The sequence below is a fragment of the Ahaetulla prasina genome, chromosome 11 (assembly GCF_028640845.1).
Source record: "Ahaetulla prasina isolate Xishuangbanna chromosome 11, ASM2864084v1, whole genome shotgun sequence".
NCBI lineage: Eukaryota > Metazoa > Chordata > Lepidosauria > Squamata > Colubridae > Ahaetulla > Ahaetulla prasina.
The window spans coordinates 16,586,489-16,730,667 of NC_080549.1; the positions used below are offsets into that span (position 1 = coordinate 16,586,489).

The window sequence follows — 144,179 nt, forward strand, 5'->3', positions numbered from 1 at the left end:
ATCACCAAAGAGTAAAGCTGAGGCAGCTAAGAAATGTAGCCCAAATAAAGAATTGATGAATCCGATTGGGCCTCTTGGGGAGCTGAGCAGAACATTGGAAAGTGGCCTTCATGATTAAAAAGAAATGTGACGGCAGTAAATTATGCATATGAATGAAAGCTGTGAAATCATGTTAGCTGGAGAAATCTCTCTGGTTTCTCAGCTCCGGCAGCCCCTGTTTTTGCTCGTGCAATAAAAAAAAAATTTCTTTTTTATATTTTGAAAACTAATGTCCTCCTGCAGTCCTGGGTCAAAAAGGCATCAGTCAAGGCTGTGAGGTTCAACTGCTTGATTTTTTTTTTTTTTTGCTGGCTGTTAGAAGAGTTGCCTCCAATCCTGATGTGGATGTAGGAGATGACTTAGCTGAGCCCGAAGGAGAGGTCAAACGCATCATAAGTCTTGAGTCTCTGTGAGCCCACTTTGAATTCCTGTGACTTGCTATCTACTGCCAATCTGCTTGGACCTGTTAGTAGCTCAGATTCTTGTGGAGAGTTCAAGCTTGCAATAAATCTTTATATCCATTTGAACTGTCTGGATTTCCCGATTTCCCTGGTACTTAACAGTGAGTAGCGACATAGAAACGTAGAAAACTGATGGTTAAAAAAAAATCCAGTGGTTCATCAAGTCTCTTTTGAGTTTGTTTGCTTGCATGTTTTCTTTCTTATATTTTATTTTATTTTATTCTATTTTATTTTATATTTTATATTTTATATTATTATTTTATTATTTCATTTTATTTTATTTCATTTTTATTTCTTCCTCCTCCTCCTCCTCCTCCTCCTCCTCCTCCTCCTCCTCCTCCTCCTCCTCCTCCTCCTCCTCCTCCTCCTCCTCCTCCTCCTCTTCTTCTTCTTCTTCTTCTTCTTCTTCTTCTTCTTCTTCTTCTTCTTCTTCTTCTTCTTCTTCTTCTTCTTCTCTCTTGTCTATTCATTGCAGGATGAATAGTTTACACAGATCACCTTCAGGAAGTAAGGGGAGCCGAATGTCAACTCACAAAGCACCCCTGGCCTGTTCTTGAGTTGCCATAGGCAAGGGGGATAGGAAAACGGTGAAGCTGGATGGCAGCCGAAAACAAAAGCACATTCCAGACATATCTCTCTCAAGGCTGTCTCTCAGGGTTACCCACAGCAGCCGGAGGGGAGTGACCTCGACAACCCACGAAATTGCTCCGTTGGCAAATGTGACTGATGACACACCCTGGGGGACGGGAGGAAACAGAGTCAAGGTTGGGTCATAAATTACGTGGATTCAGAATTGGCTTCACTTGGAACATGCTGACATGCAGCTCCTAATAAACGACTGGAGTTCTTTTGAAGCTTGGCTCAAGGCTCATGATTTAATTAGGGCATCCGTCTTCCTTCTGTTTCCAACCAATAAGGTCCTGAACTTTCTTTTGCCAATTGGGCCTGCAATATTTACTGATGTCGTTGACCCATCTTGTTTTAGGTATCTTTCGTGGGTTATTTATTATTTTTAATTATTAGTTTTCTTTCATTATTTGTTTTCTTTATTTTTCTTTATTTTTTTTCCTTTGGTTGAGGCAATTTTCTATTTCTTTTCCTTTCTCTATCTCCCCTTTCTGATCATCTTGTCCTTGGTCCCTAATTAGTCCTATAGTGAAACATTCATTGGCTGAGCATATTCAACATTTTTAGATTGCCTTCAATCTGCCTTGTCATCCAAGTCTGCCCCATAAGAACATTATCCCAGAAAGTCTATTTTGATATGGAGTTTCCCCTCTTCCCCATAGCATACGGCTAGGTCCAGTGGTGGGATCCTGCTGGTTTAACAACCGGTTCGACGATCGCATGCTTTGCGCACACACACAGTTTTACAAAAACTTACCTTCCGCGTTACTGTTGGGGAGTAACACAGCTGAGGTGTAGCAATCCGCTGTGCCATGTGAATTAGCTGAGAAGATATAGGTCAGTAAAGCACAGGGGTGGGTGGGCAGGCCCACCTAATCGTCGGAGCAAACTGGTTCTACCAGTTCGCTACCAGTTACCAGTTCGCTACCAGTTCGCCCAAACCGATCTGAACTGGTAGAATCCCACCCCTGGCTGGATCCCACTGTCAAAGTCATTTACAAACTGACCATTCCGAAACAGTCACGCTGCAGAGAGACAATCTGCTACCCTGTTATTAACTATGATTACTTTCGAGAGGAACCCCTTATATATCTCAAAAGACCTATAAGCAAAAAAGAAAAAAGATCACCAGCTATTTGAAGAACAACAAGTACCAACTGACTGATCATCATGTGAATGCCAATGATTTAAAAGTGCTCCCCCCAAAAAAATTAACATAAAATTGATCATTGAGTTGATATTATAACTGGCCACAAAAATTAGCATTACCTTTTTGAAGAAAGACAATAATAAATGCCCCCCACCCCCAAAGGGCATTTATCCTGGGGGGGGAAAGGATAAGGATGAGTTGCTGAAGCCTTAGAACTTAGAAGAGTTTTTGATAACTTTTTTTTATAGCAGAAATCTTGGGTGTACAAGTGATGTCTATAAATATCTAGTGACAGGAAAGGATCATTGTTAAAATATTGATGCTTGGAGTTGAATGCAAGGTGGTTAATGAATGCATTGGGGGAAAAAGAGCACAGAAAATTGAAGAGCCTCAAGTCAGAAATAAAGATGGATGGATGGATGGAAGGAGGGAGGGAGGGAGGGAGGGAGGGAGGGATGGACGGACAGACACATGATAGATCATGATAGATACCATAGATAAATTAGATAGATAGATAGATAGATAGATAGATATAGATAGATAGATAGATAGATAGATAATAGATAAGATGATAGACAGACAGACAGACAATGATAGATAACGATAGATACCGTAGATACATAGATAGATAGATAAATTAGATAGATAATGATGATGATAGATAGATAGATAGATAGATAATAGATAAGATGATAGACAGACAGACAGATAGACAATGATAGATAACGATAGATACCGTAGATACATAGATAGATAAATTAGATTGATGATAATGATGATGATAGATAGATAGATAGATAGATAGATAGATAGATAGATAGATAGATAGATAGATAGATAGATAATAGATAGATAATAGACAGAAAGATAAATGGATAGATTTTTTTTATTTTTTTATTTTTATTTTTATTTATTTACATTTATATCCTGCCCTTCTCTGAAGACTCAGGGCGGCTTACACTATGTTAGCAATAGTCTTCATTCTATTTGTATATTTATATACAAAGTCAACTTATTGCCCCCAACAATCTGGGTCCTCATTTTACCTACCTTATAAAGGATGGAAGGCTGAGTCAACCTTGGGCCTGGTGGGACTAGAACCTGCAGTAATTGCAGGCAGCTGCTGTTAATAACAGACTGCATTAGCAGCCTGAGCCACAGAGGCCCAATTATCATAGATAATGATAATCATAGATAGATAGATGATTGATAGATAGATAGATAGATATGATAGATAAATAATAGATAGATGATAGACAGACAGACAGACAGACAGATGGATAGATAACCATAGATAGACAGACAGACAGACATAGAGACATAGATATAGATGATATAGACATATATAGACCTAGACATAGATAAGTCTTAGATGCTGGTGTCAAAAGCAAATGCCAATCAGACAATACATACAGTCCTCAACCAAATGAACTGTTGTAACTTGGGAACTACCTGTGTGCGATCAATAAAATTAAGAACGTGCCAGGTGATAAAATGGATAGCTACTGACATGTTTCTTTCCGTAGAGCACTTGATCATGCATGTTCATAAAAGTAAGAGAAAGGAGAAAGATGCCATAAATTTGAATCCAAAGTGAAATGTAGTCGACAGAGACAGGCAGAAATTTGAAAACGTGGTTGAAGGAGCTTGTTCGGGTTTTTGCTAAGAGGATGACTTGGTGATGGTATGACTGGATGAGCTTTTTGTATAAATGCTATTGTTCCAAAAGAGTAAATTTTCAGGCTTCTGTGTTGTGTCCTGTCTGCTCTCACCGCAGCCGGGATCTGCTTATCTGCTCCCGAACACGGAGGAATGTATGCCTCCCGGTCCCAGCCCTGGCTCCATGCCCAAGCAGGCTGCAGAGGAGGGAGCATCCCCCGGCCCCAGCCCTGGCTCCATGCCCAGGCAAACGGAGCAGCTAGACCCCTCCCCCTCCTCCACAGCATGTGAGCCTGAGGAAAGTTTACTTCCAACAACAGCTGATTGGAGTGACCCTCGCATCAGAAGATTGGATAGGCGGAGGCAACAGAAGGAAGGGAGGGGCAGGCCTTAATGAGTGCTGAGTCATGGAGCCACACCCCATGGCCTATATAAAGGATCTGCTTTCTGGCAGTCTCTGAGTCAGGCAAAGTCGAACTTATCTTGCTGAAGTCACTTACTGGTCTCCTGCCTGCTCTGAGGACTTTGCTAGGACTTTGGGCAGAGCTGCAGAGGCAAGCCTGATTCGGATTTCCCTGACCCGGCCGTCAGCGGAGGAGTGGGACACGACATCCTGTTACAATCACTATGCGTTCTCTTAGGGGAAAAAAATAAATAAATCTAGCCATTCACAATATGGCTGTGTATGTGCAATTCTTAACACCCACCATTTGGAACCGTATAGCAGTGTTACGATGTATTAACGTTAGTTGAATAAAACATGTAGTTCTTCCCAATATATTCGGATCAACAACACTACAACAGCCTGTAGTTTGTACCCAGATTTACAAATACGAGCACAGAGTTTGAACAAAGAGAGGGAATGAATCTTCTCCCGAGCCATGTGGTGGACCAGATTGTTCCTTCCTTCTTGCCAACCTTACACAAAGAAAGGGGGGAAGAGGGATAATTGATAATTAACAGTCCCAGCAGCTTCATTTCTTATCATCCTCCATGAGCATCTGAAGGTACTAACACACGTTCAGGTTTATTAGGAGAAAAACTCATCCGAAGGGACAATTTCTCCACAGAAGAAAGAGCTCTGCTACTCTATAACATAGCAGAAATCATGTATAAGCTTGTTTCTATGCGCTAGGACTCGGTGTCGTGTAGTAACTGGGAGACCATGAGTTCTACATTACTCCCTGCTTGCGCAGAAAGCCAACTGGGTGATCTTGGGCCCATCCTTCTCTTTCAGCCCTAGGAAGAAATAGGCCACTTCCAAAACCTCTCATTAAGAAAGTGGCAGGGACTAAACCAGGCAATCACCAGAGAGAAAAAGAGAGAGAAAAGAGGGAGAGACAGAAAGAAAGAGAAAAGGAGAGAGAGGGAAAGAGAGAGAGAGAGAAACAAAGAAAGAGAAAGGGAGAGAACAGAGTGAAACAGAGAGAAAGAGAAAGATAAAAAGAGAAACAGAAACAGAGAGGAAGAGAAAAGAAAAAAGAGAGAAATAGAAAAAAGAGAAAGAACACAGACATAAACAGAAAGGGAGAGAGGGAGAGAAAGAAAGAGACACAGAGTGGAATAGAGAAATAGAAATACAAAAAGGAAGAGAGAAAAAGAGAGAAAGAGGAAAGGAAAGAGAAAGAGAAAAACAAACAAAGAAAAGGGGAGAGAGAGAGAGAAAGGAAGAAAAAGAAAGAGAAAGAAACAGGAAGAAAAAAGAAAAAAGAGAGAAATAGAAAAAGAGAAAAAGAGAAAAAGAGAAAGAACACAGACAGAAACAGAAAGGGAGAGAGGGAGAGAAAGAGAGAGAGACACAGAGTGGAACAGAGAAATAGAAATATAAAAAGGAAGAGAGAAAAAAAGAGAAAGGAAAGGAAAAAGAAAAAGAGAGAGACAGAGAGAGAGAGAAAAAAGAGAGAGCAAGAAAGGGAGAAAAAAGAGAAATAGAAAGGGAGGGCAAGAAGAGAGAGAGAGAAACAGTGAAACAGAAAAAGAGAAATAGAAATGGAGAGCAAGAAAAGAAAGAGTGAAACAAAGAAAGAGAAAAGAGAGAAAAGAAAGAGAGAAAAGAGAGAAATAGAAAAAGAGAAAAGAAAAGAGAAAAGAAAGAGGGAGAGAGAGAAAGAGAAAGAGAGAGAGAGAGAGAGAGAGACTTTTGATAAAAACACTGCCCCTGTTTCTTCCAGGAAGTTTTGTAAGTCATTTAATCAAACGTACAGCCCACATGCACCAGATGAACAATTTTCTGTTCTCCATACTCCAGCCACCTGTTCAAGTAATAAATAATGCTGGGTGTCTTTGACAGACAGACATTCTATAATCTGTACCACCAGATCCAGTGAAGAATTAAGCGTGCTGTTAAACCTTTGGGTTGTTTTTTTTTTTAAATGTAAAGCCTTTTAAAATGGGGATTGTTATTCTGAGTTGCCAAATATTAGTCCTTCAGCGTTAAGATAACACAGACTTAAAGATTTCGTTTGAGTATCAATACCAACGGTTCATAGCAGCCAGGAAAGTACACAACTTCTTTTTTTCTTCGTTTTTTCCCCCTTTTTTAAGCAAGGAGTGGTATTAACAACTTCAACCCCAGGAATTTCAAGAGTTTTGTGTACTTCTGTATTGAGTGACACTCTTTGTCATTTAAACATTTACAAAAAAACAAAAAAAAACTTAAGTTTGGGTACACAGAAACATAAAAACAAACACCGAAAACTTTATCAAGAAAAATAAACAAAGGAAACAAAGGAAAGGCAAACGGGAAATAATCCTTCATGTTAAGATAACGGCATGTCTACACACACACAACCTAAGAACACATATATGATCTTAAACAGAAATACAAACACTTTATATAACCATTTTCAGTATTTTTATTCCGAATGACTTACACAAAGATCATTAAAGGTAAAGGTAAAGGTTCCCCTTGCACATACGTGCTAGTTGTTCCCGACTCTAGGGGGCGGTGCTCATCTCTGTTTCAAAGCCGAAGATCCAGCGCTGTCCGAAGACGTCTCCGTGGTCATGTGGCCGACATGACTCAATGCCAAAGGCGCACGGAACGCTGTTCCCTTCCCACCAAAGGTGGTCCCTATTTTTTCTACTTGCATTTTTTACGTGCTTTCGAACTGCTAGGTTGGCAGAAGCTGGGCGAGTAACGGGAGCTCGCCCTGTTACGCGGCACTAGGGATTCGAACCGCTGAACTGCTGACCTTTCAATTGACAAAAGATCATTAGAAAAGCATAATTAATTCAGCTAATGAATGAAATCCAGATCTCCAAGTAACACCTTTCTTGGTGTTTATTGATTTGATTTGTAGCCTACAATCCCTCTTCCTTTCCAAACCACCACACCCACACACAAACACACAACGGTCTCTGGTAAATTGGACAAGGAGACCCAAAGTCATCCAGAATGCTTCAATAACAGGTAGTCCTTGACTTACAACACAGTTCATTTAGTGACTGTTCGAAGCTACAACGGCACCGTTTTTCACATTTATGACCGTTGCAGCATTCTTCAAGGTTACGTGATCAAAATTCGGGCACTTAGCAGCTGACTCATATTTATGAAGGTCACAGGATCCGCTTCTGTGACCTTCTGACAAGCAAAGTCAATTGTTGTGGTCCGTCAGCAGCCTACAGAACTGGCAACGTAGTCGGACAGTGATGAGGCTGAGGTGGGGCCAGGGCCATCGGGAAGTGAGGTGCAGCCTCCAGAGACTGATAGTAGTGAGGCAGAGGAACAGGAGGAGCCTGTTGCTAATGCACGCATGAGAAGAGCTGCCAGAAGGCAAGAGCAGGTGAAGCAAAGAGGACAACTCGGAAGTAGAGCCAAGAGATGATTGGCCCCTCCCATAAGGCTTAAAACAGACCGGTAATGGCGTTTGAGCTTTGCCGGAAAACAATATTGGAGCTGCATCTTCTGCTTCATCTTCTGCTTCGTCTATGTCTTCTGCTTTGTCTATGTCTTTGTTTTTGTAGCTTCTGGACGTTTGCCAGGAAGGGCCTTTGGCAGGTTGCCTAATTGGACCAAGGTTTGTGAGATAACTGAGGAATTTGTGTTGGGAGGCGTTTTACTTTGAGTTGTATGACGCTGGGAATGAAGTAATTCCCAGCCGTTCGAATAAAGTTTGTTTGTTCTTCCACAGACTAAGTTTATTACTACCTACTTGGGCCTGGGTCACAACATCAATGGGGAAACCAGATTCCCTTAACAACCGTGTTACTAATTTAACAACCGCAGTGACTCACTTAACAACTGTGTCAAGAAAAGTTGTTAAATGGGACAAAGCTCACTTAACAGCTGCCTCACTTTGCAACAGAAATGTGTTGCTCAGTTGTGGTTATAGTTTGAGAGCTACCAGTATTGGAGAGCTAATTTGAATGAAGTACTCTGTTCTCGGAGTACCTTAAATACTACAGCCTACTCATTCTCATTTTTAAATGATCTAGGTTGTTTTTAGGCAGAGCAATTTTCTACACTTTAAATGCCACTAACTGGTGGAAGATACATTTAAATTTCCCCGTGCTTTACGATGATAACTCTAGCAACAAGCAACAGGAATTGACTCAGTTCCCCCTAGGTGGCGAAAACTGAGTTGCCTCAATTGGTTAAAATTTGTATAAAAGTCTAAGTTATATTTCTGGGAGCCAGAAGGCACACATGGATACACAATCTGTATTCTGGCCAACCGATGTAATTGATAGTTTATTAAAGATATTGTGACAAATGAATTTTATTTAAGAATTGGAATTTTCATAATAATTATTGTGCAGAGGGGACGTGAAAAGGCAATGAGTGAAAAAAATAAATTGCTACCAACCTGCCTTCCATTGAGGACCTGTATACTGCACGAATCAAGAAGAGGGCCGTGAAAATATTTACAGACCCCTCGCATCCTGGACATAAACTGTTTCAACTCCTACCCTCAAAACGATGCTATAGAGCACTGCACACCAGAACAACTAGACACAAGAACAGTTTTTTCCCGAAGGCCATCACTCTGCTAAACAAATAATTCCATCAACACTGTCAGACTATTTACTGAATCTGCACTACTATTAATCGTTTCATAGTTCCCATCACCAATCTCTTTCCACTTATGACTGTATGACTATAACTTTGTTGCTGGTAATCCTTGATTTATATTGATATATTGACCATCAATTGTGTTGTAAATGTTGTACCTTGATGAACGTATCTTTTCTTTTATGTACACTGAGAGCATATGCACCAAGACAAATTCCTTGTGTGTCCAATCACACTTGGCCAATAAAATTCTATTCTATTCTATTCTAAAGAACTCTTCCTGTTGAGATTGCATTTGCCAGCAGAGATTTGCCCTGTGGGAAGGAGAGGATTTGGAATAGAACATAGAACCATAGGGCTGGAAGGGACCTCAGAGGTCTTCTAGTCCAACCCCCTGCTCAAGGCAGGAGACCTTAGTACATTCCAGGTCCGATGGTTGTCCAAGTCTATTTTTGAAGCCCTAGAGCGATAGAGCATCCATGACTCCAAGCTATTCCATTGCTCTCAGAAAAGTTCTCCTTACTTCTAGATTGGTTCTGTCTTTAACAAGCTTCCACCCATTCCTTCTTCTCCTGTCCTATTTTGCTTTGGAGCAGGGGTCTCCAACTTTAAGCCTGGCGGACTTCAACTCCCAGAATTCTCCAGCTGGCGAATTCTAAAGGTAAATGTTCCCCTCGCACATACGTGCTAGTCGTTCCCGACTCTAGGGGGTGGTGCTCATCTCCGTTTCAAAGCCGAAGAGCCAGCGCTGTCCGAAGACGTCTCCATGGTCATGTGGCTGGCGTGACTCAACACCAAAGGTGCATGGAATGCTGTTACCTTCCCACCAAAGGTGGTTCCTATTTTTCTACTTGCAATTTTTATGTGCTTTCGAACTGCTAGGTTGGCAGAAGCTGGACAAACAGGAGCTCACCCCGCAGCACTAGGGATTCGAACCGCTGAACTGCCGACCTTTCGATTGACAAGTTCAGCGTCTTAGCCACTGAGCCACTGCGTCCTTGCTTTTCTAAAATAATTCTAGATAGTGGAATACATTGGCAGTTACTTTTTGCTAGAGAAGAGCTGAATTTGTACATGCCAATGAGCCAGAATGTGGATTTTTTTTTTGGTCATTTTAACATGGGATGTGACCTTGGCTTGGATGGTTTATAAACCAGAGGTTATGAGTTTGTCTGTCATGAGAACACACATGTGTAAAATGTTCTGAGCTATTGGAAATACTACAGAACAGATCTACCAGGTTTCAAAAACAAGTAACCACCTACATTGAAGTATTCATTTCTTTTCCACATTTCCTAACATTTTTTTTAATTTGCATTTATATCCCGCCCTCCTCCGAAGACTCAGGGCGGCTTACAGTATGTCAAGCAATAGTCTTCATCCATTTGTATATTATATACAAAGTCAACTTATTGCCCCTAACAATCTGGGTCCTCATTTTACCTCCCTTATAAAGGATGGAAGGCTGAGTCAACCTTGGGCCTGGTGGGACTTGAACCTGCAGTAATTGCAAGCAGCTGCTGTTAATAACAGACTATCTTACCAGTCTGAGCCACAGAGTTGCTTCCTCTATCATATCAACCAGCATGTGATAAGAATTAAGGCAGTCCATCCCATTCAAATACTGCTGGTAGCAAAAACTTCAAATTTGTATCACAAGTTCATTCTGATGCTAGATTGCCCTAAAAATGAAGAGCTGAACAAAAAGGAAGTGCGTGTACAGTTTTGATCCATGTCATTGTTGTTTTCCCTGGGGAAAAAAATAATATTATTATTTTGATGGTATAACCAGGTCTTGGATTTGGTTTTAAGGTGTGTGTGTGTGTGGGGGGGGGGAAGCAGCAGGATGGCCCAGGGACAAGGAGAGTCCAGTTGCATCAGGACATCCACTGCCCTTCGCAGAGGCTTTAAGGGTCAAGAGAGGTCAACTGGTTTGAAGGTTTTCACTGTTTTTATTGTTTTATTATAATTATTTTTTTAAAAAGTTTTTGATTGTAACGTCTTTCTGAATTGTAAGCTTCCCAAAAGTCATGGAGTGAGAGGAGCAGCCATAGAAATGGAACAAAGAAATGGAAAGGAAAGAAGGGAAGAATAGAGAAAGGAAGAGAAGGATAGGGAAGGGCAGGGCAGGGAAAGGAAGGACAGGACAGGGCAGGGAAGGATAGGGAAAGAATGGGAAGGACAGGACAGGGAAGGGAAGGGCAGGGAAAGGAAGGACAGGACAGGATAGGGCAGGGAAAGGAAGGGAAGGATAGGGAAGGGAAGGGCAGGGAAAGGAAGGACAGGACAGGGAAGGGCAGGGAAAGGAAGGGAAGGATAGGGAAGGGAAGGGCAGGGAAAGGAAGGACAGGACAGGACAGGGAAGGGCAGGGAAAGGAAGGGAAGGACAGGGGAAGGAAGGGAAGGGGAAGGAAGGGAGGGAGGGAGGGAGGGCAGATCTGGAGGAGGAGGAGGAGGAAGAGGGGGGGGCAGTTTCCGAGCCTGCTATCATCTGCCCGATCTGACCTCTGCAGCTCTTGTTCATCCCGTCCGGGCAATTATTGCCCCGCAGTCCAAGGCTGCGGGGATCAAAGGGAGGCGTGTCCGACCTGCCCGGGCGGGGGGGGGGGTGGGCCCCTCTTCTCCTCTGGCTCCAAGGGCCCCGGCCGGCCGGCTGGTTGGCTGGCTGGCTTCGGCTGCTTTCGCAACTCCTTGGCAAGCACCTCTGTGCCCTGCCTGGCTCTCCCTCCCTCCCTCCCTCCCTCCGCTGGCGCCTTTCGCTACCTGGGCTCCATCCTCCCCTTTGCCCGTCGCGGGCTTTCCTCCCTCCTCCCCTCCACGCCCCCACCCGCCACCCCGCCCGCCCTCCCTCCTTTGTTCGGGGCTGCGCTCACGTCATCGCCACCGACGTCACCCCCCCTCTCCGGTGTCCACGCAACCGCTGACGTCACGCCTCCCCGAGGGTGGGGGGAGAGTGTGTCTGTATCTGTGTGTGTGTGTGTGTGTGTGGTGGGTCCTCCCCCGGCTTTAACCCTTTCTTCCCCGCCGGGCACAGAGAGAGCGAGCGAGCGAGGATTCTCCTCCGGCCGCTGACGTCACGGGCCCCCCCTCCCCCCCTCCAGGCGCCGCCCCGCCCGCCCGTCCACTCCCCCCCCCCCAGTACAGTTTCCCACCACCCCCGAGGCCGGCGCCGCGCAGAGCCGCCCCCGCTCGCCGGGTCGCCGCCGCGACAGCAGCAGCAGCAGCGGCGGCAGCGCAGCCCCCCCGCCTCCCGAGCGAGCGAGCGAGCCAGCCGGCCGGTTGACCAGCCAAGCCCGGCCATGCGCTTCACCGGAGCTGGTCCGGGGGCTGCTTAAGCCAAGCCGGTTCGACCTCTTGGGCTCCGCCGCGCCGTCCGTTCCGTCCCCTCCGCCCGGGGAGGGTCGAGCATGAGCGTCCGCCCCGGCTCGGAGGAGGCAGCCGGGCACAAGGCAGGGCCCCCGCCGGCCCCGAGTGGCAGGAGCGCGCCGGCGGAGGCGGCGCCATGGTGCCCTTTGCGCCGCCCGAGGGCGCGGAGGAGCCGCCGCCTGAGCCCTTCTGCCCTCCTCCGCCTCCGCCGCCGCCGCCGCCTCCGCCGCCTCCCCCGCCGCCGCCGCCGCCGACCGCCTCCATCCCCGAGATCGCCGCCGCCGCCGCCGGAGGAGGAGGAGGAGGAGGAGGCAGCATCGGCGGCAGCAGCAGCAGCAGCAGTCCGGGCGGCGAGGTGAGCGGCCCGGGAGGAGAAGTTTGGGGGGGTGGGGTGGAGGGATGGGGGTGGGGGTGGGAGAGGTCGCCGGGCTTGGGGGGGGGACGGGGGGGGGAGGGTCCTAGCCTGGCTCTCCTCCTCCGCCCCCTCGGGGTGCTGGGCTGGGGGCGCTCCCTTTCCCAGCCGCCTCCCCCCCGTCTTCTTCTTCTTCTTCTTTGGGTTTTGTGTTGTTGTTTTTTTTTACGGGAGGAGAAGGGGTCGCTATCCATTCATCAAATCACACACCCCCCGCCGAACTTTTGCTGACTTATTCCCGGAACCTCCCCAAAATAATTAATGAATTAATTATTAAAGAATTGCCATCCCGGACCTTCTTTAATTAATTAATTAATCACTTAAGGAAGGTCCGCGATGGCAATTCTTTCCCCTGGACTCTTTCTGAGCGCCCGCATCCTCCGCCAGGGATCCTAGGGTGCTCCGATGCCCAGCCTTCTTCTTCTTCTCCTTCTCCTTCTCTTTCTCCTTCCCCTTGCCCTTCCCCTTCTTCCTCTTCTTCTTCTTTTTCTTGTCCTCCTCCTCCTTTCTTCTTCTTCTTCTTCTTTTTCTTCTCCTCCTCCTCCTCCTCCTCCTCCTCCTCCTCCCCCTCCCTGTCTATATGAATTGTCTCCAATGCTACTCTGGTTTCCTTCTGGGGGATCTGGAGCCCCATAATCCCCACCCTACGCTACTCCCCAGCCAGGCCCTCCGAATTCTGGATACCCTCCTTTCATGTCCTCCTGGGTTTATTTAGCCCAGTCATTCTCTTCGAGTTGGAAAAGGTGCAGGATCTCAATGCCTCTAATCCCCAGCCAGGTTTTGCTCTCACCTTCTGATGGGTTTTAATTTCCGTCTGGATGTGAATTCAAGGCAGGGGCGCCAGCTTGAGGAAAGGAACCTGCCCTAATAAACATCCTCCCCCTCTTAAAATCTATGAGAACTGAACTTTAATTTTGTTTTCTGTTATATAAAAACTTCTTTCTAACAGCATTGGCCAATATAATCAATTTTTTTAAAAAAAAAATTCCTCTTGTCCACCTTCTCTTTCCTTCCTCATTTTTGCCTTTTGGTCCTCTACTACTTGGGTCTTCCAAGAACTTCTGTTTTCTTTTTTTTCTTTTTTTTTTGTCCCCTGTCACTTCCCTTCATTTTTTTATTAGATCAAGGGAGATTCCCTCCTCGGCCACTTTCAGATGTCCCAGAATTCCCCAACCAGCGTGGTTGAAGTCCACAGGTCTGGCTAGGGTGGCTCATTGGCTAAGAGACTGAGCTTGTCGCTCAGAAAGGTCGGCGGTTCGCATTCCTAGTATAGGTCTCCTGCATGAGCAGTGGGGTTGGACTAAATGATCTCCAAGGTCCCGTCCAACTCTGCTACTCTTATATCCATAGATATATATAAGGTCTTATATATAAGGTCTTAATGTTGCCAAGATTGGACATCCCCGGTTTAGATTCTTTCTGCTCTAGCTACCTTTGCTTGTCCTTTCCCTATCTTGACAGGTCATACCTCCCAAATAAACCTCGTTTTGAACTGTTCTCAGATGCTTCCGGTTCACATTTTTTATAGCAGTGTTCCAATATTTGAGGGGCTGCCGCAGAGAGGAGGGTGGGTGGGTTGTCAACGTATTTTCCAAAGCACTAGAAGGCTAGACTAGGAATAATGAATGGAAACTGGATCAAGGTGAGATTCAACCTAGAAAGGAGAAACTTCCTAACAGTGAGAACAACGAACCAGTGGAACAGCTTGCCACCAGAAGTTGTGGGTGCTTCCTCACTGGAAGCTTTCAAGAAGAGACTAGACAGCCACTTGTCAAAAATGGGATAGGGTCTCCTGCTTGAGTAGGGGGTTGGACTAGAAGACCTTGATGGTTCCTTCCAACTCTGCTGTTCTGTTCTATTCTATTCTATTCTATTCTATTCTATTCTATTCTATTCTATTCTATTCTATTCTATTCTATTCTATTCTATTCAGTTTCTCCTGGAATTCTCCTTACTCTTAGATGAGGAGATGGTGCCAGGCATGAAGGATTTATAAATCTTTTTTTTAACCCAGTTCCCCTTTTCAGAACTAAATGTAAAAACGGCTCTTCAGTTCTGTGGATGCCTTCCACTTTTTTGAGTTGCGGAATATCTTGTACCTGTCAAGAACCTAAAATCCAGGATGCTCATATCTGCATTCTCCGCCTGCAGTACAGGTAGTCCTTGTCTTACAACCATTTGTTTAGTGACCATTCAAAGTTACAATGGCACTTTCACATTTTTTCACATTTACGACAGTTACTAGCATCACGGTCACGTGAACAAAATTTAGATGCTTGGCAACTGGCATGCATTGATGACAGTTGCATGTCCCGAGGTCATGTGATTGCCATTTGTGACTTTCCCAGCTGGCTGCCGACAAGCAAAGTCAATGGAGGGAAGCCCGATTTGCTTAACAATTGTGGCAATTCACTTAACCACGGTGACAAAAAGGTGATAAAATGGGGTGGAACTTGCTTAACAACAGTCTTAATTAGCAATGGAAATCTGGGCATCAATTGTGGTCCAAAGTCGAGGACTACCTGCAGAGCTTATGATAGCCAGAACTGTAACAAAACTAGATTCTTTGTGACTGCTGCTATTACTTTTATTTTATTTTTTTGTAATGTGGGGTTTTTTTTTAGTGCTGTTCTTTAGTATTCAGTCTACTTCAAAAATTTGGGGAAGGGGTGAGAGAGGGAAAAAAGAAAGAGGTCTATACTTTAGGGCATTAATATATGTTTATCCCTATCTGTACTTAGGAACAGTGGTGGGATTCAAGTAATTTGACAACCGGTTCTCTGCCCTAATAATTTCTTCCAACAACCAGTTTGCCAAACTACTCAGAAGATTAACAACCGGTTCTCCCGAAGTGGTGCGAACTGGCTGAATCCCACCACTGCTTAGGAATTATTAATTTTCATCGCTACTTGTATGCTAACAAACAGCTTTGTATTCCAAAATTATTTCTGAAATATTTTAAAATGCATTGACCTCCGTACCCTGAATGCTACAAAGATTCTGAATTATTTCCTTTCTTATTTGTTGACACCTTTGAAAAATTCTTTTGCCATGAAACTGTCTTTCTTTGTCCTTGAAATGTGCCCTTTAAATAGTTCAAAACACTTCCAAAATGTCATCCATGTTTCATTCATCAGCCCTGCAGGGTAATCTTAATATTTCATTTAAAAAATAGGAAGTAATCTGGATGTTGTCCCTTGCCTCTTATAAGAGAAAACAGAGTGTCCTATAAATGCTAGAATTAAAGTGGTGATTAATGTGCTTTTTTTTTTTTTTGCTGATTTGCCATTGCAAACCTTCAAAAGGCCATATTTTAATTATGTCCATATTTTCCTTTCCCCCCCATGGAACCTAAAATAGTGTTTATGATCCTGCAGGTGTGCGGTGATCTTATCCTGGTGATTTAGTTTCAGGAACTCTGCCCCATCGTTTATCCTTTATCTATTTCAAATCCTGAAGTTTGCTCCAAACATTTAAACCAGATAAGAATCTCTGCTCGGGATTATACCATGCATTACATCATTGTTTGCTGAATAAACTGCACTAAAGCAAGAGTGGACGTATTGCAATGAGCCCCAAACTATGGTTTCTTAACAGTTGCAAGGCTAGGTTGGCAGAACAAAGTCAGTTAGATAAACCAGATGTTGCAATCCGGAAGTCTGGCAGCTCTGTTTCCTTGAACTGAACGGTTTTTTTGTCTTGCCATCCTGTGTCTTTACAGGTCTATAATTTATCTCCAGTAGGGTTCATTCGTCCTTAGAGGATGTAAGAACTGATGTGGTTACTGTTTCTAGCTAAGGAGAACTTAGGCAACCTCAGGCCCTCTCAAGGGTTTGTTTAATCATGAAAAACAACCTGGTTGGATTCCCACAAGACGTTCCAGGGGTGAATCTTGTTTGCAAGCAAGCATGCAGAGGTTCTGCATTCACAGGCATGTCGGATTGGCAGTTTCGTTTAACTTTGGCAACGGCTTTTGATCTGGATGGTTTTTGTTCTCTTTGGGGTGGGTTAATTATAGCAGTCTCGGTCCCAGACACTACCAGAGGTTTCATTAAACAAACATACTGGGTGCATCCATTGCTGGCTGAATAGGGAGGGATTTATTTTTAAAGTTAGTCAGCAGTTTCATTATAAAAATAAGCCGTGAGCTCAGCAATAATTTCTTTAATTATTGGTCAGTTTTCTTGGCATCGGGCTATTTCTACCATGGCCGTTGCTGGAATTGCTGTGTCTAATCGAGTGAGTTGGGAAAAATTTACAATCGGCTCTCTAGACTGGTGTGTGAAATACCGAAATATTTGTGTGGTGGAAATGTGAAGGGAGGCAGATTTTTTTTATTATACCGCTACTCCTTTTTTTCCTAGACTTGGAAGACTAGAGTCAGAAGTGAACTATTACGTTCCTGCCACTTTGCATGATACGTTCATGAAAGATCTTATCCAAATACTGTTCTGAAAACTGGTTAGACTTGCCTGTGATTGCACTTCAAGGTTGTTGTTTTTTAAGTACTAGTTTTGAAAGGTTTCTCCGAGAGGAAGTTTTACAAATTAGCAAGTGCAGCTTTGTGTGGCAGAGATGTGAAGGAGTGAATACCTTTAATATTTGGCTAGATATTGCACTGTAGCGTCAGGCTACGATGTTTCCTTGGAAGTAAGTCTTATTCCGTTCCTTGATGCTTAACTAGAAATGTAAGATTTTATAAGGAAGGAGTCGCTGCGATCGAAACAACTTTTGTGCAGGATTGTAGCCTTCGCATTTTATTCGCTCTCGGTTTGTGTGTCCACAGAGTGCCATTCCTGAGGGCTGCAATTACCATGCTGTTCTCTATTATAGCTGTATGTACTTTGTAATATTTCTACGACTGAATGCTTAAACAGGGCCTGTTTTGCCTCCATAATTTTGGCAAACGCTCTAGTGAAGTTTTCATTATTTGGGTATCCATGCTGAAGATTAGTGCTTTTTATTTGAAATTGTTAAATTTAATTCCCAGCAGGGTCGGCAATACAGTACTTGCTTAACATTTATTCTCCAGGGTGATGAAAACATATGGTTAGGATATTGTTTAGAAATTGTATGTTTGCTTATCCTCATGCGTACGGGACAGTTTTCATTGTAAACGCGATCTTTATTTCTTTACAATGAATTTTTATTAAGTTTCCTTATAAGTTAAAAACATAGCAGAAACCAGAGTTAGAGAAATGAAACAAAATGAAAGAGGAAAGTGCTGAGAGGGTGAATATATGTGTGTGTGTGTGTGTGTATGTATATATGTGTATATATGTATGTATGTATGTAGATCTTTTCCCGTGAGAGTATCTTGGCGAGGTTTCGACGAGGTCTCACTCGTCATCTTCAGGCTGATGCTTACAGCTTCGTTATTGTGCGAGCAAAGTGTGGTCGGAACTGCCGTCTCTCTATAAATACTGGGGTGTGTGTGTGTGTGGAGTGTTGGCTTTGTTCCTGTAAGCAGGTTGGTTGGCTGTGTGGTTGCATCTTGATTGGTAGGTGGAGTGGGTGTTTGCAGATTAGTTTCGTAGCATCCTGTGTGGGTGTGGTCCTAGTTGTGTGCCCATTAGTCTTCTGTGTTGTAACGACCTGGGTAATGTGCTGTATGGAAATGTCTTGAGTTCTGGGAATGTGACCTCCTGTAGTGGTAATGGGCTGTGTGGAAATATGTATATATATATGTATGTATGTGTATATATGTATATATATGCACAGTTCTTAAGGCTTTTTTTTTACGAACACTTGGTTCAGGGGGAACCCTACCACCTCCGCAGGGATTAAGAGAAGAACTGACAGAGCTCCAAATCAGAAGGAATGGGGAAAGTTGCAGGTAGTCCCTGACTTACAACAGTTCATTTAGTGACCCTTCTCATTGACAACATCGCTGAAAAAAAAAGTGACTTATAACCATTTTTCACACTTTATGGCATCCCCATGGGTTCACGTGATCAAAATTCAAGTCAGTTGCTGACTGACTCACATTTATGACGATTGCAATGTCCCGGGCTCATGACATCATGAGCCTTTTGTGATTTTTCTGACAATCAGTAAATTAGATTCGCTTAACAACGGTGCGACCAACTTAAACAACGGCAATGATTCGCTTAACAACCCTGCCAAGGAAGGTCGTAAAATGGGTCACAAAGCTCACTGAACAAATGTCTCGCTTAGCAAGATAAACTTTGGGCCCAGTTGTGGTTTTAAGTCGAGGACTACCTGTGCTAAAGTGGCAGTCTTCTACCTGTCTTTTTTTTCCTGCTTTGTAACCCTGAGAGGTTATAGTTCAGAGAGACAACATGAATTCCTCACCCACCCTATACAGGGCCTCTCCTGTCAGTGTTTCCTACCCCTTATTCTGACTTCAGTTTCCTGCCTGCTCATGCATTGGCTAATCAAAAGATACTAACTGCTTACTGGAGAGAGAAACTCTTACTGTTCGTTCATTTGATCCCGAAGTCAAACGTGCTTGACTGCAGAGCAGGAATTTCTAGCCTTTACATTAAGTGATCGATGTTTGAACCAAGGTCTGGGGTTGATGCTTTGTAGTTTAGCCTGAAACGGAAACAACTATAAAACAACAACAACAACCAAAACTTTGCTGGCTTATATAATAACACTGTGAAATGGGCACCGTCCACTTGTTTTCTGCAGTTATTCCGAGGCCCTTATACTACTAGTAGTATCTTTGATGCATAACGGCGGGTCCAGAAATTATTTCTCTGGAAATAATCTGGAAGTATGAACTAATATATTATTATTTATATTGTATTATATAAATAATATATATTATTTTGACGCTGTATAAAAGGTAAAGGTAAAGGTAATAATAATAACAACAACAACAACAACAACAATAATAATAGTAATAATAATAAATTAAATTATTATTATTATTATTATTAAAGGTAAAGGTTCCCCTCGCACATACGTGCTAGTTGTTCCCGACTCTAGGGGGCAGTGCTCATCTCTGTTTCAAAGCCGAAGAGCCAGCGCTGTCCGAAGACGTCTCCGTGGTCATGTGGCCGGCATGACTCAACGCCAAACGTGCACAGAACACTGTTACCTTCCCAGCAAAGGTGGTCCCTATTTTTCTCCTTGCCTTTTTTACCTGCTTTCGAACTGCTAGGTTGGCAGAAGCTGGGACAAGTAACGGGAGCTCACCCCATTATATGGCAGCACTAGGGATTCGAACCGCTGAACTGCTGACCTTTCGATCGACAAGCTCAGCATCCTAGCCCCTGAGCCACTGCGCCCCCCTTCTTTTTCACACTGTATATTATATTATTATTCATGTCGTCTCGTATGAACTGCACCAGTAGAGGCTAAACCAATTTCGTGGTATACATGATGTACAATGACAATAAAGGCTTTGATTTTTGACTTGAATGTCTTTTAAATGTAGAACTGCTAATATAAGCCACCTGTGTCTTTTGTTCTTGGTTTGCAAGCTTCTGGGTTTCTACGTGACAACTTTTAGCTACTTGTCATATTAGTGCAGGTAGTTCTCGACTTATAGCTGTTCATTTACTGGCCGTTTGAAGTTACGACGACACTGAAAAAAGTGAGTTGTGACCATTTTTCACACTTACAACCGTTTTTCACACTTATGACCATTGCCGCATCCCCATGGTCACATGATCAACATTCAGACACTTGGCAAATGACTCATATTTATGACGGTTGCAGTGTCCCGGGGTCACTTGATCCCCTTTCATGACCTTCCGACAAGCCACGTCAATGGGGGAAGCCGAATTCATTTAACAGCCTCGTTACTAACTTAACAACTGCAGTGATTCACTTAACGACTGGCAAGAAAGGTCGTAAAACGGGGCAAAACCCACTCAACTGTCTTAGTTAACAACAGAAATTTTGGACTCCGTTATGGTCATGAGGCAAGGACTACCTGCATTTAGGCAAATTGTGTGTGCACACAAGAAACCTCTTCACCACTCAGTTCATGAGAAAATCAGATGCCAAAATAATATAACTGCCTAAAACGAAATTATTCAGCCTTATCAAAAGGGATGTTTGTTTAGGATGATGCTATTTGATTTGGAGAAAGCAAATATCGTCACGAATCTGAATTGAACTTTCAATAGCTTGTCAATGCTTCTTTTGTGCATGTGCTCATTGCAGACTTGGTAGGAGAAGAAAGCATCTTTAGATGATCAACTTGGTACCCCGATTTATTTTAGGATTGAAATCAATACTTGGTATAGATATTTTTTTTTTTTGCGAAGCCTCGTTTCTAGATTGGTAGGCCACTGGATGTGAGGATATAGTTTTAGGGAATATTCTCATCTTTGAAAGTGAATAGGAATTCAAACTTCCTGAAATCGTAGCTGATACTAAACGTAGATCCACAAGGAATAGCACTTACAAGTTTGGCGAGGTTTGCTGATATGATGGCTGGCTTGTTGGCTGTTACAGATGGAGATTAATTAAAATATAATTCCTCATATAATTTATAGTTAAATGGTGATCAGGTGAGGTGATGGCCATCAGTTTGAATAGTTTTAAAAAGAGCTGTATTCATGGGGAATTATATTACGAATAGCTTCTAATCATCTCTCCTTTCCTTTTTTTTCCTTCTTCATCTGGTCATCCTGAGAATTTCTAGATTTGATCACTGAATCACAGGCAGCAGACTTTGGAGATCAGCTCTCTTCCCCCTCCCCCCGCCAAGCTTTATTTAATTTCAGAAAAATGTGAAAGGCAAAAAAGCAAAGCAAAAAGAATTAGAAAGAAAGAGGGAAGGATGGAGAAAAAGAAAAATTGGGAGAGTGCAAACAAAAAAGAGAAAAAGCTGTAGAAAAAAAGTAACTTCCAACTTTCTTCTATGTAGGTTAAAAACCCTAAAAAGATGGTCTTTGAACTAGAAGAAACCATAACAAACAGTATCCACGAATGGCATCCAAATAGACAAAAATATAGCCATTGCATGCCAAAATAACAAGACACAAAGACAGTTTTCCCCCCATGCCATCGCTCTGCTAAACACATATTTCCCAAAGCCCTTATGTCTAACGACATCTAACCATGTAGAATAGAATAGAATAGAATGAATAGAATAGAATAGAATAGAATAGAATAGAATAGAATAGAATTTTTATTGTGTATTGTGTATGATTGGACACACAAGGAATTTGTCTTGGTGTATATGCTCTCAGTGTACATAAAAGAAAAGAAAAGATACCTTCATCAAGGTACAACATTTACAACACAAATGATGGTCATAGGGTACAATTTAACACAATGATACAACATTTAATGAGAACACTTTTTGCAGTTCTAATTATCCTCTGAAGTCTGTGTCTTTCTTGTTGGGTTTCAGTAGTAGGGCTGTATTACTATTATCCTTCTCACCTTATTAACCACCCCTATTGATATCTTATGACTATCACTTTGTTGGTTGTATCTTATGGTTTATGATGGTATCGTATGTTTTATGATTTATCACTATGTTGCTTGTATGTATAGTGAGGGCTTATGCACCAGAGACAAATTCCTTGTGTGTCCAATCACACTTGGCCAATAAAGAATATTCTATTCTATATTCTCTTCGAAAAGATGGACGAAGTCTTATCTTTAATCAGAGCAGCCAATTCCTCCATCGCTACCAACTCTGCTGACTTCTTTCATTGTGATGACATGCGAGCTCTTCCATCTCTGAGCATAAGAGAAAAGTCTTGCTGCTGTTGTCATGTAAGAACACAAAGTTCCCTGTTTTTGTTCTTAATCTGTTTGTCCATCAAACCTAAAAGAAAAGCCTCTGGTTTCAGTTGTAAGTTCAGTTGAAGAAGATCAGCTCTTGAGGTTCAGTGGTGAAGAACTCCTGTGTCTTCCTTTTCTTTGGAGCTTCGGGGCTGCCCCATTTAGTGCCTGGGAAAACGGGAGGGGGCAATTACAAGGAGTTGGTGGAGAGATCTAGCCATAACAACATTCTTTTCTCTGGGCGTCAAGGACGTTTCAGCCTGCATTTGGATGGGAGTGACTGGGGATTGTCTCCAGTTGGGATGAGGTGTTGATTGGACCATGTGAGGAACTCGTGGGTGCAGGAGATGGATCTTTGACTTTCTTTTGGGTGGGCAAAACCCGGAACTCTCAGATTCGGGTTTTCCCAGATGTGCCAATATGACATCTCTAATAAAATGGAACTTTGAGGAATTGCTAGCCTTGGAGTCTTCTATCGTTGGGGCAATTTATTGCCGCATCAATTCTATTGTTGACTTGCATTTATGCTTGCGAACTCCTGAAGGCATCTGAGCAGCCATCGTGTGACCCAGAATGAAGAATTGAGTTGGGGTAGTGGCTGTAAGCACATTGTTCAGATATATGCCTCATAGACTATGCAGAGCCATATCTGTGGGCACGCGAGCATTGCCCTAGCTCAGCTCCAGTGTGCATGCGCGTGCCGGCCAGCTGATTTTTGGGCCTTCCAGGCCCACTGGAAGTTGGGAAATGGGCTGTTTCCGGCCTCCAGAGGGCCTCTGGGGGGGTGGGGAAGGCCGTTTTCGCCCTCCCCAGGCTCCTAGAAAGCCTCTGGAGCTTTGGGAGAGCGAAAAATGGAATTTCCGGGCCCACCGTGCTATCGTGTGCCAAAAGTGGTGGAAGCGTGGGGTGGTCTCATGCGCAGGTGCAGGGGGGGGCATTGAATTATGGGTGTGGGCACACGTGCACATGACACCCCCCCCCCCGCTCTCCCCCTGCTTTTGGCACACAACGGCAAAAATTTTAGTCATCACTGTTGTTGGGTATAATAACAGATTCTTGAATGCCTGCTAGAGTTTCTGTCTTTATATCAAAGAGAATCAAGATTGGGTTATATTGAGTTTCTTTCTCACCTCTCTTCATTGCCAGGCCTAAGTTGATGTTTACATAGCAATTTGTGCATTTTTTCCTTCCATCTCGTCTCCATATTCTCCTACCCCAACATATATAAATGAAATGCTTTAAGTCCTAAGTTTTTCTTGTCTGGAAGGGAACAAGATCTGATGATTGCCGTCTTTGCAGTAAGCTGAGATAGAAAACTATGAGTTGAAGGCAGCTTCGGATCCTTACTTCTTGATACGTGTTTTCTCAGAACTGATAAATAAGTGAAGAATTGCAAGGTACGCGTATCTTTGAGCAGCACTACAAAAGCAGGAAAGTGATTATGTTTGGAATCAAAAGGAAGTATAGAATGGATCTTTATTTGGTAAGAAGGGTGATCATCGGGCAGTCTCCTGATGGTTCAAGTAGTAGTTCAAAATACAGTACTTGCTATTAATAATATTCTATAATTCACATAATAATCTATATGTATAAAATTGAAAACTACTCATGCCGTAATCACGAAATCTCCAGAACCATAAAGCCTACAAACTTGAAATTTGGCATGTATGTTCCCCATCATCATCATCATCATCATCATCATCATCATCAACATCATATTTTAATTTGTATACCGCCCTTCTCCCGAAGGACTCAGGGTGGTTTACAGCCACAATAAAATACAAAAAACAACACATACAATGCTAAAAACAAACATTAAAAAACTTATTCAATTGGCCCCATTTAAAATACAATACCAGTAAAATTAATAAAAATTTAAACCCATAAAAATCAATTAAATTTTTTTAAAATTCAAGCCAGTCCAGCAAGACGAAATAAATAAGTTTTAAGTTCACGGCGAAAGGTCCGAAGGTCTGGTAGTTGTCGAAGTCCAGGGGGAAGTTCGTTCCACAGGGTAGGAGCCACCACAGAGAAGGCCCTTCCCCTGGGGGGCCGCCAGTCGACATTGCTTGGCTGACTGCACCCTAAGGAGTCCCTCTCTGTGAGAACGCACTGGTCGCTGGGAGATAGAAGATGGCAGTAGACGGTCCCATAAATATCCCGGTCCTAAGCCATGGAGCGCTTTGAAGGTGGTCACCAATACCTTGAAGCGCACCCGGAAGACAACAGGCAGCCAGTGCAGTCTGCGCAGGATGGGTGTTACATGGGAGCTCCGAGCTGCTCCCTCAATCACCCGCGCAGCTGCATTCTGGACTAACTGGAGTCTCCGGGTGCTCTTCAAGGGGAGCCCCATGTAGAGAGCATTGCAGTAGTCCAAGCGAGAGGTAACAAGAGCATGAGTGACCGTGCATAGGGCATCCCGGTCCAGGAAGGCCCTATGGCTTCTAGGTGCTCGCTAAGAAAGGATTTTTCGAAATGACTATTATTAGAGCATTAGTATTTCATATATACAGTATTATATTCACACGCTCTGGTGCTAGGGAGCTAGACATTCTATTCCCCCTCCCCACCTGAAAAGAACTCTGTTCCAACTGCCAGTTGCCTTATATTAACACGGTCTGATGCTACCCCTTCGCTAAACCGGGTGTGGGCATGGCCACGCGTGACTTAGCCGGCCTCTGGGCTGGGACATTCGACTCCCACCTCCCCCTCTGTTCCAAGTACCAGTTGCCTTATATTAATTAACACGCTCTGATGCTATGGAGTTATACATTCTACATTAAGTTTCAGGCTTTAAGTGTCAAGTTATCAAGCCTGAGCACATAATTTCGTAGCGAAGCACCGGGGTCCAGCTAGTATTCTATAATTCACATAACCATTAAAGTTGCTCAGTGTTCAAATGGCCTTATAAATAGAGTAAGAATTAAAAAGTAACTTTCTCACACTTTTCCCCCACCCACCCCCCATGTATAGAATCTTCTGGCCATCTGGGCTAGTGTTTCTCAACCTTAGCATCTTCCATTTTCCGTACTAGTTGGTGAATTCTGGGAATTGAAGTCTACACATCTTAAGGTTGCCAAAGTTGAAAAACACAGGCGAAACCATATTCTTACCATATGTGCCCAGACAAATGACTTATCTCCAAGCCTATGTTAATCCTTCTGAATACTGCAGATATAAAGGCAGCTGTATTATTTATTATTCCTTACAAACATAAATACAGTTTCTTGTACTCTAGAAATGGCTGATTCCCAAATAAGTGAATGTCTCATTCAGGCTCATTCATCCAGTTGCAGGGGGGAAAAAATTAATAAATTTGGCAGTTTATTAAGATGTTCTTCAGAATTAATGTATACTTTTAACCTATCATTAAATCTAGTGTTGTAGGAATGAATGTTAAAGCAAACGTTTTGCTTTTAAAAGAAACAATGAAACATTGATGCCATGGATGTTTACAGTTGTCCATACCAAATGAAGTTTGAAAGTATTTGGCTGGAGATAATTTTTTTTTTACATTTTATATAATTTCTGGGTGTCTGAAAAGCAGATGTTTGCATCTGTACATAAATTTAGAGTGATGGTATTATAGAGGAATATGTTCTTAATTAATGTTGCAAAACTCTTTTTTTTTTTTCCATGTTACTGTTGGTCTGGTCTCTCGTTCGTTTTATGCTGACAAGAATTTAGCTCCAGTTTGTTTCATCTTGCTGCAATTGTGTTTTTGGAACTGTTTGATAATGTCACAGTTAATAACCGGGGATGATTTGTCATGGCAGGAAAAGAATTCCTTGTTCTACTAGAATGGTTCATTTAAAAAAACACACAAAAACAATCCTGCAACATAAGAATTTGGTTATAAAATTGCTACTGTTTGCAAGGCAGAGTTGAGTTGGAGCAGGAGAAAGGGATTTACTTTCGGTGAACGTTAATTTGCCGTACTAGAGGGAGGAGGCTTTTTGGATCCACGACTTTATTCCAGAACCAGAATTTCATTTGTTCTTTCATAATTGAACAGTGTTCAGAAATCAGGGTTTTGCTGAAAAGAACAATCACATGAGGGACTTTGTTTACAAGCACTGTTTAAAGAAAAATAACAACAACCTCATTTTTAAAAAACAACAACACCGAAAGCACTGTTGACTCAACCAATGTTATGTACTTTACTATTTTATTTTAGAGATTTACAAGACTGCCCAACTCTACAATGACTCTAGATCAGGGGTGTCAAACTCCAGGCCGGCGGGCTGGATCCGGCCTGCAGGGGGCTTAGATCTGGCCCGTGAGGCCACCCTGGAAACAGTGAAGGACTGGGTTCCAAGTAACACACCCAATGAAAGAAGATTCCGCGGCTTGAAGTTCCTCAAAGTTCCATTTTATTAGAGATGTCATATTGGCACATCTGGGAAAACCCAAATCTGAAAGCTCCCGGGTTTCCCCCACCCAAAGGAAAGTTCAAGTCCCTGTCCAGCACCCACATGTCCATCACATGGTCCAATCAATTCATTGTCCCAACTAGACATGTCTCCCAGTTCCAGCCGTCCAGGTGCAGGACAAGACATCCTTGACTCTCTGAGAAAGGAATGTTATTATGACTACATATCACCGTGGCTCCATACAATCCCCCCTCCCAGTTCCCCACAGTAGTAAATGTGGCAGGCCTGAAGATCCAATGAAAAATATGGCTTCCAGGCCTGACACCCGCGGTGCCTCTGCCAGCGAAAATGGAGCTCGGGTGGGCCGCTCCGTTTTCTCTGGCAGAGCACTCGGGCTGCCACAGGCGCCCCGACACAAGTGACGTTGAGCTGGCCATGCCCACCTGACCCACCCGAGGACAAACACAATCCTGATGCAGCCCTCAATTAAATCGAGTTGGACACTCCTGCTCTAGATGGTGTACTGTGAAAACAAACATACCACACAGCTAAATGCTCAGGAAAGAGAAGCAATGATTAAAGACAAATCAAATATACAGGACCCATCACCCACTCTCACCTGAGGCTTTAAGAAAGGGCCAATTTTTTCCCCAAGCTCTTTTGAACGTAGCCAGGGTGGAGGCCAAACCTGTCTCAGGAGGTTAGGCTGATCTATGTTGATCTTAACAAAAATTTGATCAACTGATATCTTAGGAGGGTTATTCTGGTGTCCCACAGATGATACACTAGGTCTGTCTAGTGATATTGCTTAATGGATGGGATCTTAATGGATGGGATTACCAACACTATACAGAACAGGTAGGAGCCACAGAACGCAGAAAGTCTTTTAGATAATCGGACTCTGTGCCAAGAAGGACTTTATAACCAGCATCTTAACTGAGCCTAGAAGCCAAACAAAAGCCAGAGCATTTCAAAGAGCGAAGATGTTGTGTGGGCTTGATGAGACATGTCTATGGAGCTTCACGATCCCATGGTTGTCCCAAAGGTGCTTTGTCAAAAGGCAACTGGACTTTCTTTATTTTTGCTTCAAGACGTTCCGCTTCTCATCCAAGAATCTCCTTTAGATCTCTTCACGTTCTCTTCATCCAAGAAGCTTCTTCAGTTCTCTTCATGTTCTCTTCATCCAAGAAGCTTCTTCAGTTCTCTTCACGTTCTCTTCATCCAAGAATCTCCTTCAGATCTCTTCACGTTCTCTTCATCCAAGAAGCTTCTTCAGTTCTCTTCACGTTCTCTTCATCCAAGAATCTCCTTCAGATCTCTTCACGTTCTCTTCATCCAAGAAGCTTCTTCAGTTCTCTTCACGTTCTCTTCATCCAAGAATCTCCTTCAGATCTCTTCATGTTCTCTTCATCCAAGAAGCTTCTTCAGTTCTCTTCACGTTCTCTTCATCCAAGAAGCTTCTTCAGTTCTCTTCATGAACTGAAATTTTTTTTGGATGAGAAGCGAAATGTCTTCAAGGAAGAAGCACCTTTGGGGCTTGATGAAATACACCAGGGGAGTCAAACTCAAGCCCAGGGCCCAAATCCGTCCCACCGGGTGCTTAGATCTGGCCCATGGAACCGCCCTGGAAACAGCAAAGGCCCGGCCTGCAGTGCCTCTCCAGCGAAAAAGGACCTCGGGAGGGCTGCGTGCGGCCCTCCCAAGCTCCATTTTCACTGGCAGAGGGCTGCAGGAGGCTGTTGTGGCTGAAAACAGACAACGGGAACCTGTTTTCACTGGCAGAGCGGTCGGGCCACCTCAGGTGCCCCCGACACGAGTGATGTCGGGCTGGCCATGCCCATCCTGGCCCCACAAGGTCAAACACAACCCTGATGTGACCCTCCATGAAATCGAGTTTGACACCCCTAAGGTACACCCATAATTGCCCAAGTTGCTGGATTCTGGATTGCATTCTAGAGGTTCCGAGTGTTTTCAAAGATAGCTTCATGTAGCTCATTACTTTGTTAGTTGCACTTCTCTCTAAGCAGGGGTCCCCAAACTTGGCAACTTTAAGACTTGTGGACTTCAACTCCCAGAATTCTCCAACCAGCCATGCTGGCTGGGGAATTCTGGGAGTTGAAGTCCACAAGTCTTAAAGTCACCAAATTTGGGGACCCCTGCTCTAAAGGTTTCTGAACGTACAGAGGTTCTATCAATATTCATTCAATTCAAGGCCCCGATCATTAAAAGAACCTGGTCCATATGGCACACCATACCTAAAAAGTAGCTGAATATCAAATTAGAGGCTGGAAGAGAAGCGGAAAATCTTGGGTGCTGTCCTTTGGAATACCGAAGATGAGTAACGCTTGTGTAGAATGCATGAAACGTTCCTCTCATCCATTGGCCCCATTCTCTTTGGCAAGTCCACGTCATCCTTGCCTTTTCAGTTACCCCCATCTAGGCTGGGGATACATGTGCTTACCACATTTGGATCTTGGCCGCTATTTCAGCAGATGTACAGAGCAATGCGTCATGGAAGGGTTGTGGTGAAGGGAGCAAAATTCTCACTTAGTAGATTTTGTGCAATGCTTCACATACAACGCTACACTGTGCCTATTTGTTTCTGATCAGAATTCAGGTGCTGGTTTCTTAGTGGGTTGAGAGAAGAATATTTTACATATTCCTTTGTTGCACACCTGCTCATCCTTTAGGATCTGCTCCAGAGATCCTTTTTGTCTAAGAAACACAACAACCTACATTTCCTAAAAAAGATAATGGTGACCTCTTCTTCGTTAAAACATTTCAAGAGAGCCACAAAATCTTTGGTTGGGTTTGAGTTTTTTTTGTTTTCTCTCTTGTGCCCTTCCTTTTGCACTTTGCAACATCTGAAAAGCTTGCAAACTGCCCTTTTGTCTTGCTGAGTGTCAGAAAATGGAGTTAGAATAATTTCACAACCAAATAAAATTGAAGTGACAAAAGAGCCAGATGGACTCCGAGAAACTAAAATAACATTAAGGTCTAACATTTTGGGGAGAGAAAGCAGCAAACATCCAGAATGTCTTTGGTTTCTGATGCCACCATCTCTACACCATCTACCAGAGGGTTATTTAAAGCTTATCAAATCATCTGCCAATGACTTCCACCCACTGGTACCCAAATGAATGTACCTAAAACTACCGATGGTTTATTTTAGCTTTGCATCTCTTATTAGTAAGGGTGAGCATCACAGGCAAAAAAAGTACCAAAGAGTTCAAACAACCACTACCCAGAACAGAACAGAATAACAGTGTTGGAAGGGACCTTGGAGGTCTTCTAATCCAACCCCCTGCTTAGGCAGGAAACCCTACACCACTTCAGACAAATGGTTATCCAACATCTTCTTAAAAACTTCCAGTGTTGGAGCATTCACAACTTCTGCAGGCAAGTTGTTCCACTGATTAATTGTTCTCACTATCAGGAAATTTCTCCTTAGTTCTAGGTTGCTTCTCTCCTTGATTAGTTTCCACCCATTGCTTCTTGTCCTGCCCTCAGGTGCTTTGGAGAATAGCTTGACTCCCTCTTCTTTGTGGCAGCCCCTGAGATAATGGAACACTACCATCAGGTCACCCGTCGTCCCCCTTTTCATTAAACTGGAAGATTGTGAGTTCTCCTCCTCCTCCTCCTCCTCCTCCTCCTCCTCCTCCTCCTCCTCCACTTCTTAGTTGCAAAGTCATGTCCAACCCATTGCGACCCCATGGACAATGTTCCTCCAGGCTTTCCTGTCCTCTACCATCCTCTGGAGTCCATTTAAGCTCATGCCTACTGCTTCAGTGACTCCATCCAGCCACTTCATCCAGTCACTGTCGTCCCTTCTTCTTTTGCCATCAATCATTCTCAGCATTAGGCTGTTCTCCAGTGAGTCCTTCCTTCTCATTAGGTGGCCAAAATATTTCAGTTTCATCTTCAGGATCTGGCCTTCTAAAGAGCAGTCAGGGTTGATCTCCTCTAGGACTGACCAGTTGGATCGTCTTGCAGTCCAAGGGACTCGCAGGAGTCTTTTCCAGCACCCGAGTTCAAAGGCCTCGATTCTTTGGCGCTCAGCCTTTCTTCTGGTCCAACTTTCACAACCATACATTGCAACTGGGAAAACCATAGTCAAGGCTATGTGAGTTCTATGTGAGTTCTAATCCTGATTTAACCATGAAAGTTGTCTTTGATGACTCCTGAATCATCAGCTGACAGTGAGTTCTAGTCCTGCTTTAGCAATGAAAGCCAGCTGGGTGATTTTGGGTCAGTCACCAGGTGACAGTGAGTTCTAATCCCATTTTAGCCACAACAGCCAGTTGGGTCAGTCTATCTCACTCTCTCAGCCCAATTCCCCTTGCAGAATTGTCATTATGGAGACAAGAGAAGTAAGAATGTATGTGGGATATATTCTCTGCCTTGAGTTATTTTTAAAAAAAATAAAAGCAGGACATGTTCAGTTTTATTTTGTGGACAACGTTAAGAAGTTTGTGGTAGATAGTTGATGACTCCTGTTGCTTTAATAATCCAGAAAGATATTTCTTAGCATGTGGCAATGGGTGTGTGCAGATATGCGCACATGTTATAGGATGGGAGGGTAGATGAACGTGAGTTGTTGCTGAATTATATGATAATTCGTCTCTTAAAATGAATAATTACCTCGCGTTCTTTATCGGGTTTTTCTAGTTTTTAATGAACATAGTCAACATGTTAGGACGAGAATGTATCATCGTTTCTAAAGTGCAACTCTGAACAAATTTAGCAACTTCGTAGTAAGGGAAAAAAGACCGAAAAAGATTATTTAACTTGTGTGACTTTTCATAAAATGAGGCCAATTATTTAAAATTAGGTTGAGAAGGAAATCTCATGAGCCATCTGTCTGAATTGTAGCATCTGAGGTAGTTGACTTTTTAAAAAGAATTTAGTAGAAATCTCATCTAATTAGCCACCATACACTTTGACCCACTAGATTAATTTGGCATTTCCACTTTTACTTCCTCCTCCTGGATCAAAACTATAACTGTGAGAGGGACCTTGGAGACTTAGTGGATGATCACTTGAATAGGAGCCAGCAGTGTGCAGCCGCCACCAAAACTAACCACCAACGCTAATACAATCCTGGGTTGTATAAACAGAGGCACAGAATCAAGATCATGTGAAGTATTAGTACCGCTTTATAAAACCCTAGCAAGACCATACCGGGAATACTGCAACCAATTTTGGTCACCATACTACAAAAAAGACGTTGAGACATTGGAAAAAGTTCATAGAAGAGCAATTAAGATGATCAAAGGCCTGGAGACTAACCCATATGAAGAACGGCTGCAGGATTTGGGCTAGTCTAAAGAAAAGAAGAATTAGGGGTGACATGATAGCAGTATTCCATTACTTGAGGGGCTGCCACAAAGAAGAGAGGGTGTGTGTCAAATTATTCTTCAAAGCATCAGAAGGCAGGACAAGAAACAATGGTTGGAAACTAATCAAAGAGAGAAGCAAGGAGAAACTTCCTAACAGTGAGGACAATTAACCAGTGGAACAGCTTGCCTCCAGAAATTGTGGGTGCTCCATCGCTGGAGGTTTTTAAGAAGACACTAGACAGTTGCTTGTCTGAAATGGTATAGGTTCTGCTTGAGCAGGGGGCTGGATTAGAAGACCTCTAAGGTCCCTTCCAGCTCCTTCATTCATCCTTTTTAAAAAAAAGTTTTTATTGATTTTTTAATTACCCCCCCTACACACATACATGGTGTATGACCAGAGTATTGGCCATATCATATCTTATACAATTCAGTATATTCAAATATATTTTACTTAGTTACAATTTTTGCCAGAGTATTCTTTTTTCATATCTTTTATTCATATCCTAATATTTCCTTACTCATTTCACTAAGTCACATCTTCTTTCATCCTCAAGTTCTAATTTCTCCATTTTTATTAGTATTCATTCATTCATTCTTTTTTTTAACTGTTTCAATTTTTATCCTAATATATTCAAATATATTTGGAGTTGCCTTTCTTCCATTTCATCTTTTCCTTTTCAGAGCAATCCTTTCTTCTCCTTCTCATTCCTCTTCCTACTTTCTTCTATCCTCTCCTACTCCTTCTCTACTTCCCCTTCCTTTCTCCCCCTCCTTCCTACTTCCTCCCTATCTAACCTTCTCTCCTACTCTTATTTCCCCTATCTTTCCTCCTCTCCTCTCCTCTTCCCTTTCTTCTTTTTCTCTCCCTCCTTCTCCCTTTCCATCTCTCTCCTTCTTCTTATCTTTCTCCATTGCTGTATTTATTTTCATTTCAATATTTCTGGTGTCCAGGCAACCCCGATTTTCTCATTTATTGAGTATATTTCTCAAACCTCCCCCCATATATTTTAGTTATTAACATTGTGTTCATCTTATTACATTTGTATCTTACAATCAATTAATACAACCTTCCACCTCTTGTTTTCTTAGAGTTTTTGTTCACAATTCAATAATTATTATTCTCTTCCAATAGTGTACATCATTTACTAACATTTCAATTTTATTTCCTTTTACATCTTAGTTTCAATCATTTTCACTTATAAACCATACTACCTTTCACATTTCATCTGCTGGACTATTTATTATTATTTTTAAAACAATGTACTTCTTCTTTTTTACCTTCTTTTCAATTTTATATCTTAACTTCAATTAATTTTTCCATTCTTTTATATATTTAAAATTTATTTCCTTACCATCAACTATAATTCTCTCTCATTCCATGCATTCTCAGACACAATAAGAAAAAAAAACATATATCCCATTATATCTTCCACATTTCATTTATTTCTCCATTTTACATTAAACAATGTATTCCTTCTTTTTTTACTCCCTTCATTCACTTCATTTCAACCTTTTTTACTATCCTTTTACAATAATCTATATATTTCTTCTAATTTCCATCATTCCTTAAAATTTCTAACACTATTTTAATTTCTTTTCTACTATTCATTTTTCTCCTCTTTTTAACCATTTTCTTTCAGTCTCTCCAAAATCCCATCTCTTAATATCTATCTCCCTTTTCCCCATTCTTTTATCTTCTTCTTTCTCTTTCTTGTATCTTCTTTTCCACCTCTTTTATCTAGCTTTTACTCTTTTAATTTCCCCCCTCAATTTTTATCCATTTCCTCCTCTTCTCTTTGTTCTGTCACTGCTAATCCCAGTGTAATCATCTATTTTTTTCACTCTTTTAATTTTCCCCTCAATCTTTTCTTCTTTTTTCCCTTCCTTTTTTAAAGTAGCCTTCCCCCTCTCCATTTCTATTCTTTCACTATCAATCCCAATATGATCATCTGTATTTTTATCCTCACTCATTTCTTTTTCAGTATTATATTTTTGTTCCTCTTGTTTCCTCATAATTTCCTCATAATTTCTTTTTTTATTTTTAAACCACAGCTCTGCTTGTTTATTTCCCTTAAAGGATTCTCGCACCATTTGAAGCATCTCCCATAGTTCCTCATATTCATCCTCCCAATTCTCCATATTTTCAATATAAGGAGAAAGGCTTTTTAAATTTAGTTACTTTAACTTTTTTTTTTGGTTTACATTTATACCCCGCCCTTCTCCGAAGACTCAGGGCGGCTTACAATGTATAAGGCAATAGTCTCATTCTATTTGTATATTTTTTTACAAAGTCAACTTATTGCCCACAACAATCTGGGTCCTCATTTTACCTACCTTATAAAGGATGGAAGGCTGAGTCAACCTTGGGCCGGGCTCGAACCTGCAGTAATTGCAGGCTTTGTGTTCTAATAACAGGCTTCTCTTTTGCCTGAGCTATCCCGGCCCCTACTTATGTAGAGTCCAAATTCAAGTACAAAATATTGTCTCTCCCCCCACCTTTTTTTTTTCTATTTCCAAATGCAAGCCAGTTCAGATTTTTTTTTCTAGGTCGTCCTAGTTCTAATCTTGATCTTTCCAGTCTATGGCACAGCTGTTTAAACAAGTATTCCTTCGGTGTTTCTCTTTCTCTTGGTAGCCTAAACAATGCAATGTTATTTTTTCCCCTCTCCAGTGATGTTTCTCTCCAATCCACAGCTCCCAGCAACAAAATATAACTCATTAATCCACAAAAACAATTCCTTCCTCTATTAAATCCTTTTGTTAGCAAAAGATGCTTTCTCTCAGTTTTCTTCTCCTTTTAATATTTATACTTTCTTCCAAAACCAATTTTAAATCCAGATAGAACATTATTTCTTTCAGGGCTTTTGTCTTATAGACCCTCTTTGCTGTTTGTTTCTTCTCACTTTAAGTTTCCGTGTGCTAATTAGTCGCTACCATCAAGCCGGAAAGTCTCTTGAGTTTTAAAAGTTTTTTTTTTTCTTCTTACCTGCGAGTTAGCCAATCGCTCGCCCGGTAACAATACTCTGTCCTGATCTCCACTCCTGCTCAATCTTCTTGTGTGGCCATCCCAACTTTGGCAGCTCTTAACGGCTGCCTTTTCTTGTCATTGGGTCGAAGGCTGGGTACCGGTGCTGCAGGGAATTCGCAACTTCCCTGTTCGCGCCGGCCAGAGCCTTCTTTCTTCGCTGTCCCTTCATTCATTCTAAACATTTTCTTTGAGTACTCAAATACAATCCAATGGATGGTTTTATTTTGAAAACCAGAATATTGTCTAACAATCATTTCAAACCGCTCAGCAAACCTCTTTACTGTATTTTCTGAAAAAGCATAAAATCTAATGAGTGTTGATATAAATAAAAACACATTTTTTTCTTTCTTCAATGTAGAACTTTTAGATTATCAAGAAACACTATCAAAGTTTTCTGGTTATTCTCATCTTAGAACAGAAGTTTGAAAAGCGAGGGTTATGCACTCCTGTTCGTTTATAAATATCTGAGGACGTTAAGCATAAATATTCCTTGTGTATTTTGAAAGCATGTACTGTTTATGTTAGCGCATCTGCTTTCTGGCCTATTATTATATTCTGTTGCTATGATCTTATGGATTTTAGCTAGTGGACAGTAGAGCATGTTCCATTGAAAAAGGCAGTTGCTTTTAATGTTACTTCCTGAAAAAAGACCAAGAGTGTCAAACTCAAGGCCTGTGGGCTGGATCCGTCCCCTGGAGTACTTAGATCTGGCCCACAGGCCTTGAATTTGACACCCTGGTATATCTTATCAAGCCCCAAAGGTTCTTTTTCCTTGAAGACATTTTGCTTCTCATCCAAGAATTTGTTTTCAGTTCTTGGATGAAGAGAATGTGATGAGATCTGAAGAAGATTCTTGTATGAGAAGCGAAACATCTTGAAGCAAAAACGAAGTCCAGTTGCCTTTTGACAAAGCACCTTTGGGACAACCATGAGACCTGGAACTCCAAGAATCTCCATTGACATATGTCATCAAGCCCACACAACATCTTCGCTCTATGAGATGCTCTGGCTTTTGATTGGCTTCCAGGCTCAGTCAAGATGCTGGTTATAAAGTCCTTCTTGGCCCAGAGTCCAATTATCTAAAAGACCTTCTGCATTCTGCGGCTCCTACCTGTTCTGTATAGTGTTGATAGTCCCATCCATTAAGGTCCCATCCATTAAGCAATATATACTAGACAGACCTACTGTATCACCTGTGGAACACCAGAATATCCCTCCTGAGCTCCCGTTTTCACTGGCAGAGGGCTGCAGGAGGCTGTCATGGCCGAAAATGGAGCCTCGATGAGTGACAACTAACTAACTGGCCAAGCCCCCTGGCCACTGCCTCTCCGGCCCCCTGAGGTCAAACACAACCCTGAGGCGGCCCTCAGTGAAATCATGTTTGACACCCCTGCTGTAGACTGAAAGGAAGCTGCTATTAGCAATGATTTTTTCACCCTCAAAATATCACACTGGGGAAAGATTGTCAGAACTCTTTCCATTTCGCTGTCCGTTGTGCTTCTCCCAATTTTTTGTATTTGGTGAGTAAATGTGAGATAGCAGTAAAATCTTCATCTCATTACAAAAGTTGATGGAGTTAGAAGAGATGGCCACACTGACCGCTTTGATCAAAGCAAAAAAAAGCAAAAAAATTTTTTAAAAAATCCAAGTATTTTTGTTTCTCCTTGGAAACCACTTCTGGACTTCATGCTTGTGGTGGAAAAAATGTGAAACTTTGAGTTTTACTGATTACCGTATATACTCGAGTATAAGCCGAGTTTTTCAGCATGTTTTTTGTGCTGAAAAACGTCCCTCGCTTATACTCGGTATACTTATCTCAGTTTTTTTCTTTTTTTCACATTATACGGGATGGTGCAAACTTGGCGGGCTTTTGCATTAGCGCGGGGAAGCCCTGCCGGTGCAGTGAGAGGGCGGGGCGGGGGAGCCGCCAGCCTTCTCGGCTGAGGGAGGCTTTCCCTGACCGGTAGCTGCCTCATTTCCCTCCCTCGGCTTATACTCGAGTCCCCAGTTTACCCCAGTTTTTTGGGGTAAAATTGGGGACCTCGGCTTATACTCGGATCGGCTTATATTCGAGTATATACGGTAGATAGATTTGTTGTTATAGAAATGGCTAGTTAAAACTATTACTTAAAACTAGGAAGTTGAGGTTTGATGTTACTGTTTTATTCTACTGTATCAAAGAAAGTCAGAAGTCCACTCCTTTTTTTCTTTCTTTTTCCCTTCTTTTCTACACTTCTCTCAACCCCTTTCCTCCCCTACTTTTCTTGCTATTTATTTTTGTATTTTATATTATAAACTAATAAAACTGAGAAATTGTAAAATCTTCATCTTGCTAAGATAATCGGGTAGATAAAGTCCATCCCTGCTTGATAAAATTGTAGTGGGGAGAGAGTGATGTCACAAAATACTCATTTCTCTAACAAGAAAAACACATTAAAAAAAAAAGGCCAAAGTTAAAACCAAACTAAAATACGGCTAGGGTAGATTCTTGACCAGTTCTTCACCTAGTGGCACGAGAGACAGGTAATCTTTCACTTACAATTGTAATTGAGCCTGAAATTGTGGTTATAAGTAATGGTGTGCGTTAAGTGGGCCAACCCGTGACCTTGACTGATTTTACAACTTTGTTTGCAGTGGTCATTACACAAATGTGGTGATTGTTAAGCAAACATGACAGTCATTAAAGAAGTCCATTTTTTTCAGTGGTTTTTTTTTTTTTTTTGCCAGAAATGGAAGCAAATAGCAAAACAAAAACCATTAAAAATTGAAGTCACATGACTGCAGGATGCTACAAACAGCCATAAATGTGTGCAATCACATGTCTGCGCGGTGCGTGTGTGGTTGTCAGAACTTCAAAAGAGGTCATAAGTAGCTCTGAGGGAAGTCCGTTGTAACTTTGCATGGTTACTAAGCATGGGCTACCATTAATAGCGCTCACACTTATATACCACTTCATAATGCTTTACAGTCCTCTCTAAGGGGTTTATCAAGTCAGCATATTGCCCCCCAACAATCTGGGTCCTCATTTTACTTACCTCTGAAGGATGGAAGACTGAGTCAACCTTGAGCCAGTGAAGATCGAACTGCTGGCAGTGGGCAGAATTAGCCCACAATACTGCAATCTAACCACTGGCAAGGAAGGGGAGGGAGGGAGGGAGGGGGGAAGTAAGGAAGGAAGGAAAGGAAGGAAGGAAGGAAGGAAGGAAGGAAGGAAGGAAAGTAGATATAGCACTTACACTTATATACCACTTCATAGTGCTTTACAGTCCTCTCTAAGGGGTTTACCGAGTCACCATATTGCCCTCCAACAATCTGGATCCTCCTTTTACCGACCTCGGAAGGATGAAAAGCTGAGCCAATTTTGAGCCAGTCAAGATTGAACTCCTGACAGTCGGGAGAATTAGCCTGCAATGCTGCATTCTAACCACTCTGCCATCACGGCTCTTCTCCCTCTTGTACCACACCTGTAACAACTTTTGGATACTCTTATTTTGGATTAGCTAAGGTTTGTCCCTAAAGCAAGCTCCCATTTTGGGTGTTGTGCGAGAGATTTCTCCATTTCTTTTTGATGACGCTATGAACGAAAAAAGAAACGTGATTACTAATGCCTCTGAACTCACGATGGCTTTTTTATTTTGCAGCTGAATGGCATCAAAATGGTGGATGAACCTATGGAGGAAGGAGAACCATATTCCTGTAATGTAAGTACAGTTGGGATAGTCCTCATGATAGGAATTGAAATAATTTTATATTATCTGGGGGACCTCTTGGGTGTAGTCATCAAGGCATTAGATTAAAAACCAGGAGGCTGAATTCTAATCTTCTGGCTGACTTTGGGCCAGTCATGTTTCTTCGGCTCTAGGAAAGAAACAATGGTAAAAAAAACTTGTAGAAAAAACTTGCCAAGAAAACTGCAGGGATTGTTCAGGCAGTCTATACGAATTAGACAAGATTGAATGCAAGAAAACAAAATTATACGGTACCGGTGTAAAGACAAAACAAAATTTTCCTTGATGTTTCATCAGGGAAAATGATTTTTTTGGCCCACGCTGATGGAAAGTTCATACAAAATTATTTGGTTTGCCTAGCTGTGCTTTTAAAATAATTACATATTTTCAAGATGCAAGTCTGCATATATATATATTTTTAAATCTAATTCTGTAAGAATTGCATCCGGAGCTCATGCTTGTTTGAAGCAGTAAAAAGGTGGTAGCTAACAGAATTTAGTCTGAACATGCAACTGAACATGCAACTGAACATACTCTGCCAAGATGGCGACCAGCAAGGATGCCCCGGAGGAATGCTCTCTGTAAAAGAACTCTTTAGAGTTCTCTAGGAGAGCAATCCTCGAGGCTTTCTGTGAATATTTCTTATTTTTTATTTTTTTTTCACTACTACCTGGGGCCAACAGATCTGCGAAGTCCCGTGGAGCTGCTGGGGCCAACGGAGCTCCCACGCTGCCTGGGGCGGCTGCCCCATCCATCGCCATCGCTGCAGACCGCCACTACCACGGCTGCCCCATCCATCGCTTGCTGATCGCTTGCCGATATTGAAACATCCGCAAGCCGCTTGCTGATCGCTTGCCCATCCATCGCTTACTGATCGCTTGCCGATATTGAAACATCCGCAAGCCACTGAAAGCTGCCACCGCTGACCGCGGAAGTTTCAAGCTGCCTGAAGCCGCCGCTGCTAAACTTGGGCGCCTGAAGCCGCTAAACTAGAGCGCCTGAAGCCGCCACCACCGCTACACTTAAACTCCTTTCAAGCGCCTGAAGCCACCACCGCTGATCGATTTCAAGCGCCTGAAGCCACCACCACCAAACTCAAGCTGCAACCGCTAAAATTAAACACCTGAAGCCGCGCCTGAAGCCGTTGCCGCCGAACCCAAGCGCCTGAAGCCGCCGCAGCTGATCTCAAGCGCCTAAAGCCACCACCGTACCGCCTACGTTCTCCACCACTACCCTGAATTTTTGAATTTCCTGCCAAGGAGATTGCCAGGCCCCGAGACTGCCGCTGCCGCTTGTGCCGCCGGAGCCGCCGCCAGCCCCAAGGCTGCCGCTTGTGCCGCTTGAGCCGCCGCTTCCATCTTGAGACTGCCGCTGCCGTGAGTCGCACCGCTTCCATCGCCGCCCTCCATCATCGCCCTCCCACACCGCTTCTAATTTTAAATTCCCCATCAAGGAGAAATAAGCCCAGCAGCATTTGCATCATCTCTAAACAACCAGGATTTAAAAGGATTAAAAACCACCTATCCCCCAATCGGCAGGACTGCTGCAGGACCACTGGTGAGTTCCTAGGAGACTTCAGTCTCCCGGCCTCTATTGACTTTTTGAATCTCCCGCCATTACGGCCACCTTTAAAGAAGCTTCTTCAACCACCTAATCTCACCATTTTAAATTTCCCGCCAAATCTCACTGTTACCATAGTGACTCCCCATTACCATAGCAACTGCCAAATTGATTACCATTTAAAGTTAAAGAGAGAGATATAAAATTGTGCTGAAAACGCCTCCTTATACTATATATACTCTTATACCTCAGTTTTTTTCTTTTTCACATTATACGGATGGTGCAAACTTGGCGGGCTTTTGCATTAGCTGGGAAGCCCTGCCGGTGCAGTGAGAGGGCGGGGCGGGGGAGCCGCCAGCCTTCTCGGCTGAGGGAGGGAGGCTTTCCCTGACCGGTAGCTGCCTCATTTCCCTCCCTCGGCTTATACTCGAGTCCCCAGTTTACCCCAGTTTTTTGGGGTAAAATTGGGGACCTCGGCTTATACTCGGATCGGCTTATATTCGAGTATATACGGTAGATAGATTTGTTGTTATAGAAATGGCTAGTTAAAACTATTACTTAAAACTAGGAAGTTGAGGTTTGATGTTACTGTTTTTTATTTATTTATTTATTTTGTCACAACATCATACAAAAAGATTATATAGTATATACACATATAAACATATATAGGAAGAAGAAAAGAAAAACAATAGGACAGGAACGGTAGGCACGTTTGTGCGCTTATGCACGCCCCTTATGGTCCTCTTAGGAATGGGGTGAGGTCAATAGTAGAAAGTTTTTGGTTAAAGCTGTTAGGATTATGGGAAGAGACCACAGAGTCAGGTAAAGTATTCCAAGCACTGATGATTCTGTTGCAGAAGTCGTATTTTCTGCAATCTAGATTAAAGCGGTTTACATTAAGTTTAAATCTATTGGTTGCCCTTGTATTATTGCAATTAAAGCTGAAGTAGTCTTTGACAGGAAGGACATTACAATAGATGATTCTGTGAGTTAAACTTAGGTCTTGTCGGCGACGGAGTTCCAAGTTTTCTAAGCCTAGGATTTCAAGTCTGGTGGGATAAGGTATTTTGTTGTTTTCAGAGGAATGGAGAACTCTTCTTGTAAAATATTTCTGGACACGCTCAATTGTATTGATGTCAGAGATGTGGTGAGGGTTCCAAACAGGTGAGCTGTATTCTAGAATTGGTCTAGCAAATGTTTTATATGCTCTGGTTAGTAGTGTGGTGTTTTTGGAAAAGAAGCTGCAAAATTAGGTTTACAACTCTTAGAGCTTTTTTGCTATGTAGTTGCAGTGGGCTTTGGCACTTAGATCATTTGACATGAAAACTCCAAGGTCTTTAACGGGATGGGGTCGTCTGTAAGGTAATGTCCATCTAGTATGTACTTAGTTTTAGAGTTCTTTTTCCTATATGTAAGACTGAGCATTTGCTGGTTGAAATTTGAGCTGCCAATTTTAGACCAAGCGTTAGATGGTCAAGGTCGTTTTGAATGATAGAAGTGTTGTCTGTGGTGTTAAATAGTTTGACATCGTCAGCAAAGAGAACACAATTACTTGAGATATGGTCACAAAGATCATTAATGTATAGAATAAAGAGTGTTGGTCCAAGGACGCTGCCTTGAGGAACGCCACTCTTGACAGGAACAGGATTTGATAAAGCATTGCCAATTTTGACCACTTGTTGTCTGTTAGACAGAAAAGCAGATATCCATTTGTGGAGGGGTCCTGAGATGCCATAGGATGTTAGTTTAAGGAGAAGTTTATCGTGTACTACTGAGTCAAAAGCTTTGCAGAAGTCTATGTAGATTGCATCTATTGATTTGCCTTGATCTAGATTTGAAGTCCATATGTTTTTGCAGTGGAGAAGTTGTAAGTTACATGATAACTTTTTCCTGAAACCAAATTGTTTGTTGGAGAGTAGGTTGTTAGTTTCTAAGTGTGAGGTAATGGATTGATTGATGATAGATTCCATGACTTTGCAGGTGACGCAAAAGGGAGATCGGTCTGTAGTTTCACTAAGCTGGGGTCTCCTTTTGAAGATGGGGATGACTGTGGCTAGTGACCAAAGTTTGGGAAGAGAACTGGTAGTGAAAGCTTTATCAAAGATAATACTTAGGGGTTCAGCTATATTAATGGAAAGTTTTTTTAAGAAATATGCACATAGACCATCAGGTCCAATAGAAAGCGATGGTTTTAAGTTGTGAAGAGCTTTACCAACGTTGTCTTCTGTGAAATCTATATGAGTTAAATCATCATAGTCATTGCTGGTTCGTTTGTGGAATGTTGGATATGTGTTATCGGAGTTAACAAAAACTGAGCCAAAGAAAATGTTGAAGAGGTTTGCTTTGACTGTTTCGTCATTGCATTCTTTGTTGTTAGAATCTTTTAGTGGTGGGATGGATCTTGAATCTTTAAGTTTACTGTTGACAAAATTATAAAAGGCACGATTGGAATTTGTGCGTAAAGGTTTTCTTCTTGCTTGGTGTGGTAATTTGTGCATTCAGTTTTAATTTGGTTGCATATGTTTCTGTAACGGTTTCTGAAGTTTGTAACATAGCCTTTTTGTTTCTTTTCCAGAGGATTTTTTTTGATTGAAGCTTTTTTATTGATATGGGTAGTTTGTTTTTCTTGGACATGGTAGTCATTCGTGGTACATATAATTTAATGACTCTATTGATTTCAAGTAGGAAGATTCTATAGAGGTCATCAGCGGTTATGCAGGTTGCAAACAGATTTTGCCAGTTCAGAAGTGAAAGATCGTTGTTTATAAGGTCGTAATTGGCTTTCTTGAAGTTGTAGTTGCGAGTTCTGGTGTTATGACGAATTAAGTATGGACGATATTGAGACAAAATCAATCATGCAGTGGTCACTGTTTGAAAAAGTTTCTCTAGTTTGTATACCGAATATTGAGTTTGGATTGTTGCAGAAGATGAGGTCAAGGCAGTTGTTGAGTCTTGTATTGTTAGTTACAAGTTGTTCAAGACCTAGGTTTGTAACAGCGTTGTATAGTGTAGTATGGATTGGGTCAGTTGAACATTCATTGGTTGTCCAGTTAATGAGAGGTAGATTTAAGTCACCAAGGAAGATAAGAGGGTATGGGCAAGAGGTAGTCCATGTTAGCATTGAGGTTAGCATATTTGCGTGGGTAATGTCATAGTCGGGGCTCTGTAGCATAGTAAGAATCAAGAGTAGTGTCAAGGGATAGGATACTATGGTTTCAGGAAGAGAGAGTTTATGTGCTACTTGGATATTTTTAGATTCAGTGTCTTTTGTAAAGATAGCCACTCCACCACCTCTTCGGTTTTCCCGATCTGATCGATAGACTTGATATTCTTTGTTTGAGATAATGGAGTCAGGAAGGGATGAATTCAGCCATGTTTCAAAACAAAATGATATCAAATGTGCCACTGTTTAATAAGAGGATAAATTCAGGTAATTTGTTGACTATGCTTCTTGCATTTATCAATTTGCATTTGAGATCTGATATGATTGGTGTTGAAGAGGTAAGGCGTGCATACCTAGTTTTGGGTGTTAGTAGGTTGGGGTTGTGGACAATAGATGGTTGTATAGATGGTTGGATGGCTGTTTGGATGGCTGTTTGGATGGCTGGTTGGATGGCTGTTTGGATGGCTGGTTGGATGGCTGTTTGGATGGCTGCTTGGATGGCTGCTTGGATGGCTGTTTGGATGGCTGGTTGGATGGCTGGTTGGATGGCTGGTTGGATGGCTGTTTGGATGGCTGTTTGGATGGCTGTTTGGATGGCTGTTTGGATGGCTGGTTGGATGGCTGTTTGGATGGCTGTTTGGATGGCTGGTTGATTGTTATGGGTGATGGGGTTTGAGGTGATTTTTGATTGCAGGTTTTATTTTTATGCAATCAGCATGGTAGTCGATGTATAGGTTGGATTCACCATTGTCTTGTCTTCTTTTAAGTTCTGTGCGAAGTTCACGAGAGCGTATCCTTTGTAGAAAGGATAGGTCAGGACGTGATCTAAGTTTACTGTAGGTAGGGTTGGATTTAGCAATTGAGTTTATAGTCTTTATGAATTTGCGTTTGCTGTCCTCATTAGTGCATATAACTCTACAAAATCTTGGTGCTGTTGTCCCATCGCTGTTTTTATATTCTGGTCCATCTCTGGAGACAGCAATTATTTCATTTGGGGAGATGGTTGATGAATTATAATTTCCAATGATGTTGTGAATCTTATTGATATCTACAGTTTTATTCTACTGTATCAAAGAAAGTCAGAAGTCCACTCCTTTTTTTCTTTCTTTTTCCCTTCTTTTCTACACTTCTCTCATCCCCTTTCCTCCCCTACTTTTCTTGCTATTTATTTTTGTATTTTATATTATAAACTAATAAACTAATAAAACTGATTATTATATTATAAACTAATAAACTAATAAACTAATAAAACTGAGAAATTGTAAAATCTTCATCTTGCTAAGATAATCGGGCAGATAAAGTCCATCCCTGCTTGATAAAATTGTAGTGGGGAGAGAGTGATGTCACAAAATACTCATTTCTCTAACAAGAAAAACACATTAAAAAAAAAAAGGCCAAAGTTAAAACCAAACTAAAATACGGCTAGGGTAGATTCTTGACCAGTTCTTCACCTAGTGGCACGAGAAACAGGTAATCTTTCACTTACAATTGTAATTGAGCCTGAAATTGTGGTTATAAGTAATGGTGTGCGTTAAGTGGGCCAACCCGTGACCTTGACTGATTTTACAACTTTGTTTGCAGTGGTCATTACACAAATGTGGTGATTGTTAAGCAAACATGACAGTCATTAAAGAAGTCCATTTTCTTCAGTGGTTTTTTTTTTTTTTTGCCAGAAATGGAAGCAAATAGCAAAACAAAAACCATTAAAAATTGAAGTCACATGACTGCAGGATGCTACAAACAGCCATAAATGTGTGCAATCACATGTCTGCGCGGTGCGTGTGTGGTTGTCAGAACTTCAAAAGAGGTCATAAGTAGCTCTGAGGGAAGTCCGTTGTAACTTTGCATGGTTACTAAGCATGGGCTACCCTTAATAGCGCTCACACTTATATACCACTTCATAATGCTTTACAGTCCTCTCTAAGGGGTTTATCAAGTCAGCATATTGCCCCCCAACAATCTGGGTCCTCATTTTACTTACCTCTGAAGGATGGAAGACTGAGTCAACCTTGAGCCAGTGAAGATCGAACTGCTGGCAGTGGGCAGAATTAGCCCACAATACTGCAATCTAACCACTGGCAAGGAAGGGGAGGGAGGGAGGGAGGGAGGGAGGGAGGGAGGGGGGAAGTAAGTAAGGAAGGAAAGGAAGGAAGGAAGGAAGGAAGGAAGGAAGGAAGGAAGGAAGGAAGGAAGGAAGGAAAGTAGATATAGCACTTACACTTATATACCACTTCATAGTGTTTTACAGTCCTCTCTAAGGGGTTTACCGAGTCACCATATTGCCCTCCAACAATCTGGATCCTCCTTTTACCGACCTCGGAAGGATGAAAAGCTGAGCCAATTTTGAGCCAGTCAAGATTGAACTCCTGACAGTCGGGAGAATTAGCCTGCAATGCTGCATTCTAACCACTCTGCCATCACGGCTCTTCTCCCTCTTGTACCACACCTGTAACAACTTTTGGATACTCTTATTTTGGATTAGCTAAGGTTTGTCCCTAAAACAAGCTCCCATTTTGGGTGTTGTGCGAGAGATTTCTCCATTTCTTTTCGATGACGCTATGAACGAAAAAAGAAACGTGATTACTAATGCCTCTGAACTCACGATGGCTTTTTTATTTTGCAGCTGAATGGCATCAAAATGGTGGATGAACCTATGGAGGAAGGAGAACCATATTCCTGTAATGTAAGTACAGTTGGGATAGTCCTCATGATAGGAATTGAAATAATTTTATATTATCTGGGGGACCTCTTGGGTGTAGTCATCAAGGCATTAGATTAAAAACCAGGAGGCTGAGTTCTAATCTTCTGGCTGACTTTGGGCCAGTCATGTTTCTTCGGCTCTAGGAAAGAAGCAATGGTAAAAAAAAACTTGTAGAAAAAACTTGCCAAGAAAACTGCAGGGATTGTTCAGGCAGTCTATACGAATTGGACAAGATTGAATGCAAGAAAACAAAATTATACGGTACCGGTGTAAAGACAAAACGAAATTTTCCTTGATGTTTCATCAGGGAAAATGATTTTTTTGGCCCACGCTGATGGAAAGTTCATACAAAATTATTTGGTTTGCCTAGCTGTGCTTTTAAAATAATTACATATTTTCAAGATGCAAGTCTGCATATATATATATTTTTAAATCTCATTCTGTAAGAATTGCATCCGGAGCTCATGCTTGTTTGAAGCAGTAAAAAGGTGGTAGCTAACAGAATTTAGTCTGAACATGCAACTGAACATGCAACTGAACATACTCTGCCAAGATGGCGACCAGCAAGGATGCCCCGGAGGAATGCTCTCTGTAAAAGAACTCTTTAGAGTTCTCTAGGAGAGCAATCCTCGAGGCTTTCTGTGAATATTTCTTATTTTTTATTTTTTTTTCACTACTACCTGGGGCCAACAGATCTGCGAAGTCCCGTGGAGCTGCTGGGGCCAACGGAGCTCCCACGCTGCCTGGGGCGGCTGCCCCATCCATCGCTTACCGCTGCAGACCGCCGCACTACCACGGCTGCCCCATCCATCGCTTGCTGATCGCTTGCCGATATTGAAACATCCGCAAGCCGCTTGCTGATCGCTTGCCCATCCATCGCTTACTGATCGCTTGCCGATATTGAAACATCCGCAAGCCACTGAAAGCTGCCACCGCTGACCGCGGAAGTTTCAAGCTGCCTGAAGCCGCCGCCGTTAAACTTGGGCGCCTGAAGCCGCTAAACTAGAGTGCCTGAAGCTGCCACCACCGCTACACTTAAACTCCTTTCAAGCGCCTGAAGCCACCACCACCGATCGATTTCAAGTGCCTGGAGCCACCACCGCCGAACTCAAGCTGCAACCGCTAAAATTAAACACCTGAAGCCGTCGCCGCCGAACCCAAGCACCTGAAGCCACCGCAGCTGATCTCAAGCGCCTAAAGCCACCACCGTACCGCCTACGTTCTCCACCACTACCCTGAATTTTTGAATTTCCCGCCAAGGAGATTGGCAGGCCCAGAGACTGCCGCTGCCGCTTGTGCTGCCGGAGCCGTCGCCAGCCCCGAGACTGCTGCTGCCGCTTGTGCCGTCGGAGCCGCCGCCAACCCCCGAGACTGCCGCTGCTGCTGCCGTGAGTCGCGCCGCTTCCATCGCCGCCCTCCATCATCGCCCTCCCTCACCGCTTCTAATTTTAAATTCCCCACCAAGGAGAAATAAGCCCAGCAGCATTTGCATGATCTCTAAACAACCAGGATTTAAAAGGATTAAAAACCACCTATCCCCCAATCGGCAGGACTGCTGCAGGACCACTGGTGAGTTCCTAGGAGACTCCAGTCTCCCGGCCTCTATTGACTTTTTGAATCTCCCGCCATTACGGCCACCTTTAAAGAAGCTTCTTCAACCACCTAATCTCACCATTTTAAATTTCCCGCCAAATCTCACTGTTACCATAGTGACTCCCCATTACCATAGCAACTGCCAAATTGATTACCATTTAAAGTTAAAGAGAGAGATATAAAATTAAAGATAATTGATTAAGTGACAGATACTTAATCATTACAAAAATTGGAAAGAGTGTGAAATAAAACAAAGGAATAAGAAAGATTATCATTATGCCAGCCAGAAAATCCAACGCTGATAAAATCTTAGAAACAAGATTAATAACTATTGAACAAAACTTAGATAAAAGATTACAAGCTATTGAACAAAACCTAGAAAAAAGAATACAAAATATTGAACAAAACTTAGAAAAAGTTTTTTTATCAGTTATTGAACAAAGTTTCACAAACTTGATAAAACAAATTTCAACACTAAAAAATGAAAACTCAAATGATCCAAATCTCTTCCAAACTCATCTATCATCACAAAATACACAACCTAATACACAACCTACAACTCAACCTAGACAACAAATTAATACAACACAACCTAAACATCAAATAACTACTAACCAACTAATCAGAGATGCAATGGAGAGAGGACAAAAAATAAATAATGCAATATTATTTGGACTTGAAAACACAAACGAACCAGATATCAATAAGATTCACAACATCATTGGAAATTATAACTCATCAACCATCTTCCCAAATGAAATAATTGCTGTCTGGAGACGACTTCCGGTATCCAGTGGCAACGGACGTCTGGAAGGTTTCTCCTGCCTCCAGCGCCCGAATCCGGCCGCCGCCGAGGCCCTCAGGGGCCAGGTGTTCCGAAAAGGACACCTTGCACGGCTCGCCAGGGGTCTCCCAGCCGACATACAGGACTGTGGGGACCGATGCTGGCGCGTCCTAGGCTTGGCGGGGTTCGAGGCCACAGGCCGCGCCATTATTTTGGTCGCCGCTTGAGCCGTGACACCGGGCATTGGATTTATAACTGCAGCAGCCTGGTGGTGAACAGGGCACGGAGAAGAATTGAGGAGGAAGGAAGGAAGGAATATCGTAAACGTGAGTGGAGTGCTCCGAGTGCGGGGGTTTTCTCCCCTGCGGTTGGAAGGAGCACGAGTTATTTTGGAGAGAGGAGAACTTAAAATAAGAAGATTACGGTTTTGTGGAGCTCTGGAGAGAAGAGGTGATGGAGAAATTTAGGAGGGAAGGTTTGAGGCCCCTCCTTCTGGGGAACAGTGGTGGCGCCCAGCTTCCGCCTTCACTATGAGAATTTTGATGACATCACTTCCCTTCCTGGTTGACTAACTGTACTCTGGACTCGTTGCTCCTGTGAGTGCCCCTGGTGGATCCGGAGGAAATTACAAGGATACTGTGCTTGCCTGAGGATTTTGATTTTTTTTTTCACTACTACCTGGGGCCAACAGATCTCAAATGCAAATTGATAAATGCAAGAAGCATAGTCAACAAATTACCTGAATTTATCCTCTTATTAAACAGTGGCACATTTGATATCATTTTGTTTGTGAAACATGGCTGAACTCATCCTTCCTGACTCCATTATCTCAAACAAAGAATATCAAGTCTATCGATCAGATCGTGAAAACCGAAGAGGTGGTGGAGTGGCTATCTTTTACAAAAGTCACTGAATCTAAAAATATCCAAGTAGCACATAAACTCTCTCTTCCTGAAACTATAGTATCGACCTATCCCTTGACACTACTCTTGATTCTTACTATGCTACAGAGCCCCTGACTATGACATTACCCATGCAAATATGCTAACCTCAATGCTAACATGGGCTACCTCTTGCCCATATCCTCTCATCTTCCTGGGTGACTTAAATCTACCTCTCATTAACTGGACAATGAATGTTCAACTGACCCAATCCATACTACACTATACAACGCTGTTACAAACCTAGGTCTTGAACAACTTGTAACTAACAATACAAGACTCAACAACTGCCTTGACCTCATCTTCTGCAACAATCCAAGCAGCCATCAAGCAGCCATCAAGCAGCCATCAAGCAGCCATCAAGCAGCCATCCAAGCAGCCATCCAAACAGCCATCAAACAGCCATCCAAACAACCAAACTACCATCCAACCAGCCATCCAAACAGTCATCCAACCAGCCATCCAAGCAGCCATCAAGCAGCCATCAAGCAGCCATCCAACCAGCCATCCCAGTATTCAATCAAGTACCCATCATCCTACCACCCATTCAACCAACAGCCATCCAAGCAGCCATCCAACAGCCATCCAACCAACAATCCAAGCAGCCATCCAAACAGTCATCCAACCAGCCATCCAAGCAGCCATCAAGCAGCCATCAAGCAGCCATCAAGCAGCCATCAAGCAGCCATCCAACCATCTATACAACCATCTGTTGTACACAACCCCAACCTACTAACATCCAAAACTAGGAAGTGATAAAGATATTTGGGATTGTGTTGGTTTTCCTTATTCTCTTTTGTACGATATTCTGTTTATTCTTGACTCTTCTTTATTACGTATTTAAAATTTGCAAACTTTGCTACTTCGTGTCACCTGCTTGCCTTATGGCTGTTGTATGTGTTAAAAAATTTGAGTAAAATTCTTATTTTAGATAAGAAAAATGAAAATTTACCATACCTGATATGTATTTGTATAAACCTTTTTTGACTAATAAAAACTTTTTGAACAAAAAAAGAAATAATTGCTGTCTCCAGAGATGGACCAGAATATAAAAACAGCGATGGGTCAACAGCACCAAGAGTTTGTAGAGTCACATGCATAAATGAGGACAGTAAACGCAAATTCATCTAAACTCAATTGCTAAATCCAACCCTACCTACAGTAAACTTAGATCACGTCCTGATCTATCCTTTCTACAACGGATATATTCTCGTGAACTTCGCACAGAACTTAAAAGAAGACAAGACAATGATGATTCAAACTTATACATCGACTACCATGCTGATTGCATAAAAAATAAAACCTACAATCAAAAAATCACCTCCAAACCCCCCATCACCCATAACAATCAACCAGCCATCCCAGTATTCAATCAAGTACCCATCACCCTACCACCCATTCAACCAACCATCTTACCAGCCATTCAACCAACAGCCATCCAACCAACAATCCAAGCAGCCATCCAAGCAGCCATCCAAGCAGCCATCCAAGCAGCCATCCAAACAGTCATCCAACCAGCCATCCAACCAGCCACCCAACAACCCACCCAACCAGACATCCAATCAACCATCCAGCCAAACAACCAAACTACCATCCAACCATCTATACAACCATCTGTTGTACACAACCCCCAACCTACTAACATCCAAAACTAGGTATGCACGCCCCTTACCTCTTCAACACCAATCACTTCAGATCTCAAATGCAAATTGATAAATGCAAGAAGCATAGTCAACAAATTACCTGAATTTATCCTCTTATTAAACAGTGGCACATTTGATATCATTTTTGTTTGTGAAACATGGCTGAACTCATCCCTTCCTGACTCCATTATCTCAAACAAAGAATATCAAGTCTATCGATCAGATTGTGAAAACCGAAGAGGTGGTGGAGTGGCTATCTTTTACAAAAAGTCACTGAATCTAAAAAATATCCAAGTAGCACATAAACTCTCTCTTCCTGAAACTATAGTATGCGACCTATCCCTTGACACTACTCTTCGATTCTTACTATGCTACAGAGCCCCTGACTATGACATTACCCATGCAAACTGGGCCGCGGTGTGGCTCAGGCTGTAAGAAGCCTGTTATTAAAAACACAGCTGCTTGAAATTATTGCAAGTTCAAGTCCCACCAGGCCCAAGGTTGACTCAGCCTTCCATCCTTTATAAGGTAGGTAAAATGAGGACCCAGATTGTTGGGGGGGGCAATAAGTTGACTTTGTATATAAAAATATAAATAGAATGAGACTATTGCCTTACACAATGTAAGCCACCCTGAGTCTTCGGAGAAGGGCGGGATATAAATGTAAATTAAAAAAAAAATATGCTAACCTCAATGCTAACATGGGCTACCTCTTGACCATATCCTCTCATCTTCCTGGGTGACATAAATCTACCTCTCATTAACTAGACAACTAATGAATGTTCAACTGACCCAATCCATACTACACTATACAACGCTGTTACAAACCTAGGTCTTGAACAACTTGTAACTAACAATACAAGACTCAACAACTGCCTTGACCTCATCTTCTGCAACAATTCAAACTCAATTTATGGACTACAAATTAAAGAACCTTTTTCCAACAGTGACCACTGCATGATTGATTTTCGTCTCAATATACGTCCATACTTAAATCGTCATAACAACAGTACTCCCAACTACAACTTCAAAAAAGCCAATTACGACCTTATAAACAACGATCTTTCATTTCTGGACTGGCAAAATCTGTTTGCAACCTGCATAACCGCTGAAGACCACTATAGAGTCTTCCTACTTGAAATCAATAGAGTCATTAAACTATATGTACCACAAATGACTACCATGACCAAGAAAAACAAACTACCCATATCAATAAAAAAGCTTCAATAAAAAAAAATCCCTCTGGAAAAGAAACAAAAAAGGCTATGTTACAAATTTCAAAAACCGCTACAGAAACATATGCAACCAAATAAAAACTGAATGCACAAATTACCACACCAAGCAAGAAGAGAACCTTCTGCGCACAAATTCCAATCGTGCCTTTTATAATTTTGTCAACAATAAACTTAAAGACTCAAGATCCATCCCACCACTAAAAGATTCTAACAACAAAGAATGCAATGACGAAACAGTCAAAGCAAACCTCTTCAACATTTTCTTTGGCTCAGTTTTTGTTAACTCCAATAACACATATCCGACATTCCACAAACAAACCAGCAATGACTATGATGATTTAACTCATATAGACTTCACAGAAGACAACGTTGGAAAAGCCTTTCACAACTTAAAACCATTACTTTCTATTGGACCCGATGGACTATGTGTATACTTCTTAAAAAAACTTTCCATTAATATAGCAGAACCCCTAAGTATTATCTTTGATAAAGCTTTCACTACCAGTTCCCTTCCCAAACTTTGGTCACTAGCCACAGTCATCCCTATCTTCAAAAAAGGAGACCCCAGTTTAGTCGAAAACTACAGACCGATCTCCTTTTGCTGCGTCACCTGCAAAGTCATGGAATCTATCATCAACCAATCCATTACCTCACACTTAAGAAACTAACAACCTACTCTCCAACAAACAATTTGGTTTCAGGAAAAAATTATCATGTAACTTACAACTTCTCCACTGCAAAAACATATGGACTTCAAATCTCGATCAAGGCAAATCAATAGATGCAATCTACATAGACTTCTGCAAAGCTTTTGACTCAGTAGTACACGATAAACTTCTCCTAAAACTAACATCCTATGGCATCTCAGGACCCCTCCACAAATGGATATCTGCTTTTCTGTCTAACAGACAACAAGTGGTCAAAATTGGCAATGCTTTATCAAATCCTGTTCCTGTCAAGAGTGGCGTTCCTCAAGGCAGCGTCCTTGGACCAACACTCTTTATACTATACATTAATGATCTTTGTGACCACATCTCAAGTAATTGTGTTCTCTTTGCTGATGACGTCAAACTATTTAACACCACAGACAATACTTCTATCATTCAAAACGACCTTGATCTGCTTGGTCTAAAAATTGGCAGCTCCAAATTTCAACCAGCAAATGCTCAGTTTTACATATAGGAAAAAAGAACCCAAAAACTAAGTACATACTAGATGGACATTACCTTACAGACGACCCCCATCTCGTTAAAGATCTTGGAGATTTCATGTCAAATGATCTAAGTGCCAAAGCCCACTGCAACTACATAGCAAAAAAAGCTCTAAGAGTTGTAAACCTAATTTTGCATAGCTTCTTTTCCAAAAACACCACACTACTAACCAGAGCATATAAAACATTTGCTAGACCAATTCTAGAATACAGCTCACCTGTTTGGAACCCTCACCACATCTCTGACATCAATACAATTGAACGTGTCCAGAAATATTTTACAAGAAGAGTTCTCCATTCCTCTGAAAACAATAAAATACCCTATCCCACCAGACTTGAAATCCTAGGCTTAGAAAACTTGGAACTCCGTCGCCTTCGACATGACCTAAGCTTAACTCACAGAATCATCTATTGTAATGTCCTTCCTGTTAAAGACTACTTCAGCTTTAATTGCAATAATACTAGAGCAACTAATAGATTTAAACTTAATGTCAACCGCTTTAATCTAGATTGCAGAAAATATGACTTCTGTAACAGAATCATCAGTGCTTGGAATACTTTACCTGACTCTGTGGTCTCTTCCCATAATCCTAAAAGTTTTATCCAAAAACTTTCTACTATTGACCTCACCCCATTCCTAAGGGGACCATAAGGGGCGTGCATAAGCGCACAAACGTGCCTACCGTTCCTGTCCTATTGGTTTTTTTTCTTTTCTTCTTCCTATATATATGCTTATACCTCCTTATATTTACTCATATATATGTTTATATACTATATAATCTTTTGTATGATACCTATAATCTTTTGTATGATACATATATTGTTGTGACAAAATAAAATAAATAAAAATAAATAAATAAACTGGATTTTTTTTTTCTTCAAATCTCAAGGTTTTTGATTCGAAGGGGTAAAGATGCCCTTCAGTCAAACTTCATTCTTTGTGGTTATATCCATGCAATTTTCTTGCCATTCTCAAGAGAAGTGGTTTGCCATTGCCTTTTTCCGAGATTCTTTATTTTTTCTATTTTCCAGTCCAGCCGGTTCCCTTGGAATTCCCATCTAATTCTCACAAACTCAAATACTTACCAGGACTGATGGCTGCTTAATTTATGAGATCAAGTTAGGCCTAGCTGTGTGCTGCCACCTACTGAGTTCAGCGGTCAAAAACAACGGTGAAAACTGAAGTTTGCAAAAGTGTCTTCTTGTCTGCAGAAATATTTCTCCTTTCTGGCTTGCAGAAAGTTGTGAGGGAGGGAATTGTGTTTGATACCTTATCAGCTTCTTCCCCATGCTTACAATCGCACATAGTGTTCTGAGAAATTTCACATGGTGCGGCTAGTTGCAGATACAGTTGAGAAAAATAAAATAGTTCTCAGCTCAGAGAATTGAAACCCATCACAGCAGAAGGAAGGGTTCTCTTCTAATGTGTCAAATTCATTATCGGAAACACCAAATTGTGTTTTGGTCAGCGTTGGTGCTTTAATTCCATAGTGGTTATTCAACAAGATGTTGTTGCTCTGATTTTATTTTGTCTTGGGAATAACAGATTCATTCTCTTCCGACAGCTTGTATTTTTGCTTGCAAACTTAAGTAGGAAGTGAGCTCCTTAAAACTATTTTGACAATGAAATGCTAATTCTGGTTGACAATTGCCCTATTTTATATTTCCCTGCTGATAATATTTTATTTATTTTATTATTTAAATTTATATACCGCCCTATCTCCCGAAGGACTCAGGTAGAAGGTACAGAGGTGATTCCATACATGTGCGCGCACACATATATATTACACACACTCACGAAATATATATTTGTTTCAAAAGCTGGGAAAAAAAGAGAAAAGAATCCAAAAGAGATGTGGAAATTATCCCTGGATTCTAATGCTTATCCTGGAAGAAACTCACCCACTCATTCCCAACAAATTACATTGTCTGTCAAATGAGAACTATCATCCTAACCATATATTAGTAGGTCTCATCAGTAAATGCGTTGGCTCTTAATTAAAGAAAAACTGTGGGCCAAGGAACTTTTATTTGTTTTATATTTTGTGTTATTCCAGAAATTGCTATACATAGTAATGCTTCCACATAAATTAAAACTGGTAAGATGCTTAATCTAGGAGATAGATAACATTTTTCTTATTAGACAATATTTTTTAAATATTAGCAGCAGAAGGCCTGGGAGCTGGAAAGTATAATATCTTTGCCATGCGGTAATATGTATTTCAAGTCATGATGATTCATTTCCTAAAAATTAAATAATGCGTTGTATACTAGTTGTTAAGATTCTAGTTGGTTTTGGGAATATGAATGTTGAAATGATAATCGCAGTAGTCATTATTAGGACTAGATTTAGATAAAGCTGAAGCTTATTGATATTTATAATATTAATTAAGACTTGCTGCTAATTAGTGACGTTCACTGGTTTGGGTAGAATCAGATAAATTTTCTGGAAATAGTATCATCACTTTATAATACAGTTTGCCGGTATTATAACATTTTTGTAATGCTGTATTAATAATGCAGTAGTATAATAGAATATAATAAGAAGATTTACTGCATTATTGAAACTGTTGGGATTTATAAAAATAAAAACAAAAATCTTGCAGAGGCTGGATTTGGGGTTTTGATTTACTGAGGGAAAACCCGGATCTCTCAGATTCGGGTTTTCCCATCTGTGCTAGTATACCTATTCCAATAAATGAAGATTTTGAGATGAAGCTTGTCTCAGAGTTCTTAATTGGAGTTGGGTTGTTTTGGAATGCTGACACAAGAAAGTGAAAAATATAAGTTTTTGGGGAAGATGTTAGGCCAGAACTGACAAAGCTGGAAGGTGATGGAGCATTATGCAGTTGTACAACACATGTTTCCTTTCCACTGTTCTGTTGCGTGTGTAGCTGCTGCCCACACTGAACAGCTGTTGAATTTCCAAATTCTGTTCAAAAACCTTTTCTCCCTCCCTCTCTCCCTCTCTCTCTCTATTATGTGGCTACCGCTCAGTATTTAGAATTCACTGGTAGTACTGTAGCATTTCAGATCCTTCAGTTGTGTGAGGTCTACGATGACTCAGCCAGCAAATGTTCCGATTATGGTAATAAGCGAGTATAACATCATTTCCACTGACAGTGGCATTCAAAAGCGTTGTTTTCTTAAGTTCTTATTTAATTACTATTGTGTCAGTTTCCACAGAAACCCTGTTCTACTGTCAAATCCAGGTTACTCCAGATCACATTTAAACATAGAAACAGATGAACTGCTAAGATCGGTTCACGTAAATGATATATTTTTTTTAGAAATGAAAACAATGAAAAGCACCATCCTTAGATTTTGGATATTGACACTTCAACTTGGACTGATGGATACCGTTTTCTTTTTTCTTTGTCACTCGGCAACGTGTATTCTACCTTTAAACTGCTTTTTTTCTGGGAAAGGGGTACCTTTTTAGTGTACCCAAGGCTAGTGCTAAGATGGTTTCTACTAGTATCTTACACCTGAACAAAATATCGCAGTGTTCCAATATCTGAGGGGCTGCCACAAAGAAGAGGGAGTCAAGCTATTCTCTGAAGGCAGGAAAAGAGGCAATGGATGGAAACTAATCAAGGAGAGAATCTACCTAAAATTAAGGAGAAATTTCCTGTCAATGAGAACAATTAATCAGCTAATTAACAATTAAATGACTTGCCTCTAGAACAGGGGTCGGCAATCTTAAAAACTCAAAAGAGCCACGAAGGCCCTAACCGGAAGCCTCCCATTCAATTTTGGAGCCAACTGGAAGTCCAGTTCCCCCACCATACAGTCTCGTCCTAGTGCGGTGCCTTTTTTCCTCTACCTATCTTAACTGAAAGCCCGATCAATTGTGGAGCTGATTGGTGACGGAGCTGCAGCAGAGGGATGAAAGACCCACATGCGGCTCCAGAGCCGCAGGTTGCTGACCCCTGCTCTAGAAATTGGGGATGCTCCAACACTGGAGGTTTTTAAGAAGAGATTGGATAACCATTTGTCTGAAGTGGTGTAGGGTTTTCCTGCTTGAGCAGTGGGTTGGACTAGAAGACCTCCAAGGTCCCTTCCAACTCTGTTATTCTCTAAAAGAATACAAGCCACTGATGTAAATGATTAAAGTGATGGAAAAGATGGGCAAAGAAATTTTGGGCTCACTGTTCTTTTCAGGGAAGTTTTGAGTAAAGATGGGAGAGGATCTGAAGTTCTAGAGGATGTCCAATTGTATTTATCAGAGAACACAGAATAAGTCAGATCAGGGTGAATTATTCCTTGGTAAAGTAATGTTGGATTGTACCCTGCATTCCCCCCCCCCCCCCCCCGTGTAATATGTTATTTTTGGATTTATGAAATGATCAAGAAAATTTAAAGAGTCTCAGGCTTATAAACTGAAATAAATATTTATACTTTTAAATCTTGAATGGTAAAGGTAAGGAAAATTCTGCAGGTGTATCCAAAAGTCTATAAAATAGCGAGTCCCTTCTCAATGCCTTTTCACTGGATTCTACAATGCTAGAGTTACTTTAATGTGTAAATAGCCAAGTCTTAAAAAATAACAAAAGTTTTACTATACATTTTCTCAGATAGTTCTGGTCTTCTGCTCAAATATTTATGTTGAGTAGCCTGTTCAAAGGTGGTAAGCCATCGTTGCCTCTTTGTTCGTTGCAAATCATAAAATATAAACAATGTCCTCTACAACTATGGATAATCTGCTTTAAAAACCTTCTAGATAAACAGCAGGGTGCAGATACCTTAACTAATGTAGCACTCATTCTTAGCAGCTTTTCTTTCTTTCTCCCTCTCTCTCTATCTCTTCCTTCCTTTCTTTCTCTTCCTTTCTTCTTTTCCCCTCTTTCTCTCTCGCTGTCTCTTTCTTCCTTCCTTCCTCTCTCATTCTCTCTCTCTCCCCCCTTTCTTTCTTTCTTTCTTTCTTTCTTTTTTTCTTTCTTTCTCTTCCTTTCTTTCTCTTTCTCTCTTTCTCTTTCTTCCTTTCCTCTTTCTCTCTGTCTCTTTCTTTCTCTTTCTCTTTCTCTTTCTTTCTCTCTCTCTCTCTCTTCCTTTCTTTCTCTCTTTCTCTTTTTCTTCCTTTCCTCTCTCTTTCTTTCTCTCCCTCTCTCTCTCTCTCTTTCTTTCTTTCTTTCTTTCTTTCTTTCTTTCTTTCTTTCTTTCTTTCTTTCTTTCTTTCTTTCTTTAACAGGATGAAGGAAGTATCAAAGAGATTCCTATTACCCACCATGTGAAAGAAGGATGTGAAAAAGCAGATCCGGCACAATTTGAATTGCTTAAAGTCCTTGGTCAAGGATCATTTGGAAAGGTAATGATGAAAATAAACCGTGTTTCTTTTAAATGTTGCATTGGATGTCCCCTATAGCCCCTGATTTTATTCCTCTACTACATACAAGCTTAGTGTTTTTAAGTGCTGGGGAACTTACTATAGTGTGATCCTGTGAGCATTTCAGCAGCAATAGCTATAGCACTTGGACTTACAAACAATAACATATTTAATCTTTATTGTTTGTTGAGGTTTTCCTTGTGAGAAAAATCATTGGTCCTGATGCTGGGCATCTTTACGCCATGAAAGTTTTAAAGAAGGCTTCCTTGAAAGGTATGTTTGATTTAAAATAAAGTTAAAAAATGCTTCTTCTGTGTTTATTTTGATTTGTGAAATAAAATAACCATTTCTAACTTAATCAATTTTATCTTCAAACTCCGTTGAGGATTGTGGTACTTGAACAGAAACGTCCATAGGAATGAATGTGAAATCATGTTTAATATTGTGAACGTGACATATTATTTATATGGAAGCAAGTGGTTTCATTATGGTAGATTTTTTACTAACCAACCGGTTGTCCCAAAGGTGCTTTTTCAGGAGGCAGCTGGGACTTTCTTCTTTTTCTTTTTCTGAAGACGTTTCCCTTTTCATCCAAGAAGCTTCTTCAGTTCTGACAGGACAGTTGGGGAATGGAAGGATTTATATTCCTTGCAGACAGCTGGTCATTTGCATCCTTTTAGAGGGTCGTTGAGGCCACTTGGAGGTTTTTTCTGTGTCTTTAGGGTCATCTGAATGGTGCTCCTGGTTCCTGTAGTCTGCAATTTTTCCTCTGGAAATCCATTCCTACTCCCACACACTGTTTAAAGGGTGTTCATCCCAAATTATATATCTAAAGATTGCAGATCTCTACAGACATCTAACCAGCTGCTTATAGATTTTTTAGCCCTATCTTCAGTTCCTGTTGCAAAAATCTCTTTTGTCTAATCACAGAGATGTAGTAGTGACTGTTTAGACTATATAAAATGAAAGGGAGTCAGCAGTTACTTTTTTATTCTTAGGATTTATTTCCAGAATCGATAAAATATTTAAACTAGATTCACATTAAATCATTCCGGTATTACCCTTTGGTAAGTAGCAGCATGTGGATGACCTTGGTTGACCATCGGAAGCTAAGCAAAATTCCTGATTAAAATTTGAATAAAATTCCGATTACAGATTAACAGAGTTGGAAGGGACCTTGTAGGTCATCTAGTCCAACCCCCGCCCAAGCAGGAGACCCTACACCATTTCGGACAGATGGCAGTCCAGTCTCTTCTTAAAAGCTTCCAGTGATGAAGCTCCCACAACTTCCAAAGGCAACTTCTGTTCCTTTGGTTGATTGTTCTCACTGTCAGAAAATTTCTCCTTATTTCCAAGTTGAATCTCTCCTTGTTCAGTTTCCATCCATGATTCCTTGTCTGGTCTTCTGGTGTTTTGGAAAATAGCTTGACCCCCTCCTTTCTGTGGCAGCTCCTCAAATATTTCACTGGGAAATCTCAGAGCTGTAGATTTACCCTTTAAAACAGGGGTCTCCAACCTTGGCAATTTTAAGACTTGTGGACTTCAACTCCCAGAGTTCCTCAGCCTGCTTTAAAACAGTACTTCTCAACCTTAGCAGATGGTGTGGACTTTCAAGATGTGTGGACTTCAACTCCCAGAATTCTCCAGCCAAATGCTGGCCGGGGAATTCTGGGAGTTGAAGTCCATACATTTTAAAGGTGCTAAGGCTGAGAAACACTGCTTTAGAAGAAGACAGTCCCATATCACTATGTGTAAAAAAAAAAGATAGTCCCATGTAAGTTATCAGAAGCCATGTTCAATTCAATTATTGCCAATATAATGTTGAAGTGGCTATTCTAAATGACTCAACGGAAAAGTTGGCACAGTTCACGAATATCCTGTACTCATGAGTCATACGACAGTTGTGTCTTCTTCATGATGTTTTGCTGTGCTTGATGGTTGGATGTTCATGGTCGTCTGAACTTTCCCCTGGAATTTCCACGGAAATCACTGGAACGCGTCTGAAAATGACTAATAGAAATTTGCTCGTAAAAATCCTTTGTTATATCTGCTTATACATATAGGCATAAATACATATTTAGTTTCACTCTTCTTGGAAAATTTACGTTTGCAGTTCGAGATAGAGTCCGCACAAAGATGGAGAGAGATATATTAGTAGAAGTAAATCATCCATTTATTGTCAAACTGCACTATGGTGAGTATTATTGTCTGTGACTTTGATCAAGGTTTATCCGATACATGTCTTCATTTCTAAGAATTTGAATTATATCTACTAGCTTGGTTTTTTTTTTTAACAAGCCATTTAAGCAGCTATTTTTAAATGTTTCCCACGAAACAGGATTTGTTTAGATCAAAATTTTATTATTTACGTAGCGCATATCATACATGGACTAGCAATATATATTAACATTTCATCTAGCTCAGGGGTGTCAAAGTCAAGGCCCGTGGGCCAATCCGGCCCTTAGGGTGCTTAGATCCGGCCCACGGTGCCTCTGCCAGCGAACATGATGCTTGAGAGGGCCGCAGGCAGCCCTCCTGGACCCCATTTTCAGTCACGACAGCCTCCGTGATAGCCCCATTTTTGCTGACAGAGGGCTGCAGGAGGCCATCGCAGCCAAAATTTTGGGGGGGGGGTGTCTCCGTTTTCACTGGCAGAGGGTGTTGTGGTGCCCCAGCAGCCTGCGGAGCTGGCAATGGAGTCAGACAGTGATGAGGCTGAGGAAGAACATGGGCCAGTCCTGGAGGCTGGGGAAGGCCCGGATGAGGCAGAGATGGGGCCAGGGCCATCGGGGAGTGAGGTGCAGACTCCGGAGCCTCCAGAGGCTGACAGTAGTGAGGCAGAGGAACAGGAGGAGCCTGTTCCTAATGCACGCATGAGAAGAGCTGCCAGAAGGCAAGAGCAGCTCAAGCAAAGAGGACGACTCGGGAGTAGGGCCAAGAGATGATTGGCCCCTCGCATAAGGCTTAAATTGTTGGGGGGGCAATAAGTTGACTTTGTATATAAATATACAAATAGGATGAAGACTATTGCCTTACACAATGTAAGCCGCCCTGAGTCTTCGGAGAAGGGCGGGATATAAATGTAAATTAAAAAAAAAAAAAGACCAGCAACGGCTCTTGGGCTCTTTGTCGGAAAACAACGTTGATAGACTTGCTCCTTGTCTTGCTGCATTTATTTCTTCTTGGCGTCTTCTGCTTCTGAACTTTTGCCAAGAAAAGCTTTTGGTAGTTTGCTTAATTAGACCAAGTTTGGTTATAAGACTGAAGGATTGTGTTATGAAGAATTTGTTTTGATTTAGTTTGGACGATGCTGAGAATGCGTTAATTCTCAGCTGTTCTAATAAAGTCTGTTTGTTTTTGCTTGCATCTAATACTACTTACTTAGGCCTGGGTCACAACAGAGGGCTAGCAAAACAAACTAAAAACAAAATGAAAGGATAAATGTTTCCCCTTTTGCATTGGAGCATGCAAGAAGGGACGGGAAAGGGGAAAGGGAAAGAGGAAAGAAAAAGGAAAAGAAAGAAAGATGGGAAGAGAGTAAGGAAGGAAAAATAAGGAAATAGGGGAAGGAAGAAGAAAGGAGAATATAGAAGGGAGGAAAAAGGGAAGGAAGGAAGGAAGGAAGGAAGGAAGGAAGGAAGGAAGGAAGGAAGGAAGGAAGATTATAATGAGAGAAAGGGAGGGTCTGAGGGAAGTCCTGCCTTAGCAGTTGGCTACCACAGGTGCTTCTGACAAGTCGAGCTGGCCACCCCTACCCTGGCCACGCACCACCATTCCCAAGGTCAAACACAACTCTGATGTAGCCCTCAATGAAATCAAGTTTGACACCTCTGATCTAGGTTAATAAAAAGTAATAAAACATAAATGTGAAAAAGATCTATGTACAAATGTCTAGGCCATCTAACCATTGAATTGCAGCATCGTTTATATTTTTTTAAAAAAATCAGATAGAGAACCAGTATATCGCTCAGCTTACAGCCGGTCACGATGTGATTGACAGTCTGATGTGGGAGCCCATGTGTCACCCACATACATATGTCACCCATTTACACAGAGAGTTCTGGCAGACCCTGGGTGAGATGCAACTCCTATTCAGGACTGCTGACCTGATAGCTCAAAGCTTGGCACCTTTTGAGTGGGGTCATTTATATCTCTTCCTATGTCTGGACGTTCAATGACCATTTGGCTTTCCATTGGGAATCAATGTTAGAAGTTGTTGAACAGTTGTGAAAGTACCAATGGGGACTTCTTGGATTTGAATCTTCCGGCTGATAATCCAGTGGATTTTAGAAGAAAACTCCTTTACTATACTACTATCCTATAATACTAGACAACACCATATCAACAGTAGAATCCTTCAAGTTTCTAGGTTCTATCATATCTCAAGACCTAAAATGGACACCTAACATCAAAAACTTCATCAAAAAAGCACAACAAAGAATGTTCTTTCTGCTCCAACTCAGAAAGCTCAAACTACCCAAAGGAGCTGCTGATCCAGTTCTACAGAGGAATTATTGAGTCTGTCATCTGCACCTCCCATAACTGTTTGGTTTGGTTCTGCAACCCAACAAGACAGACACAGACTTCAACGGATAGTTAGGACTGCAGAAAAAACAATTGCTACCAACCTGTCTTTCACTGAGGATCTGTATACTGCACGAGTCAAAAAGAGGGCTGTGAAAATATCTACAGACTCCTCGCATCCTGGACATAAATTGTTTACCTTCAAAAAGACGCTATAGGGCACTGCACACCGAAACAATTAGACACAAAAACAGTTTTTTCCTGCATGCCATCACTCTGCTTAACAACTAATTCCCACAACACTGTCAAATAATTTACTAAGACTGTATTATTTTTATTCTTCTGTTCCTTACTAGTATCTGTCTCTTCCCACTTATTTCTATAACCATGTTGCTTGTATCTTTCAATTATATTGTTTTTATTTGTTTCCTAGTACGATTTGATAGCTTATTAGTAATCTTGACTATCACTAAGTTGTATCTCTTTATTTTTGATGAATGTATTTTTTTCTCCTTATGTACACTGAGAGCATATACACCGAAGACAAATTCCTTATGTGTCCAATCACACTTGGCCAATAAAGAATTCTATTCTATTCTATTCTATTCTATTCTATTCTATTCTATTCTATTCATGAAGAAGATCACAAAAAATGCTACCTCCCAGGGTAATGCTATTAAATACTAATACAAGCATTTCAAGTTTTACCTAAATATGTGGATATCAATTTAGTATTTTGGTCAAATGTTTATAGAATACCTCTTGGTTAATTACTCTTCCCTTGAATAGTTAAAAGTTTAGAGCCCTCAAAAGTCTTGTATGATTAGGGTATATAATTTAGTGTTTTATCTATGCTGCCTCTCTGTTGTTCCACAAACTGATTCATATTTTATGGCTGCTCTTTCCAGCCTTCCAGACTGAAGGAAAGCTATATTTAATATTGGATTTTCTCAGGGGAGGAGACGTGTTCACAAGATTATCCAAAGAGGTATGTATTTATGGATCTTTTAAAACATAGTGCGAAGTGGTAGCTTTATACTAAGTTTTTATCTTTGCCTTTTCTTCCAAGAAAAGGCTTTGTTTTTTCTTTTTTTTATATTTTCAACATCTATGTGAGAGGGACATTATGCTCAGAGGAGATGACTAACTCAAATCCATTTATTCCATATCTTAGTTTTCAAATCTGGGGTGGTTTTTTGTTTTTTTTTAAATTTGGCCTAAATCTGACTCTCTGTCACTATTCAGCGGTGAAGAAATTGAATCAACTTGCCATTAATATCTCTTAACTTAATCTCCCTCCAAAATTGTGAGGAGAAATTATGATCATGAAGTTAAGAGGGTGGTATTGCTGTTTTTGGCTTTCTGGAGAAAAGGCAGGATTGAATAAATAGTTGCCTCCTACACTGTTATGACTACTTAAAACTCATCTTACTCTCTGCTTTTAGAAATGTTTTTTTTCCCCTCACTCGGAGGAAAGGTTTCTGTGTAAAAACACAACGAGCTCAAATATATTAATAAGTAAAGCATTTCTCGCTATGTAAGAAAGTAAGTCCTTCCCACCCACCCGCACACCCAACCAGGACTTAGAAATGTCTTAGAAGCAGCGGTGAAATCCAAATTTTTCTACTACTGGTTCTGTGGGCGTGGCTTGGTGGGCGTGATGTGGCTTGGTGGGCATGGCAGGGGAAGGATACTGCAAAATCCCCATTCCCTCCCCACTCCAGGGGAAGGATACTGTAAAATCTCCATTCCCTCCCCACTCCAGGGGAAGGATACTGTAAAATCTCCATTCCCACCCCACTCCAGGGGAAGGATACAAAATCCCCATTCCTTCCCCACTCCTGGGGGAAGGATATTGTAAAATCTCCATTCCCACCCCACTCTAGGGCCAGCCAGAGGTGGCATTTGACGGTTCTCCGAACTACTCAAAATTTCCACTACCGGTTCGCCAGAACCTGTCAGAACCTGCTGGATTTCACCCCTGCTTAGAAGGGATGCTAAAAGAAGAAATGCTTCAAAGCACACTGGAGTGCCAAACTCATATCACCTGGCTGCTTTAATGAGTCACAAACAAGTGTTGGACTCAATTTTTGAGGTGCTCCAACCCTGTTCAGATAGAATAACAGACTTGGAAGGGACCTTGGAGGTCTTCTAGTCCAACCCCCTGCTTAGGCAGGAGACCCTACACCACTTCAGACGAATGGTTATCCAACCTCTTCTTAAAAACTTCCAGTGTTGGAGCATTCACACCTTCTGGAGGCAAGTTGTTCCATTGGTTAATTGTTCTAACTGTCAGGAAATTTCTCCTTAGTTCTAAGTTGCTTCTCTCCTTGATTAGTTTCCACCCGTTGCTTCTTGTCCTGCCTTCAGGTACTTTGGAGAATATTTATTTATTTATTTATTTATTTATTTAGATTTTTATACCGCCCTTCTCCCGAAGGACTCAGGGCGGTGTACAGCCAAAAAGATAAAAACTCAATATATATACAATTAAAAACAAAAATTTAAAACAGAGCATATTACAAAAGGCCGACATTAAAAATTTAAAAATTTAAAAATTTAAAAACCCTAAAACAATAAACCCCAATTAAAATTTAATAAAACTATTAAGCCAGTCCCGCTTGAATAAATAAGTATGTTTTTAGCTCACGGCGATAGCTTGACACCCTCTTCTTTGGGGCAGCCACTGATAATTGCAGAGTTTTGTCTTTTAATTGTTTGCTGCCTCTCATTTTCATTTTCTATGATCTTGGAGATTCATCATATGGAATTATTTGGGATACTTGAATAATCTTGTTCATTTGGACCTTTTTCCCCATGCAGAGGAATTAGGTATTCTGCTGGACACATGTTCTTCCAGAGCTCAACCATGCCACTTCCTTTCTAATCATTCATTTGTCATCGATGAGATGCATCAAAAAGGCATGCTCTGAATATTTATTCTTGGAGAACTAAGAGGATCAATGTCCATGGAGATTCTCAGTCACCCAGGTCATGGTTGTCCCGAAGGTGTTTTTTCAAAGGGCAACTGGAATTCGTTTTCCCTTCTGCTTTCCTTCGTCTTCAAGGGAAAAAAATGAAAGTCCAGTTGCCTTTTGACAAAAAGCACCTTTGGGATAATAAGATCAATATTTGTCCTTTTTAAAGTTGCATGTGTACAGTTCCACCTTGTGGGTCATCCAAGATCACAGACAACGTGCAGTGAGTACGGACTAGTAAATTTGCATCGCAGATCTTTAAACTTTGTAGGATTTGCTAACGTCTTTGATGTACAGAAATTTAACCAGACCGGAATGTAAATCTATATAGTTCTTATTAGGTTATGTTTACAGAGGAAGATGTGAAATTCTACCTCGCAGAACTGGCTCTAGCTTTGGATCACCTGCACAGCTTGGGAATTGTATACAGGGACTTGAAGCCAGAAAAGTAAAGTAAAATGTATTTTATCCACTATTATGGTACTCTTATTTAAACCCTTCTTTGTATTTGCCATAAAATAAATGTGGAATCACTGCTATACAGGTAGTCCTTGACTTAAGACTACAAATCAGCCCAAAATCTTTGTTGTTAAGTGTGACATTTGTTAAGTGAATTTTGCCCCATTTTACAATCTTTCTGGCCACTGTTGTTAAGTGAATCACTGCAGTTGTTAACCTAGTTATACCGTTGTTAAGTGAATCTGGCTTTCCCATTGACTTTGCTTGTCAAAAAAGTTGCAGAAAGTGAACATGTGACTTTGAGACACTGCAACCGCCATAAATATGAGTCAAACAATTACCAATTGTCTGAATTTTGATCAAACAAAATGGATCAAGTGTGAAAAACCACCATAAGTCATTTTTTTTCAGTGCTGTTGTAACTTGGAACAGTCACTAAATGAACTGCTGTAAGTCAAAGATTACCTCTACTCTCCTTTTTTTTTTTTTTTACAAAATATGTTTTCATAAAATTCTTAATTAATTAAATGTAAATACTATAGCATTTTAATTTGTCTTATTAAAATATTCCTGTTATGTGCATTGGTGAATGTGAATTTTAATTTTCAGCATTTTGCTTGATGAAGCAGGACATATCAAGTTAACAGGTAGGTGAAACTTATTAGTATAGCTTATTTTAATTTTTTTTTTTTTACATATATAGCATCAACTGATTAAAACAGGAGGTATTTTTAAATGAGTCAAGTTGTTGCTGGATAGATTCATCCGTCATGTCCTCCTTTATCCCTTCAAATTATTTTTCAACTTTTTGTTGAAGAAACGCTACGTTCCTAAAAGAATCGGTTTATTTTAGTCTGGCTTTCATCTCTTCTTGAGCTTTCCTCCAGTGTCCATTCCAGCTGGTGGAGAATCTGCAAGATATGGTCAAAAAAAGTAAAGAGAGAAGCCATGATGCTTCAAAGAAAGTTCCACCCATTTTTATTGTTTATTGACTCATTAAGAAAACTTATCTGGCTTCCCAACTCACACATGGTGACACCAGGTGGCTAATACAAATAACACCCCAAATATAAAACCCAATAAACCTCACCTCCCTGGTGACAACAAGCAAGCAAGATGGGCTCCATATTACCCAGAACCACTGGCAAAACTATGTCTTCAGGGCCTTTCAAAAGAGTTTCAAGGTGGGAACCAAACATCTCCATTGGGATGATGTTCCATTGGTCCTTCTTCTTGGTCCTACTAGATCAGGGGTCAGCAACCTGCGGCTCTGGAGCCACATGTGGCTCTTTCATCCCTCTGCTGCTGCTCCCTGTCGCGGGTCAGCTCCACAATTGATAGGGCTTTCGGTTAGGACAGGTAGAGGAAAAAGGAGGAGGAGACTCTATGCTAGGAGGAGACTATATGGTGGGGGAACCGGACTTCCAGTCAGCAGAGGAAAAAGGATGCCACGCTAGGAGGAGACTCTATGGTGGGAGGAACCAGACTTCTGGTCGGCTCCAGAATTGAATGGGGGGCTTCCGGTTAAGACCTTTGTGGCACTGAGTGTTTAAGGTTGTCAACCCCTGTATTAGATGGACCTCGTTAAGGAGGGGGAATATCCTCACACTGATGGGTTGGATAGATATAACTTGGAAAAGACGGTCCTTCAAATAACCTGGACCCATTTTTAAGTGTGGTACACATAGACAACAGGTGGAGCATCAATCACAGTGACTGTTCTCTTGATTTCTCTGACTGCATCCTGTGAATACATCTGCCAGCTGGCTGTTGTACTCTCATCTGTCATAGCAGACCTGTAACATCAAAGTATAATGCCTAGTAACAGAACTCTACAGTATGTGCAAAAGCAGGCTTGCAAATGCATAATCGTTCACTGCAAAGCTAGAATTTTCAACGTATAACGAAGCAGAAAATTGTTTGTTTTTGCAAAGCATTAAGCAAAGATGATTAGGGGACCGGAGGCTAAAACATAAAGAACAGTTGCTGAAATTGGATATGTCTAATTCGATGAAAAGAAGGACTGGGCACCCCCACATGATAGCAGAGTTCAAATGGTTGTCCAATCTCTTCTTTAAAACTTCCAGGGTTGGAGCATTCACAACTTCTGGAGGCAAGTTGTTCCACTGATTAATTGTCCTAACTGTCAGGAAATTTCTCCTTAGTTCTAGGTCGCTTCTCTCCTTGATCAATTTCCACCCATTGCTTCTTGTCCTGCCCTCAAATGCTTTGGAGAATAATTTGACTCCCTCTTCTTTGTGGCAGCCCCTGAGATATTGGAAGACTGCTATCATGTCTCCCCTAGTCCTTCTTTTCATTAAACTAGCACCCAGTTCCTGCAACCGTTCTTCATATGTTTTAGCCTTCAGTCCCGTCATCATCTTTGTTGCTCTTCTCTGCACTCTTTCTAGATGTGCTTAGTAAGTAACTACATAAATATAGCTTTTTAACATTTTTTTTTGTTTCATATGGTACAATCCTAAGCTTAAACCTTCTTCCATTTTGTTTCTAGCACTAGGTCAATCACTTGCTTCTCAATGTTTCGTTGTGCTAGTGATCAAATTTCAAATAATACTCCAAACATTGGTTGAAATTAACATGATGCAAGTTAAAACATTACACTTCTTAGCTTACACCTACACTCTTAGCTTCTTGCTCTCTCTCTCTCTCTCTCTTTATTTATTTCTTGAATCGATATAGCTGCCCCTCTCATGCATCGGAATCTGGGCTATGTACACAATGAAAACACAAAGCTAAATAATCACCCTCATTCAAACACAAGCATTAAAAATGAGTTAAAAGTAGTTTAACTCAGCCTTTCAGCCGAGACCGAGTGTGCAGTTGTACAGTTGCATATGTTGTACTTTCAGAGACAGCCATGTGGATTTTCTTACCCATTTTCAGCCTCTCTGGAATATGTAAATTTTCTCATGTGCTTTTGATTCTTATGGTCATGCTGTTTAGAGTATCTGGTGTGTTTCATAAGAAGCCGTTCCATTTGGATCTGTCAAAAAGTAATAATTGCTTATTTATAACATTTCCTAGACACCAACTGTTAGGGCAACTAATATGTATGTACAATAAAAGCAAAACAAATTCTCCAGTAAGATAATAAAACAACTAATCAAAACAAGTGTTACAACAACAACACTCTGTAATCGCAGAAACGCAATTAATTTAAAACTAGACAGCAGCTTTTAGCCTATTGAAGAAATACTGATCCTCGTTATTCTAATTCGGTGCTTAACTGCAGGTAGCTGAGACTACATTTTATTGCTGAATGTTGACTAAAAATGACACCTGGGAACTTAGCAGACTTCAAGGAAAAGCTGTGTTAGCTAGCTTGCTGCACCATAGGCTGAAAATATTAAGGGTGAGCAGAAATAAGTATACAAGCTCAGCATAGATTCTGCTTTTTGGGGGAGAAAAAAGGTGACCGTATGTATATATTCAATACATTTGTGAGATGATGCAAAGAAGGGCTTGCGTTAAGTTAGAATAGAATAGAATAACAGAAGGAAGGGACCTTGGAGGTCTTCTAGTCCAACCCCCTGCTTCGGTTGAAATTCTCCACTTGGAGAAAGATACACCATTGAAAATTTTAGCTTGTTTTTTGTACCATTGTATAAATCTGTCCCTTTGTTGTGTCTGTGCCCCCCGAGCCGGGCCTGCTGCCAGAAAGTGACTCAGAGCCAGGCCTGCTGCCAGAAAGTGACTTGGACAATGAGGGGGAAGGGCCGTCAGGACTTACCTCGGGAGCACCGGCTTCCCTGGCTCAGCTCCACGAGCCAGAAGCAGGCCAGGTGAAAGAGATAACAAGGCCTCCATCCCCTGACTCTTTCCCCCTCCCCCCAGACCATGCCTGCAGACCCAGCTGACAGCAATCAGGCATGGTTGAATCCTAGGTTTCGTAGGCAGGAGAGGAGGGAACAACAGAAGCAGGGGTGGGGCAGGCCTAGGAAGTGCTGAGTCATGGAGCCACACCCCACAGGATATAAAAGGCAGCCAGAGCTACTATGTCTCTTTGTAACAGGCAAATCTACTGATTGACTAGAGCTGAAGTTTGTGACTCACCAGCGTCGTGGAAGATAATGAGGGCTCTTGGCAGACGCTGGCTCTTTTGTTGCCAGAGCTGATAGTGCCGGCTAATTAAGCCATCATTCGGACAGAGGCGGAGGAGGACAGAACACCCTTGGACACTGGAGAAAGCCATACAGAGATCAAAGCAGTGTTTCTCAACCTTGGCAACTCTTTAAGATATGTGGACTTGAAGTCCCAGAATTCCCCAGCCGGCCATGTCCACAAATCTTAAAGCTATCAAGGTTGAGAGACACCGGATCAAAGCCCTGGACTGATGGAGCTTCCCAGAAACTGGGCTAGAGTTAAGTCCAAACCAGTTCTCCCCTTCAAACTTTTCATTGACCCAGGGGTGAGGCATATTGCTTTTACATCTAAAACAAGTCCATATCTTTATGGGTGATGCACAATCATAACTGACTTTATCTATAATGTATTCTTCAAACCAAGCATAAAGTTGTAACATCAATGAATCATGAATTCATCTACAGTAACTTAGGAAGGGAGAGGAAAGATAGCGCTAGAACTTGGTTGTGTCATTATGCAGCTTGTGGGTATTTCAACGAGCTTCCATGGGGCCATTCTAATTGCTTTATTATTATTATTATTATTATTATTATTATTATTATTATTATTATTATTATTATTATTATTATTATTATTATTATTATTATTATTATTTATTAAATTTTTATACCGCCCTTCTCCCGAAGGACTCAGGGCGGTGTACAGCCAAAGATAAAACACAATACATATACAATTAAAACCAACAATTAAAACCTAGCAAATTACAAAAGGCTGATAATTAAAAGTTTAAATTTAAAATTATAAAAAAATTATAAAAAATTTAAAAAACCTAATAAAAACCCCAATTTAAGATTAAAACTATAAAAACCAGTATGCCAGTCCCGCTTGAATAAATAGATATGTTTTTAGCTCACGGTGGAACGGTGGGCAGTTAGAAAATGTTACTACTAACAGAGATACGAAAGTGGCCGGTAGGTATAAAAAGGTTGACTACCCCTGATTTAAACTATAGAAAGGAACCTATCAGCTTTCGGGTCTTGTTGGGTCTCAGGGGGTACCTGCAGCAAGGAGAAATTTGATCAAAATGATGACATGAGCATCACCACATGTTGCAAACATGGCCTCTTATGTCCTACATGCAACCTTACAATGCAAGTATGAAAAGGCTGGGGTTTCTACCATGACCCATGACTGGATAAGAAATTAAGAAGCGATCATAACCTTCCATCACCACTTCTCATTGGGTAGGGTTGAAGAAAGTAGAATTTTCATGACCATTGCTGGAGGGCCATTGTTGTCTCATCTCTAGGTCACTTTACTTCCCCTAAAAAAAAACTTACATGCTAATCTTCTTCTGTCTATGACTGATGTTTGCTCAGAATTTCTTTGCTTGGTATGTCTTTGTGATGCTCTTTTAGACTTCGGCTTAAGCAAAGAATCGGTCGACCAAGAGAAGAAAGCTTATTCTTTCTGCGGTACTGTAGAATACATGGCCCCTGAAGTTGTGAACAGGCGGGGCCACAACCAAAGTGCTGATTGGTGGTCGTTTGGTGTTCTCATGGTACTGTGCATTAATAGCCCAGTTTTGTGTTTGCATGTCATAAGCATTTGAGACTCTTGGTGCATGAAGGATAGAATGGAACATTTGCATTTCACAGGGTTGAACTGCGGAGTCTTCTGCGGTGATCTCTGAGCTTGGTTGTTTTCCTGCAGATATTTCATTACCCTATTAGGTAACATCATCAATAACTGCACGCACTGATGATGTTGCCTAGTTTGGTGATGAAATCTCTCAAAGAAAACTGCTCAGCTCAGAGAGCACCAAAGACCACACAAATTATTGTAATCGGGTTTGATATTTTTGAAGTTGTAGGTTAAGTACTTTTATTTGTTTGGGGTTTTATTGCCATGAATGTTTTGTTTATTTTATTTTAATTTTATTTTATACTCTTAGCATGGGGGTTTTACTATATTTTATTTTATAAGATGCCAGGAGTCAGAAATATTCGATGATAGACAAATGTAATGTGATGTAATAAGTTATAATTTATAATTATAATATTTCTGCTGCTAAGCGTACATCATGGCGGAAAGTGTGTTATTTGAGCTGAACTGAACACACTTTATGTTAATTTTTTGAGCCAAATAGCTGAGAAAGGAACACTTAAAACCAGCATTGGATGTTGAAAAACATATTACATACTGCTATAGTAAATTTGGTTGTAATGAAGTCTTTACCGTTGTCATTAACTCTTGAAACAAAGTTATAAATGTATTTTCAGCCATCATAGTTTTGTCTGACTATTTAAATATCTTAAGTTAATCAAATCTGTATTAGTGCAAAGTGTTTAGAAAGCATTTAATGTTATCAAAATTGTTTAATATAGATTTATTATTTAGCAGATATTATGAATTTAACAATTCTGTTAGTGTTTTAGTGCAAGTTAGTCTGCCTTCACAATACATTATAATAAGAAGCAGGCTTTTCTTAAAACTCAATTCTAGAAGCTTGTTTGTTAGTTTGTTTTCTAAATGTTTTTGGTCTTTGTTTCTTTCTCAGTTTGAAATGCTGACTGGTACTTTACCTTTCCAAGGTAAAGACCGAAACGAAACTATGAATATGATACTCAAGTAAGTATTTTTTTTTCTGTTCTGTTCCATTGCTAAGTATTTGCAAGTTAAAAAAAATGGAATGCAATACATGGTATTGATATGATAAAATGATTATCAGGTGGGATAAATGATACCCCTGCCCAAAATTCTTCATGATCTAAGCTGTTTGAAAATTTCACAATAGACAAAAGTGAGCGATTTTGAGATAGGATATTTTTATTTCAGGTTGTCAGGTTTTAATTAGCTTCAAAGTGTTGATCAAAGCAAAGCAAAACTTCTATTCCAGTTGTCTGGTCAGGGAATCCTACCGGTGAATAGCGCAGGCTGGTAAAGCCTGTTATTAAGAACACAAAGCCTGCAATTACTGCAGGTTCGAGCCTGGCCCAAGGTTGACTCAGCCTTCCATCCTTTATAAGGTAGGTAAAATGAGGACCCAGATTGTTGGGGGGGCAATAAGTTGACTTTGTAAAAATATACAAATAGAATGAGACTATTGCCTTATACACTGTAAGCCGCCCTGAGTCTTCGGAGAAGGGCGGGGTATAAATGTAAACAAAAAAAAAAAAAGGTATTTATCCATTTTTAAAATGGATGAGGAACAAACATTAGCATTTGGCTTAATCCTTAGGACAGCGGTCCCCAATCTTTGTGGCTTGGGTGGGCTGGGGTGGGGGGAACTGGGCGGTGCGAGGGGTGAGCTGCTGCACGTGTGCATGTCTGCTGGCCCACCGCTTGTACGAGTGCAGCTGTACACTACCCTGCCACTTGTGCAATGTGTGCGGGCTGGCCCTCCGCTCACACGGCTCAGTTCTGAATAGGCCACAGCCTGGTAGTAGGCTGCAGCCTGGGGTTTGGGGACCCCTGCAGAAGTGGGCTGCTAGGGGTTCTCATGGGTTCGGGAGAACTTCTAGTTAAGATTCTGTGCAGTTCAGAGAACCCTCCAAATCCCACTTCTGGCTGGCCCCGCCCCTCCCAGGAGTCACACATGGCCCGTTTTGGATACAGGTAAATGCAGGGTGTGCACGGAGGCTCAGGGAGGGCGAAAAACAGGCCTACCGGAAGTTTGGGAGGCTCTGGAGGCCCAGAGGGCTTCCAGCACCGGGGAGGCCGTATTCACCCTCCCGGAGACCGTGTTCACCCTCCCGGAGGCTCAAGGAAAGCCTCCAGAGCCCAGGGAAGGCAAAAATGCTCCCCCACCGCCATAGTGCGGGAGGCCAACTAGACCACGCCCACTATGGCCACGCCCACCCAACAACTGGGCAGAGAACACCTTGCTAAAATTGTTGAAGCCCACCCCTGGACCCCTGCCTTAGGATAATACTGTCAGATAAAGGATTAGTAATAAAGTTTTCCTGTTCATCTTGCAAGAAATTGGTTGAGGAATGACCGGTTGTCCTTTGTGCAAAATAGCCCGTAAAACTCCAGACAATAAACAAAGATATAAATGCTATAAACGGATATTAACATCCGTGCCAATTTAATCGGACTAAATGCATCCATCCAGCTGATAATCTTAACTGGGGCTTATTTTTGGGGTAGGGCTTACATTACAAGCATCCTGAAAAATCATGCTAGGGCTTATTTTTTGGTTGGGTCTTATTTTCGGGGACTTAAGTTAGAACGATAATTTCTTGTCTCTTTGAACAATCACATGTGCAGTGGAAAACACCTGTTCAAAGGCCCATTTGAGTAAATTGTTTGCATTTGATTTTTTTTTAATTAGAAAGCACTTCTTGAATCCGAATTGTCTCTTTTCCCAGAGCAAAACTTGGAATGCCACAATTCCTTAGCCCCGAAGCTCAGAGTCTCCTGAGGATGTTGTTTAAAAGGAATCCTTCAAACAGGCTTGGTAAGTTAATCCTGCCTAAATCAGTCTTTCTTGAGGTGGACATTTCCAGATGTTCTGGACCTTCACCTCAAAATACTACGGTCAAAGGATAGAGAAGAGAAACGCCTTAGTCTGCAACATTGCAAAAACTCCAGGCTGGTGGACTTTTTTGTAGCATTTCATAACCTCCCTGATTATGTCCACAAGACCACCAGTCTGGAGTTTTTGCAATGTTGCAGACTAAGGCATTTCTCTCCTCTATCCTATTATGGATAGTGGTTCTTGCCTTTCAAGCTAGTTTAGGAAGCTTGAAGGTATATATAGAAGAAAGAGAATTAGAAGCCATCTCTTTCCCAGAAAGCACTTGGGTATTATTTTATTTAATTTTATTTATTTGATTTTTATACCGCCCTTCTCCCGAAGGACTCAGGGCGGTGTACAGGCAGAATAAAACGAACAATACAAAATACAATTAAAACGGAATTTAAAAAACTTATTTAAATTAGCCTGAAAATTTAAAAATTTACCATAAACTAAAAAAACCCATTTAAAATTAATCAAATTTAACATTTAAAATTCAATTTAAGCCAGCCCCGCGCGGATAAAAAGGTGTGTCTTCAGTTCGCGGCGGAAAGTCCGAAGGTCAGGTATTTGGTGTAAACCTGGGGGAAGCTCGTTCCAGAGTGTGGGAGCCCCCACAGAGAAGGCCCTTCCCCTGGGGGCCGCCAGCTGACATTGTTTGGCGGACGGCACCCTGAGAAATCCCTCTCTGTGAGAGCGTACGGGTCGGTGGGAGGCATGTGGTGATACTACACTATGAAACTCCAGAGTACCACAGGGTCAAAACTAAGATAACAAATATTGATTTTATTAGAGTTGGTCAGTGTCAGCCAGATGTTTAGACTTGGTATGGCATTTCTATCCACCTAGCAAATGGGTTCTCAAAGACCTGGGTCAGGCAGGTGTTGTTATTATGACAACTATTGTTGAGAATACTATGGCTGAATATCTAAACATTCTTGGTGTTTGGTTCAAAAATTCCTTTACATTAGCCTTGGTATATTTTACATTTTTTTTAAAAAAAGAGCATTCTCTGTCATTGAAAGTCTACAGAGATTCTCAGTCATCCAGGTCATAATTGCCCCAAAGGTGATTTTTCAAAAGGCAAGTGGACTTTCTTTCTTTCTTTCTTTCTTTCTTTCTTTCTTTCTTTCTTTCTTTCTTTCTTTCTTTCTTTCTTTCTTTCTTTCTTTCTTTCTTCCGTCCTTCCTTCCTTCCTTCCTTCCTTCCTTCCTTCCTTTCTCTGTCTCTCTTTTTTCTTTTTTCTCTGTCTCTCTTTTTCTCTGTCTCTCTCTTTTTTCTCTCTTTCTTTTTTCTTTCTTTCTTTCTCTGTCTTTCTTTTTTCTTTTTTTTCTGTCTTTCTTTCTCTGTCTTTCTTTCTGTCTGTCTTTCTTTCTCTCATTATCTCTTTCTCTTTCTCTCTGTCTCTTCTTTCTTTCTTTTTCTTCTTTCCTTCCTTCCTTCCTTCGTTCCTTCCTTTCTTTCCTTTCTCTGTCTCTCTTTCTTTTTTCTTTTTTCTCTGTCTCTCTTTCTTTTTCTCTGTCTTTCTTTCTTCTTTCTTACTTTCTCTCTTTCTTTCTCTGTCTCTTTCTTCCTTCCTTCCTTCCTCCCTTCCTCCCTCCCTTCCTCCCTCCTTTCTTTCTTTCTTTCTTTCTTTCTTTCTTTCTTTCTTTCTTTCTTTCTTTCTTTTTTTCTTTTTTCTCTGTCTCTCTCTGTCTCTCTTTCTTTCTCTCTTTCTCTTTCTCTTTCTCTCTTCCTTCCTTCCTTCCTTCCTTCCTTCCTTCCTTCCTTCCTTCCTTCCTTCCTTCCTTCCTTCCTTCCTTTCTATCTATCTATCTCATCCATGAACCTTCTTCAGAACTGGAGAAGCTTCTTGGGTGAGAAGCAAAACATCTTCAAGGAGAAACATAAAAAAGTCCAGTTGCTTTTTGAAAAAGCACCTTTGGGTCTTTTCATTGAAAACAGTGGTCACTTTTAGTGCTGAAGCCCTTGGGGGCTTTCTGTGGTTTATATTTCATTTGCAGTAGCATGATTGTGTAGACCGCAATCTTTTGAAACTGACTTGCAATGCAGTGTAGAAAATGGGAAGCTGATGTTTGGGAACCGGAAAGCTTCTTTTCAGTATTTGAAAAAAAAATATTTTATTTATGAACTAGCTGGACTTTCATGCTTCACTCTGAAACTATGTGCTCAGGATTGATAAATTGACACTTACAGCCTGAAACGTAATGAAAAATGTGTAACTCCATAGCATCAGAGTCTGTTAATATAATGCAACTGGCAGATGGAACAGAAGGGGAGGGGAGTAGAATGTCCCAGCCTGCAGCATCCATCGGTATTAATCTGGCTAGCATCCTGTCAGTGTGTGAGAGAACTGAGGAGTGTTTGGAAACTCAAACAGTATTTGCTTTGTGAGCAAGAAGGAGACAGGAAGGAGCCTGGCTGTGGCTTAGCTCAACTGTTCTGTAGTAAAAGCTGCTTACTGCTGTGAAAGTAAAACTGAAAGTGAAACTCCTCTCCTCTGCTTGTGTTTTGCATTTGGAACAGATTTCTTTTCAGGTGGGGAGGGAGAGTAGAACTCCTTAGCATCAGAGCGTGTTAATCATAATATAGGAAATACTAATGCTCTGATGCTCATTTCGAAAAATCCTTTCTTAGTGAGCACCGAGAAGCCAAGAGGAACATACATGGCAAATTTCAAGTTTGTAGGCTTTACGGTTCTTGTGATTACAGCGTGAGTGATTTTCACTTTTATATATATAGATTTATTGATCAAGGCTATTCAAAGCCAGGTGCAAACCTGCAACTAATGCCATCGTAACAGCAACCTAAAATCCCAGGAGTACAATATGTAATTAAAGTAAGATTTATCATGCATATTTCTGGCACCAGGAGCTCCACAACACTCAAGTTCCAAAGTCCTCCAAGAAGACTCACAGTTAGATAGATAGATAGATAGATAGATAGATAGATAGATAGATAGATAGATAGATAGATAGATAGACAGACAGATAGACAGACAGACAGACTCCAAGATAGAAGACCCAGAAAGTCAAGTGTTACCCATGCTACGGAAAAACAAATTCTTCTAATGGAAGCGAACTGGCGCCATGTAGGCTTACTTTTAGGACCCTTCCGATTGCATCGCTCAATCGATGGGGACCTTCACCAGCAGATGTAATTGTTGTTCAATTGGCAATCATTCTGTGTCTTGTCTTCCTTGAAATCATAGGGGCTGGTCCTGATGGGGTAGAAGAAATAAAGAGGCATCCCTTCTTTTCAACCATTGACTGGAATGTGAGTCTATGGGATAAATCTGTACTCAGGATACCATTCTCGTAAGGACTCAAGTTTAATATGATGCTTGACAACTCTTACATTTTTTTTAAATGTTAGGAAATACCTTGAGCAGGTAAAACAAAAACAAAAAAGCCAATATTATTTCTGCCAAAGGTTGGGGGGAAAAGGGGTTAGTGATGCTGCAATACACAACAACAACTCCACCACCGCCTCTTCCTCCTCCTCCTCCTCTTCTTCCTCTTCCTCCTCTTCTTCTTCCTCGTCTTCCTCTTCCACTTCTCCTCCACCACCACCACCTCCTCCTCCTCTCCTCTTCCTCCTCTTCCTCCTCCTCCTCTTCCCCTTCTTCTTCTTCTTCTTCTTCTTCTTCTTCTTCTTCTTCTTCTTCTTCTTCTTCTTCTTCTTCTTCTTCTTCTTCTTCTTCTTCCATTTCTCCTCCTCCTCCTCCTTTTCCTCTTCCTCTTCTTCCTCTTTCTCTTCTACTTCTTCCTCCTCCGCTTCTCCTCCTCCCCCTCCTCCTCTTCTTTTGCACCTTAAATGTATCTAACAGTACACATTTATTATTTCTTTTCATAGTGTTTAGAAGCTTTTCAAAAAACATTCATAGAAATGGGAGAACACAGATTCAAGAAAAGCCTGATACCTTTTCATTCACTAATGACAGCCTAGTGCTTAGAGAATATTCATACTCACATCCAGTAGTTTTCCTTTTTCTCAATAAGTCTCTTTGAAGAAGCAAACTCTTCTGTGATAGAAGGAGATGTTGAGTTTGATTCATTCCTCTTTCTGCATCTCCAGATGGCTCTGGGGACAATCACTAGTGTGGGAAGAAGCACAGAAAGGAAATGTTTCTCAAATGGAACCTGCTGAAGCAAAGAACTTCTCGTTAGAAAAGCAATATAAATCCACGGTAGTCTATGGTGAAATAATCTTTTGTGATTCTGATTCCAGAAACTTTACAGGAGGGAGATCCAGCCTCCATTTAAACCTGCTTCTGGAAGACCGGAAGACACGTTTTGCTTTGACCCAGAATTCACAGCAAAAACTCCCAAAGGTAATAACACTTAGCAATAGCACTTAGACTTAAATACCGCTTTTACAGCCCTCTCTGAGTGGTTTACAGAGTCAGCCTATGACCCCCCAACAATCTGGGTCCTCATTTTACCCACCTCGGAAGGATGGAAGGCTGAGTCAACCATGAGCCGGACAAAATCAAACTCCTGGCAGTGGGCAGAATTAGTCTGTAATACTGCATTTTAACTACTTGTCAAGGAAGGAAGGAAGGAAGGAAATACAACAGCACTTAGACTTATACCACTTCACAGTGCTTTGCAGCCCTCTCTAAGCGGTTTACAGAGTCAGTCTCTTGCCCCCAACAATCTGGGTCCTCATTTTACCCATCTCAGAAGGATGGAAGGCTGAGTCAACCTTGAGCTGGTCAGGATTGAACTGTTGGCTGTGGGCAGAGTTAACTATAGCAATAGCAATAGCACTTCGACTTATATACCGCTTCACAATGCTTTACAGCCCTCTCTAAGTGGTTTACAGAGTCAGCCTCAATCTGGGTCCTCATTTTACCGACCTCGGAAGGATGGAAGGCTGAGTCAACCTTGAGCCGGTCAAAATCAAACTCCTGGCAGTGGGCAGAATTAGTCTGTAATACTGCATTTTAACTACTGTCGAAGGAAGGAAGGAAGGAAGGAAGGAAGGAAGGAAGGAAGGAAGGAAGGAAGGAAGGAAGGAAAGACAACAGCACTTAGACTTACAGTATATACCACTTCACAGTGCTTTACAGCCCTCTCTAAGCGGTTTACAGAGTCAGCCTATTGCCCCCAACCATCCGGGTCCCCATTTTACTGATCTTGGAAGGATGAAAGGCTGAATCAACCTTGAGCCTGGTGAGATTCGATCTGCCAAATTGCTGGCAGTCAGCAGAAATAGCCTGCAGTACTGCATTCTAACCACTGCACCACCACAGCTCTTATTACTCTTATTACTTATTAGTAATATCCTAATACTGAAAAGATTACAATATATTAGAGGCAATCCTTGGCTTCTAGCAGTTCAGTTGGCAACTGAGTCATATTTATAACAATTGGAGCATCGCAGGGTGATGTGATTTGCTTTTGCGACCTTCTGACAAGCAAAGTCAATCGGGAAGCCAGATTCACTTAACAACTGTGCTACTAACTTAACAACTGCAGTGATTGACACAACAACTATGGCAAGAGAGGTTGTAAAATGAGGCAAAATTTATTTAACAGAAATCTCACTTAGCAACAGAAATTTTGGGCTCAATTGTGGTCATAAGTCAAGGATTACCTGTAATATATTGTAGAATAGAATAGAATAGAATTTTTATTGGCCAAGTGTGATTGGACACACAAGGAATTTGTCTTGGTGCATATGCTCTCAGTGTACATAAAAGAAAAGATACGTTCATCAAGGTACAACATTTACAACACAAATGATGGTCAATATATCAATATAAATCATAAGGATTGCCAGCAACAAGTTATAGTCATACAGTCATAAGTGGAAAGAGATTGGTGATGGGAACGATGAGAAGATTAATAGTAGTGCAGATTCAGTAAATAGTCTGACAGTGTTGATGGAATTATTTGTTTAGCAGAGTGATGGCCTTCGGGAAAAACTGTTCTTGTGTCTAGTTGTTCTGGTGTGCAGTGCTCTATAGCGTCGTTTTGTGGGTAGGGGTTGAAACAATTTATGTCCAGGATGTGAGGGGTCTGTAAATATTTTCACGGCCCTCTTCTTGATTCGTGCAGTATACAGGTCCTCAGTGGAAGGCAGGTTGGTATTTTCCCTCCATCCATTCCTCTTTGATAATAGAACTTTTCATTTAAAAGTTCAACGTAATAATTCGAATAGGCATAAACAGTAAGAGTAAATAAATATAGGGCAATCGTATTGGTTTCCACCAAAAACATTATAAAGATGCTATTAAATTTTAGGATTTTTTTAAAAAAAATATGGCTTTTATTTAACATCACTGAATTGAAATTGACGAATTGAATTAGTTTTCCATGCTAGTTTTTTTGTGTTTTTTTTTTAAAATTAAGCCTTCATTTTCCTTTGTTTACTTCTTTCTTACAACACTCAAAAGGGGTGGTTAGATTTGCCATCTTTCCGAAAGAGGATTTTTTGATAAATCGGCATGATGATATAGAATATTTTGCATTATAATTTGGGCAAGTCTAACGTGTCCTATTGTTCAATTAATCAAGATTCTCCTGGAGTCCCGCCAAGCGCCAATGCCCATCAGCTCTTCAAAGGTTTCAGTTTTGTGGCAACGAACACCATAGAAGACCACAAAATCACCCCTCTCAACAACATTTTGCCAATAGTACAGGTAAAAAAAAAGTGTTTGTGTGTGTAGTTTCTAGTCCCATGATGGCGATCCTATGGCACACGTGCTCAATGTGGCAAGCAGAGCCATGTCGCCTGGCATGCGCGGTGTTGCCTGTTCCTCTTCCAGGTTTGATCAGCTGGCCTTTGTCCGTGGGGCAGTACCGGAAACCGGAAGAACTGTTCTTCCATTTTCCTGCATGAGCATGTATGCCAGTCAGATGATCGTCACGTGCTCATACACAGCAGTAACCGTAAGACTTGCTGGCATGGTTCACTAGGAGTGGTGTGATAGCCTAGAGGTGGAGCTCTCACCTCGCAACCAGGAGGCTGTGAGTTTGATCCTAGGTAGAGGCAGATATTTCTCTCTCTGGGTACACTGAGAATTTATCTACTGAACAAAGCTCCGCACTGGCAACAGGAAGGGCATCCGGCCATTAAAACACTCTGCTAGCTGCATTCAGTTGCCCAGACTCCACCCCGCAAGGGATTATGGGGTCGTTAAATGATGATGATGATGATGATGATGATCATAGTTGGCTGCTAATATCTATGACTTTGTTTGTCATGGGTTTAGGAGAATTTACAGATCCACCTGAAGAAAGAAAGCAGGAGTTACAGACTGCAAGAAATGGTCAACGTATTAAATCCAAATTCAATCCAAGTCTGATATAATGTTAATTATGAACCAGTTGGGATGCATCAACAATTGCATCCACTTAGCCTAAAACTTAAAAAGGACAAAATGGGCCAAAAGTTGGTGGTTTTAGGTCTGCCTTTGCCCTTACCGTTATATTTCTTTTCACAAGTCCAAATGGTATGGAGCTGATAAGGAGTGTCGGGTGCTAGATCTTCTGAAAAAGTTTATGAAATAATTGCAAGCTTTTAAAAGTTGTTTTACTTTGTTCTTTAGCAACTTCATGGGAGCAGTGCACTTTTCACAGATGCCTATGAACTTAAAGAAGACATTGGCGTGGGCTCCTACTCGGTGTGTAAGCGCTGCATCCATACAGTTTCCAATATGGAGTTTGCTGTGAAGGTATGTAGGGCAGGGGTGAAATCCAGCAGGTTCTGAAGAACCGGTAGTGGAAATTTTGAGCAGTTTGGAGAACTGGCAAATACCACCTCTGGCTGGCCCCAGAGTAGGTGGGAATGGAGATTTTGCAGTATCCTTCCCCCTGGAGTGGGGAGGGAATGGGGATTTTGCAGGATCCTTCCCTCTGGAGTGGGGAGGGAATGGGGATTTTGCAGGATCCTTCCCCCTGGAGTGGGGAAGGAATGGGGATTTTGCAGGATCCTTCCCTCTGGAGTGGGGAGGGAATGGGGATTTTGCAGGATCCTTCCCTGGCCATGCCCACCAAGCCACACCCACAGAACCGGTAGTAAAAAAAAATTGGATTTCATCACTGATGTAGGGGTACTATTTTTCCCCCCACATCACTGGCAACTCTGAAGCAGGCCTGGCTGAGGCCATCTTAGAGGCTTCAGTGTTGCCACAATGGTGATGAGGAATAGAGAGGTGGGTGGAGTAGAGATAGTTGGAGTTCTGTAGCCAAAACAAAATAGTTTCCCCTGAGAATCAAGGACATTCCCCCGGGTGGTTGAAGAGAGGAGAGCAACCGGATAGCACCTTGATTGGACCATGTGACTGATTGTTTGGGGAAAAGAGGAAAAACTTTTACTTTTAATTAGGTAAAAGCCATGGGAACCTTTAGAGTCGGTTTTGACCAGTTTGTGCCAATATTTGTTCTTTGAGGAACCTGCTTGTCTCAGAGTTCTGTTTGCTGTGAGTGTATTACTTGGAACCCTGACAATCATTTTTAAATATCTAAACATATATCACAACCAACATAAATTAGCCCGCATTTAATAAATGTTTTATAGCTTCTAACCATTTTAAATTAAATTAAGATTTGGGTTCTTTTCATCTTAATGAATATATAAAGGAACAGGACTCATTTTTTCCCCGAGACATCTAAGCTGCAAATTTGGCAATGTATGATACCAATAGAGGAGAATATTTGTAGCTCAAGGTTAAACTGTGGGATCCTCGGTGCCTTCTGAGCTTGGTTGTTTTCTTGTAGATGTTTTATTACCCAACCATGTAATATCATCAGGGCTACTAAAGAGTGGGGTTTGCTCCCTCTAAGCACTGATGATGTTACTTAGTTTGGGTAGTGAAACGTTGGTAACATATGATTCTTTCTTGGGGATTGACACGTTTTTATCTTCAATTATTTGTGAATGTGCTATTTAGATTTTTAACATTAAGAAGATAATTGCTGGGAAGATACTTTACCATTGCTGGTATTTCATTCATTCATTCATTCATTCATTCATTCATTCATTCATTCATTCATTCATTCATTCGTTTGCTGCCCATCTTAAAACAAGGTAATTCTGGGAGGCTTACAATTATAAAAGATAAAAAAAATGTATGTACTAAAAACAAAGTTAATACAAAGCCAAACATTACAGCAGTGGTGAAATCTGAACCGGTTTACTACTGGTTCGCTGGCAGCGCATGCACGCCAAACATGCGCTGCCCGCGCGCATGCACAGTGCATACCATGTACCAACTGTGAGGTGTGCGCGTACAGTGCGTGCCAAAAGGAGGCATGGGGTAAGTAGAGCAGCGTGGCGATGGGGTGATCAACTGTGGCACGCAATCTTTTTTTTTTACTTTTAAAAGCATTTTTTTACAACCTATTCGGCCGAATAAGTTGTAAGCAATGCTTTTAAAAGTAAAAAAAAAAAAAAGGCTTGACAATTGTGCAGCTCAGCTGTGATCATCGGAGCCTTTTTTTTTAACCTTTTAAAAGCATTTTTTTTACAACCTAGTCGGCCGAATAAGTTGTAAGCAATGCTTTTAAAAGTTAAAAAAAAAAGGCTTGACAATTGTGCAGCTTAGCTGTGATCATTGGAGCCTTTTTTTTAACCTTTTAAAAGCATTTTTTTACAACGTATTTGGGCGAATAGGTTGCAAGAATGCTTTTAAAAGATTTAAAAAAGGCTCTGACGATTGTGCGGCACAGCTGCGATCGTCAGAGCCTTTTTTTTTACTTTTTAAAAGCATTTAATTTTTTTTTTACTTTTTAAAAGCATTTTTAAATTTTTTTACTGGTAGTAAAAAAATGCCTAAAAAGTTAAAAAAAAAGTTCCAACGATCAGCTGAGCTACGCACAATCATCAGAATTTTTTTTGTTTTTGTTTTTAAAGAATTTTTAACTACTGGAGTGTGACTGGGAGGCATCTCCAGTTGGGGCGGTGTTTTGACTGGGCCACGTGATGGACTTGTGGATGCTGGGCAGAGCCTTGGACTTTTCTTTGGGTGGGGAAAACCTGGAAGCTTTCAGATTCGGGTTTTCCCAGATGTGCCAATATGACATCTCTAATAAAATGGAACTTTGAGGAAACTCAAACCTCCGAGTTTTCTTTCATTGGCCGGACAGTTGGGTTCAGTTAGCGTGATGTTTTATTTATTTATTTATTTATTTGCATTTATATCCCGCCCTTCTCCGAAGACTCAGGGCGGCTTACACTATGTTAGCAATAGTCTTCATCCTATTTGTATATTTATATACAAAGTCAACTTATTGCCCCCAACAATCTGGGTCCTCATTTTACCTACCTTATAAAGGATGGAAGGCTGAGTCAACCTTGGGCCTGGTGGGACTAGAACCTGCAGTAATTGCAGGCAGCTGCTGTTAATAACAGACTGTCTTACCGGTCTGAGCCACAGAGGCCCATGTTCTTGTCATTTAGACAGTTCAAGATTTGTAGTGGCCTAGGCAGGCCTTTTAAGTTTGCTGCCTTATTTCTATCGAAATAAGTATCTCAAAAGTATGTCTCGTCTGTGGACCTGCCTTGAGGTAGGAGAGAAAGAAGAGATTCAGCATCCACGTTGTAAAATTGAGAAATTCCAATGTTTTGAAATGCTGGGAACATCTTCCGGTGATATTGCCTCTAACTAGTACTGCCTAGAATTGTCAGCGCTCGATTGTAATGCTGGCTTCCCAATTCTGGGAATGGAAGGAAAGAAGGCTGCTTCTGTGTCCTTGTTTACAAGGTGGCCTTGAAAAGTGAGGCTGTTGTATTCTTTCTTAAATAGAAATGTGCTTCGTTGCGCTGAATTTAATCTCCTGTCACACTTCCTTGTGGTCATTGTCTCTTTCCCCACCCCTCCAGATAATTGACAAAAGTAAGAGAGATCCTTCCGAAGAAATAGAAATCTTGATGCGGTACGGACAGCACCCGAACATTATCACTTTAAAAGACGTAAGTATTCTGTTTGGTTTCTAGAGAGCATGCCAAGTGTAGCTGTTGATGGGATGAAGGCCTTTCCTCTGGTCCAGCCTCTGCTGGAATGTAGAAGACAAGCTCTCGATACTATATTTGTCGGTGAAATATGATTCTGTTTGATTAAAAAAATAGGCTTTGTTGTGGTATGTCTACAAAGGTCTGTGGGTTTATTGTTCCCAACTGGGTGGAAATGTAATTTCACCTGTATTAACTTTATAGAAGGGATGTCCATCTTTTGCAACTTGTAGATTTCAACTCCCAGAATTCATCAGCAGCATGGGGAATTATAGAATAGAATAGAACAGAATAGAATGTAGAGTAGAGTAGAGCAGAGCAGAGCAGAGCAGAGCAGAGCAGAACAGAACAGAACAGAATAGAATAGAATAGAATAGAATGTAGAGTAGAGTAGAGTAGAGTAGAGTAGAATAGAATAGAATAGAATAGAATAGAATAGAATAGAATGTAGAGTAGAGTAGAGTAGAGTAGAGTAGAGTAGAGTAGAGTAGAGTAGAGTAGAGTAGAGTAGAATTCCTTATTGGCCAAGTGTGATTGGACACACAAGGAATGTTGTGTTGTCCTCTTTGGGCTGTCTGCTGTGGCTCCCTGTCGGGTGATCCCACCACTGCTGGCCCCACTCCTTACCCTCCCCTCCCAGTCACTCCTCGCCTAGCCTGAGAAGGTAAGGGTGACGGCGGGGGATGGAGAAGCGGCTAGGGCAGAGATAGAGAGATACAGAGAGAAGGTGAGAAAGACATAGAGAGATACAGAGAGAGGGAGAGAGAGGGTGGAGGGAGGGAGGGAGGGAGGGGAGAGAGAGAAAGATGTCAAAAGGGTTTTGTGATTCGGGGTGTTTTTTAACAACTGGTTCTCTGCCCTAATGACCGGCTGGGTAGGCGTGGCTAGGGAGGGTTGTCATGTGGAAGTGAGTGACATTGAGTTGGCCACACCCACCCAGGTTTTGTGGCTCCCAATGTTTTCTTTTCTGTGGGAAATGGGTCCAAATGGCTCTTTGAGTGCTTAAGGCTGCAGACCCCTGCTCTAGGCAGACCCCTGTGTTTCGTGCCCCGTTCCTGGAGTATGTGTTACTCAACTATATTAAACTTCTACAGGTGTACGATGATGGTAAATATATCTACCTTGTCACAGAATTGATGAAGGGAGGGGAGCTCCTGGATCGTATTCTCAGGCAGAAGTATTTCTCAGAACGCGAAGCGAGCGCCGTCTTGTATACTATCGCTAAAACTGTGGACTACCTGCACTGTCAAGGAGTAAGCTGAGCACGTTTTGATAATCTAATTAAGTTTTGGATTTATGTTTTTAGGGTTTGTTTCGATCTTGGCTTTATGCTTGCTGTAAACTGCCCAGAGTTGTACTTTATGATGAGTGAATCTTTAAATGTCTGTAGAGATTCTCTGTCATCCAGGTCATCGTTCTCCCAAAGGTGTTCTTTTCAAGAGGCAACTGGACTTCCTTGTTTTCTCTTTTGAAGACGTGTCCCTTCTCATCCAAGAAGCTTCTTTGGCTCTGACAGGACAGTGGGGAATGGAAGGATTTATATTCCTTGCAGACAGCTGGTCATTGGCATCCTTTTAGAGCAGGGGTCCCCAACCTTGACAACTTTAAGCCTGGTGGACTTCAACTCCCAGAATTCCCCAGCCAGCTTTGCTGTTTTAGAGGGTTTTAGAGGGTCTTTGAAGCTCTTGGAGGTTTATCTATCTCCTCAGGGTCACCTGAGTGGTGCTCCTGGTTCCTGTGGTAATATTAAATTACAGACTATAGGAACTGTGAGCACTACTCACGTGACCCTGAGGCAGGGTGAAATCCAGCAGGTTCTGACAGGTTCTGGAGAACCGGTAGCGGAAATTTTGAGTAGTTCAGAGAACCGGCAAATAGCATCTCTGGCTGGTCCCAGGGTCAGGTGGGAATGGAGATTTTACAATATCCTTCCCCCAGGAGTGGGGAGGGAATGGGGATTTTGCAGTATCCTTCCCCAGGAGTGGGGTGGGAATGGAGATTTTGCAGTATCCTTCCCATGCCGCGCCCACAAAGTCACCCCACGCCCAGAAAGCCACGCCCACAGAACCAGTAGTAAAAAAAATTGGATTTCACCACTGCTCTGAGGACATAGATAAACCTCCGAGTGTTTCAAGGACCCTCTAAAACAGTAACAGTTAACCTTTTCGGCACCAAGTCCTGAAACTAGAGTGCTCATGCGCTGGAGCACCGGAACCTGGAAGAGAGCAGCTGGCTGGTGTGCATGAGCACGGCAGCCAGCTGCTTTTCTGGGTTACATTGTGCGCATGCACGCCGCCCAGCTGGTCTTCACACAAAGACCAGCTGGCTGGCGTGCATAAGCGTGCTGGGACCCGCAACAGAGCAGCTGGCTGGGTGCACATGCGCAGGACAGAACCCGGAAGAGCAGCTGGTGATGGTACGCGTGCCCACAGAGAGGGCTCTGCGTGCCACCTGTGGCATGCATGCCATAGGTTCCCCATCACCGCTCTAAAAGGATGCAAATGACCCGCTATCTGCAAGGAATATAAATCCTTTGATTCCCCACTAACCTGTCAGACCTGAAGAACCTTCTTGGATGAGAAGCGAAACGTCTTCAAAAGAGAAAACAAGAAAGTCCAGTTGCCTCTTGAAAAAGCACCTTTAGGGAGAACCTTTTAAACATATAAATAAATATCCATGAATCCTGAAGAGCCAGTTTGGTGGCCTGGTTAAGGCATCACTCCAGAAACCTGAGAAACCATGATTCTAATCCCACTTTAGGCATAAAAGCCAGCTTTTCGGGGTGACTTTGAGCCAGTCTCTCTCAGAAGAGATGAGAAGAAGGCAAGGAAACAGCAGTTTTCAAACCTTGCCAAGAAAACCTCAAGAAATGACGCAGGTAGACATTAGGAGTCAACATTGACTCAAAGGCACCAAATAAACAAACTGAAGTCCTTTTATTTTCTTACATGTATATCATTTCAGTAAATGAGTTGGTTTGAGGGCAAGTGCTAACCAGAGACTGGTCTGTATAATAAAGCTAGCAGGGGTATTGTCAGGGGTGGGGCTGCTGGGGGTTCGCAGGGGTTCGGGGGAACTTCTAGCTAAGATTCTGTGCAGTTCGGAGAACCCCCAAATCCCGCTCCTGGTTGGTCCCGCCCTGCCCCTCCCAGGAGTCCCCACGTGGCCCGTTTTGGATGCAAGTAAATGCATGGTGCTCACAGAGGCTCGGGCAGGGTGAAAAATGGGCCTACCAGAAGTTTGGGAAGGCCAGAAACGAGCCCATTTCTGGCTTCCAGAGGACCTCCGGAGCCTGGGGAGGCTGTTTTTGCCCAGGGAGGGCAAAAATGTCCCCCCACTGTGGTGCAAGAGGCTGACTAGGTCACGCCCACCACGGCAACTCAGCAACTGGGCAGAGAACCCCTTGCTAAAAGTTTTGAAGCCCACCCCTGGATATTGTATTTTGGAATTGAGCTGGCAATTGCTGGAGACAAAATTAGAAGGAGGGAGTTTGTTTGCTTTTAAGATTGTTTGCCACCCAAAATCAGTTGTTGTGTTGGGCGGCCATACAAATTGAATGAATGAATGAATCAATCAATCAATCAATCAATCAATCAATCAATAATGTATGAATGAATGAATGAATGAATGAATGAATGAATGAATGAATGAATCAATGAATGAATGAATCAATGAATGAATGAATGAATCAATGAATGAATCAATGAATGAATGAATGAATGAATGAATCAATCAATCAATCAATCAATCAATCAATCAATCAATCCATAAACAAGTAAACAAACAAACTTCATTTTGAAGCAGGTGTTTGTAAGCAAAAGAGAAAACAAGAAAGTCCAGTTGCCTCTTGAAAAAGCACCTTTAGGGAGAACCTTTTAAACATATAAATAAATATCCATGAATCCTGAAGAGCCAGTTTGGTGGCATGGTTAAGGCATCACTCCAGAAACCTGAGAAACCATGATTCTAATCCCACTTTAGGCATAAAAGCCAGCTTTTCGGGGTGACTTTGAGCCAGTCTCTCTCAGAAGAGATGAGAAGAAGGCAAGGAAACAGCAGTTTTCAAACCTTGCCAAGAAAACCTCAAGAAATGACGCAGGTAGACATTAGGAGTCAACATTGACTCAAAGGCACCAAATAAACAAACTGAAGTCCTTTTATTTTCTTACATGTATATCATTTCAGTAAATGAGTTGGTTTGAGGGCAAGTGCTAACCAGAGACTGGTCTGTATAATAAAGCTAGCAGGGATATTGTCAGGGGTGGGCTGCTGGGGGTTTGCAGGGGTTCGGGGGAACTTCTAGCTAAGATTCTGTGCAGTTCAGAGAACCCCCAAATCCCGCTCCTGGTTGGTCCCGCCCTTCCCCTCCCAGGAGTCCCCACGTGGCCCATTTTGGATGCAGGTAAATGCATGGTGCTCACGGAGGCTCGGGCAGGTTGAAAAATGGGCCTACCAGAAGTTTGGGAAGGCCGGAAACGGGCCCATTTCTGGCTTCTAGAGGACCTCCGGAGCCTGGGGAGGCTGTTTTCGCCCAGGTTTTGTTTTGTTTCAAATGATACCGTGTTTAAGAATGATATTAAATTACAGGAATGGCAAAAGGGATTAGTAAATTTGTATGGATGGGCAAAAACCAAGAATAAAATTAAAAGTAATGCAGGATATAAGGAAAGGGGGTCTTAAAATGCCTAATTTAAAATTGTATTATGAAGCAGTTGTTTTATCATTAATTACTGATTGGATTAATTTAACTGAGGAAAGAGTTCTGAATATAGAAGGTTATGGTTTGTTATATGGGTGGCATGCCTATTTAATGAATCAATCAATCAATCAATCAATCAATCAATCAATCAATCCATAAACAAGTAAACAAACAAACTTCATTTTGAAGCAGGTGTTTGTAAGCAAAAGAGAAAATCAGATTCAATGATCAACTTCTAAATGTATAAATTGATTCTGTGGTCTGTGTCTAATTTTGAAATCCCATTTTTTTTTAGAAATTGGATTTAAACATTTGATCATTCATTCAATTCCCCTTTGTTTGTGTTAATCCTGAGTTGATAGCATTACTCAAGCCAGCAGTGTGCAGCTGCTGCTAAAAAAGCCAACACAGTTCTGGGCTGCATAAACAGAGGGATAGAATCAAGATCACGTGAAGTGTTAGTGCTACTTTATAATGCCTTGGTAAGGCCACACTTGGAATATTGCATTCAGTTTTGGTTGCCATGATGTAAAAAAGATGCTGAGACTCTAGAAAGAGTGCAGAGAAGAGCAACAAAGATGATTAGGGGACTGGAGGCTAAAACATATGAAGAACGATTGCAGGAACTGGGTATGTCTAGTTTAATGAAAAGAAGGACTAGGGGAGACACGATAGCAGTGTTCCAATATCAATGGGGTTGCCACAAAGAAGAGGGAGTCGGGCTGTTCTCCAAAGCACCTGAGGGTAGAACAAGAAGCAATGAGTGGAAGCTAATCAAGGAAAAAAGCAACTTAGAACTAAGGAGAAATTTCCTGACAGTTAGAACAATTAATAAGTGGAACGACTTGCCTGCAGAAGTTGTGAATGCTCCAACACTGAAAATTTTTAAGAAAATGTTGGATAACCATCTGACTGAGATGATGTAGGGTTTCTTGCCTGGGCAGGGGGTTGGACTAGAAGGCCTCCAAGGTCCCTTCCAACTCTGTTGTTATTTATTTATTTATTTTAAAACGTGCTTTTTTTCCTGATTTCAGCCAGAATAGTTGGGTTTTATATGTTTTGTTTTGTTTTTAAGGTTGTGCATCGGGATCTTAAACCAAGTAATATTTTGTATATGGATGATTCCAATAATGCTGATTCCATCAGGATTTGTGATTTCGGCTTTGCAAAGCAACTCCGCGGAGACAATGGGCTTCTCTTAACACCATGCTACACGGCTAATTTTGTGGCACCGGAGGTATGCATTTTCCTCTTTGGTTTTACAAATCAACTTTTTAAATCTTCAGGAAAGTATTTGTATTTCACAAGTTTGGGGAGGCGTTGCGGGTAGATTGCTTTGCTCTGTTGTTCCTTGCAACATAATAATTGATTTATTCTCTCACATACAGTAGTGGTCAAAATTGTGGAAACCTTTTGGGGAAAGTGTATTTTTGATATTTGATGGCTAATAACACCATCATCATCATCATCATCATCATCATCATCATCATCATCATCATCATCATCATCATTATTATTATTATTATTATTATTATTATTATTATTAATTATTTTGAGTTTCAAAATAATCTTATTCTACTGCTGGAATGGCCTGGGAATAACCCAGACCTTAACCCAGTTGAAAATCTATGGAGCCGACTAAAGAAACTTGTTAGTCAGAAATGACCGACCAATAAAACCAAGTTAATAGAAGCAATCCTTCAATTTAGACCCCCAAAAATTGTCATGTATGTATCCTAATGTACAGGCTAAATGCTGGAGATGTGATTGTGAAGATGCTACTTATTATCATATATGGTGGACTTGCAAAAAAGTTAAAGCATTTTGGATTAAAGTATGGTGGATCATGCAGAATATTTTGAAAAGAAGATTAAGTTTACCCCGCAGTTCTTTTTACTAGGAATAATTATGGATTGTACAGCTATAGAGACTAAATTGATTCTGAACTTAATAACAGCCGCAAGACTTTTGATTGCTCAATATTGGAAGAAAGAAGAATTACCTACAATTGAAGAATGGACTCTTAAAGTATCAAATCTGGCAGAAATGGCAAAAATTTCTGCTTACTTGAAAGACTATACACAAGAAAAATATATTTTAGAATGGAAAATGTGGATTGATTATATTCAAAATAAGTATCAGATAAAAAAATATCAAATAGCATATGAGTAAATTTAGGAATAATTTTGTATTAGATATATTTTTGAAGGAGAGGAAGGTTTGGAAAGTAAAGAAGGTAGAAGAGGGAGTCGGGCTGTTCTCCAAAGCACCTGAGGGTAGAACAAGAAGCAATGAGTGGAAGCTAATCAAGGAAAAAAGCAACTTAGAACTAAGGAGAAATTTCCTGACAGTTAGAACAATTAATAAGTGGAACGACTTGCCTGCAGAAGTTGTGAATGCTCCAACAAATTTTTAAGAAAATGTTGGATAACCATCTGTCTGAGATGGTGTAGGGTTTCCCGCCTAGGCAGGGGGTTGGACTAGAAGGCCTCCAAAGATCCCTTCCAACTCTGTTGTTATTTATTTATTTTAAAACGTGCTTTTTTTCCTGATTTCAGCCAGAATAGTTGGGTTTTATATGTTTTGTTTTGTTTCAAATGATACCGTGTTTAAGAATGATATTAAATTACAGGAATGGCAAAAGGGATTAGTAAATTTGTATGGATGGGCAAAAACCAAGAATAAAATTAAAAGTAATGCAGGATATAAGGAAAGGGGGTCTTAAAATGCCTAATTTAAAATTGTATTATGAAGCAGTTGTTTTATCATTAATTACTGATTGGATTAATTTAACTGAGGAAAGAGTTCTGAATATAGAAGGTTATGGTTTGTTATATGGGTGGCATGCCTATTTATTATATGATAAGAAAGTTGATAAAATATTTAAAAATAATATAATTAGAAATGCATTATTGAGGGTTTGGAGGAAATATCAATACAAATTAGATGGAAAGATTCCAATATGGACAACTACAAGCTAGATGGAAATTAGATCAGAAAATAGGTGTTAAGCAAATTGAGGATAATTTGTTAAAACAAATGAGAGATCAAGGTCAACAGCATATTAAGAGGTTGTATAATGTATTAGTAGAAATAGATTCAGAGACTGATTTGGTTAAGGATTGTATGATTAAGTGGGCACAAAATTTTCAGCAACCAATAATGTTGGAAACTTGGGAAAGAATTTGGGTGAGGAATGTTAAATTTACACAAGCGCAAAATATGAGAGAAAATTTTTAAGAAAATGTTGGATAACCATCTGACTGAGATGATGTAGGGTTTCTTGCCTGGGCAGGGGTTGGACTAGAAGGCCTCCAAGGTCCCTTCCAACTCTGATGTTATTTATTTATTTTAAAACGTGTTTTTTTCCTGATTTCAGCCAGAATAGTTGGGTTTTATATGTTTTGTTTTAAGGTTGTGCATCGGGATCTTAAACCAAGTAATATTTTGTATATGGATGATTCCAATAATGCTGATTCCATCAGGATTTGTGATTTCGGCTTTGCAAAGCAACTCCGCGGAGACAATGGGCTTCTCTTAACACCATGCTACACGGCTAATTTTGTGGCACCGGAGGTATGCATTTTCCTCTTTGGTTTTACAAATCAACTTTTTAAATCTTCAGGAAAGTATTTGTATTTCACAAGTTTGGGGAGGCGTTGCGGGTAGATTGCTTTGCTCTGTTGTTCCTTGCAACATAATAATTGATTTATTCTCTCACATACAGTAGTGGTCAAAATTGTGGAAACCTTTGGGAAAGTGTATTTTTGATATTTGATGGCTAATAACACCATCATCATCATCATCATCATCATTATTATTATTAATTATTTTGAGTTTCAAAATAATCTTATTCTACTGCTGGAATGGCCTGGGAATAACCCAGACCTTAACCCAGTTGAAAACACTGTTTGGTCGTGGGGAAGTCAGAGAATAGGGCATTTGAGGCAGTAAAAGTTTGCTATCAAGCGATAGCCTGTTAATACAATACAACAACAGACTGCCATTAGTATTGGTTTGTGATCGTCCCCTATGGAGTAGGAGCGGTGCCAGCCACAGACTCCCAAACGGCACTGAAGCCCTATAGCGTTCTATTCACGAGCGATGTCCCGGCTGAAAGGAATTACAGCCAGCTAGATAGGGAGGCTCTCGCAATAGTGTCAGGGGTGAAAAATTTCACGAATACGTTTTGGGCGTGATTTGAAATTGTTACTGATCACAGACCGCTATTGGGGTTACTGGCTGGCGACCGCCAGTAGCACTCTCACCTAGACTGACCAGATGGACTATTTTTGACCGCATACTCTACAAGCTGCAGCATCGGCCTGGAAAGGAGCTGGGGCATGCGGACGCATTGAGCAGATGCCCATTGCCAGGGAAATCGAGACCCCACCCGGGCACACCGTTCTAATTGACTCTTTGGACTCGGGGCCAGTCACATCGCAGGAAGTGGCTCAGGCCTCCTACCGGACGTTGTTTTAAGAACTGTAATCAGTTGGGTTCAAAGGGATGGCCGCTGCGCCCGGGCGACTTTCAAGGAATTTGTAAAGAAAAAAGGGGAATTGTCTGTGCAAGGGGGGTGCCTGCTCTGGGGGGATAGGGTGGTAGTTCCAGAGAAGCTGAGAAAAAAAGTTCTGGAACTCCTGCATGAGGGTCACCCAGGAATTGTAAGGATGAAGGGTTTGGCTAGGAGCTATGTCTGGTGGCCCCTAATGGACAGGGAAATCAGTGACAGGGTTGGCCGATGCCAAGTATGTCAGGAATCCAGACCACTACCACCCACGGCCCCAGTGTTGGAGTGGGAGAAACCCCAAGGCCCTTGGTCCCATACACATTGATTTTGCCGGCCCCTTCCACGGCCAAACATTTCTAATTGTGGTGGATGCATTCTCCAAATGGCTGGAGATCATCCTAATGAAATCCACAACCGCGGGAGCTGTCATCTCAGCACTACAACACCTTTTCGCCACGCACGGCTACCGGACACCGTGTCCGATAACGCCCACAGTTCACCGCAGCATTATTTGAAGGGTACCTGGCTGAAGAGGGCATCCGACATGCCCTCTCAGCGCCCGTTCCACCCGCGCCGAACGGCCTTGCTGAACGTTTTGTCCGGAGTGCGAAGAAGCGCTATCACGGCGCCCGGCGATTGGCAGGCACAAATCGACGATTCCTAACCGTCCAACACAGGACCCCTGTGTGGCCACCGCCGCAGCCCAGCCGAGCTATTAATGGGCGGAAGCTACGGTGCCCGCTAGACCGCTACACCAACTACGACAGGACGGGTTCAAAACAAAACCAGATAGAATCCGAGAGTTAAACATAGGAGACTCGTGTGGGCACATAATTACAGCGACGGCCCTAACTGGAAGAGGGGATAGTCATAGACAAACGGGCCCCAAATCTTATCTAGTGGAACTAGACGATGGCAGAATCTGGAGGCGCCACATAGATCAATTAAGAAACAGATTGAGCGATAAGGCAGAATTAGGCGAGACAGCCCTGACTATGATTTAATTAACCCCACAGCTGACTGGAGCCAAGAACAAACAGAAAGCGAAAAGAACCAAACAGAGACTTATCTGAGTCAGGCGAGGTCCAGCGACACCCTCCGGTCCCTCTAGAGGACAGCAGGTCCGAGCCGAATAATCCAGGGCCGGATGGCCGGGAGGAGGAGCTCAGAGGAACGAAAAGTCCCTCCGCAAGCTCGACTCAACTCCAGTGAACTGCGAGGTCCGGGAGAGTCAGGAGGCTGCGAGTTCGATCCTAGGTAGAGACAGAAATTTCTCTCTCTGGGCACAATGAGAATATATCTGCTGAAAAAAAACTCCGCACTGGTGACAGGAAGGGCATCTGGCCAGTAAACATTCAGCTCCATTCAGTTGCCCAGACTCCACCCCACAAGGGATTATGGGGTCATTAAAAGAAGATGATACTACTGCAGCATTTAGAAGGTAACTATTTTATTAAGCAGCACGGTAGTCTTTTGGGTGCAATTCAAGGTGTTAGTTACCACCTTTAAAGCGCTCCATGGCATAGGACCAGGTTACTTACGGGACCGCCTGCTGCTACCGGCGACCTCCCATCGACCAGTGCCCTCCCATAGGGAGGGTCTCCTCAGTGTGCCGTTGGCCAGTCAAAGTCGGCTGGCGACGCCCAGGGGGAGGGCCTTCTCTGTGGGGGCACCAACCCTGTGGAACGAGCTACCACCAAGTATCCGCCAACTCCCTGATCTTCGGACTTTCGAAGCGAGCTGAAAACAATTCTGTTCCATCGTGGAGGACTGGCCTAATGGGGTTAATAATGGGGTTTTATTGGTTTTAAGTCTTCAACCAACTTCAAATTTTCCTCTTTGATTTTACAAATCAACTTTTTAAATCTTCAGGAAAGTATTTGTATTTCACAAGTTTGGGGAGGCGTTGGGGGTAGATTGCTTTGCTCTGTTGTTCCTTGCATCATAATAATTGATTTATTCTCTCACATACAGTAGTGGTCAAAATTGTGGAAACCTTTTGGGGAAAGTGTATTTTTGATATTTGATGGCTAATAACACCATCATCATCATCATCATTATAATCATGAACATCATCATCATCATTATTATTATTATTATTATTATTATTATTATTATTATTATTATTATTATTATTATTATTATTATTATTATTATTATTATTATTATTATTATTATTATTATTATTATTATTATTATTATTATTATTATTATTATTATTATTATTATTATTATTATTATTATTATTATTATTATTATTATTATTATTATTATTATTATTATTATTATTATTATTATTATTATTATTATTATTATTATTATTATTATTATTATTATTATTATTATGTTTTCTCCAGAGTTTTGCTGGGTCACACTATATTAAAGAGCTGTTGTCACTAACCTGGTCTCCTGCCTCGTCAATACCCAAACTTAACAGTTACCCAGCTAAGTATTAACTGACATGGTGATAATTTTTGTATATCTCATTTTTTCTACGTGTTTCACTTTTCTTCTTTATACTGTAACTTTCATTCTAATAGCAAATCCTTCCTAAAAGTTATTGCATTACATTCTTGATTAAATTATCTTTCCATTGATATACAAATTTATGGTACTACTCCCCAAAAAAGTGGTGTTATTAGCTAGTTTTAGAAAATACACTTTTCCCAAAAGGTTTCCACAATTCTGGCCACTACTGTAAGAGCATACATAAATGGGCTTCTTAATGTATAGAAACAAACATGGAAACCCAGAATTCAGTTGAATGTTGATTATTGTTCTGTATACTACTACAGCATTTGAGTGGTGCTGTGGCCTACAGGTGGAGCTCTCGCCTCACAGTCAGGAGGCTGCGAGTTCGATCCTAGGTAGAGACAGAAATTTCTCTCTCTGGGCACAATGAGAATATATCTGCTGAAAAAAAACTCCGCACTGGTGACAGGAAGGGCATCTGGCCAGTAAACATTCAGCTCCATTCAGTTGCCCAGACTCCACCCCACAAGGGATTATGGGGTCATTAAAAGAAGATGATACTACTGCAGCATTTATTTATTTATTTTAAAACGTGTTTTTTTTCCTGATTTCAGCCAGAATAGTTGGGTTTTATATGTTTTGTTTTGTTTTTAAGGTTGTGCATCGGGATCTTAAACCAAGTAATATTTTGTATATGGATGATTCCAATAATGCTGATTCCATCAGGATTTGTGATTTCGGCTTTGCAAAGCAACTCCGCGGAGACAATGGGCTTCTCTTAACACCATGCTACACGGCTAATTTTGTGGCACCGGAGGTATGCATTTTCCTCTTTGATTTTACAAATCAACTTTTTAAATCTTCAGGAAAGTATTTGTATTTCACAAGTTTGGGGAGGCGTTGGGGGTAGATTGCTTTGCTCTGTTGTTCCTTGCAACATAATAATTGATTTATTGTCTCACATACAGTAGTGGTCAAAATTGTGGAAACCTTTTGGGGAAAGTGTATTTTTGATATTTGATGGCTAATAACACCATCATCATCATCATCATCATCATCATCATCATCATCATCATCATCATCATCATCATTATTATTATTATTATTATTATTATTATTATTATTAATTATTTTGAGTTTCAAAATAATCTTATTCTACTGCTGGAATGGCCTGGGAATAACCCAGACCTTAACCCAGTTGAAAATCTATGGAGCCGACTAAAGAAACTTGTTAGTCAGAAATGACCGACCAATAAAACCAAGTTAATAGAAGCAATCCTTCAATTTTGGTTTCACATTATAACAGCTGCAGAACTAAAAGACTTGGATCACTCCAGGGGAAGACGTTGTACGGCCATAATTCATGCTAAAGGTTACCCAGCTAAGTATTAACTGACATGGTGATAATTTTTGTATATCTCATTTTTTCTACGTGTTTCACTTTTCTTCTTTATACTGTAACTTTCATTCTAATAGCAAATCCTTCCTAAAAGTTATTGCATTACATTCTTGATTAAATTATCTTTCCATTGATATACAAATTTATGGTACTACTCCCCAAAAAAGTGGTGTTATTAGCTAGTTTTAGAAAATACACTTTTCCCAAAAGGTTTCCACAATTCTGGCCACTACTGTAAGAGCATACATAAATGGGCTTCGTAATGTATAGAAACAAACATGGAAACCCAGAATTCAGTTGAATGTTGATTATTGTTCTGTATACTACTACAGCATTTGAGTGGTGCTGTGGCCTACAGGTGGAGCTCTCGCCTCACAGTCAGGAGGCTGCGAGTTCGATCCTAGGTAGAGACAGAAATTTCTCTCTCTGGGCACAATGAGAATATATCTGCTGAAAAAAAACTCCGCACTGGCGACAGGAAGGGCATCTGGCCAGTAAACATTCAGCTCCATTCAGTTGCCCAGACTCCACCCCACAAGGGATTATGGGGTCATTAAAAGAAGATGATACTACTGCAGCATTTAGAAGGTAACTATTTTATTAAGCAGCACGGTAGTCTTTTGGGTGCAATTCAAGGTGTTAGTTACCACCTTTAAAGCGCTCCATGGCATAGGACCAGGTTACTTACGGGACCACCTGCTGCTACCGGCGACCTCCCATCGACCAGTGCGCTCCCATAGGGAGGGTCTCCTCAGTGTGCCGTTGGCCAGTCAATGTCGGCTGGCGACGCCCAGGGGGAGGGCCTTCTCTGTGGGGGCACCAACCCTGTGGAACGAGCTACCACCAAGTATCCGCCAACTCCCTGATCTTCGGACTTTCGAAGCGAGCTGAAAACAATTCTGTTCCATCGTGGAGGACTGGCCTAATGGGGTTAATAATGGGGTTTTATTGGTTTTAAGTCTTCAACCAACTTCAAATTTTCCTCTTAAACTGGTTTTAATTTTGTACTAATTGTTTTTACTTTGGCTGTAAACCACCCTGAGTCCTTTGGGAGAAGGGCGGTATAGAAATTTAAACAATAAATAAATAAATAAATTAGTTTAAATCAGTGTTTTCAACCTTGGCTTCCTCAAAATGCACGGACTTCAATTCCCAGAATTCCCCAGCCAGCATGCTGGTTGGGGAATTCTGGGAATTGAAGTCCACACATCTTAAAGTGGCCAAGGTTGAAAAACACTGATTTAAATTTACTTCTAAATCTGAATGTGATGAAGGCTCGTCTTTCTAAGAATAACATGGCGTTTTTGTTCGTCTTCTAGGTCCTCATGAGGCAAGGCTATGATGCTGCTTGTGATATTTGGAGCTTGGGTGTTCTTCTTTATACAATGCTGGCAGGGTGAGATGCGCCTTTCACATGTTGACATAGCTATGAGTTTGCAGGTGTTCAAAGCCATGAAATCTGTCCTAAATCAGCAAGTTCCATCTATGTTTCTGAACTACTTATGCAAAAGAAACTAACATCCTTTCTTAAAAATATTTTTAGGTACACACCTTTTGCCAACGGGCCCAATGATACCCCTGAAGAAATCTTGTTACGGATAGGTAGTGGAAATTTTTCTTTAAGTGGAGGCAATTGGGACACTGTGTCAGATGCTGCAAAGGTATCCACATATTTTTATTTTATTCTTTACTAGTTGATAACCCGGTGTTGCCCGGGTATTTAAGAACCAATCCCCCGTACCAGAGGGAGCCCCCTTGTGGAGTACTGTGAAGCCATTACCATGGCAACTCCGCTGTGTTGTACAGTAGAAGCCATTTTAAGGCACAACAGGCTGTATTTTAACAGAACTTGAATCCAAAATGCACACTATCACTGTCAAAAGTGCTGTGATTTGACACTATAGATATAATTCATTCCTTTTCATTTCAGCAGCCCAGGTGTTCCAGAGTTATGTTGGAACACACACACACCGAGGGGTGTTAGGGGTATCTTACCCCCACAGTATTTTTTCCCAGAGAGTAAGTCATCTGCGTACCAAGTTTGGTTGAAATTGCTCGAGGCATTCCAGAGTTATGCTGGAACACACACACACACACACACACACACACACACACACACACACACAGAGAGTCATTTATAGATATAGATATAGATAAGGTACAGGCAGCTGTGTAAATGCAATTGCAGGTGAACCGTTGGTTAAAATTTAATATACTTCAATGCCAGGTTCCAAAAATCAAGAAATACACTTTATGATTCTTCCAAAGAAGAATCATAAATTTATTGTTCTTTACCTATAGATAGAATCTTAGCCAAACTAATGCAAGCTATCAGCCACATCAAGCACGTAATAAAATTATTCAGTTTATTTTTTAAGAAGCCAGAATTTTCCCATACCTGAATCTCAGGCTGAACAAGTTTCGTTTGATTTATATTATGTAGATGTTCCAATATGTTATGTAAATTCTAACCAGATCTGTACAGTGTGTCATTTTCCCATACAACTTGATATAAGGGGCTTTCCCTGTTTCACCACTTCTAAAAACTGAAATCCAGGTTTGCTTCATGATTTTGTATGAGCAGTAGTGTGATTCAAACAGTTAGAAGCACGTGATTTATTGAGCTTTTTGACCCATCCCGAGGTGGGTTTCAGCAGGTTTTGACCAGTTCTGGAGAACCGGTAGTGAAAATTTTGAGTAGTTTGGAGAACCGGTAGTAATAATTCTGACTGGCCCCACCCACATCTATTCTCTGCCTCCCGAGTCCCAGCTGATCGGGAGGAAATGGGGATTTTGCAGTAACCTTCCCCTGGAGTGAGGTGGGAATGGAGATTTTACAGGATCCTTCTCCTGGAGTGGGGTGGGAATGGAGAGTATCCTTCCCCTGGAGTGGGGTGGGAATGGAGATTTTACAGTATCCTTCCCCTGGAGTGGGGTAGGAATGGAGATTTTACAGGATCCTTCCCCTGGATGGGATAGGAATGGAGATTTTACAGTATCCTTCCCCTGGAGTAAGGTGGGAATTGAGATTTTACAGAATCCTTCCCCTGGATGGGATGGGAATGGAGATTTTACAGTATCCTTCCCCTGGAGTGGGGTGGGAATGGAGATTTTACAGGATCCTTCCCCTGGAGTGAGGTGGGAATGGAGATTTTACAGGATCCTTCCCCTGGAGTGAGGTGGAAATGGAGATTTTACAGGATCCTTCCCCTGGAGTGAGGTGGGAATGGAGATTTTACAGGATCCTTCCCCTGGAGTGGGGTGGGAATGGAGATTTTACAGGATCCTTCCCCTGGAGTGAGGTGGGAATGGAGTTTTTACAGGATCCTTCCCCTGGAGTGGGGTGGGAATGGAGATTTTACAGTATCCTTCCCCTGGAGTGAGGTGGGAATGGAGATTTTACAGTATCCTTCCCCTGGAGTGAGGTGGGAATGGAGATTTTACAGGATCCTTCCCCTGGACTGGGGTGGGAATGGAGATTTTACAGGATCCTTCCCCTGGAGTGAGGTGGGAATGGAGTTTTTACAGTATCCTTCCCCTGGAGTGGGGTGGGAATGGAGATTTTACAGTATCCTTCCCCTGGAGTGAGGTGGGAATGGAGATTTTACAGCATCCTTCCCCTGGAGTGAGGTGGGAATGGAGATTTTACAGTATCCTTCCCCTGGATTATCTATTTTATTTATTTTATTTTTTCGCATTTATATACCGCCCTATCTCCCTAGGGACTCAGGGCGGTTCACAGGCAAATAAAAAGATACATATAAATACAGAATAAAATATCAATTAAAAAACTTATTCCACATAGCCAAATTAAAAAACAGTATATATAATAAAACCCATTAAAACCAAAATAAATTTAAAATCTAGTCCAGTCCTGCGTAGATGAATAGATGTGTTTTAAGCTCACAACGGAAGGTTCGGAGGTCCGGAAGTTGACGGAGTCCTGGGGGGAGTTCGTTCCAGAGGGTGGGAGCCCCCACAGAGAAGGCCCTTCCCCTGGGTGTCGCCAAACGGCACTGCCTGGCTGACAGCACCCTGAGGAGTCCCTCTCCATGAGAGCGCATGGGTCGGTGAGAGGTATTCGGTAGCAGCAGGCGGTCCCGTAAGTAACCCGGCCCTATGCCATGGAGCGCTTTAAAGATAGTTACCAAAACCTTGAAGCGCACCCGGAAGGCCACAGGTAGCCAGTGCAGTCTGCGCAGGAGAGGTGTCATATGGGAGCCATGAGGGGCTCCCTCTATCACCCGCGCAGCCGCATTCTGAACTAACTGAAGCCTCCGGGTGCCCCTCAAGGGGAGCCCCATGTAGAGAGCATTGCAGTAATCCAGACGAGACGTCACGAGGGCGTGAGTGACCGTGCATAGGGCATCCCGGTCTAGAAAGGGGCGCAACTGGCGAACCAGGCGAACTTGGTTAAAAGCTCTCCTGGAGACGGCCGTCAAATGATCTTCAAAGGACAGCCGTTCATCCAGGAGGATGCCCAAGTTGCGCACCCTCTCCATCGGGGCCAATGACTCGCCCCCAACAGTCAGTTGCGGACTCAGCTGACTGTACCGGGATGCCGGCATCCACAGCCACTCTGTCTTGGAGGGATTGAGCTTGAGCCTTTTTCTCCCCATCCAGACCCATACGGCCTCCAGACACCGGGACAGCACTTCGATAGCTTCGTTGGGGTGGCCCGGTGTGGAAAAGTACAGCTGAGTGTCATCAGCGTACAGCTGGTACCTCATACCGAAACCACTGATGATCTCATCCAACGGCTTCATATAGATGTTGAACAGAAGGGGCGAGAGAATCGACCCCTGCGGCACCCCACAAGTGAGGTGCCTCGGGGCCGACCTCTGCCCCCCTGTCAACACCGTCTGCGACCGATCGGAGAGATAGGAGGAGAACCACCGATAAACGGTGCCTCCCACTCCCAATCCCTCCAACCGGTGCAGCAGGATACCATGGTCGATGGTATCAAAAGCTGCTGAGAGGTCTAATAGGACCAGGGCAGAGGAACAACCCCTATCCCTGGCCCTCCAGAGATCATCCACCAACGCGACCAAAGCCGTCTCAGTGCTGTATCCGGGCTGGAAACCGGACTGGAACGGGTCTAGATAGACAGTTTCATCCAGGTGCCGGGGAAACTGACATGCCACCACACTCTCTACAACCTTCGCCGTGAAGCGAAGGTTGGAGACCGGACGATAATTACCTAAAACAGCCGGGTCCAGGGAAGGCTTCTTGAGGAGGGGCCTCACCACCGCCTCTTTCAAGGCGGCCGGAAAGACTCCCTCCAACAAAGAAGCATTCGTAATCATCTGGAGCCAGCCTCATGTCACCTCCTGAGTGGCCAGTACCAACCAGGAGGGACACGGGTCCAGTAAACACGTGGTGGCATTCAACCTGCCCAGCAACCTGTCCATGTCCTCGGGAGCCACAGGGTCAAACTCATCCCAAACAATGTCAACAAGACCGCCCTCAGACACCCCATCTGGATCCCCGCAATTTTGGTCCAGACCGTCCCGAAGCTGAACGATTTTATTGTATAGATAACCGTTAAACTCCTCAGCATGTCCCTGTAACGGGTCATCCCGCTCCCCCTGGTGAAGGAGGGAACGAGTCACCCGAAACAGGGCGGCCGGGCGGTTATCTGCCGACGCAATGAGGGACGAGACGTAGCAACGTCTCGCTTCCCTCAGTGCCACAAGGTAGGTCCTATTATAGGACCTAACTAGTGTCCGATCAGCCTCCGAACGACTGGACCTCCACGAACTCTCTAGGCGTCTTCTCCGGCGTTTCATCCCCCTCAGCTCCTCGGAAAACCAAGGAGCCGGTTGGGATCTATGCCGGGTCAGAGGCCGCAAAGGCATGACACGGTCTAAAGCCCCAGCCGCGGCCCATTCCCAGGCCGCGACTAGTTCCTCAGCCGTGTTGTGAGCCAGACCCTCAGGAAATGGCCCAAGCTCCGTCTGGAACCTCTCCGGGTCCATCAGGTGCCTGGAATGGAACCAACGAATTGGTTCCGTCTCCCTGTGGCGGTGAGTAGCGGTTAGAAAGTCTAGGCGAAGGAGAGAGTGATCTGACCATGACAAAGGTTCAGTGACTACATCCCTCAAGTCCAGATCCTTCAACCACTGACCAGAGATAAAAATCAAGTCCAGCGTGCCACCCCCAGTGTGAGTAGGGCCATCGACTACTTGGGTCAGGTCCAAGGCCGTCATGGAAGCCATGAACTCCCGAGCTGCTGTCGATGATGTGCCGGAAGATGGCAGATTGAAGTCCCCCATGACTATAAGTCTGGGGGTCTCCACTGCCACCCCAGCCAGCACCTCCAGGAGCTCGGGCAGGGCAGCTGTCACGTAGCAAGGAGCCAGGTACGCGACAAACAAGCCCATCTGACACCTATGACCCCACCTCACAAAGAGGGATTCACACCCGGCAATCTGAGGTACAGTGGTCTCCCTCGGCTCTAGACTCTCTCTAATAACCACCGCCACTCCCCCACCCCTACCCTGAGCCCTCGGCTGATGGAGTGCACGGAAACCCGGTGGGCACATTTCCACAAGGGGCACACCTTGTGGAATGGGGTGGGAATGGAGATTTTACAGCATCCTTCCCCTGGAGTGGGGTGGGAATGGAGATTTTACAGTATCTTTCCCCTGGAGTGGGGTGGGAATGGAAATTTTACAGTATCCTTCCCCTGGAGTGGCGTGGGAATGGAGATTTTGCAGTATCCTTCCCCTGCCATGCCTACCAAGCCACACCCACCAAGCCACGCCCACAGAACCGGTAGTAAAAAAAAAATTGAATCCCGCCACTGGATACATCCAATGAGAGAATACGCTATTCAGGGCGCCTATTAATTCTGCTTTGACCTTCCCATTCATTTTGTTTTAAAAGTCTGTAGCATGCAAGCTATATCACTTTCCATTTAAGGTGGCAAAAGTTACGATGAAGGCCTGTTGAGGATGAACTGTTTCCAGTTCAGAAACATCCCTTTTCAGAAAGTTTAACTGCTCCTTCTCAGTTAAGCTTCCTTGTCTTTTGGGTTCATCCATACCTCTATGCCACATCTTGGTTCCCTCTGAAATCAGGAAGGGACCCTGACATTCACTGATGAAGATATTCCTTGCTGCTACCATTAGAATCGAGTTGTCAAGATTCGGGTCAATGTCAGGGTTCCAAGTAACACTTGAAATTCCTCAAACTTCTATTTTATTAGAGAGGTCATATTGGCACATCTGGGAAAACCCGAACCTGAAAGCTTCCAGGTTTTCCCCACGCAAAAAAAAGTCCAAGTCCCGCCAAACACCCACATGTCCATCACATGGTCCAACCAAAGCATCATCCTAACTGGAGATGCTTCCCAATTCTTATCCTCCAGGTGCAGGGCGAGAGGTCCTTGACTCTCTGAGAAAGGAATGTTATTATGACTATATCACCCTTGCACCATACAATCCCCCCTTCCAGTTTCCCACAGTAGGAAATGTGGCAGGCCTGAAGCTCCAAGGCAAAAGTTGGCTTCCAGGCCTGACACCAGTAGCTTGAGGTGGAAAGATCACTGCTATGATCCTGATGGGAGCGACAATATCACAAAGGCCACGTTCAACTCTTTGTAACCTCCTCTTCTCTAAAGTTGTACTTACAACTCTTGTTATCTGTTTGATCCAGGATTTGCTATCTCATATGCTACATGTAGACCCACATCAAAGATACACCGCAGAGCAAGTTCTGAAGCATTCATGGATAGCCTGTAGAGATCAGCTGCCACATTATCAGTTAAATAGGCAAGACGCGCCACATCTAGTGAAGGTAAAGTTGGCAAAGCTCATCAAGGATACGGAGATCTGTATCTTAATGATGATTGAAGATGGCGGGTTGATTTGTCCTTTAATGTCATTATGTCGCAGGGGGCCATGGCTGCTACCTATTCTGCACTGAACAACAAGACATTCCAGCCTGTTTTGGAACCTGTTGCAGCTTCAAGCTTGGCTCAGCGGAGAAGCATGAAAAAGCTCACATCCACAGACTTATAGGTCAGCTGGAACATTTAGCCTACGTGGAACAGAGGAAAACAAAAACAAACCCAAGAAACAGCTCCTGTATTTGCCTGCCCTGTGAATTAAAAGGCATATACCAGTTCCTCCTACACTACTTGAATTCAGTTGAAGAAAGGAAGAAAAAGAAAATAATAATAATAATAATAATAATAAAAAAACTTCTACCAGTTTAGAGGATTTATTGCTGTTCGTAGGTTGGTTTCCGTAGCATCAGGGTATTTCGCAATTGTGGTGAGGAATTTCGGTACACATTTCATTTCAGAGATCGATCGCATTATGTTAATACTTTTAAATACTGTATAGTTTTCATCCAGTTTATAAAGATATGTATTAGTTGACCAGAGACGCTGCTCAAGTTGTAAATTTCATTTCAGAAGCAAAGGTCAGTGTTTTAATATTTTTGCTACCTTGGCCCTATTGTAAAGACAAAGAAAAGAAAACATTAAACATGATGTGCTCTGGTTTTGTAAATTGATCCCCTTAACTGGCGGACTCCATGCATTTGATTCATGGGTACGACAAGCCAAGAACCGTTGAAACGGATATCCTAGTGCAAAATGCATGACGGAAGCCCTTATCTTCTGTTGGTATCAGGCAATTATGTGTAAAAAACAATTAAAATCATGTACAGCTATAATAATCCATGCACCGAGATGATAGTGTGTAAAGCCTTCATTAGAAGCTGTAGATTTGGTCAACTTAGCCGTGTCTTTCTTAAGGCTTTTGAAGAGTGGTGGTTGTTAGGATAATAAATAATCTGTTGTACTTAAACATTATGTATGACTTCACCATCATTGGACCTTTTCAAGAAGGGGTAAGTAGATCTCTGCTTGATATACTTTAGATCGGGGTGTTCAACCTTGGCAACTTTGAGGCCTGTGGACTTCAACTCCCAAAGTTCTCCAGCCAGCCTTGGGAATTCTGGGAGTTGAAGGCCACAAGTCTTAAAGCTGCCAAGGTTGAGCATCCCTGCCTACATACCTAATCAGGTGTGTAGAGCTTTATACCCCACTTGTAGACTTCAACTCTCAGAATTCTCATGGCTGGCTTTAGAATTCTGGGACTTGGAGTCCACAGATCTTAAAGTTGCCAAGGTTGGGTGCCCCTGCTTAGATACAGAATATTCTTAGATACAGAATAAGGTGTGTAGAGCTTATGACCTATATCTAAAAGGCTACAAGTTGATATCAACTCCTCCAGTATTGGCTTAGATTTGTTTCATCTGTGAACGTTGGTGTGTCACACAGTCTGTGCCCATTTCATTTAACCGTAGGAAGACTGACATTGTATTTGCACCGACATTCTGGATTGAACCCTGTCACTTGATTGGTATTGATACAAGACAGATTAAGCTACCTTGATTGGTATCGACAGAAGACAAACTAAGCTACCTTGCTAATTAAGCTAGCCCACTCTTGCTGTCTTCAATTGTTCTTTCCTTCATGGTCTTCGGTTCTCATTGTGCCTGAATTTTCTCATCCCGGGACAGCATTTTACTCATCCTAAATTGTAAGATAGTGATGTTTTTTAATCAAACACCATATTTCACAGCAAATTTTATTTATTTACACATTGAAAAGTTCTCTGAATTCTTTGTTTTCTCTGATATTTGATAAAACAGTTTGGAAGATAAATGTTTATATTAATGTTTTTCTCTCCCCCCCCTCCCTTTCTTTTCCTTTTAATATCGACTTTGTATCCTCTGGAAAAATGCAAGCTTTGAAACCTTCCTTGGTCTTTTTTGATCAAGCTTTAGAATGTCTCAGTGTAGGGAAATTTCTCATAAATCCATAAATTCAATGGGAAGAATAAAACCAATGAGGATTAGAAGGATTACTCGGAAAAAAATATATATGAAATTGGTCAGGCTAGCCTGTATTGGATCTAGATTAGTTTCAAACTGGCGTGTTTTCTTAGCAAATGCCTCTTAGAAGACTCAGTCTCCACCCCACCCACCCAAAGATAGATATTCCGATATGGATTATTGAGATATTTTATTGTAAAATGAGATTAATGCAATTGATCAGTACCCTAACAATACAGAACCAGCTTTTTGGATGACCTTCCTTGAATGACCATTAATGAACTAGAGAGCTCATTTACAAGAGATCGAGAGAGTTCTGACTATCATGCTGAATAATATTTTATTCTTTTGTTTGATGACTTCATTTGGGAATCAAATAAAACCGCTAAGACTAAAATCTGAAAATAGAATGCATTTGTTAAAATTCATTAAACATTTTCACAGAGCTATAGGAAACTGGAAATGCCGGTCATAAATTACATGAGGAAAAAGACTACTTTTTGCCAAAATAAATATATGGATTTGTTTTGTTTAAACAAATCCTTCCTTTAAGGACTGAATATATATATTTACATTTCTTTTTATACCTACAGAAAACCAGACTTATCTCAAATCGAATAAATGTACTTCTACACCAATATTGTCTACTCTGACTGGCAAGAAATCAACAAATCTCAGGAACTTTTTCAACAGCCAAATCATGTTTTGGGTATTTTATGAGCGTATTTGAGGCCTAGTGACTTTTCTGAAGGGTGGGTTGCAATAATTATAATTTCCTGGATAGTCGGTGATACGTTTATAAGCTTCTGGAGACAACCGTATCCAAGAGTCCAGTCAGTTTTCTTGCAGATAAACACAGTAGAAAGTCCTAGAAGACTCTGGATATCTGGTCACTAAGAGCGGTTCTTTCTTTAACCTGCTAAGTGAAAGCAGTTTTGAAGAAAGGGAAGACATCTGCTTGGCTAGGTGGCTCAGTAGCTAAGACGCTGAGCTTGTCGATCAGAAAAGTCAACAGTTCCGCGGTTCAAATCCCTAGTGTAGGTCTCCTGTATGAGCAGGGGGGTTGGACTAGATGACCTCCAAGGTCCCTTCCAACTCGTGTTACTGTTCCCCTCCCTCAGGATGCCCGGAAATGACTGCCAATGACTTTGACGTGGATGGAACAAACCAAAAGGGGAAAAACGTATTAATCGTTTCTCTTTATAGCACTTGCTGGAGGACGTTTTCAAAAGCAGATCTTCACAGGTATCTTGAAGTTATCCAAGAAATAAAGAGACCCTCCTTATAGAGCAGGGGTCTTCAACCTTGGCAACTTTAAGACTTGTGGACTTCAACTCCCAGGTTTGCTGGCTGAGGAATTCTGGGAGTTGAAGTCCACAAGTCCTTCAACCTTGGCAACTTTAAAAGGTTGAAGACCCCTGTTATAGAGGCTTCTGTTTTTTAAAAAAAAGGTTCCTAAAGTTAATTATTTACCACAGGGATTGCTCTCACCTTGTAGGAACAATCCAATGTAATTCCTTTAAATACTGTTTAAATCACTATAAGGCCTTGGTAAGGCCACACTTGGAATACTGCATCCAGTTTTGGTCGCCATGATGTAAAAAAGATGCAGAGACTCTAGAAAGAGTACAGAGAAGAGCAACAAAGATGATTAGGGGACTGAAGGCTAAAACATATGAAGAACGGTTGCAGAAACTGGGTATGTCTAGTTTAATGAAAAGAAGGACTAAGGGAGACATGATAGTAGTGTTCCAATATCTCAGGGGCTGCCACAAAGAAGAGGGAGTCAAGCTATTCTCCAAAGCACCTGAAGGCAGGACAAGAAGCAATGGGTGGAAACTAATCAAGGAGAGAAGCAACCTAGAACTAAGGAGAAATTTCCTGACAGTTAGAACAATTCATCAGTGGAACAACTTGCCTCCAGAAGTTATGAATGCTCCAAAACTGGAAATTTTTAAGAAGAGGTTGGATAACCATTTGTCTGAAGCGGTATAGGGTTTCCTGCCTAAGCAGGGGGTTGGACTAGAAGACCTCCAAGGTCCCTTCCAACTCTGTTATTCTATTCTGTTCTAAATTTATTTATACAAATCCCTTCGTTGGAACGTGATAGATGTACTTTTACAGAAATGTACAAGGTCTGTTCTAGGCTGTAAGTTCCTGTTCTGGTTTGGATACTAATGGAAACAACCTCAACTAGAGGTTTGGTCAGCTATGGTTTTCTAGAAAAATCACTTCTACCCTGTTGAAATGAACAGCAGTGGTTAAGAAGCCTTGGGATCACACTTTTGGTATTATGAGAGTTTAGAAATTACAGTATAATGGGGGAATATTGGGTTAAAGCTGAGTTTGTCAGCTGGAAAACTTACAGTAGTGGCCAAAATTGTGGAAACCTTTTGTGGAAACTGTATTTTTGAAGTTTGATGGCTAATAACACCAATTTTTTTGGGGGGGGGGTGAGTTTCAAGATAACCCTATTCCACTGCTTGAAAGGCCTGGGAATAGCTCAGACCTTAACCCAATTGAAAATCTATGGAGCCAACTAAAGAAACTTGTTAGTCAGAAGCGACCCAGCAATAAAACCCAGTTAATAGAAGCCATAGTTCAATCAATATTGGTTTCACATTATAACAGCTGCAGAACTTGGTTCACTCCATGGGAAGGCGGCGTAAGGCCGTAATTCATGCTAAAGGTTACCCAACTAAGTATTAACTGACATGGTGATAATTTTTGTATATCTCGTTTTTTCTTTGTGTTTCACTTTTCTTCTTTCTACTGTAACTGATATTCTAATAGCAAATCCTTCCTAAAAGTTATTGCATTACATGCTTGATTAAATTATCTTTCCATTGATATACAAATTTATGGTACTTCCCAAAAAAAGTGGTGCAATTAGCTAGTTTTAGAAAATACACTTTTCACAAAAGGTTTCCACAATTTTGGCCACTACTGTACAGTCCTGGTTCAAGACCCAGGACTGTTCAAGGTGGTGAGCTCTATAACCATCATTTGAAACTGCTTTCAGACTAGGGTTTTCTCCATCTTATGCCTTGTTAGGATGTAATGGAAAGCTAGGATCAGGAGGTTTTCAACTGTTGCATGGCAAGGAGAAAAGGAATAGCGTGTGCTAGACCATGTTTTCACATGGCTTTGCGTGTTGAAATATGTTGCCTCTGAACCTGGCTGCTAACTGGCTTATCAAACTGTTCCGACCAACAGAACAGCTCATGCCTACCTAGCAGTTCGAAAGCATGTAAATGCAAGTAGATAAATAAGTACCACTCCAGTGGGAAGGTAACAACATTCCATGCCCCTCGGCATAAAGTCATGCTGGCCACATGACCATGGACAATGCTGGCTCCCTTGACCAAGAAATAAGAGATGAGCACCACTTACTAGAGTCAAAAACAACTGAACAAGGGAAATCTTTACCTAGAAGTTATAATAAAACTAGCTAGTAATTTATGTTAGCTGACATTTAGGGTTTAAAAAAAAAGAGAGAGAGAGGGTAGTTGAAACAGCTGGTGTATAAAAAAAAACTCAATTTAGATGAGACGTTATCTTATTTGGTTCCAGTGGGACATCTTAAGTCAATTCCAGTTTTAAGTTCTAAATAGGCAGCCCCTTCATGGGAATTTTCTGGATGGAAATCTTGATATTATGGTCAGAGACTGTTTGTGGGGGGCGGGGGGCAGAATGGTTTATATGCACCTTTTCAGTTTCCCAACTGCTATTTCTTTTTGCACTGAATAAATGGATTTGAATTTCAGTTTGAAAAGGTTGTAATGACCTTTGAATTCACCATGGTGTGTACCATCCCTTCCTCTTCCTTTCTATCGCTTCACATGAAAAGTAGCTGAACCAGCCAGAATTCATCATTAGAACCGAAGCTGAATAGATAACAAATTGGAGTAATCGGCGTCTATAACCAAGATTTGAAATTGCTTCACAGACTGGGGTTTTGTCCATCTTATGCCTTCTTAGGATGTAACGGAAAGCTACGATCAGGAAGTTTTCAACTTGTTGCATGGCAAGGAGGAATGGAATAGCATGGGCTTAGACCCCAAGTTTTCCCATGGCTTTGCGTGTTGAAATATGTTCCATCTGAACTGGGCTGCTAACTGGCTTATCAAACTGATCTTCAGCTGCAGAGCCATAGAAGCACTACAGGATCACCAATTATCCAAGTTTTATTTACATGATATTTGGGCGCAGTACTTTCCTAAAGGTTTAAAATCGCACAAAAAGTTTTCAGTACTGTTGTCAGTATTGTAACCCTCATGTCTCAGACAGACTGTGGATTTGTACCATATTGTATTTATTCCATTCAGAATTTCCTTTTTCTCCCCTTAATTTTTTTTATTTCAGCCTCTGTATATATTGACATTAAAGTTTGCCTTGTACTACATGTTTTACAGGTGTATCCAGTATTGTATTGAAAAAAAAACCCAACCTTGTTTACATCCTGCTGCTACAATTTGTGTAGTGTGTTCTTTCTCTTCCCTCTGTCTCTTTCTCTTTTTCTTTCTGTTTCTCCCCTTCCTTCTAATAATAATAATAATAATAATAATAATAATAATAATAATAATAATAATAATAATAATAATAATAATAATAATAATAATAATAATTTAATTTGTATACCGCCCTTCTCCCGGAGGACTCAGGGCGGTGAACAGGCAGATAAAATAAAAATGATACATTTCAATAAAAACAATATTTAAAAAACTTATTCCAATAGCCTAAATTTAAAATACAATACGAAATATAAAATAAACCCCAATAAAATCCATATTTAAAACCCTATTAAGCCAGTCCTGCTCGAAAGAATAGATATGTTTTAAGCTCGTGAAAGGTCCGGAGGTCTGGAAGTTGTCAAGTCCTGGGGAAGCTCATTCCAGAGGGTAGGTGCCCCACAGAGAAGGCTCTCCCCTGGGGTCGCCAGCCTGCACTGTCTGGCTGGCGGCACCCTGAGGAGGCCCTCTCTATGAGCGTGCCGGTCGGTGGGAGGCATGTGGTAACAGAAGGCGGTCCCGAAGATATCCCGGTCCTATGCCATGGAGCGCTTTAAAGGTGGTAACCAACACCTTGAAGTGCACTCGGAAAACCACAGGTAGCCAGTGCAGCCTGCGCAGGATCGGTGTTATATGGGAGCTACGAGTGGCTCCCTCTATCACCCGCGCGGCTGCATTCTGAACTAACTGAAGTCTCCGGGTGCACCTCAAGGGGAGCCCCATGTAGAGAGCGTTACAGTAGTCCAGGCGAGAAGTGACGAGGGCATGAGTGACCGTGCATAAGGCATCCCGGTCTAGAAAGGGGCGCAACTGGCGGACCAGGCGAACCTGGTAAAAAGCTCTCCTGGAGACGGTCGCCAAATGATCTTCAAAGGACAACCGTCCATCCAGGAGAACCCCCAAATTGCGCACCCTCTCCATTGGGGCCAATGATTCGCCCCCAACAGTCAGCCGCGGTTGCAGCTGACTGTACCGGGATGCCGGCATCCACAGCCACTCAGTCTTGGAGGGGGTGGGCTTGGGCCTGTTTCTCCCCATCCAGACCCGTACGGCCTCCACACACCGAGACAACACTTCAACAGCTACATTGGGGTGGTCAGGGGTGGAAATGTACAGCTGGGTGTCATCCGCGTACAGTTGATAACTCACCCCAAAACCACTGATGACCTCGCCCAGCGGCTTCATGTAGATGTTGAACAGGAGAGGCGAGAGAACCGACCCCTGTGGCACCCCACAAAGGAGGCGCCTCGAGGTCGACCTCTGACCCCCTGCCAACACCGTGTTATTATTATTATTATTTCTCTTTCCCTTCCTTCCTTTTCTCTTTCCCTTCCTTCCTTCTTTTTATTCTCCTTCCTTCCTTCCTTCCTTCCTTCCTTCCTTCCTTCCTTCCTTCCTTCCTTCCTTCCTTCCTTCCTTCCTTCCCCAAAGACAACATAAGTATGTGGAACAGGATGTGTGGAGTAAGAAAGTTTGTGAGGTATGCCTTTAAATAGAAAGATCCATGTCTACTAGAATAAAAACAAACAAAAAATGAATCCATAAAAGTTTCAACTTGACAACGTTTTGAATGTATTTGGTACCTAAAGCAAAGTGTTTTTCCCCCCCTCCTTTCTAATAATTTATTTTTATTTATAAGCTGCTTCTTAAGGAATCATTCTTATCATCTCACAATAATCAACACAAAAATAAGATATAATAAAACTAAACTCAATAAAGCAGTACAGTACCATAGAGGGCCATTATAAAACCTAAGTTCTAAATCAGTGGTTCTCAACCTTTATAGTGCTGCGACCCCTTTAATACAATTCCCCACGATGTGGCGACCCCAACCGTAAAATTATTTTCATTTTGAATTTATCGCGCCTGAAGCGGTATTGGCTAGCGATCTGAACTGCTTGCGATTGCCTTGAGGACGGAGGCATTAAAGCGGAGACTCCTCCCCTATTAAGTTTATCGCGCCTGAAGCCAGATTAGGTTAGCGATTGGGAGTGATTGCAGTTGGCTTGAGAGGGAGACATCAGAGCAAAGATTTCTCTCTTTTTTAATTCATCGTGCCTGAAGCCGAATTCGGCTAGCGATTTGAAGAGCCTGCAGCTGGCTTGTGGAGTCAACCATTGGAGCGCGATTCTTCGACTCGCAAGTATACTTCCCATATTTCCGATGGTCTTAGGCGACCCCTGGCAAATCGTCATTCGACCCCCAACGGGGTCGCAACCCACAGGTTGAGAACCGCTGTTCTAAAGCAATGGGAAAATGACATCTTAAAACAAGGCTAAGCTGGTTTTGTTAATTTAGAAACTGGTAGATAAAAACAGTTGATGTGTTTTCAGAATCAGTTTTTTTTTTGGTTTTTTTTAAAAAAGTAGTATAGGAGATATATAGGTAGTCCGCGATGTACGACCGCAATTGAGGCAAAAATTTATGTTGCTAAGCAAGACATTTGTTAAATGAGTTTTGTCCCATTTTATGACTTCTCTTGCCACATTTGTTAAGCGAATCACTGCCGTTGTTAAATCAGTAACACTGTTGTTCAATTAATCTGGCTTTCCCATTGACTTTGCTTGTCAGAAAGTCACAAAAGAGGATCACGCGACCCCGGGACATTGCAACCGTCATAAATGTGGGTCAGTTGTCAAGCATGCAAACGTAAATCATGTAGCTGGCTCTTCGGCTTTGAAACGGAGATGAGCACCGCCCCCTGGAGTCAGGAACGACTAGCACATATGTGCGAGGTGAACCTTTACCAAGGTGAAGTACATGTGAATAGCATTAGGTCACAACTGCATCAGAACATTCTAGTAGAAGATGTTCCATCACTGATGTCATCTCTACTTCTGTTGTGTCTGCGCCCCCCGAGCCAGGCCTCCTGCCAGAAAGTGACTTGGACAGTGAGGGGGAAGGGCCATCAGGACTTACCTTGGGAGCACCGGCTTCCCCGGCTCAGCTCCAGAGCCAGAGGCAGGCCAGGTGGAAGAGATAACGAGGCCTCCGTCCCCTGACTCTTCCCCCCCCAGGCCACACCTCCAGACCCAGCTGATGGCAATCAGGCCTGGCTGGACCCTAGGTTTTGTAGGTAGGAGAGGAGGGAACAACAGAAGCAGGGGTGGGGCAGGCCTAGGAAGTGCTGAGTCATGGAGCCACACCCCACAGGATATAAAGGCAGCGAGAGCTGCTGTGTCTCTTCGTAGCAGGCAAATCCACTGATTGATTTAGAGCTGAAGTTTGTTCCTGGGTGACTCACCAGCATCGTGGGAGATAACGAAGGCTCTTGGCAGACGCTGACTATTCTGCTGCCAGAGCTGATAGTGCCGGCTAATTAAGCCATCATTTAGACGGAGGTAGAGGAGGACAGAACAACTTCCCTAGATGATGAATTTTCAAAGGAAAAACTAGATCAGTAGAGTGGATGCCTTCAGACATTGTGGATGCTTCATCGATGGAGGTTTTTAAGAAGAGACCGCACAACCACTTGTCTATTCTGTTTTGAGGCTAAATAAAGGCAAATGTACTTATTCCTGACATGACAAATCTAATACTGGCAAGACTGAATCACTAATCCATCGATCAATCAAAGCTGGAAGGGACCTTGGAGGTCTTCTAGACCAGCCCCCTGCTCAAGCAGGAGACCCTATGCCAGGGATCTGAAACCTGCGGCTCGGGATCCGCACGTGGCTCTTTCATCCCCCTGCTGCAGCTCCCTGCCACTCAAAATATGGGTCACCACCATCAATGTGTGGGCCTCTGTGGCTCAGATTGCTAATGCAGTCTGTTAATAACAGCAGCTGCCTGCAATTACTGCAAGTTCTAGTCCCACCAGGCCCAAGGTTGACTCAGCCTTCCATCCTTTATAAGGTAGGTAAAATGAGGACCCAGATTGTTGGGGGCAATAAGTTGACTTTGTATATAATATGCAAATGGATGAAGACTATTGCTTAACACATTGTAAGCCGCCCTGAGTCTTCGGAGAAGGGCGGGATATAAATTCAAATAAAATTAAATTAAAAAAATATAATATTCTATTCTATTCTATTCTATTCTATTCTATTCTATTCTACATAAAACAAAAGATACCTTCATCAAGGTACAACACTTACAACACACAGGGGCCTCTGTGGCTCAGACTGGTAAGACAGTCTGTTATTAACAGCTGCTTGCAATTACTGCAGGTTCGAGTCCCACCAGGCCCAAGGTTGACTCAGCCTTCCATCCTTTATAAGGTAGGTAAAATGAGGACCCAGATTGTTGGGGGCAATAAAAGTTGACTTTGTATATAATATACAAATAGAATGAAGACTACTGCTAACATAGTGTAAGCCGCCCTGGGTCTTCGGAGGAGGGCGGGATATAAATGCAAATTAAAAAAAAATGTGCAATACCCACCAGCACGTGATTTACTGAGCTTTTTGACCCATCTTTTTTTTTTTTGAGTTCAAAATGTTTTTGTTGCATGCAGAAATAAAAATTTCTTTTCTGTGTAGCAGTTCATTGATTTCATCAATGCAACACACTATAGGGTTTTTTTTTTATACATAGCATAAAGGTAAAAAACGATATATGCAGTGTTATCTTCATTTTAGATGTCAAAAGGGTTTTGTGGCTCCCAGTGTTTTGGGTTTTTTTTCCCTATGGGAAATGGGTCCAAATGGCTCTTTGAGTGTGTAAGGTTGCTGACCCCTGCCCTGTACCATATCAGACAAGTGACTGTCCAATGTCGTCTTAGTTTTGAAGCAACTTCATGACTCCTGAAGGCAAGCTATTCTACTGGTTAATTGTTCTCACTCTCGGGAAATTTGTCCATAGGTCTAGATTGCTTCTCTCCTTGATTAGTTTCCATCCATTGCTTCTTGTCCTGTCTTCAGATGCTTTGGACAGCTGTATCTCACAAATGTTTATGCCTTTTAATAAAATTTGTTAGTTGTAAAAAATATGCTCTTAGGCTCTTTCTGATTTGTGGTCACCAGCATGGCCCTGCTACACTTCCTTCAGTGTGGTATTTTATTTATTTTTCATTGGATTTATTTTATTTCTTTTTTGGTCAGGAGATGGCGGCATTGTTCAATTCATGTTATCTCAGGACCACCAATACAGGGTTACAGTATTGCCTCTAATCTGTAAATGTGAAACTGAAGTGAAGGCGGCTTGTCTGTAAACGCAAAGTGATCATTGGAGGACGAAGAGGAGGAGGAGGACTATGAGGGGGAGGACTAGGACTGTGGGAGCTCTCTGAGCTTGGTTATTTCCTTGCAGGCATTTCATTACCCAGCTAGGGAAGGGAACGTGATAAGTGCTACTGTAGAAGGCAGGGAAGTTGTAAGTGGGAGGAGGAGGAGGAGGAGGAGAACTCTGGGGTCCTTGCTGTTCCCTAAGCTTGGTTGTCTTTGGCAGACATTTAGAATAGAATAGAATAGAATTTTTTATTGGCCAAGTGTGATTGGACACACAAGGAATTTGTCTTAGGTGTATGTGCCCTTAGTGTACATAAAGGAAAAGATACCTTCATCAAGGTACAACATTTACAACACAATTGATGGTCAATATATCAATATAAATCATAAGGATTGCCAGCAACAAAGTTACAGTCATACAGTCATAAGTGGAAAGAGATTGGTGATGAGAACGATGAGAAGATTAATAGTAGTGCAGATTCAGTAAATAGTTTGACAGTGTTGATGGAATTATTTGTTTAGCAGAGTGATGGCCTTCGGGAAAAAACTGTTCTTGTGTCTAGTTGTTCTGGTGTGCAGTGCTCTATAGCGTCGTTTTGAGGGTAGGAGTTGAAAGTTTATGTCCAGGATGTGAGGGATCTGTAAATATTTTCACGGCCCTCTTCTTGATTCGTGCAGGATACAGGTCCTCAATGGAAGGCAGGTTGGTAGCAATTATTTTTTCTGCAGTTCCAATTATCCTCTGAAGTCTGTGTCTGTCTTGTTGGGTTGCAGAACCGAACCAGACAGACAGTTATATTATATTTCATTACATAGCTAGGAAACATCATCAGTGCTAGAAGGTAAGGGAGTTGTAAGTAGTGGTGGGAGGAAGAGGAGGAAGAGGAGGAAGAGGAGTAGGACTGTGGGGTTCATGGTGTTCTCTGACCTTGATTTTCTTCTTCCAGATATTTCATTATCTAGCTAGGAAACATCATCAGTACTACAAGGTAGGGGAGTTGTAAGGGGTGGGAGGAAGAGGAGGAGGAGGAGGAGGAGGAGTGGGAGGACGACGACTGTGGGGTTCTTTGTGTTCTCTGACCTTGATTGTCTTCTTGCAGATATTTCATTCATCATCAGTGCTAGAAGGCAGGGGAGTTGTAAGTGGAGGAGAAGGAGGAGTACAAGGAGGTGGACAAAGTGGAGGAGGAGGAACAGGGGAAGGAGGATCAAGAGAAGGATAAAGTAAGATTGTAAATTAAGATACGAGACAAGACCGGAGATTCCCAACATCAAGTCTACCTTCAGCCATGGAACCCTAGCAGGTGATGTGATCATTGATTGAAAACTGGGTTGGATCCAGTGGTGGGATTCAGCCAGTTCGTACCACTTCGGGAGAACCGGTTGTTAACTTTCTGAGCCGTTTGGAAAACTGGTTGTTGGAAGAAATCATTAGGGCAGAGAACCGGTTGTTAAATTACTTGAATCCCACCACTGGTTGGATCTCTTCAGAAGACACCCTTGCTGAGTTTATTATAACATTCGATTACATCATCCCCTCACTAAGCTATGAATCCTCCGTTCTGGTAATCCTAACCCAAGTAGATCAATCTATAAAGTCCTATACAGAAGTGTAATCATTATGTTTATTATTAAAACATAAGGTAAAAGCTATACAGTGAATCACTGGATGCTGGTGGAAAAGTTTTATTTTTTTTTTGGCTTTTCATAAAAAGTGATCAGTTGATCGCTTGTGGAGCTTCCAGAGAAGACTGGCCCAATCCTTAAAAAAGAAATTTATGAACCCATTTTGCTCCAGGCTGGGGAGAAAAAGACAAGGCAAAGATAGAGTTAATTAAATACAAGCAGAAAATGTCAAGAAGATAACAGACAAGATCATTTTAACATAACATCAGAGTTGGAAGGGACCTTGGAGGCCTTCTAGTCCAACCCCCTGCCCAGGCAGGAAACCCTACACCATCTCAGTCAGATGGTTATCCAACATTTTCTTAAAAATTTCCAGTGTGGGAGCATTCACAACTTCTGAAGGCAAGTCGTTCCACTTCCATTTTGCAGGAAGCCCTTCCGTATTTTTCTACCTCATGAAGTGGCAAAATGATTACACTTATAACTAGTCCTGGATGGATGGGATTTTACTTCATGAGAATTCCAAAACAAAAAAAATAAATTTATTATTAGATTTGTATCTTGCTTTTCCATTGAAAAAGTGCATTCGAGGCAGCTACTAAAAGAAAAAGTAAGATGCAAAAAACAGGTTATTTTTTTTTCCAAATAATTCCTCAACGGGGAGTTAAAATACTGAAATCCAGAACAATTTTGAAAAAAAACACCACCACCACCAAGTCAGAAAGGCAAAACATTAACACTGATCATTGGCCCCACTGGATGTCAGAACCTTGCTCTCCCAACATAAAGTAAAGGTAAAGGTTCCCCTCGCACATATGTGCTAGTCGTTCCTGACTCTAGGGGGCAGTGCTCATCTCCGTTTCAAAGCCAAAGAACCAGCGCTATCCAAAGACGTCTCCATGGTCATGTGGCCGGCATGACTAAACACCAAAGGCGCACAGAACGCTGTTACCTTCCTATCAAAGGTGGTCCCTATTTTTCTACTTGCATTTTTTACGTGCTTTCGAACTGCTAGGTTGGCAGAATCTGGGACAAGTAACGGGAGCTCACCCCGTTCTGTGGCATTAGGGATTCGAACCATTGAACTGCCGACCTTTCAATCAACTAAGCTCAGCGTCTTAGCCACTGAGGCACCCAACATATGGGTGCCTTAGCCACCCATTATCACCCAACATATGGGGATCCAACTTTGTTTCTCTTTTGACATTTAGGGATGGAATGCCATCTCTAAACAAGGAGGTTTGAAAAACAACTGCACACTGCTCTATCAGTAGCTCTGGTTTTTCTTTGAAGACGTTTTTGCTTCTCATCCAAGAAGCTTCTTCAGCTCTGATTGGATGGTGGGGAATGGAAGGATTTATACTCCCTGCAGACAGCCGGTCATTTGCATTCTATTAGAAAGTTGTTAAGGTTACCTGGAGGTTTATCTGTGTCCTCAGGGTCACCTGAGTGATGCAAATGGGTGTGGAGTCTTCTTGGAACAGTTGAAAGGACTGCGTTGTAGAATGGAGATAGATGACGTCATATCCCTCTGTTGAGACAGGGCTGTTCAATTTTGACTCTATCTCCATTCTATGACACAATCCTTTCAACAGTTCCAAGAAGGCTCCACACCCATTTGCACCACTCAGGTGACCCCCGAAGACACAGATAAACCTCCAGGTGACCTTAATGACTTTCTAAAAAAAATGCAAATGACCAAGGAGTCTGCAATCTTTCCATTCCCCACCATCTAGTAAGAGCTGAAGAAGCTTCTTGGAAACATCTTCAAAGAAAATCCAGTTGACTTTTGAAAAAGCACCTTTGGGGCAACCATGACCTGGATGACTGAGAACCTCCATAGACATTTATCTCACCAGTGGTGCGCCTCTGGCTCCTGGTTTGGGGGGTTTGCTCACAGCTACTTTGTCGGGTTGTGTTTCATCCTCAGCTTTGGTCGTTGCAGGCGGATGGCGTCCATGTTTCGGTGGCGGAATGTACGAAGGCGCCATCTCCAATTGGAAGTGTGCTGCAGGTAAACGGCACACCATCTTCTCGGTAGGTCGAGGCGTGGGGGAGGTTGGTGGGGGAGACTGAGGTAGGGAGAGTAAGGGGGAAGGAGGTTTATCGGCCTCGACTGGTGGGGCCGTCTGAGTGGCGGAATCTTTTGTGTTAGCTTTCCGTTTTGGAGGAACGTTCGTCTTGGCAAACAAGGGTGCCTTCTTCTGTGATTTGAGAGAAATGGGATGCGGTGACTCCTCCTCCTCCTCCGATGACTTTTCCTCCTTTTCTTTGGCCCGGTCCGGAGGTGATGAGGCAGGTTTTCTTTCCTGAGGGAGCGATTGAACAGAGCTCTCGCTGGTCACCTCCTCACTTTTGAAGTGGGTCTTCGAAGACCTCACAACTCCTTCCAGGGGCGTTTCGGCCTGGTCCATTTCTGAGGGCAAGATGATGGAGACGGACTTGCTGGTCTGCAATCTTTCTTCGGAGGTTTTCAAAATCCCTTTGGGTAGCTTAGAAGGTTCCTGGATGTAAATTTCGGCTGGTTCTTTGATGGGATCAAAGATAGAGAAAACTGTCTTGGGCACTGAGACGTGGGCTGAAGAAGCCTTCCTTTTCTCCCTTTTCTTCCTGCTTGGCGGTTTCTTTTTAGGCTCCTCAGGCAAGGGTGGCGAAGGCACCGTTGAGATAGCACGCGTGTCACCGACCATGAAAGTTGTTTTTTCATACGGTCCTTTCGGGGGAGGGGCAACGGCCACCAAATGTTTCTCCAACGGTTCTTTTGGCGGCGGTTTCTCTTTCTTTAGACACGGGAATATCTTTTCCCATATGCTTGGTTCCGGCTCCGGGACTTTTGGTTTAGCTGGTGGTTTTGGCTGAGAGGGTGCAGCAGGCCCGCTTCCCGCTGGTACAGCAGGCGTGGCAGGCTGCGGCTTCTGTGGGGCTACCTGTGGCTTCTCCGGGGGTGGCTCTGGCGTCTCAGAGGGTGGCTCTGGCTTCTTAGATGGCCGTAGCCCCTCAGCTGGGGGCTGTGCATTTAATAATAAAAGAGTATGTTATTATTTAAGGTTTGGAGAGAAAGGGATGGAGAAAAGAGCATCCAACCCAAATAGGTTGAGGTTGCTTGTTAAATCATAAGGAGAACTAACATGGATTCATACACTGCTTCTTCTCCTGCTTTCAAGTGCTTTGGAGAATAGCTTGACTCCCTCTTCTTTGTGGCAGCCCCTGAGATATTACAGCACTGCTAACACATCACCCCCAGTCCTTCTTTTCACTAGACTAGATATACCCAACTCCCGCAACCAATCTTCATATGTTGAAAAATGATATCTAATCATTTTGTTGCTCTTCTCTGCACTCTTTCTAGAGTTTCAAAAATTTTTTATATCACAGTCACCAAAACTGGATGCAATATTCCAGGTGTGTACATACCAAGGTCAGACTTGGAATATTGTCAGGCGCAAAGTATCAGGACCATATATGAAGTTCCATTTGAATTGGTTTATTACTCTTATCCCTATGCACACAAATCTCAAATGGACAGCTAACATCAAAAACATCATTAAAAAAGGACAACAAAGAATGTTCTTTCTGCGCCAACTCAGTAAGCTCAAACTGCCCAAGGAGCTGCTGATCCAATTCTACAGAGGAATTATTGAGTCTGTCATTTGCACCTCTATAACTGTCTGGTTCGGTTCTGCAACCCAACAAGAAAAACACAGACTTCAGAGGATAATTAGAACTGCAGAAAAAATAATTGCTACCAACCTGCCTTCCATTGAGGACCTGTATACTGCACGAATCAAGAAGAGGGCCGTGAAAATATTTGCAGATCCCTCGCATCCTGGACATAAACTGTTTCAACTCCTACCCTCAAAACGACACTATAGAGCACTGCACACCAGAACAACTAGACACAAGAACAGTTTTTTCCCGAAGGCCATCACTCTGCTAAACAAATAATTCCCTCAACACTGTCAGACTATTTACTGAATCTGCACTACTATTAATCGTTTCATAGTTCCCATCACCAATCTCTTTCCACTTATGACTGTGTGACTATAACTTGTTGCTGGCAATCCTTATGATTTATATTGATATATTGATCATCAATTGTGTTGTAAATGTTGTACCTTGATGAACGTATCTTTTCTTTTATGTACACTGAGAGCATATGCACCAAGACAAATTCCTTGTGTGTCCAATCACACTTGGCCAATAAAAAAAAAAAATTCTATTCTATTCAAGTAACAGCACTATTCTGGGACTAGTTAAAGCTCAAAGGAACTCAAGAGAGGTTGAATGTGGTCCATTTGTGACTATGCAGAGAATCTAGGCTGATTCCTCTTTTGACTCCCTTCTCCCAGGTTCTGCCATTCCTTCTTCTACATATGTTGATCCTATGTTGACACTGGTTTTCATGAAAAGAGGCTCCCTTTATTTCACGAAAAAACTAATTGCTTTTTACAAGTTTGGCCTTTTCAAACAATCATAAGAAAACCACTTGCCTTTAAAACAGAAGGTCTGGATCTCACTTTGTGACCAGGTCGAGATGGTTTTGGGAAGTCTTGTTGAAAAATTATTTTGGGCAGTGGTTTTGGTAAAGAGCTACGGCTTTCAGCTCCTGAAAGATAGAAAGGAACAAGATTGGATTTTGAACTTGGAAAAAAAATGAGGCAATTCGGCAGTTCTTTATATATTGATTAGCCCTTGGGCCATATCAAAGTGCAAAATTCCAGAAACAAATTATTACTAAAATTTGATAAAAGCAATTTAAAATGGAATGGGATAAAATACAATTTAAAATGCAATTGGAATAAAATACTATTTAAAATGAAATTGGAATAAAATACAATAATTTAAGAGATAGATAAAGGTAAAGGTAAAGGTTCCCCTCGCACATACGTGCTAGTCATTGCCGACTCTAGGGGGCAGTGCTCATCTCTGTTTCAAAGCTGAAGAGCCAGCGCTGTCCAAAGACGTCTCCATGGTCATGTGGCTGGCATGACTCAACACCAAAGGTGCACGGAAAGCTGTTACCTTCCCACCAAAGGTGGTCCCTATTTTTTCTATTTGCATTTTTATGTGTTTTCGAAACTGCTAGGTTGGCAGAAGCTGGGACAAGTAACAGGAGCTCACCCCGTTACACGGCAGCACTAGGAATGTGAACCGCTGAGCTGCCGACCTTTCGTCCTAGCTCAACGTCCTAGCCCCTGAGCCACTGCATCCCATGCAAGAAATAGATAAAATATGATAAAATTATATTTTGGTGTTACCCCTGCAATCTACCCCGATCAGTCCCACATATGCAAATCTCAACCGAACCATTTTGCTTAGGTACTGTGCTGTGTTACATATTATTTTCAGATTCTGGCAGCACATAAGACAAGTTGTTTTTGATATGGGTATCCCAATGGATCATTTGTTTGGTATGTGGACCAAGGTACCTGTCTCTCACCCCCTTATACAAGCAACAATCAAATTGTATGTGAAGCAGGTCTTCTATCTCTGCTGCTCTGCAAATGCAGAGACATTCTGTCGTGTCCCACTCCTCCGCTGACAGCCGGGTCAGGGAAATCCGAATCAGGCGTGCCTCTGCAGCTCTGCCAAAGTCCTAGCAAAGTCTTCAAGGCAGGCAGGAGACCAGAAAGTGACTTTGGCAAGATATGTTTAGACTTTGCCTGACTCAGAGAATGCCAGAAAGCAGGTCCTTTATATAGGCCATGGGGTGTGGCTCCATGACTCAGCACTTATCCAGGCCTGCCCCTCCCTTCCTTCTGTTGCCTCCGTCTATCAAGTCTTCTGACGCGAGGGTCACTCCAGTCTGCAGCTGTTGGCAATTGACCTCCCTCAGGCTCACATGCTGTGGAGGAGGGGGAGGGGTCTAGTTGCTCCGTTTGCCTGGGCATGGAGCCAGAGCTGGGGGCTGGAGATACTTCCTCCTCTTCAGCCTATCTGGGCATGGAGCCAGGGCTGGGGCCGGGAGGCATACTAGGACATTCCTCCGTGTTCGGAAGCAGATAAGAAGGCCCCAGCTGTGGTGAGATCGGACGAGACACAACACATTCATTGTAGGGTATAGAATGGAATCTCTCCCATTCCATATCTGACCATTATGTCGAGCTGTTTGAATCTTGCTCGCCTAAATATCTCCCTAAGATGTTTTGTCAATTGGAACTTCAAATAGCTCTCTATTTGAAAAGTATGTTTGTAGTTGCTTAGCCATTTCAAGTTGTGCAGTGATCTTGGAACCCAGGAAAATAAAATCTGTCACTACCTCGATTTCTTCCCCATCTATTTGCTAGGAATGGAGAGGGCCATGATCTTAGTTTTCTTAATGTTGAGTTTCAAGCCAACTTTTGCCCTCTCCTCCTTTACCCGCATCAAGAGGCTCTTTAGTTCCTCTCTACCTTCTGCCATTAGAGTGGTATCATCTGCATATCTGAAGTTGTTGATATTTCTCCAGGCAATCTTAATTCCAACTTGTGATTCATCTCAAGTTACCCACCCCTCCAAAAAAATGAGGGAATAAGGAATATGTACAACTAAATGAGTATATACACAACTAACATGGATGGATCTAAACTCATAAGCATGTGACTGTATAAACTCTTGGATAGCATTTAAATCCCGCTACTTCCGAAATCTGTAACCCAAATGTGATTTTTAATGGAACTACAAAAGTCAACATATTAAATACATCAAAACCAATTGTAACCATAAGTATTTATTTTGCTTTGCTTTACAAGGACAAGTAGTTCTTGACGTATGACCACAATTGTGCCCAAAATTTATGTTGCTGAGTGAGGCTTCTGTTAAGTGAGTTTTGCCCCATTTCATGACCTTCCTTGCCATAGTTGTTAAGTGATTCACTGCAGTTGTTTAGTCACTTAAGGTTGTTAAGTGAATCTGGCTTCCCCATCGACTTTGCTTGTCAGAAAGTTGCAAAAGGGGAACCGCATGACCCTGGGACACTGCAACCGTCATAAGTATGAGTCAGTTGCCAACTGTCTGAATTTTGAGCATGTGACTTGGGGATACTGCAATGGTCGTGTGAAAAATGGCCATAGGTCACTTTTTTCAGCGACGCTGTAACTTTGAGCAGCCACTAAATGAAGAGTTGTAAGTCAAGGACTACCAGTACATCTCAGTTTAAGAATGAGTTCCATTCCCAGAGTCTGTTCTTAAGTCGAATTTCTTTGTAAGCCAAAGGAGTATTATTGTATAAGACTGGATTGGCAGCATACTAAAAAGCAGAGACATCACCCTGACAACAAAAGTGCGTATAGTCAAGGCGATGGTTTTCCCAGTTGCAATGCATGGCTGTGAAAATTGGACCATAAGAAAGGCTGAGCGCCAAAGAATTGAGGCCTTTGAACTCTGGTGCTGGAGAAGACTCCTGTGAGTCCCTTGGACTGCAAGGTGATCCAACCGGTCAATCCTAGAGGAGATCAACCCTGACAGCTCTTTAGAAGGCCAGATCCTGAAGAGGAAACTCAAATACTTTGGCCACCTAATGAGAAGGAAGGACTCATTGGAGAAAAGCCTAAGGTTGGGAAAGATTGAGGGCAAAAGAAGAAGGGGATGGCAGAGAACGAGGTGGCTGAATGGAGTCACTGAAGCAGTCGGTATGAGCTTGAATGGACTCTGGGGGATGGTAGAGGACAGGAAGGCCTGGAGAAACGTTGTCCATGGGATCACGATGGGTCGGACACGACTTCCCAACTAACAACAACAAAAGCGGTATGATAGAACCATTGTGTACATAACTCAAATTTTGCTGCACTAGGCTCTGTTCATAACTATGGGTTCTCCTCAAACTGAGACATTCTTAACCTGAAGACTTGCTGTAATTTAATTCAAGTAGGCTGGTTCTTACCTGGCTTGGAAACTAAATAGGAGTAATCCTATTTAGTATTGTATCGGAGATCCAAGAAACTCCAAGGCTAGTAGAAGGTTGGAAATCACCCCAGCAGAAGACAGTGGCTGTTCCCACTGTCACCACCAACATACCTCTAGTGGTATGGAAGTGGTAATCATCAAAAATCAAGGTCAGTTTGAGAGCGCAACTTGTTTTTTAAAATTAAAATTAAAATATAGTTCTCGTCCTTCTTGCAACCTGTTTTTGTTTCCTAATCTCAGTAATTTCAAGATGTCTGGACTTCAAGTCCCAGAATTCCTCAGTCAGCATTTGGCTGGAGAATTCTGGAAGTTGAAGTCCACGCATCTTGAGGGCCGTGAGGTTGAGAAATCCTGGCTTAACCCACGGAAGCTTATCTTTTAAAAGCCCCTTTGCTTTCTGTAGCAACCTTCCTCAAGTTGTAGGCTCTCCAGATGTTTTGGGAAGGCCCTTCCTAGAATTTCCATCTTAGATCTGGGAGGTATTGTATAACTTGACCTACAACCAGTCTATGAACCTCTCAGAATCCAAATCAACCACATGGCCAACCCAGAGACAGCACTGACCCTCAACCAACCCATGCACCAACACCACCACCACTCCTAACCCTCCAATGACCCTGACCCTGATCCTGATGTAACTTCCTTGTCACAAGACCCATCACAAGACTCTCACTGATGACTCACATCTGACCCAAAACAAGATCCATCACAAGACACCCATACCTGAAGCCCTTATAAACAGAAGAACACTGACATCCCCTAAACTCGGCTGAATATGTTACCTAGACAGGTAACAAAATATTCAGAAACCAACCCACAAGCTCAGAGAACAAACCTCCACCCTCTATAAAAAGATGTTGAGACTCTAGAAAAAGTGCAGAGAAGAGCAGCCAAGATGGTTAAGGGACTGGAGGCTAAAACATACGAAGAACGGTTGCAGGAACTTGTTCTGGTCCGCCAGCAGCCTGTGGAGCTGGCAGCGGAGTCGGACAGTGATGAGGCTGAGGAATAACATGGGCCAGTCCTTGAGGCTGGGAAAGACCCGGATGAGGGCTCTGCATCGGAGGCAGAGATGGGGCCAGGGCCATCTGGGACTGATGTGTGGACTCCGGAGCCTCCAGAGGCTGACAATAGTGAGGCAGAGGAACAGGAGGAGCCTGTTCCTAATGCACTCATGAGAAGAGCTGCCAGAAGGCAAGAGCAGCTAAAGCAAAGAGGATGACTCGGGAGTAGGGCCAGGAGATGATTGGCCCTTCCCATAAGGCTTAAAAGACCAGCAATGGCGTTTGGGCTCTTTGTCGGGAAAAAATGTTGATAGACTTGCTCCTTGTCTTGCGGCATTTATTTCTTGTCGGCGTCTTCTGCTTTTGAACTTTTGCTAAGAAAAGCCTTTGGCAGTTTGCCTAATTAGACCAAGGTTGTGATAAGACTGAAGAATTATGTTATGAAGAATTTGTTTTGATTTAGTTTGGACGATGCTGAGAATGCGTTAATTCTCAGCTGTTCTAATAAAGTCTGTTTGTTTTTGCTTGCATCTAATACTACTTACTTGGGCCTGGGTCACAACAGAACTGGGCATGGCTAGTCTAGTGAAGAGAAGGACCAGAAGAGACATGATAGCAGACTTCCAATACTTGAGAGGCTGCCACAGAGAGGAGGAAGGGGGTCAAGCTGTTTTTCAAAGCACCTGAAGGCCAGACAAAGAATAATGGATGGAAACTGATCAAGCAGAGATTCAGCCTGGAAATAAGGAGAAATTTTCTGACGGTGAGAACGATCAACCAATGGAATAGAAGTTGCCTTCGGAAGTTGTGAGAGCGTCATCTGTGGAAGCTTTCAAGAAGAGACTGGACTGCCCTCTGTTAAAAATGGTGTAGGGTCTGCTTGGGTGGGGGTTTGGACTAGATGACCTTCAAGGTCCCTTCCAACTCTGTATTTGTATACCTTGTCAGAACAGAATGACAATGCTGGAAATAAATAACAATAAATACAAAAAAGTATATTATCCTTGGTCAAGACAGTCTTTCTATCAACTACCTAACTTCATACCTGGGCTTCGTGTTTCACTCTGTCCACGTCTTCCATGTTTACTGCAATAGAAATGGGGAAAAAAATTTTTTACCGAAAAAAAAGTCATATTTGGATTAGTCTAGCAGCATTTCTGGAATCTGATGTATAATCGGACATCAAAGCTATGCAAAGCTGCACAAACCAGCTTAGAAGGAAGAATGTCACACAACGTAACTGCAACCTAATCAGCTGCAGATTACAGCCTAAACTAAATTCACTTTTTCAATGGCAACCAGATAACGTTTGCTCTCTGTGTATGTTTTAATGCAGGGGTGTCAAACTCAATTTCATTGAGGGCCGCATCAGGGTTGTGTTTGACCTCGGGGAGGGGGGGAGGGTGTCGCCAGGGTGGGTGTGGCCAGCTTGACGTCACTCGTGTCGGGGGCACCTGTGGGGACCTGAGTGCTCTGCCAGCGAAAACAGGCTCCCGAGCTCCATTTCCAGCTGTGACAGCAGTGCTGGTATTCAGCTGGTTCAGACCGATTCGAGCAAACCGGTAGTGGTGACCTGCGGGTTCCTACCCGCCCCAGTGCTTTTTGCCCACCCGCCCCACATTTTATAAGTTTTGCACATGCGTGCAAGCCCCGTGCATGAGCAAAGTGCATGCACGGAAGGCACGCGCACAGATATTTTTGGTGTGCAGCAAACCGGTGGTAAAATTATGTGAAACCCACCTTGGTGCAACAGCCTCCTGCAACCCTCTGCCAGCAAAAATGGAGCTCCACTCGGCCTTCCTGAGCTTCATTTTCAGCTGCCATGGTCTCCTGAAACCTTTTGTCAGCAAAAACAGTGCTTGGGAGGGCCACCAGGATGGCTCTGTGGGCCAGATCTAAGCACAGGCCAGCCTTAGCCCGCAGGCCTTGAGTTTGACACCCCTGTTTTAATGCGAGGTTTTCCACGAACATACATGAAAAGAATCGTAGTTGCTTTAAAATGGGAGAAGCCTTAAAATACAGCTTTTCCAGGAGTTCCTGTCCTATTGTTTTTCTTTTCTTCTTCCTATATATATATAGATGCTTATACCTCCCAATATTTACTCATATATAAGTTTATTTATTTATTTATTTATTTATTATTCAGGCTTTTATACCGCCCTATCTCAAAACATTAATATACAAATTAAAATAACCATTAAAAAACTTATTCTAAAGCCAGATTCTTAAAAAATAATATAAATATTAAAACTAATTAAAACCCCTATAAATTTAAAATCTAGTCCAGTCCTGCACAGATGAATAAATGTGTCTTAAGCTCGCGACGGAAGGTTCGGAGGTCCGGAAGTTGACGGAGTTATTATATACTATATAATCTTTTTATATGATGTTGTGACAAAATAAATAAATAAAAAATAAAAAAATGAAATAAATATCTCTTTATGGGATACCTCATGTTCCCAAATACTATGAGTGAATGCATGCATTGAATTTTTTTTTAAAAAAAACTGCTCCATGAGCAAAGCTCTCTGGCTGCTTTGAAATAAAATACTTGCTAAATTTAGGTAGTCCATGACTTACAACCACAATGGAGCCCAAAATTGCTGTTGCTAGGCGAGATGTTTGCTAATGAATTCTACCACACTTTACAAACTTTCTGGCCACGGTCGTTAAGTTAGTAACACAGTCGTTAAGTGAATATGGCTTCCCCATTGGCTTTGCCAATTCATTTAGAATAGAATTTTATTGGCCAAGTGTGATTGGACACACAAGGAATTTGTCTTGGTGCATATGCTCTCAGTGGACATAAAAGAAATAATAGAATAGAAATAATCAGGCTTGCCTCTGCAGCTCTGCCCAAAGTCCTAGCAAAGTCCTCAGAGCAGGCAGGAGACCAATAAGTGACTTCAGCAAGATAAGTTCGACTTTGCCTGACTCAGAGACTGCCAGAAAGCAGATCCTTTATATAGGCCATGGGGTGGCAGAATAGAATAGAATAGAATTTTATTGGCCAAGTGTGATTGGACACACAAGGAATTTGTCTTGGTGCATATGCTCTCAGTGTACATAAAAGAAAAGATACCTTCATCAAGGTACAACATTTACAACACAATTGATGGTCAATATATCAATATAAATCATAAGGATTGCCAGCAACAAGTTATAGTCATACAGTCATAAGTGGAAAGAGATTGGTGATGGGAACTATGAGAAGATTAATAGTAGTGCAGATTCAGTAAATAGTCTGACAGTGTTGATGGAATTATTTGTTTAGCAGAGTGATGGCCTTCGGGAAAAAACTGTTCTTGTGTCTAGTTGTTCTGGTGTGCAGTGCTCTATAGCGTCGTTTTGAGGGGAGGAGTTGAAACAGTTTATGTCCAGGATGCGAGGGGTCTGCAAATATTTTCACGGCCCTCTTCTTGATTTAATGGCCATTAGAAGTAACAACGGCCCTGAAGAAAAATAGGGCCTCTGGTGGCTCAGGCTGGTAAGACAGTCTGTTATAAACACAGCTGCCTACAATTACTGCAGGTTCTAGTCTCACCAGGCCCAAGGTTGACTCAGCCTTCCATCCTTTATAAAGTAGGTAAAATGAGGACCCAGATTGTTGGGGGCAATAAGTTGACTTTGTATATAAATATACAAATAGAATGAAGACTATTGCTAACATAGTGTAAGCCGCCCTGAGTCTTCGGAGAAGGGCGGGATATAAATGCAAATAAAAATAAAATAAATATCTCTTTATGGGATACCTCATGTTCCCAAATACTATGAGTGAATGCATGCATTGAATTTTTTTTTAAAAAAAACTGCTCCATGAGCAAAGCTCTCTGGCTGCTTTGAAATAAAATACTTGCTAAATTTAGGTAGTCCTTGACGTACAACCACAATGGAGCCCAAAATTGCCGTTGCTAGGCGAGATGTTTGCTAATGAATTCTACCACACTTTACAAACTTTCTGGCCATGGTCGTTAAGTTAGTAACACAGTCGTAAGTGAATATGGCTTCCCCATTGGCTTTGCCAATTCATTTAGAATAGAATAGAATAGAATAGAATAGAATAGAATAGAATAGAATAGAATAGAATAGAATAGAATTTTATTGGCCAAGTGTGATTGGACACACAAGGAATTTGTCTTTGGTGTATATGCTCTCAGTGGACATAAAAGAAATAATAGAATAGAATAGAATAGAATAGAATAGAATAGAATAGAATAGAATAGAATAGAATAGAATAGAATAGAATTTTATTGGCCAAGTGTGATTGGACACACAAGGAATTTGTCTTTGGTGTATATGCTCTCAGTGGACATAAAAGAAAGAATAGAATAGAATAGAATAGAATAGAATAGAATAGAATAGAATAGAATAGAATAGAATAGAATTTTATTGGCCAAGTGTGATTGGACACACAAGGAATTTGTCTTGGTGCATATGCTCTCAGTGTACATAAAAGAAAAGATACCTTCATCAAGGTACAACATTTACAACACAATTGATGATCAATATATCAATATAAATCATAAGGATTGCCAGCAACAAGTTATAGTCATACAGTCATAAGTGGAAAGAGATTGGTGATGGGAACTATGAGAAGATTAATAGTAGTGCAGATTCAGTAAATAGTCTGACAGTGTTGATGGAATTATTTGTTTAGCAGAGTGATGGCCTTCGGGAAAAAACTGTTCTTGTGTCTAGTTGTTCTGCTGTGCAGTGCTCTATAGCGTCGTTTTGAGGGTAGGAGTTGAAACAGTTTATGTCCAGGATGCGAGGGGTCTGCAAATATTTTCACGGCCCTCTTCTTGATTTAATGGCCATTAGAAGTAACAACAGCCCTGAAGAAAAATAGGGCCTCTGGTGGCTCAGGCTGGTAAGACAGTCTGTTATAAACACAGCTGCCTGCAATTACTGCAGGTTCTAGTCCCACCAGGCCCAAGGTTGACTCAGCCTTCCATCCTTTATAAGGTAGGTAAAATGAGGACCCAGATTGTTGGGGGCAATAAGTTGACTTTGTATATAAATATACAAATAGAATGAAGACTATTGCTAACATAGTGTAAGCCGCCCTGAGTCTTCGGAGAAGGGCGGGATATAAATGCAAATAAAAATAATAAAAAAATTGACTTAGGACTATTTTTCACACTTACAAACATTACAGCCTCCCCATGGTCATGTAATCAAAATTCAGACGCTTGGCAACTGTTTCGTATTTATGACGGTGGCAGTGTCCCAGGGTCACGTGATCCCCTTTTGTGACCTTCTGACAATAAGGAAGCCAGATTCACTTAACAACCGTGTTACTAACTTAACAACTCCCATGATTCACTTAACAACTGGTCATAAAATGGGGCAAGACCCGCTTAACCACTGTCCTGCTTAGTAACAGAAATTTAGGGCTCAATTGTGGTCGTAAGTTGAGGACTACTTGTATATAGGGAAAGTAAATCAACATATTGGTGCCCATCAGTTAAGTCCGTAAGGCCGTGCGTTGTACAGTTCTTGCATAAATCCTTCACAGTTGTTAGCCCACAGCATGATATAACCTCAATGTGTAATAGCGAAAGAGTTGATAACTGAATTTTCTGCTATTCCTCTTCTTTTTGATTTATTTTTTTGGAGATAGTGTCCCATTTTAGAAAGAAGAAATTATCTGAGTGCAGTGTTTGGGTGGTTACTGTGGAATAAAGTGCAGGCTATTTTTTTTTAAAAAAAAAAAATAGCATCCAACAGCAGATAATTTATTCCTGGATGCAAAAATAATGCAGTTAATCAAGGAAAAACATCTGCTTGTTATAGCGCCACATGAAACAGAAACGTTTAAAAGCAAAAGCATTTCCACTGAAAAACATTTTGTTTGGAATCTGTTTCTTCTTCATTCGTCTCTGTAACATGCACGCACAAACGTACCCACAATGTAGCTGCTTAATGTTCTTTCATTCAGAAATAGACTTCCATTCTCTCTCTGCATAGCTTCAGCTAAGGGGTGGGCTTCAAAAATTTTAGCAAAGGGTTCTCTGCCTGGTTGCTGGGTAGGCGTGGCCATGGTGGACATGACCTAGTCGGCTGTTCTGTCCTCCCTCGCCTCCGTCCGAGCGATGGCTTAATTAGCCAGCACTATCAGCTCTGGCAGCAAAAGAGCGAGCGTCTGCCAAGTGGCTCTGTTATCTCCCTCAACGCCGATGAGTCAAACAGTACTTCAGCTCTTAGTTCAGCAGTTAATTTGCCTGCTATGAAGAGACACAGCAGCTCTCGCTGCCTTTATATCCTGTGGGGTGTGGCTCCATGACTCAGCATTTCCTAGGCCTGCCCCACCCCTGCTTCTGTTGTTCCCGCCTCTCCTGTCTACGAAATCTAGGGTCCAGCCAGGCCTGATTGCCATCAGCTGGGTCTGGAGGTGTGGCCTGGGGGGGGAAAGAGTCAGGGGAAGGAGGCCTCGTTATCTCTTCCACCTGGCCTGCCTTGGGCTCCTGGAGCTGAGCCAGGGAAGCCGGTGCTTCCGAGGTAAGTCCTCACGGCCCTTCCCCCTCACTTTCCAAGTCACTTTCTGGCAGGAGGCCTGGCTCGGGAGGTGCAGACACAACATCGGCCTCCTGGACCACAGCGGTGTGTGTGTGTGTGTGTGTTTGCCTTTCCTTCAACTGTCCATTCCCAGCAACCAATATAAAGACGATGTTGTGATTCCAGAGATTGTCAACAGGCAACAGTATTAACAGACATCATCATCATTCTTTGTAAATCAATCCTCCTTCCCCTCCATATATATATAATGCATGTTTCAGTGTTGACTCCTAGAGTCGGTCTGGACAAGTCCTTTCAGTTTTCTTGGCAAAATTTCAGAAGTTCCTCCTTCTGAGGGTTGAAAGACAGGGACTGGCCCAAGGTGCCCTACTTGAGTTTTTGCCCAAAACAGGACTAGAACTCACAAGACTCCCACTTCATAGTCTGGTGCTTCAAAGCTTCATAGCCAGGGGTGGGCTTCAAAATTTTTTAGCACGGGGCTCTCTGCCTGGTTGCTGGGTGGGCGTGGCCATGGTGGGTGTGGGCTAGTCAGCCTCCTGCACCACAGCAGGGGGGGCCTTTTTGCCCTCCCCGGGTTCCAGAGGCTTTTCTGGAGCCTCTGGGAGGGCAAAAACAGCCTCCCCAGGCTCCGGAGGTTCTAAATATACTAAATTCTAAACCCAGGATTTCAAATCTATTTCAAGTCTTGTTGTAATCAGAGGAGTGGAGAACTCTTCTTATAAAATATTTCTGGTCTTCTTTTTTTCCCCCCTCTAATTTTCCATAACATTGCTTATTCCAACATATCAGAATAAATGCATACATCTTCCTAATGATTCCATTGAATTCCTCCCACAACCACAGTTTTTTAAAACAGCGACTGGATTAATACATTCATTAAAGCTTCATGTGTCAATCTGAAAGCCTTCACTCCACTAGAATAAATCCTTTTTGAACTCTTCCTAATCCAATCCCTTCTCTCTGGCATCATCCCCTTCCAGTGGTGACTTCTAGAGACTCCCCACTTTGCATATCTGACTGATGGGAGAATGGCCCATCTATTCTGCTCCTACTTTCTATTTTTATACCAGTTGTCAATCCACAAGAATTTTGGCTCTTTAATATCAATCAATCAATCAATCAATCAGAATAGAGCTGGAAGGGACCTTGGAGGTCTTCTAGTCCAGCCAATTGCTCAAGCAGGAGACCCTATACTATTTAGAATAACTGAATTTGTTTCAGAGCCTCTGGTGGGTGACTTTGTCAGTCTTTTCCAAAGTCCAAGGATCTGATATCTATTGGGCCATTCTTCTTTATAAAGTCTTCTTTTCCTTTCCTCCTTTTCTTACCCAAAAAATTACTAGAAGATTTTGAAATCCAGGAATGGATTAATACTCATTTGTTAAGCTTTCCATAAGTGAACATTAAAATCTACCAGATGGCAGCAAAGAGGTACTGTACTGTACTCTATGCTGCCATCTAATGGTCTTCTAGATTGTTACAACCCACATCAAATGGTCCTAGCATTGCTGCCAATGGTAACTTTCTCCAAGAGTTCTAGTCACGGGTAAAGGTGTTCCCCTCGCACATATGTGCTAGTTGTTCCCAACTCTAGGGATGGTGCTCATCTCTGTTTCAAAGCTGAAGAGCCAGTGCTGTCCAAAGATGTCTCCGTGATCATGTGGCCGGCATGACTCAACACCAAAGGCGCACAGAATGCTGTTACCTTCCTAGGTGGCCCCTATTTTTCTACTTGCATTTTTTATGTGCTTTCGAACTGCTAGGTTGGCAGAAGCTGGGACAACTAACGGGAGCTCACCCTGTTACGCGGCACTAGGGATTCGAACCACTGAACTGCCGACCTTTTGATCAACAGCTCAGTGTCTTAGTCACTGAGACACTGTGTCACAGGTAGAGGGGTCCAAATGAACAGGTGAGATGGGCAAGACTCTTTTGGCTTTACTATCAAAATAAACCAACATTATGTGCTTGCACCAAAAGGATTCCCTTCTTGGTATTCCATATTTCCCATTAGATCCTATCCCCCTAGATTTGCTTTTATTTATATGAAAGAAACCTGGTAATTAGCTATATATTTCAAAAGAACATCTGATTAGCCCTGAATGGCTACAGAAGGTATTTTGGAATTTTCTCCTTGGCTTCACTGATCTCCTGTTTTCTTGTTTGTTGATTTTAAATAATGCCAATTCGTTCTTTTCTTCTCCTGTTTTGTTCATCTCAGACACCTTAATTATATTCCAATTTAGCATTCATCTGTGCAAAAGAGAAAGTATGGAAGGATTTTTCTAGGCAAGGTTTTTTTTTTTGTTTTTTTTTGGTGGTTTGGAGCCTGGGGCAAGTTAAGGAGAGAAGAAATCACTTTTTTTTTTTTTGCTATGCATCTTTCGGAGCGTTTGGCTCGAGTCATTTATAAAAATAAAATAAGTAGACTCCCTATTTCCCATTTGAAATGAAAATACAATGAAGGTTGCTAGGTCTAGCTGCATATTGACCATTGGGCTATTATTAGTTTGAGAAATAGCAGGGTCATAATTGGGCAATGAGAAATATGGATTTTTTTCTCTCTCCCTTCTGCAGTTCTTCACTTAATAGTAAAAGATGTTTCTTTAATGAAAAGACAATGTATTTGCTTAAATGAGCATGGATATCTTATCTAATCTATCTATCTATCATCTATCTATCTATATCTATGTCTGTCTGTCTGTCTATCTATCTATCTATCTATCTATCTATCATCATCATCTATCTATCTATAATCTATCTATCTATTGATCTATCAATAATTATCTTTCTGTCTATCTATCTATCTTCTATCTATCATCTATCTGTGTCTGTTTGTCTCTATCTATCTATCTATCTATCTATCTATCTATCTATCTATCTATCTATCTATCTATCTATCTTCTATAATCTATGTCTGTCTGTCTGTCTATGTCTGTCTATCTATCTATCTATCTATCTATCTATCTATCTATCTATCTATCTATCATCTATCTATCTATCTATCTATCTATCTATCTATCTATCTATCATCTATCTATCTAACTATCTAACTATCTATCTATCTATCTATCTATCTATCTATCTATCTATCTATCTCTATGTCTCTATCTATCTATCTATCTATCTATCTATCTATCTATCTATCTATCTATCTATCATCTATCTATCTATCTATCTATCTATCTATCTATCTATCTATCTATCTATATCTATGTCTGTCTATCTCTCTATCTCTATCTGTCTATCTATCTATCTATCTATCTATCATCTATCTATCTATCTATCTATCTATCTATCTATCTATCTATCTATCTATCTATCTATCTATCTATCTATATCTATGTCTGTCTATCTCTCTATCTCTCTATCTATCTAAACTGTGATGATCAAGCGCTCCTTGAATTTCACTTCAGATAATTTAAAGGCATTTCCATTTCATTACCTCACAAGTTGGTGCTACTTTTTTTCTATCTCTACATTTCGGAGACAGGTAAAGAGAGGTTCTGTTTCCAAAGCAGGAGAAAAATAAATAGAAAAAGAAACGAAGAATTGTTTTGGCCCTATTCCCTAGCGTCTTCATCTAAAAAAAGAAAAAAAAACATGTTGAAATTATTTTCCTCAACAGCTTTTTAAGTGTTGAAAAGCCTTGTTTTGTTTCTTCCCTGTTAATTAAATCATTCATCCGAAACTCGTGGGGAAAAAGAGAGATCTAATTTATAGCCTGGCCTAGTGAAAGAAATGAAATGAAGAAAAAGCTGCTGTTCAAAGGATTTATTACGACTGTAGTGAAAGCTTTTTAAATAAACTTCAATGGGAGGCTATAGGGAAATGTGGCAACTCCATTCTGCACGGGGGGAAAAAAGCAAAGATAATGAAGGGGAGCTTAGCGGAACAGGTAGAAAAGATTATTTCTATTACAAAGCCTCATTTGGAAGACAGATAATTGTAGTTGATGTTGTTGTCATCATGTCCCCAAATAAAGGAATGCTCCTGAATGGTACCTTGCTTCTCACCTTTTGTAGTTCAGTTTCATTCTAGAGTGGATGCATAACACATTTTAGTGGCGCACAGGAAAAAAAATGTATAGAACAGAGTACTGAATAAAGACTATGCTTTAGTTGCTAAGGGACTTGGATTTCATGTTGTAAATGGTCCTTTGTATACCTCCTGAGCTGCTGAGAGAACAATTGTTGACCCCTGTTCCTTGCACCTTGGTCTGTATGTGTTCCCCACAGCATCCCACTACTAGAGACTCATGTGAGAGGAACATTACCCAGGGGTCATTCAGATAGTTAGCAAGTTGGAGATAGCTAGATAGTTAAAAGCAGCTAAATAGCTACAGATAGCTAGAAATAGCTCAATAGCTAGCTAGCTAGTTGGATTGCTAGCTACATAGTTAGATAGTCAGATAGCCACTAGATAGCTGTATTGGATGGATGGATGGATGGATGGATGGATGGATGGATGGATGGATAGATGGATGGATGATAGTAGATAGATAGATAAAGATATAGAGATAGATGGTAGATAGATGATAGATGATAGATGATAGATAGATAGATAGATAGATAGATAGATAGATAGATAGATAGATATAAAAAGAAAGAAAGATGATAGATATAGAAAGAAAGAAATAGAAAGATTCTATCTATCTATCTATCTATCTATCTATCTATCTATCTATCTATCTATCTATCTATCTATCATCTATTATCTCTATATCTCTATCTTTCTATCTCTCCAGCTCCTCAAACCAATTAACAATGAGTACTGAGATACCACTATACAGAAGACTATATAGAAGACTCCTGTGAGTCCCTTGGACTGCAAGGCGATCCAACTTGTGAGTCCTAGAGGAGATCAATCCTGACTGCTCTATAGAAGAGCAGATCCTGAAGATGAAAGTCAAATACTTTGGCCACCTAAGGAGAAGGAAGGACTCACTGGAGAAGAGCCTAAGGCTGGGAATGATTGAGGGCAAAAGAAGAAGGGGACGGCAGAGAATGAGGTGGCTGGATGGAGTCACTGAAGCAGTTGGTGTGAGATTAAATGGACTCCAGAGAATGGTAGAGGACAGGAAGGCCTGGAGGAACGTTGTCCTTTGGGTTACGATGGGTCAGACACAACTTCGCAACTAACAACAACAACAGCTGAGATACCACTATATACCTCTGAGGTGTTTTGTCTTTTTTAAAAAAGTACAATGTTGCCGTTTGAAGATTATCACTTGCATGATAACCTACAGTAAACCAAGAATTCCATCACATTCTGGTCTTTCCATCTTTCACATTCTAACATTTTTTTGCATACAACAAGCATCTGGATTAAAAAAAAAAGTCACGCACACATCCCAAATCTCTAAACCACATCTGAATTTTAGCATTTGGGATGATTTCCCATTTCAGTCAATATAGAAGGTTGGGACAAAAGCACTTTCTTGATCACAAAGCTCGTGAGGAATTTTGTTTTCGAAACCCTAAGGAACAAAGAATGTCAATAAGAAAAATGGAAGGAATTGTTGATTTTTTTCCCCCATGGAGTCACTGTTTGGTTTCATCCAACGCTAATAAAGGAAACAGGTCCCACAATTTTTTTCCTCCCTGGATTAAAACCTAACTCTGGTAACCATAAGATTTTGGAATCAACACCCTCCCTTTAATTTTATTCCTCCAAGATATTATTGGAATTAAACTTGGGAAGTATAAAAAAAAATAGCCCAAATAATGCATATAATACATTTTAATGAGATCGTGCTAACCCAGGGATGTCAAACTCAATTTCATTGAGGGTTGCATCAGGATTGGGGGGGGGCCTGGGATGGGCATGAGAACCCACAGTCCTCCTCCTCCTCCTCTCCCATTCCCTTCTAGAACTTTCTTGGTTCCATTTGGTGATCAGTTCAGATGACAGCTCAGATACGGCTGACCTCGCCCCAGACTTCCATCACAATTTGTGTCAGAATGGTCAATTTATGTCAGAATTTCATCACAATTTGTGTCAGAATGGTCTAAAATCTGGCAACTCCAAATCTCAACCAGCAAATGCTCTGTCTTACACATTGGAAAAAAGAATCTAAATACTAAATACAAACTCGATGGACATTACCTTACAGATGACCTCCACCCTGTCAAAGACCTTGGAGTCTTCATATCCAATGACCTAAGTGTCAAAGCCCACTGCAACTACATCGCAAAAAAGGCATTAAGAGTTATAGACTTAATCTTACGAAGCTTCTTCTCCAGAAACACTACACTACTAACCAGAGCTTATAAAACATTTGCTAGACCAATTCTTGAATACAGCTCGCCTGTCTGGAACCCATACCACATTTCTGACATCAATACAATTGAACGTGTCCAGAAATATTTTATAAGAAGAGTTCTCCACGCCTCTGAAAACAACAAAATACCTTATGCCACCAGACTTGAAATCCTGGGTTTAGAAAACTTAGAACTCTGCCGCCTCCGACAGGACCTGTGTTTAACTCATAGAATCATCTATTGCAATGTCCTTCCTGTTGAAGACTACTTCAACTTCGATCATAACAATACAAGAGCAAACAATAAATTCAAACTAAATGTTAACCGCTTCAAACTTGATTGCAGAAAATATGACTTCAGTAACAGAGTTGTTAATGCTTGGAACACACTACCTGACTCTGTGGTCTCTTCCCCAAATCCCCAAAACTTCAACCAAAAACTGTCTACTATTGACCTCACCCCATTCCTAAGAGGTCTATAAGAGGTGTGCATAAGAGCACAAATGTGCCTACCGTTCCTGTCCTACTGTTTCCTTTCATTATATCCAATTTATATAGTTATTACATGCTTATACTCATATACATGCTTATATGTTATATAATTGCTTCATGCTTATGCTTATGTATGCTGTTATGACAAATAAAATAAAATAAATAAATAAATACACCAATATTTTTTCCCTGGGTTTGAATGGGGGCAGCACCAGAGGTGGGTTTCAGCAGGTTTGACCAGTTCTGGAGAACTGGTAGCGGAAATTTTGAGTAGTTCGGAGAACTGGTACATACCATCTCTGACTGACCCCACCCCCATCTATCCTCTGCCTCCCGAGTCCCAGCTGATTGGGAGGAAATGGGGATTTTCCAGTAAGCTTCCCCTGGAGTGGGGAGGGAATGCAGATTTTATAGTATCCTTCCCTTGGAGTGGGGTGGGAATGGAGATTTTATAGTATCCTTCCCTTGGAGTGGGATGGGAATGGAGATTTTATAGTATCCTTCCCTTGGAGTGGGGTGGGAATGGAGATTTTACAGTATCATTCCCCTGCCATGCCCACCAAGCCATGCCATGCCCACCATGCCACAACCACAGAACCAGTAGTAAAAAATTTAGAAACCCGCCACTGGGTAGCACATTTACTGGCTGTTCTCAGAAGATCCCAAGGACTGTTGCACAAAACCCAGCACTGTCCTTAAAGGGTGGAAGAAGAGCAGATGTCATGCCCCTGTCGGAGTCTGAATCCAAAGGGAAAGAGGAGCAGCTGCCAGAGAGCAAGAGAATGGATCCATTGGCTGCGGAAGAAACTGGGGAAGGGCAAAGTCAGGCGGGGCAGAGCAGGGGAGAGGTAGAACAAGGGAGAGGGGGTTCAGATGAAGACCAAAGCACACCCCATCTACATCCTAGGCAGCGCAGGGAGGAATGGAGAAGAGAGCAATGTGGGTTGCGTAGCTTACGAGCAAGGAAAGGGACCAGATCCTCTTTACAAGGCACAGGTGCTGATGGAGTTTAAAAGGAGAGGCAAGTGGGAGGGGCAGTTGTCGGGAAGAAACGCTGAGTTTATCTGGTGTTCCTTTTGAATCCTGGCATCCTCCAACTGGGTTGATTTATTGCCATGCTACTTTACTTGTGGAATTCCTTATTTTGCTTGCCCTGC

The 144,179-nt window shown here is 41.8% G+C and overlaps 1 protein-coding gene across 2 annotated transcripts; it reads left to right on the forward strand.

The window, feature by feature from the left end:
- Window positions 1-11,831: 11,831 nt before the first annotated feature.
- Window positions 11,832-110,876, forward strand: RPS6KA6 (ribosomal protein S6 kinase A6). Of its 2 annotated transcripts, XM_058196875.1 has the most exons (22): window positions 11,837-12,671; window positions 38,830-38,889; window positions 58,938-59,054; window positions 59,264-59,345; window positions 61,186-61,266; window positions 64,505-64,584; window positions 66,916-67,022; window positions 67,643-67,680; window positions 72,556-72,698; window positions 73,698-73,768; window positions 75,511-75,599; window positions 78,871-78,935; window positions 79,890-79,992; window positions 82,184-82,308; window positions 83,218-83,343; window positions 86,493-86,582; window positions 87,716-87,874; window positions 92,396-92,557; window positions 101,024-101,100; window positions 101,248-101,365; window positions 107,364-107,504; window positions 107,603-110,876. In XM_058196875.1, the coding sequence occupies exons 1-22, from the start codon at window positions 12,453-12,455 to the stop codon at window positions 107,726-107,728; spliced, it is 2,379 nt and encodes a 792-aa protein (XP_058052858.1). In that variant the 5' UTR covers window positions 11,837-12,452; the 3' UTR covers window positions 107,729-110,876. The 2 variants fall into 2 exon arrangements, with proteins under 2 accessions (XP_058052857.1, XP_058052858.1); XM_058196874.1 differs by lacking the exons at window positions 101,024-101,100; window positions 101,248-101,365; window positions 107,364-107,504; window positions 107,603-110,876 and adding an exon at window positions 92,709-93,002 and having other exon boundaries at window positions 11,832-12,671.
- The last annotated feature ends 33,303 nt before the right edge of the window (window positions 110,877-144,179 follow it).

What these genes read in the sequence shown, in the direction of transcription:
- RPS6KA6 (XM_058196875.1), top strand. Translation starts at nt 12,453, where the DNA reads ATGGTGCCCTTTGCGCCGCCCGAGGGCGCGGAGGAGCCGCCGCCTGAG. An exon ending in GAATCCTTCAAACAGGCTTG is followed by an intron (nt 75,600 to 78,870) that starts GTAAGTTAATCC and finishes TTGAAATCATAG; the next exon opens with GGGCTGGTCCTGATGGGGTA. An exon ending in CTAATTTTGTGGCACCGGAG is followed by an intron (nt 92,558 to 101,023) that starts GTATGCATTTTC and finishes TTCGTCTTCTAG; the next exon opens with GTCCTCATGAGGCAAGGCTA.